This window comes from Microtus oregoni, unplaced genomic scaffold (assembly GCF_018167655.1).
Source record: "Microtus oregoni isolate MIOR12 unplaced genomic scaffold, Mior012 000000F_ref0000247, whole genome shotgun sequence".
Taxonomy (NCBI): Eukaryota; Metazoa; Chordata; class Mammalia; order Rodentia; family Cricetidae; genus Microtus; species Microtus oregoni.
Window position 1 is genome coordinate 16,295,477 of NW_024543059.1, and position 141,796 is coordinate 16,437,272.

The 141,796-nt window shown below is 49.0% G+C and overlaps 3 protein-coding genes across 4 annotated transcripts; 2 read left to right on the forward strand and 1 right to left on the reverse strand.

Annotated features, from left to right (window-relative positions):
- Nucleotides 1-11,794: 11,794 nt before the first annotated feature.
- Mfge8 (milk fat globule EGF and factor V/VIII domain containing) lies at nucleotides 11,795-23,619 on the forward strand. 2 transcript variants are annotated; one of them, XM_041660232.1, is made up of 10 exons: nucleotides 11,795-11,950; nucleotides 14,808-14,930; nucleotides 15,201-15,332; nucleotides 17,316-17,399; nucleotides 17,625-17,806; nucleotides 18,169-18,324; nucleotides 18,946-19,090; nucleotides 22,256-22,440; nucleotides 22,586-22,735; nucleotides 22,838-23,619. In XM_041660232.1, exons 1-10 carry the CDS (start codon nucleotides 11,878-11,880, stop codon nucleotides 22,973-22,975), a joined length of 1,368 nt encoding a protein of 455 aa, XP_041516166.1. In that variant the 5' UTR covers nucleotides 11,795-11,877; the 3' UTR covers nucleotides 22,976-23,619. The 2 variants fall into 2 exon arrangements, with proteins under 2 accessions (XP_041516166.1, XP_041516172.1); XM_041660238.1 differs by lacking the exon at nucleotides 17,316-17,399.
- A 13,152-nt stretch (nucleotides 23,620-36,771) lies between these two features.
- On the forward strand, nucleotides 36,772-41,435 carry Hapln3 (hyaluronan and proteoglycan link protein 3). The gene is made up of 4 exons (XM_041649277.1): nucleotides 36,772-36,895; nucleotides 38,889-39,257; nucleotides 40,130-40,432; nucleotides 41,152-41,435. The coding sequence occupies exons 1-4, from the start codon at nucleotides 36,772-36,774 to the stop codon at nucleotides 41,433-41,435; spliced, it is 1,080 nt and encodes a 359-aa protein (XP_041505211.1).
- A 1,630-nt stretch (nucleotides 41,436-43,065) lies between these two features.
- Acan (aggrecan) lies at nucleotides 43,066-102,403 on the reverse strand. The gene is made up of 21 exons (XM_041653420.1): nucleotides 102,296-102,403; nucleotides 77,309-77,385; nucleotides 74,509-74,892; nucleotides 72,911-73,085; nucleotides 71,028-71,155; nucleotides 69,627-69,920; nucleotides 68,070-68,474; nucleotides 66,934-67,108; nucleotides 66,410-66,537; nucleotides 65,009-65,302; nucleotides 62,756-62,971; nucleotides 59,747-60,577; nucleotides 59,447-59,566; nucleotides 57,174-59,206; nucleotides 56,627-57,113; nucleotides 50,022-50,135; nucleotides 47,014-47,172; nucleotides 46,387-46,469; nucleotides 45,386-45,530; nucleotides 44,362-44,544; nucleotides 43,066-43,936 (listed from the first exon to the last, which is right to left on the reverse strand). Exons 2-21 carry the CDS (start codon nucleotides 77,376-77,378, stop codon nucleotides 43,860-43,862), a joined length of 6,501 nt encoding a protein of 2,166 aa, XP_041509354.1. The 5' UTR covers nucleotides 77,379-77,385; nucleotides 102,296-102,403; the 3' UTR covers nucleotides 43,066-43,859.
- Between the last annotated feature and the right edge of the window lie 39,393 nt (nucleotides 102,404-141,796).

Here is a 141,796-nt window from a genome sequence, read left to right on the forward strand (position 1 = left end):
AAGGAGATCACTGTTGCAGGGAAGACCAACAGGCAGCAGGCGGTTTATTTCAGTACGTTTCATCTGCCTCTCTGCCAAGCAGAAGCTGGGTGGCCACCTCCGTCCCTCTCCTGCCTGACCCCACATATCCCCCTCATCAGCACAGCCCCTGGCTGGTTCTAATTTTGAAACACATGTAGCATTTACTGTCTCGCTCTTTTATTTTTTTTCCACTTTCTTTTTGCCAACCTCACACCTCCCTGTCCTGTACCCAAGTGACCAGCCTGCCTCTCCTGGACCAATGCGCTGACCTCCCTGCTAGGCTCCAGGCTTCTCTCCTGCCTTCCCTGAGTCCCTTTTCCACATTAACCAGAGGTCTCCTTTGAAATTGTCAACATTCTTTTTCTTAAGGCATTTCAGGAGAGTTTTTTTCCAGTTTTTTTAGCTTTTAAATCAGTAAATATTAATTGTGCAAAACAGTTTGCTTAGCACAGTTTCAAGTATGGGTGTATCATCATTTAATCAAATTCACCCCCCTTCCCTTCCCTTCTCCTTCTTGCCCACCCCCTCTTTTTCATTTTCTCCTAAGAGTCTCTCTTTTATTTTAAGACATTGATTTGTCTTTCTGACTTTAACCTGTGCATACACAGAATCAAAGATCGCATACCTTTTGGTACCTGAGACAAGCCCATTGCTGAGGCAGAGCCTCAGAACTAAACCAGGACTCCTTAACAGTGTCAAAATAAGTGAACCTGAGAAAAGGTCACAGGCCAGAGGAGACAGAAGCAAGGGAACTGGGCCCTGGATGGGACCCTGGAGCAGAAGGAGCCTAGTGCAAAAGGCAGGGGCATCCTGCCAGCATGTTGTGACAGGGTCAGGGCCAGCCGGGGCTACACGGAGAGACCCTGTCTCACACAAAGCCAAACAAATGATGTGACAAAAGTAATGGTACCCAAATAAAACACAGAGGATGTCCTCGTTGGCTTTCAGTTGCTGAAATAAAGACCATGACCGAAATGCACCAAGGGGAAGAATGGGTTCCATTCACAGGTTATAGCCCTTTGTGGTGGGAAGATAGAGCAGGAGCCCTCCCATATCAGTCATTAAAAGAAAATGCTTCACACACTGGGTACCACCAGATGACTCTAGCTTGTGTCAAGCTGACGTGATCTAACGAGCATAGACACTATGTTGATACTGGTTTCTGAGCTGTGACAAATGTTGATAGCAATGACACAGGGGCTCTGAGCCACTGGCTTGTTCACCCACTTTTTCTTTGTTTGTTTGGCTTGGTTTATTTGGAGACAGGGTTTCTCTCCGTAGCTGTGGAGTCTGTCCTGGAACTCACAGAGACCCACCTGTCTCTGTCTCCTGATTGCTGGGATTAAAGGCGTGTGCCACCATTCATGGCTGACTTCATGGTCTTTTACAAAGTTATTATTACTTTAGAAATAATATTTTGAGCCGGGCGATGGTGGCGCACGCCTTTAATCCCAGCACTCGGGAGGCAGAGGCAGGCGGATCTCTGTGAGGTCGAGACCAGCCTGGTCTACAAGAGCTAGTTCCAGGACAGGCTCCAAAGCCACAGAGAAACCCTGTCTCGAAAAAGCAAAAAAAAAAAAAAAAAAAAAAAAAAAAATTTTGATTATTTGGGAATTTCACCTCATGCACCCCATCACACTCACTTATCAGTCCTTCCATGTCTGCCCCTCCACGCTTATGGCCTCCTCACGGCGAGATAAAGCAAACAAACACATCAAATTATTATTCTTAAGCCCACTGTGTCTAATTAGTGCTGACCATGTGCAAACGGGAGTGGGGCCATTCACTAAGGTATGGACAGTGTAACAGAAGCTATGTCCTCACAGAAGAGTGGCTTTCCCTCAGTGACCATCAACTGCCACTCACTCCTCCCCCATCCATTCTGGAATTTTGAATGACTGGATCCTGTGCAGGCTGCCACAGGGGCTGTGAGCTGACGTGCGCCTCAGACACGTCTCAGACATGCCTCAGACACACTGCATCCAGGGGACTGTTTCACAGTGCTCTTCGTCTCTGGCTCTTACGTTTTTTGTTTGCTTGTTTTGAGACAGGGTTTCTCCGTAGCTTTTGGTTCCTGTCCTGGAACTAGCTCTTGTAGACCAGGCTGGCCTCGAACTCACAGAGATTCACCTGCCTCTGCCTCCTGAGTGCTGGGATTAAAGGCCTGTGCCATCACCGCCTGGCTCAAGGATGACTTATTTTTATCAGGATAAAAAAGATCCTGATCCTCTTGCCTCTACCTCCCAAATGCTGTGATTATAGATATGCACCAGCAAGCCTATATGACTGCTTTTATGAGATACTGGGGATCAAACCTAGGGCTTCGTGCGTAATGGGAAAAACTCTGTCAACTGAGCTATATCTCCAGTTCCCTCTCCCCCTTTTGGAGACAAGGTCTCACTATATAGGTGATGTGGGAAGTCCTTCTGTATAATGTGTTGCTTTTATTGGTTAATGAATAAAGAAACTGCTTTGGCCTGTGATAGGGCAGCGTAGAGCTAGGCAGGAAAATGAAAATGAATGTTGGGAGAAAGAAGGCAGAATCAAGAGAAGCCATGTAGCCTCTGCCGGGGACAAGCACACCAGAACCTTGCTGGTAAGCCATAGCCATGTGGCGATACACAGATTAATAGAAATAGGTTAACCAAAGATGTAAGAGCTAGCTAGCAATACATTTAAGTGATTGGCCAAGCAGTGATTTAAATAATATAGTTTCTGTGTGATTATTTCAGGAGTCTGGGTGTCCAGGAAATGAACAGAACAAACAGTCTTCTGTCTACATGTAGGTGATTGTATAGACTAGGCTGGCCTTGAACTTGTGACAATCATCCTGCCTCTGCCTCCCAAGAACTGGCATAACAGGTGTGAACAACCATGTTTGGGTAATTGTGTGTGTGTGTGTGTGTGTGTGTGTGTGTGTGTGTGTGTGTGTGCTGGGATTACAGACATCCACCATCCACCACTGCAGCTGGTTTATTTTATTTTATTCCGCCTTGATTTTTGACATAGTAGTGCCTTTTCAATTTTGCTGTGTGTGTGTGGGGGTATGCACATGGGAATGCCCGAGACCAACTTTGTGGAGTCAGGGTTCTCCTGCCACTTTTACCTTGTTCCAGGGAATGAACCTTTTCCTTGCTTTAGCTTGCTGGCCCCACTTAGAGGTATTTTTTCTAAGTGTGCTGTTTGGGAATCTCAGAGCATTTGGAAGGTCATTCCAGATTGCCAGTTCTCAGGTGTAAAATCTATACCCTGTCCCCCCTTTCATAGCTCTGCCATGGTCTCTTGCAACAAGTTTGTTTGGCTGTCTGCCTCTAGGCTTTCGGGACTGTAATCAATTTTTCAAAACCTCAAACAGTGGTATTATGTACCTCTTTTATATTGGGTCAGGTGTGGTGGTGTATGTCTTTGCTTCCAGCACTCAGGGAGCAGAGGCAGGAGGATGTCTGTGAGTTCAAGGTCACCCTGGTCCACAAAATGAATTCCAGGGCAACTAGGTCTACACAGTGAGACTTTGCTTTAAGAAAGAAATTCTGAAGGTTTACAGGCTTCCTGCTTACACCAGCGTGGGAATACCCATGGATAACCTAATCAAATCTTGCAATACTGATGTCCCGATGTTAGAGACAAGAAGTTCTCATGCTGAGGAAATGCCATTCACTGGACTGTCTATACAAGAAACCCCCTTCCTTCTACTGCCCTCCTTTTTCTTGCTATCAGCTCTGGATCCCAAGGCCAAGGTCTGTCCTCTTCCAGTGAGTCTGTCTACTGGTCCTAACATCTGTGGAGTTGCTTTTAGAAAAATGCTTATGCTCGGGCTGTGCCCAGGGATTTTTAATGTAATTGCTCTAGGGGAGGAGCCTGGCAGTGGATGGTTTAAATACAGCTCTTAATGCTCCCGGTTACTGAGCTGACCACGTGCTCAGTGAGTGTTTGCTGAATGACTCAGATGAGTCTGAAGGAGGTAACTGGGCATGACTGTTGCAAGCGGTTGGCAGAAAGCTGGGGAGGGTCGTGAGGAGTCCCTTTCTCTGTAGGAAAAAGGGCATTCACTGGCCAGGGCGCCTGCTACAGCTGAGGATGACCTTGGACTCTCTATTTAGCATGTGAAGTTTTGAAGATTGCTCTCTTTTTTTTTCTTTCTTTTTCAGTCTTGGGGCTTGAACCTTGGGCATCTCCCTAAGTTGCCCAGGCTGACCTTAAACACACTCTGTATCCCAAGCTGGCCCTGAACATGCTGTACTTCCCAAGTAGGTCTTAAACCAACCTTCCTTCCTTCCTTCCTTCCTTCCTTCCTTCCTCTCTTTTCTTTCTTTCTTTCTTTTTCTCTTTCTTTCCTCCCTCCCTCCCTCCCTCCCTCCCTCCCTCCCTCCCTCTCTTTCTTTTTGAGATAGGGTTTCTTTGTATATCCCTGGTTGTCCTAGAACTTGCTCTGTAGACCAATCTGGCCTCCAATTCAGAGACCTGCCTGCCCCTGCCTCCTGAGTGCTGGAATTAAAGGTGTACACTACCATCACCTGACCAGATGTTGAACTTTTAATCCCCTGCCTCAGGCTCTGAAGCTAGTGCTTGTTTTAACTGATCCTGTACCAGCAGGATCCGCTAAGAACTATAGTTATTTTTATTTAATATAATTCATATGATATTTTAGACTTATACAATGTACATTTCAGGGGCTTCTTAATACACTGTTGTGTGACAGAACTTTTCTGGGAGATGCTATACATACACCTACTCACCCCAAACACACCAAAATACAGATATCATCAAAGTACAACTTGGTGAACCAATGAGCTGCATTGAGGTTACATACAGGAGGAGGGATTACTTACAGTAGCAGAAATGACTCAAAGACACCATCAAAACCCATTTATGTCTATTTTTATGTATCTTGATGCTTTGTCTGTCTGCATGTATCATGCCACTTCCATGCCTGTGCCCACAGAGGCCAGAAGAAGGCTTTGGATACCCTGGAATTGGAGTTATAGACTGTTGTGAGTTACCATATGGTTGTGGGAATCAATCCCAAGTCGTCTGGAAGAGCAGCCAGTGCTCTTAACTGCAGAGTCATCATCTCTCCAGCCCAGAAACAACATAGACAGACAGACAGACAGACACACACACACATTTTTCAGTGTTTAAGATTACACCAGAACCCTGTGCATGCTAGGCTAACACCCCACCACTGAGTTATATACCCCACCCCTAAAATATCTCTTCAGCTTAGGGTGGAACTAGATATGTGTATGCATGTATGTGTAGCATGTGTGTACAATGTGTGTGGATTCTTGGTGCTAGAGATTGACCCCAGTGTTTGATGAGCGCTAAGCATAGTGTTAATGGATTTTAGAGAACTCTTATTGTAAAACTTGTCCCTGATGTGTACATAACCATTTTGCTTGCTTCAAAGTTCGACCTATGAACTTAACAGTGACAGGTGGGCTCCTTCACCTGCTTTTTGTCTGACGTACATTGAAATTTGGTAGTTTGTTTTCTTCTAAAGCTTAGGGAATTTGAAGGATTCTTTTTTTTTTCTTCACTGTTGGGGGTTGAACCAGGATCTTTCTAATGCTAGACAGGGGTTCTATACTGAGCACACCCTCAGTTGTGAGCACTGATAAACCTCACTGTGGATTTGCTCAGGTGATTATGCCTTGCTGGTTGGTACCCTGCCCCATCCTTGTCGGGAAGGGTGACCTAAGACCTGCTTGAGATTTGGGTTTACCTAAGGACCAGACTTAGGGTTAGGCTTGGTGCCCCCAGCACTCAGAAGGCAGGCACTTTTAAAACAAGTTCCAGTCTAACCTGGACTACACAGTGATTTGAAGGCCAGCCTGGACTACAGAGAGTTCAACATACAAAACACAACAAAACAAAACAAAGCCAGACTCTGGCAGGAACCTGCTTTCTAGGCTGAAACTGGGACCAGCTTGCTTTTGGGTTGTGCTGATGGACTTCTTCATCCTTAGGCGGTTCTTAACGTGGTCCTTGGATCTCTGCAGTGGAGGGAGGTTTTTTCATGAAGCACAGACTTGGCTACTTCTTCTCTCGCTTAAAGGAGACTGAGCCCAATTCGGTTGAGAGCTCCCGATGGGAGAAAAACATCTAGCCCACTGGTTTGATTTGCAACACATGGATGTTAAGCTGTTAAATTTCTTTTGTGTGTGGTACTAGGAATCGGACCCGGAGCCTTGTGCATGCTAGGACCGCACTCTGCCGCTGCTGCACACTCCCGGCCCGCTATGAAGCGTTTTAAAACGCCTGTGGTAAAAAAACAAAACCAGAACCAAACAAACAAAACCGAAGCTGGGCGGTGCTGGCGTGTGCCTTTAATCCCAGCACTCGGAAGGCAGAAACAGGTGAATCTCTTGAGTTCAAGGCCAGTCTGGTCTTCTGAGCGAGTTCCAGGACAGGTCCCAAAGATACAAAGAAATCATCTCGAAAAACAAAAAACAAAAAACAAACAAACAAAAAAAAGCTTATGGTAATGGCAATTAGATAGATTATATATATTCTTGCGGTTCATGTGAAATCAATGTCGCTTTATTTTGATTTCTTTGTCTGTCTCAGAGCCTGAAGCTATTTTGGAAGGGAAGCAGAAAAATTGAAAACTGTTTGATTATGAAGGCAGTTTCACCCTAACACAGCCCAGATTTTTATCGCGGGAGGAAAGAGCAGATGCACCGTTCCTTCTCAGCGGTAACCATTACGTCCAGCTTGAGCGCTCCCCACATCCAGCTTTGAGCTCCCAGGTGTTTTGTCTGGAGTAGTGTCTTTTTTGCATGAGGAACTGCCTATGGAAAACAAAAGTCATCTGTGATCCCCTTCCTCTCCTTCTCTCTCTACCCACATCCTGGCTTGTCTTGACTGGGCCGACAAAGGAATGAGGAAAGAATGGACACACAGACATACACAGAAAAGCTGGGATTGGGTGGGCGGCGCTCTGTCAGGTGGCGTAGGATGACCACTCGCTAACCTGGAACCTCAGCGTTTTACTACGCGCCAGGCGAGGGGGTTAGGGCCGGCAGGCGAGCAGTCCCAGATCGCGTTTATCTGGAAGGAGGAAGCTGCGGTTGCTGGTTTTTGGCACACACTGTCAACATTTGCACTTGGAGCAGAGAAGGCTTTCCCATCATCCCCTTTCAGCTTCACCCCAGGGGAAAGCGTCCGCACTCTCCTGGGACTGAGGCATAGGGTGGGGGTGGGGATGTGTGGGGGTGTGAGGTGTTGTCTCATGGGTCTGAGTTATGGCTGGACCCTTATTCAAGGCAATATATTCATGACTTTATACTCTCCACTAACTGCTTCTTTCTTCGAGACAAGGTGTCATGTGACCCAGGTTGGCTGTGTACTTGCTACGTACCCAAGGAAGACCTCCTGCCTCTGCTTCTGCCTCTGGAGCAGGATTATAGCTTTGGACACCACGGTCCATTTAGTCAGTGCTGGGAATTGTGCCCTGGGCTTAGGACATGTTAGGCAAGCCCTCAACCAACTGAATACATGCCCAGTACTTTTATAGCCTCTTATTTTTGCAATAAAAATTCTTACTATAATACTTTGCCTCACTCCATCACCAATAAATAAATAAATAAATAAATAATTCCAGCACTAAAAGGGGGCGGGGTGCTAGGGATAAAATTCATATCCTTCATAGGTGTTTGTTTAGCATAGGCAAGGCCCTGGGTTTGATCTTTACCAAAATAATATAAAATAATAAATAATTAAATAGATGAAATACCAGTATTTGGGCTGTTAAGATGGGTAAAGGGGTCTGCCACCAAATTTGATGAGTTGAGTTCAATCCCCAGAACCTTCTTATTGGAAGGAGGGACCCAACTCCTGAAAGTTGTCCTCAGACCTCAGCCAGTGTGCCATGGCATGAGGGTGTCCCTTCTCCCAAATAAATAATACACAAATAAAGCTAGGAGGTATAATTTAAAAAGAGAGATTTGTGTTTAGTAATCTTGTGTCCTGCAGCCTCGGTCACAACATCCGTGAGCTTTCATAGTTACTTTTTGTGTGTGAATTCTCTAGAATTTTCTAGATAGACGATCACATGATCCGTGAATAGCCATAGGGGTAATTTTACTTCCTTCTTCTCTGTCTGGATATATTTTTCTGGTTCTTACCTGATTGTCCAGGTTCCCATCTCTTTTATCACTTTAGAGGAAGTGGCTGAGCAGAAACCCTTATTTTGTTCCTGGCCTTACCCACTTAGTGATGGTATCAGCTGTGTTTGTTTATGGGCACCTAGGACCTTTGAGGAAGTTTCCTTTACTCCCAGGGTGCTGAGGGCTTTGTCATGGAGTGTTGACTATTGCTGGTGCTTTCCCTTTGCCTGGTGAGGTTTTGTCTCTGTGGAGCAGGACCTTGATTTTAAAGATTTATGTTTATTTTATGTGTGCCAGTGCATGCATTTCCCTCAAAGGCCAGTAGATGGTGTTGGATCCCCTGGAACTGGGGTTACAGATGGCTGTGAGCCAACTTGTGGGTGCTGGGAGTTGAACCCTGGTCCTCTGCAAGAGCCACCGATGCTAGTAAGAGCCACCTCTCCAGGCCCCCACCTCTTTCTTGTCTTCCTCCTCCTCCTCCTCTTCTTCATCAATTGAAGAGTCGTTTATTTTTGTGTCCTCAGTACAGTATCTTTTTGGTGGCCTTATGACAGCCACCCTGTAACCTTCTGTGCTCAGTGCTGAACCAGGCTTGGACTTTCAGTCCTAAGCAGCCTTCCTTGATGTTGTGTTCCTGTTCTCTCGCCAGTTTACATTTGCCATCTTATTTTAAAGTTGTTTTACATTTGCATGCAGCCAAATGCACTTTTTGGTGCACAGTTCTAGAAGATTTTCCCCTCTTTGGGAGGAATTATAATCATCACACTTTCTGCATTCCCATTCCTCTCTCCAAACACTTCCATATATTTCTCCTCATTCTTTTTCAAAACCATGGCCTCTTTTCTCATTAGTTGCTGGTGTGTGTGTGTGTGTGTGTGTCCCTAGCTATAACCTGCTCCGTCTGTACAATGCTACTCGTGTGTGTGTTTTCAGGGCTGATCGTTTGGTCCTAGATAACCAATTGCTCTGTTCTTCCCTGGCGATGACTATTTCGAGTGGTCTGTAGTTCTCTGTGTAGGGCTGAAGCGTCCTGGGCTTTCCCCAGTCCACTTTGGCATGTCTCTTGGTGTTGTTCTTGTTCAGCTCATGTTTAGGCATTCACATTGGTGAGATTTTATGCATGTAGCTTCTGACACTACTAGGAGACACAATCTCACAGCCAACTCCCCAGCCCTCTGGCTCTAACCACCTTCTCACACACACACACACACCCCGCTTCTAAAATGTTCCCTGAGCCTTAGGTGTGGGAGTGTATTATAGTTGTATCCATTAGACTCCTCAACTCTGCATTGTAATCGGTTATGGTTTTCTGTAGTGACCTCCATCCGTTGCAAAGAGAAGTGTCATTGATAAGGGGCTACACTAATCTGTGGGTGTAAGGACAAATATTTAGAATGCAATTAGGGATTGTGCTGGTCGAGTAAAGCGGTGGTTGTAAGCCCTCCTCCAAGGTCCACGGCTTGTCTAGCACTGAGTAGTTGGCTGTGTTTTCAGTACCAGGCATGGTTTAACTTCTTGTCGACTGGGCCTTCAGTCCAATTAGAGAACTGCTGGTTCCCAGTAAGGTATGCGTGCCGCTCCTGCACCCGTAGGGTTTTCACATCGTGCTGGTCATCGTTGTGGCTCCTAGGGATCACAGCCGAGTAGGACTGTTGGCTGCTCCCCTTTTTTCAAGCTTGCATGGTGTCTGCTGATAGACCTCGGGGAGGAGGTATTCCCCTCTTCCTGAAGTGCATGGTGTCTTCAGCAATAGAGACTTACTTCACTTCATTCTCTCCCGTTTTTTGACACAGGGTCTCATGTAGCCTAGGCTGACCTCAGACTTGTTATATAGCCAAGGAGGATCTTAAACTCCTGAGCGACCTGCCCCCACCTCCTGGAGTGTTGGGACTACAGATATGCACCTACCTACCGGGCTTCTTTCTGAACAGTTTTAAGAAGGAGCTCCTAGCAGTAACAGGTCCCACCTAGATCTGTCTGCAGCTTGGACGGGAGCTGTGTGGCTGCTCCTCGTTTTCCACTTTACTGCCCTGACTAGAATACCACTACTAAAATACTTGTGTGCAAACAGATTGTGCGTACATGGGATAAAAATACAGCATCCACGGCGGATTTCTTTCCCCTTGTCAGCCCCATTTCCTTGCAATCGTGTGCCTGCTGGGGACAAGGCTGTTCCTTCTACTTGTTACACCCAAGATCCTCGAGCCCACACATCCTAAGATTTTACATAGTCATCATCATTATTTTTTAGTTATTATTATTTTGAGGCAGGGTTTCCCATAGCCCAAGTTGGATTTCTAACTCCTTGTCTAGCTGAGGAGACTTTGAACTCCTGGTCCACTGTTCTCCGCCTCCCAAGTGTAGGGATTACAGGCCAGAAACTTTATTAAACTTTATTATATTATTAGTATCATCATCATCAATGTGTGTAGGAATGTGTACACATATGTGCCACTGTTTGGATGTGACAATCAGAAGACAGCTTTGTGGAGTCTGGCCCTCTGCTTCTGTCTGCTTTCCCAAGGGTCTCTCTGGGGGATTGGACTGAGACTGTTAGGTTTGCTCAGCACATTCTTTATCCCCTGAGCCATGTTCTCAGCCAGATCTCTCTCTCTCTCTCTCTCTCTATTTTATTTTGAGACAGGGTCTCACTCTGTTGCTTCAGGGTAGCTAAGGGCTCACTATATAGTCCAATCCGGCCTTGAGCTTTCTACAGTTCTCCTGTCTCAGCTTCCAGAGTGCTGGTATTATAGGCTTGAACAACCATATCCAGTTGAAATCCTAAAACATTTCCTATTTGGAACTTTAACACAAGTTTGCCAATTCCTTTATTTTCTTCTTGATCTTTGCATGGTTTCTAAAGATGTTATGAAGTTATAGCATAGTCTCATTTTGCACGCATGTGAAAGACTAGCCCAATGCTAGTCTTAAGGTGTTGCTATTTGTCATTTTGAAAGATATTACCAAATAAAGAAGCTCAGCTGGCTTCTGCTCTGTCCAAGGGCACATGCCGCAGCCTGCTGCCCTGCAGCCTCCACTGTTAACAACTTGACACTTGCCGATCTGATAAAGAAAACACAGTACTCAATTGTAGTCTGAATTTGCTGTCCTCTGATTACAAGTAAGCATTAGCATTTTAAGTCTAAACGGCTTTTGTTTTTTAATTAATTGATCAATTAAACAAATAAATTTGGAAACAGGGTCTCATTCTGTAGCTCAGAATAACCTGGAACTCACTATGGAGACCACACTGGCTTCCGCCTGTCTGGTCCTGGTGTCTGATCCTTCTGATCCAGCTTTCCAAATACTGGGACTACAAGCATGAGCTATTACTCCCAGATTATTTTATTAATTTATCTTTCCTGGTCTGGGGATCGAATCCAGGGTCTCCAGGATGCTTAGAGAAGCACTACTCAATCACTGAGCTATCTTTTAAATTCCTCCTGAGCAATTTTCCCCTGACCAGTCCATTCAAGAAGCGGGACTTGGCCTCTGGCTGAGAGCTGGCGGCCGGATGCTGGGCGTGGCTCGGCGGGAGGCTGAGGCACTGGACCCCCACTTCGGCCCCCCCTCTTCCCTCTGTGGTCTCGGAGCTCCTCCCAGTGTCCGCCTGGGGCTGGCCTGGGCGGAGCACGTGGGCCAGTGGGCGGAGCCGAGAGCCCGATTTATTCCAGCGCGAGAGAAGCAGTCGCAGGAGCCCGCGGGTCCCAGCACCAGTGCGCGTCTCTTTTCCCGCGTCCCGCGCAGCATGCAGCTCTCCGGTGCGCTAGCCGCGCTGTGCGGCGTGTTGCTCTGCGCCCCCGGCCTCTTCGCTGCCTCCGGTGAGTCTCCCGCGCCGCCCTTTGGGCCTCGCCCCTCTTCTGCCCGCCGCTCGGAAGTTCTCAGCGGCGCCCTCCCTCCACCCCTACTGTTGACAAACTTGAGCAAAGCCTAGGGGACCCGCGCTGCTCGGTTGCAGAGGCGGACGATCTCAGCCTCTGCGCGCTTTGCGCTGGGACCTGGGAGCAGTGATAGTGGCTTGCTCACTGGGCGGTGACCCTGGACACCCGGTGACAGCCCTGCCTCCCCCAGGGACGTGACTTACACATAACAAAGGAATCCGCTGCGTTGTGCCTCTTTACCGCGTCTTTAGAAGGAGGCTACCGAACTTGTGTTTACTCTCCAGTCCTTCCATTTGGGAGAGTCTAGGACTCTTCGTACGGATTCTTCTCCCACCAACTTTCCCCGCAATTCTCTTCCGAACCCACTTGCCTGGAGAATCCAATGAACGTTTACGCCCCACTTGTTGGTGTTTGATCAGATAAGGGGAGAAAGGACTCCGGAGCCGGTGCGAGCGCCTGGGCTGTAGGTGGGGGCTGATTAGGAATTTAGAAGAGGGCTTCCTCCCACCCGGCTGGCCTTGGTTGTCTGCTTAATCTCCCCTAGCCCTCCTCCCCCGCTCCAAGGTCCCCGGTAGACGTCTGGGCCTCCTGCAGGATGCTGCTGGGGAGTTCGTCTCGAGAAAGCAGTGCCTATGTGAGGCGCGGGTGAGCTCAGGGACTCCGCAAGCAGCCCCTCCATCGTTTTCTCATAGAAACGGGGCTGGCAGAAGCAGGAGAGGCCACAGCTCGGTCCCAGTCCTCTTGTCTAGCACAGGATTTGACCTCTGGGATGGAGCTGAAGGCTTTGAGTGCCTCCAGCTTCCACGAGCTGGAAACTCCTGGAAGATGCTTGGATCTCCTGACCCTTCCCACCCCTCTTTCCCACCGTCCTCACAACCTGCGCCCTGACCAAATGGCCCAGAGGACAGTTCCAAAGCAGTACCCAGATATCCCATAAGATATGTAGAGGGGCAAGCGTCTCCTGGTCTCACATGCAGCTCAGCCTGGACGGTTAAGACCAGACCGGCGTCTGCGGGCCACCTTCCACCTTGTTTTCTTCTCAGAAACCTTGGTTTGATCCCACGTGCAGCTGTAGGGAAGGCTGGAAGAGGGGCCTTTGTTGGGACGGGGTGCTTAGGCCTTGGCCAGACTGGAGCTTCCACGTGAGGCTGTGACGGTGCCCTTCCAGGTCAGAGGGGATTAACCTGCTATTTAAAGCCGGTGACTAATAGTTCTGCCGCAGAGCCTTAGGATCCCCAGGCCCTTGCCGAGGTGGAGCTATGTGGGCTGGTGCTCGTTAATGGTGTTGCCTGCCTCCAGCTGGGGAGCCAAGCTCCCCTGGGCCTTGGGCTTTGGGGAGGGCCCCTTCTGCTTTGGATGGGCTACTGTGGGGAGGAGAAGAGATCTCTTAGGTTTGAGTCTAGTGCCAAATTTGGGGTCCAGTCCAGTCTAAGGTCGTGCAGGGGACCCTCTTCAGTAAGCAGACCTGGGAGCTGTTCAATGGTTAGTGTCAGAGGACCCTGGAAAGATGGGAGGAAGGTGAGCTTCGGAGGCAGGGTACCTTCAAGTCCCTTTCTGGGTGTGGAGATAGGGTGTGGGTTTACCAGCTGCTTGGTTAAGCTACATATAGTCCTTCAGATCACAGGCCAGGTGAGCTCAGCCCCAGCCCACGCCACCTCTCCTGGGTTCTCCATCCTGGCGGACAGTACACATCGGTCACCCAGGGCTCTCCAAATGCCCTGGTGTCCCCTCCAGCCTTCCTTCACGTCCTCAGTCCGTGCTCCCTAGAGTCTCACAAATTCCCCAGCTCCTGTTCCCTCTGCCCAAATGCGCTTCCTCACCGTCCAACCTGGCCACCAGACCTCCTACATTTCAGGGGCCTATTAGCCTTCTTGTGCGGTTTTCTGCCTTCCTCCTTTTCCAGCTTGGCTCTGGCTTCAGAAGGTGTGTGTGGGGTGGCAGAGAGAGACAGTGACAGAGAGACACTTGCTAGCCAATGCTGGGGAGGCTTAAGGAAGTTTTAAAAGCTCTCTATTGATTGCAGCATATGGTCTAAACTTGTCACTCTTCCAGTCCCCACCCCCCAAATCTGGCCTAAGTCCAGTCACATCTGAACCATTCCCCGACATAGCACGTTCTCAGCATATCAGCTTCTCTCCAGAATGTTATTTTCTCATTCACCAGCTTGTCATCCTTCCTAGTCTGTCTTTAAAAAACTTTGCATTATTGTCTGTGAGCCCGAGTATGTTATAGGTGCACTCCTTGCATGTAGGAGCCCTCAGGGGTCGGAAGAGGCCATCAGATCCCCTGAAACAGAAGTTAGAGGTGATTAGAAGCCGTCATGTGGGTATTGGGAGCCAAACCAGGGTTTTCTGCTAGAGCTTAATCCTCCAGCCATCTCTCTAGCCCCCCTTTAGTTAAGATTCATCTTTATATTTTAAAGATTATGTACAGCTGTCCCCGTGTGGGTCTGTGTGTGTGAGTACAGGTAGCTGAAAAGGCCGCAGCTTTTGGATCCCCGGGAGCTGGAGTTCTAGGCAGTTGTGAGCCACCTAATGTGGGTGCTGGGATCCAGACCGCAGTCCCCCAGAAAATCAGCGAGCGCTCTTAACCTGAGCTGTTTCTCTAGTTCATGGTTTCCTTTTTGAGAGGTAGTTCTGGGGATTGAACCCAGGGCCTTGCCTATGCTAAGCAGTTTCCCTAGTTCCTGGCTTGTTGAGGATAACAGCTAACTCCCATTTCAGGAGTCCGGCGTGGGCACATGGTAGCTGGACTCCCAAGTGTTTACCAAATGACCATGTTTGGACTGCCGTTGCAGGTGACTTCTGTGACTCCAGCCAGTGCCTGAATGGTGGGACGTGCTTGTTTGGCCAAGACAATGACATCTACTGCCTCTGCCCCGACGGCTTCACAGGCCTTGTTTGCAATGAGACAGAGAAAGGTACCTGCTTCCACAGCCCGCCTCCCCTGTCACTTCCCAAGCGGGTAGCTGTTGTTCCAGTAGAACCCCCCAGCTGCTTGGGAAAGCCAGTGCTTCCAGTACTGGGGCAAATTCATCTTCTACGTGACTCTCTTGGGTCCAGGGTGACTGGGGTAGGAAAGAAAAGGGACTGGTTTGGATGTATCAGATGAGGCTGGGTCACGTGGTGCTCGTTGGCCAGTTTGGCCTTTTCTGACTACCTGTCCATCTCATCTGTCTCCTTGCTTCCAGGACCGTGCTCCCCAAACCCTTGCCACCATGACGGCAAATGCCAAGTGACTGAGGACACGCACCGAGGAGACATCTTCACTCAGTACATCTGCCAGTGTCCTCTGGGCTACTCGGGCACCCACTGTGAGATCAGTGAGTACCAGGGGTCTGTAGCTGGGCCCAGTCACTTGGGGCGAGATTGAGGAATGGGCCGAACATCAGTGAGGATCCTCTTGTCCCTGCCAGGTTTAAGGTCTAGCTTTCTGTCCTGGGACTTCAGGTCAGGGCCGGTGTCACTGTAGGTGGAATTAAAGTGTGTGGTGTCCCTGAGGTCATGGGAATGCCACTTCCTGAGTCCACGAGTCAGAGACATACAGTGTCAGAGTTAAATCTTGGAACATCCCTACCAGTGTAAGAAGAAACTGGCGTGCTCTTTAACTTGGAGCCCAGTGAATCAGGTTTGGACCCTGTGGTCTTTTTACTGGTCAGGGAGGAGGGGGGCGGTCTGGGCAGGCTGGGTTGTCCTGTGTCATAGGAAGACTAGAGGCCTGGCATAGGGGGAGGAGCTGACCCTGTCTGACCTGTTTGGCTGTCCCCTGGGCCTCAGAATGGCCTGGGTGAGTGCCAGCTAACACTGTTGGCAGTAGTTCTCTGTGCTGCCCCCAACTCTGCCCAAAGCATAGCAGAACTTTCCTTAACCCTCAGTGTCCCATGGGAAGGGCTGTGTTCAGGCAAGGGGAAGGAGGAAGGAGTGGGGTATGTGTGCATGTGTGTGAGTGTGTATGAGTGTGAGTGTGTGTGAGCTTGTGTGTGTGTGTGTGTGTGTGTGAGTGTGTGTGTGTGTTCCAGTTTCTAGCTAGCCAGGTCAGGCAGTGGACATCCTGGGGGTGGGGTGGGGGGACAGGTGGCTTCTTCCCCTCCTTCAGGCAGGTGTATGTTGGTCTCTGAGACTTGCTGACCTATAGAAAGAGGACAGCTGGGTCAGCTATTTGGGGGCTGGTCCCCAGGATCAGGGAATGTGGGTAGAGTGCCTGGCATGCCCCTGACTTAGGAGACAGAGTGACAGGCTGGACTAAAGCCAGATGAGGGGAGGGAGGGGGAGCTCTGGGTTGCTAAGGCAGATGGAGGCTTGGGTGGAGCCAGGTAAACATGCTAATTACCGGGTGGGCGCCGAGCTAACCATGGTGTACCTACGTGGGAATTAGCTACGCAGCCCTCTCTGGGCTGCCAGGTCTAGAGTTGGCTCTAGGCCGGATGGTGGCGACTGGAGCAGAGCAGAGTGTAGGTGGTGCCCACAGAGGCTGCAGGGCTGAGGGGCACAGAACAATGTCACACTCCTGTTTGTTATACTGTCTGTGTGCCAGTGCCAAGGCTGACCCTTTGGGTCCCTTGTGGTGTGGAGATGGCGGGCGTAAGGTCCATCCGCAGGCTGACCTGGCCCAGATCTTGGGTGTCCAACCCCATTTGATATCTTTCTCTGTAAGATTGGTAGTTCTGGCCCAGCATGAGCCTCCGCTGCTGTAACTTGTCCCTGGGTTCCCCTGGCTGCAAAAGCCCAGGTACCCACCCACCGTGGATGTCCAGAGAGATGGAAAGGCCTTCTTGCCTACGGGTGTGATCACTATCCTGAATTTTCGTTGCTAGTGGCGCAGAGGCAATGTGGCTGTGGCTGGGGACATGTTCACAGACGGGTGGGTGGGTGAGGGTTTGGTGGTCGGTTGTGCAAAGGATCTGGAAGAAAACAGAATGGTGTTCATTCTTTTCCCCCAGAAAACTGCTGGTGGGAGTCTAGAAAGTACCATGCAGGGTCAGGGGTGATACCAGAAGCCTATAATTGGAGCTGAGGCAGGAGAAATCACAAGGCCAAGGCCAGCATGGGCAGCCGAGAGAGACCTTGTCTCAAAGCACTAAGGACTGGGGTGTAGCTCAGTGGTAGAGAGCCCTTGCCCCGCATGCTCAGGCTTAATCTCTAGCACCACATACACAAGAAGATGAAGATAAGACATCTTCAAAAGGCGTGGGGTACCTTTGCTGCCCGCTGCTGTCCGAGGCAGCTTCCTTCCCAATGCCACCCGTTGGGCCAGCCAGCATTGGGCATGCTGAGGAAGACGGCGCTTGGGTCTTTTCTCTTGCCAGTGAATGAGACCATCTACTACAACGTGGAAGACTACCTGTCCACCACAGCCATCCCCACCCCGGTCCCCAACCCTGGTTTTTCCCGTGAGTCAACTCTGCTGACCCCTTCTCTCCTGGGCCTCCCATGCCATCTGCTCTTCCACTTGGTGTCGGTGTCCCTCGGTGTTATCTGCTCTGAGTGAGGGGCTGAGGTTCTCTCTGTCTCTAGGTCCTCATCGGAGGCCACGCTTTTCTTTCCTCTTGTTCTGTGGTCCTAGCTGGGCTCTGGAGCTTTGGATGAAGTCCCTGACGGTTGCTCTCTCTCTGCAGGTTGCACCTCGAAGCTGGGCATGGAAGGAGGCGCGATTGCTGACTCGCAGATTTCCGCCTCATCTGTGTATGTGGGTTTCATGGGCTTGCAGCGCTGGGGTCCAGAGCTGGCGCGTCTGTACCGCACAGGGATTGTCAATGCGTGGACAGCCAGCAACTATGACAGCAAGCCCTGGATCCAGGTAGGAAACTGACCCAGAGCAGAGCGATAGGGAAGATGGAGATGAATGTGGCTACATCAGGGGCTTAGACCCTGATCCATACAGGATGATGGGTGACCGACCATGACTGAAGTGTCAGTATATGGAGGGCAATCCTGGGCCTGGAGCAGGTGGGCAGAGTGAGGGGAGTCGGTCTTTGGCGAAGGGGCTTGGGTACCCACATTCCTCTGGGGGTTCTTGACGCTCATGGCCTTTGTAGAGACAAACTTCAGAACCTCAGAGGAGAAAGCTAGCTCGTTGAAGGAGCTAGTGAGCTAGCCGGTTGGGTTTTGGGAGGAAAGAACAGGATGATGAGGGGACCACCTTTCTGACACGGGCTCCAGGTGAACCTTCTGCGGAAGATGCGGGTGTCAGGTGTGATGACGCAGGGTGCCAGCCGCGCAGGGAGGGCAGAATACCTAAAGACCTTCAAGGTGGCCTATAGCCTCGATGGACGCAAGTTCGAGTTTATCCAGGATGCCAGTGGATCTGGAGACAAGGTGGGTCTGAAGAGGAGGCTACCGAAGTCCACACCCCAAGAGTCTGGCGCTGACTGAGAAGCAAGGGCATCCTGAGTGATAGGGTTGAGGCGAATCTTCAAGTGCCCCTTGGTCCCTCGAAACGGGTAGACCCAGATTGTACTCATGTTCCCTGGTTACAGGATGTAACCTCACCCGCTAGATACGAACAGAGACTCAAAGGAGTGAGTGCCATGACTTGGTAAGGGTGGCCGTGGCGCTGAACTGCTCTGAACTTTTCAGGGTTGCAGTATACAGTTGTGAGATACAGTTACTAAGTGGGCACCATTTACAGCACAGATACCATCCAGGTCTGTCTGTCTGTCTGCCAGAAAATTGTTACCATGAAGTCTTTGGAGGATGTACACAGAGGTGCCCTAGATAGCCCCGTGTGAACAGGGGTTTATGCCCGGGCGCAGGGATGACCCTGAGGAGGACAAAGCAAGGGCTGCAGGCTGAGTCTGTGTGGCCTCTGGGGGAGTATGTTCTTCCAGTCCTACGATGGCCTCTGGGCCTCTGGGCCTCTGGGGCCTGAAGAGGAAGAGATCCGGGAGCGGGCTGGCAAACCCACTTCCTCCTCCAGTCCTACCCCTTCCCTTCTAGGAGTTTTTGGGGAACACGGACAACAACGGCCTAAAGGTTAACATGTTCAGTCCTGCTCTGGAGGCGCAGTATATAAGGCTGTACCCTGTTTCGTGCTACCGAGGCTGCACCCTCCGCTTCGAGCTCCTGGGCTGTGAGTTGCACGGTGAGTGCTGAGATGTGGCCCTTTCTGTCCCTACTTTGTGAGCTGCTGCGGGGAGGGGCTACTGTGGAGAGCGCCCACAGAATCCTGGCCAGGTGTCCCTGCTCTGCGTGCGCTGTCTGCCAGTCCATTGCTCAGGGCCTTTTGGATGGCCATTTCCTGTCTCAGTATTTCTGCTTATTTTGGTTCCTGGTGCTTCTAGAACAGGCAGTGAATTGCACGACTGCAGGGAATTGTTCTTTGTTGCTGTGTTTCCAGGGCCTCAGACATGGGGGTGTTTAGTAAATCTTTGATGAGGGATGGGTGCATCAATGAAGGGACACCTAGATAGATGTATTGTGTTCATCCAAGTTACCAGCTGGGAGGTGTGAGCACAGTGCTTTCCCTTCAGGCGTCTGCCACTTGCATTGAGCAGTCATGGCGGTGTTTCTAGGACCCTAGAGCTTGGCGTTTGGTGCAGCTACAGACACGGGGACCACCAAGGGACGGGTTGCTGTTGAGCCAGGGAGATTACCCTCTGGAGAGGTCTAGCTGCCCTTTAGTTCAGGCCCACTGGGTCTCTTTTGAAGCCTGTTTTTCTTTGCAGCCACAGTGCCATCTGCTGGCCACATGGGGTAATTGTCATGACTCGGCTGGGCTGCAGAGCTCATATCTTTATAGACAGGCTGGCATGCCCTGCTGTGCCAGCCCGGCTGTGCCTTCTTTCTCTGGCACTTTTAACTGTTTTGTTTTGTTTTTTGAGACAGGGTCCTTTTGCATAGCGCCTTGCCTGTCCTGGAACTCACTATGTAGAACAGGCTGGCCTCAAATCCACAGAGATCCACCTGCCTCTGCCTCTCAAGTTCTGGGATTAAAGGTGTGTGCCATTAAGTCCAGTCCCCCCTGTTTAAGTATGGGTTTCAGCTAGTATGCTTCTATTACCAAACTTGGGGTCACAGTCTGTACCGCAAGAAGTCAAACTTGGCTACCTGTCCTCAAGAAGCCAATTGAAACAGCCAAATTCATAGTAAAAAGTGGGAAGAGATTTATTCAATGACCGTATGAGGGAAGATGGACAAAGACCCAGTGAGCCCCTCAAGTCCATCTTTGGGGTCCTGAAGTGAGTTTAAAGTTTAAATAGAGGGCTGGGGACTTGCACATCTAAGCAGTCTTGAGTCCTAGACCCGCCCACCGTTGACTCATCGTTGTCTGAACTTCTGTCTCATTCTGGTCTGACAAGCTGTTAGGATGTATAAAATCTTTTTCAGGAAGGCACACTCTGGGCTATCACGCCTTTTTCTTCTCCCAGCATGGGATTCCCGGGGAAGCTTGCTTTCCTTGGTGTCCATTCAGTAGCTGCTAGTCAGACGGTATCCTTTGTGTCAGCAGTCCCATAGTTGGGTGGAGAGAACCGTGTTTCCACAGAATATCATCTCTGCCATGAAGGTTGTTTGTCCAGGGCCATTGCCTTTGTGTCATGTGATTTAGTGTCTGGGCAAAGGATGGAGCCAAGTCTGGTCTGAGCTCTTTGGTTCTCAGAGTTGCCCTGGTAGTGAAGCCATGAGTGGTTTAAGACTTAGACTGGGGCAAGGCAAGCCTCACACCAGTGAGCAGAGCTGCATCATTTGCTTCCCCCCCAAGGCCTGGCCCCCCTTTCTCCATAACCTGACCTGTCAGCTGGAGATTGGGGTGTGTCCATGGGCACTGTCCATGTGGATGGGGTGAGGCCCAGGTGTCCTGGGAACCCACGAGGCTCCCCATACCAGGGCTGTTATTTTTAGCAGACAGTATCTTTGGCAACTTAACTTTTATGTAGACATTTCACAATACAAGTGAGACCATTGCTGGCTGCCTGGCCCCTGCCTCTGTAGGGAATGGCTCGGCACTCCCCTTCAGCATGATTGGCAGGAAAATGGCAGGCAGGCATCTAAGGCAGACAGTGAGGGAGCGGATTTCCCAGGTGGAAGTGTGGCCTTTCAGCACCCCCCCCCCCCCCCACTTAACTCTTGACACAACACACAGTTGTGGGGTGAGGATGCTGCCAGGTCTAGAGACACATCATCCTCCTGGGAATTTTACCTCCGGCTCAGCTCTTACCTGTTGGGCCGTTCCTGAGAGTGACCCTGGGGGCAGAGTGAAGAAACAAAGGCCACTCTCGGGGATACACACCAGCCAGCCAGAAATGTTGGGGTGCACCAAGGCCCTTCAGTGGATCTTATGGGAAGGACGGACACAGAAAGCAGCCCTGAACTCACAGAAATTCCTGGGCCTCACTAGCTGTCGGAGGCTAGGAGTGTTTGCTGTGTGTTGCTGGATGGCCCCATATAGGACTTCACAGGTCGTGGACATGGGGGTTGGTATCACATGTGGTGTGGTGGTCAGGATCACGTGTGGGAGATGCGGGCACAGTGTGCAATACCTCTCTGCTCAAGTCGCTCATGTATAGAGTGAAGTTGTTGGTAGCTACTTGTTCAGTGTGGTGTGTGGTGAAAGGGAGTCCGTGACGGCAGGGAGCACCCAGTCATGGGAGGTGTCTTACTCTCCTGTGTTCAGAGAGCAAAGGAGGGAGTGTTGTCAGTCTGGCCAGGTCAGGAGGTCTCGGGTGATCTTCTAGGTGCAAGTTGGGGTGGGGGTGGGGGTTGGAACTGAGTCACAGTGGGGCGCAAGACTGCGGTTGGCCTTGGAAGGCAGGAAGGACTTCTTTAGTCCACGAAGATGCCCAGTTGGGCATGATGACCTTATCCCAGCTGTTTGGGAAACTGAGGCTAAGAATCTTTTGGGCTTTCCAAATAGGGTTTCCCCGTGTAGCCCCGGCTTGTCCTGGAAACTGGAGGATCTCTTGAACCTAAGAGTTCAAAGGCCATTCTGGGTAACACAGCTAGACCCAGCTCAAAAGACAAAACCAGAAGCTGGGTTGTCACTACTCCATAAGAGTGCTTAGAAGAAGCCTGTGGGTTCTGTCTCCAGCACCGTGTACCCTGGATGTGGTAGTGTGTGTCTGTGATTCCCTCACGCAGGAGGTGTAGGTGAGGGTCAGATGTTTAAGGTCATTCTTGACTGCAGAGTGAGTTTAAGCCAACCAAACCAAACACAAACTAAACCAAAATAAACCCTGCTAAGGAACCACAGCCCTTTGTCCCTTATCGTCTTGTACCTACGTGTACTTGTGACCGTCCCTTTTGCCCACAGGATGTTCTGAGCCCCTGGGCCTGAAGAACAACACGATTCCCGACAGCCAGATAACAGCCTCCAGCAGCTACAAGACTTGGAACCTGCGTGCCTTTGGCTGGTACCCCCACTTGGGGCGGCTGGACATGCAGGGCAAGATCAATGCCTGGACTGCCCAGAGCAACAGCAACAAGGAGTGGCTGCAGGTGGGAGTGGGTGGGGTTGTGGCCTGCCCTGCCCCCTACTCTGCAAGGCATTTCCTGAAGAAATAGGCTAACAGGCCAAGTCCTAGTGTGCCTGCCTTTATACCTTCCTGAAGAGGCTCCAAGCTAGAACAGTGTTTTTCTGTAGGTTGACCTGGGCACTCAGAGGCAAGTGACGGGAATCATCACCCAGGGGGCCCGTGACTTTGGCCACATCCAGTATGTGGCATCCTACAAAGTGGCCCACAGTAATGACGGCGTGCAGTGGACCATATACGAGGAACATGGGACCAGCAAGGTGGGTGTCCTGTCTAGCTGCAATTCCTAGGAGACTGTGGGGTTCTGAGGGGTGGGGAGGGGGCTGACTATGGGGTACTCCTGACACGCTGTTTGTTTTCAGGTCTTCCATGGCAACTCAGACAACAACTCACACAAGAAGAACATTTTTGAGACACCCTTCATGGCCCGCTATGTGCGCGTCCTTCCCGTGTCCTGGCATAACCGTATCACTCTGCGCCTGGAGCTGCTAGGCTGTTAGTGTTCAGTCCTTCCAGCTCAAATGACCAGAAGGACCAGAGGCTGAGTCCTCCCGCCCCTGCATTGCGGGGCCCTGCCTTCTTCCTGATTGTGCTGGAGCTGGAGGCAGCAAGGGAGATGGGGTGCCAGACTTGCCCTTCACCTCCCCCCCCCTCACCCCTGCAGCCCCCACATGCCTCCCGCTAGCCCCTTTCCTCAGGCATTCTCGGGGAGTTAGATGGGTCCGAGATGCACAGGGAAGAAGAGTGAAGTCCAGATATGTGGACTATATCTCTACCGACTGCCCGAAGTCCCAGCCTTCCTGCCAGGGGTTGACTCAAGACTCAAGACTAATGGGATCTCTGGTTCCCCGCCCCTCTCTGCACATGACACATTCCCCCCCCCCCCCCCCATGTTCCATTCCAGGCCTCCAGGCGGAGGAGGCCCATGCCTGCTTGCTGCCCCTTGGGTTACCCGATACTGTTACCTCCTGAGACCCCTGTGGATCCTTACTCTGGAGCCTCAGATGACAAGGGGACTAACTGGTGGCCCTGGAGAGACAGGAGGGTTCTGATGGGTTGGCTAGCTGGCTGTGGGGCCCCCTTGCTGGCTTGCTACTCAACTTAATAGGCTGATTCCAAAATACATTTGTGTTCTCCACTGGAACTTTGTGCTTCCTCATTGCCCTGCCCAAGCCAGACTGCCTGGGGCTGATTTCCATCCCCCCACCCAGTCCTCTGGTGCCCAATACTCCTGCATCGCTTGCCAGACTGGAAATAGCTTAAGAGGACAAGGGGAGACTGGGGTGGAGTTAGGCATAGGCCTCCCTCCCCTCCAAGCCAGACTCATACCTTCCCCTGCTTCTACCTCCACACTCCTCTGGGCCTGGCCTGCAGCTGCCACCCGAAGAAGGGCCAGGGAAAGCCTGGCAGAGAGGTGGCTTCTGTAACTGCCTCTACTCCCTTCCCACACTAAGAAGGTGGGCCAGGCCTGGCTGCTGGTTTCTCTCTCTCTCTCTCTCTCTCTCTCTCTCTCTCTCTCTCTCTCTCTCGGCAGTTTCTGTTTTTTTTTTCTTTGTAATGCCAGTCAGTGCCAGCCTAAAGAAGGTTTTAGAAGCCCAACAGAAAAAGAGGGCCCTGGTGGACTGGGCAGGGAAGGGGTAAGGCGTCGCCAAATAGGGATTGTGGTCAAGAGCATGCCACTTCCCAGAGGCCACTGGTGGGAGGAAGGGAGTTTCAAGGGGGGGCTCTGCTCTGCACAGGGCTATAAGAAGTGGCCAGTAGGAGCTATCATGGCCTGTGCCCTGGTCATCTGGGGAGGGGTGGCTAGCTGGCTGGGAAAAGATGAAATAAAACCACTCTCGTTTTCGAGATCCTCTCAGCCAAGCTTCAGAGCCATTCTGTGGCTCCCCGGGGAGCAGGAGAGCAACTACTAACAAACAGGTGTATCCGGAAGTGCTTCTTCTGGAGAGCTGCCTCCTGTTTCCCCAGGTTACTTGTGGGTGGGACCGAGTAAGAGGCTCAGGGGTATTCTCCCCATGAAGGAGGGATGGGAGGCTGCTCAACTCTGAGGCCTATCAGCCTGTTTCTGTTCCTTGAGCATTTCAGTGTAGTGTGTAATGAATTCAGAATCTAGACTTTCCAGGATTTGTTGGACCCAGTCCTCCCTCAGGGCCCTGCTCTGGCCTTCCCTAGGGACCAGCAGGCGATGGGAGAGCATCCTTTCTGACACATTGCTTGGGATGGCTTTGCCTCCTTGGAACTCGCTTCACAGGAGAGGAAATGGCACCTGACAAAGACCACACGGCCATTTCTGTGGGCCAATCATTCTGGCTGGGCCGCTGGGCAGGTGGGCGGATGGAGCACAAACCCCCCTCCCCCACCTGGCGTGGGAGACTCTTGCTCAAGCTTGTTTCTTGGTCCCTTTTTCTTTCTTTGTAGCCTTTTTTTTTTTTTAATGTGTTGGCTGTAGCCTTGAGAAAGCCTGCTTTCTGGGATCCTAGCCTAGAGTCCTTCACTTTGAGTTTTGATTCCCTTTGCCTTTCCTGTCCACACCAGACAACCAGACTTGATATTCTCTCTGCCTGCTGACCGCCCTATCACACGCTGTGACATTTGACCCTGCTGCCTGATCACCAGCCTGTTTGCTTCAGAGGCTGTCAGCACCATCCTGCTTCTGCCAGGGGTCTAGACTTTTCTTTCCTAGTTTAAATGTGGTAGAGTGGCTAGGAGCTTAAAGCCTCAAGGCAGGCAAACATGTCTCGTATCTTAGCTCCGAGTGACACGGGCCCCTGCTCATCTACAAAGTGCAAATGAGAACGCTGAATCCACGGCATTGCTGGGACTAAAGGAGAGAGGGTGCGGAGGGCTGACGCCAAGTCTGGCCCATCCACAGCTGCAGAGGCTTGTGGGAGTTCCCCATGGGTACTTGTATCCTGTTTTTCTGGGGGTCAGCTCCATCTCTAACCTGCAGGGGAACCTTCATAGCTCCTCTTTGCCCATAGGCCTGGTATTCATTTTAGAGGGAACTTAGTCCAGAGAAGCTATATTTTGTTTTGTTTCTGGCTGGGACACACACACACACACACACACACACACACGGAGGGTCAGGGCTATTTAGAGGTGTGTTTAGGAAAGCCTGGGCTCTTGACCATGTGGCCTTTCTCTTAGTCCTGGTTGAAGGACCTTCTTAGGTTTTTCTATTGAGGAAACAACCAGGCCCTGCAGGCTAGGACTGCTACTTTCAGACAGGAAGGAAAACACTCTGTCCAAACAGAAGCATCCTGAGAAGCGGCTGCCTGTAGGACAGATGTCTGTTGCCCTGCCAGAGGAATACCCCATCCTACCCTGGCTCACCCCCACCCAGGACCTCCTAGGGGCAGGTCTCTGTGTGTGGCTAGCCCTCTTCATGTGCCCAACCTCCAGCAGAAGGTTGTCACCCCTCAGCTCACTACAGGAAACAGGCATGCATTTCTTACTCCTCTTGAGCCACGTGGGGCCGTCATAGCCCACCCGCCGAGTGCTGAAGTTTTTTTTTTTTTTTTTTTTTTTTTTTTTTTTTTTTAAGAAGCCTGGGCATTTTAATGGGACCTCCCACTTCTACAAACACTTCTCTGCCACCCTCTTTTGAATTCTTCCCCCAACGCGTGAGTCTCCATAAGGCAACCAGCCTGCAGCTGATTTGGGGTCTGGACTCCCTGGAGGCCAGGTCTTTGGGAGGGAAAGGGACTGTGTACCTTTAAGGGGTTGGCCCGTCGGGAGCGCAAGGTTTGTTGGAAGTGCTTCCTTTGGGGCCATTCAGGATCCCGGATTTTTCTGCTTCTTCAGACCTGGACAGCCCGTGGCCTCAGCGTATCGCAGTGGCCCCAAGCGTTTGAGTCCTCGAAGAGCCTGTTGGGGACGGTACACGTGGCTGGGGTGGCTGTGTTCCGGGTCTCTGTGCATGCAAGTCTCTCCCTTCTCACCTTAGGGGACCCCGCGGTTGCCGGGAAGGGTGGGGATAGGAGACGGGACAGAGGGAACTGGAGACTGAGGGGCTCATTTGTTATGTGATCAGCCCTACGGGCTGACTTGCACGCGACCTTTTTGGGGAGTTATCAAGAGGTAAAACTTCAGCGATCCCCGGGATACTGAGATGTGTCGTCTGCTTCGCTCCCACTGTCTCAGTAGGTCGCTACTCGGTTCCGTGCTTCTGTGGGATGCAGCGGGTGCCACCAGAGATCCTGACGGGAGGAGGGAGTAGGAACTGGGTATAGCCTGCGTGGGGATGGGCGGAGGATGCCCTTTAGTCCACTCTGAACACAGGTTTGTCCTGGTGAGCACCTGGAGCGCCTGTCCTAAGGGACAGGAGTGCACCGGGGCAAACCCTGGATGCAAGCTCGCTTCTCCCATGGAGGAGGCCAGCAAGGAGAGGCTCTGGCATTTGGACCCAGCCCTACCCCCAACTCGTTGGGTGGTCACCGGCTGCCTGCAGTCCTGTTGGGTAAAGGGCCTCCAGCGCTGACCCAGGGAACACCTCTGCCCTCAGAGAGGGGTGACTGCTCAAGACACCCAGCCTCCCTCAGCGACTTGCACCAGGAGGCCTGGAATGCCGGTGGAAAACGCCCCTCTATTGCCTCCGCCAGAACCTGGTCGGTGATGATGGCAGAATTTCAAAGACTTGAAAAAGCCTGATTATAACCGGGGCATTGATGTTAAATTCCTTCCTGAACTAACTTGGTGTATGGGGCGGGGTGGGGGGGGTGGGGGGGTGTCAATCCTGCCCTCAGCTGGTTTCTAGGGGGGCTAATATTTATCAATGGTTCAGTTGTCGTGACTGTGGTAGAGGTGGCACCTTGTCCCTTCGCCGTCAGGACTCAGTTTAATTTTGGTCTCCTTGAATCCTTCTCTGCCAGCAGTTCCCAGGAAAGGCAGATGACTGGTGATCAAGACGTCTGGGTATTCTCTTAAACCTCAGATTTAGTCAGAGATAAAGTCTGGGGTGGTATACTTTTCCTCAACTGTGAAGAGAAGCCAAGGGTGGCTGTTTTTCTCCTCGTTGTTGAGAAAGGGGGAAGATTGCCCACTGCTAACAGTAGCCCAGGTGCTGACCTTGTTTGAGGGTTTGTGTCCATCAGACAGTGCTCTGCCGTGTGGACCCTTTTATGAACAAAGAAACAGAGGCTTGGGCATTTGTTCAGGGACAGACTGGTTGGAAATGGACGGAACAGAATCAAACAGCCAGTCTCTTTGGGGCTGATGGCTGAGCTAGGATGGTATAGAACCGAGGTGCATTAGTAATAAGGAGTGCTTAGTGAAGGAGGGGCTGAGACTGGCTTTGGACTCCCACCCAGACTTCTGCTCTCTGGTTAAACCTTAGCACGTTGGGGCTACACTTGTCTACAGCCTCTAAGTTTCAGTCTGGCTCAGAAGGTCGAGGGTTTGTGTGCCAAGAGGCGAGATGACTTGCCCAGGGTCACCCATACGGTTTCAGAACCTGGGTTCCAAGCCAGTTAATCTAACTTAAATCTTTTGGTTTAATGAATTCTCCCTTATCGCGTGGTTGGTTATTAGACACCGGACACATCTTCATTTGCTGACTTCTTTCGTTCTTCTTGGCACCTCCCCTGGTGGAAGGCCACAACCCTGCAGGGCACTAGCATAACACCCTCCATTTGCATAGTGCTAATAAAATCAGACATAAGTGGAGTTGGGCGCTCAGGATAGCTGAGGTAAGAAGTGTAGTAATACAAGCGGCGGGGCTGCGTCCCCAGCACCCCGGCTGCCTGGCTAGCTTATGCCCGAAATAACAACACACAAACTGTATTTCATTTAAACACTGCTTGGCCCATTTCTATCTAGCCTCTTCTAGGCTAGCTCTCGCACCTGGACTAGCCCATTTCTAATAATCTATGTAGCCCACGAGCTGGCTTACCAGGAATGATCTTAACCTGCGTCTGTCTGAAGTGTGAGAATCATGGCGACTCCTTGACTCAGCTTCTTTCTCCCTGAATTCTGTTCTGTTTACTCCACCCACCTAAGGGTGGGCCTATCAAATGGGACTAGCAGTTTCTTTATTGCTTAACCAATGAAATCAACAGATTGATATATGACACTCCCCCATCAAAGAAGGGATAGGGAGAGGCTGTTTTTGTGTCTGGTGTGGGAGGGGTTTGATGAAGCACATTTGATTGGAGGTCACAAGTCCCCCAGAGCCACTCTCTTAGGACTATAAATCAGGTTCATGCCCCTTCTGACGATTCTTCATGGCTTCCTTCTTAAAAAGTCCAAAGGAGTGTGTGACAGGGCCTGTGACCACCACATGGGCATTGCCTCCTGATGCCTCTGGGGTTTCAGCCCCTTTGACCTCTGAACTCTTCCTGCTGTTGCTCTCTGCAGCTCATGCTCTTCTCCCAGGATCCTCAAGCCTCCCATCTTCTCAACAGTCTTCCTGACCTAGGGTCAAGGGACACCCAGGGCTCAGAGTATGGCTCAGTTGGTAGAATGCTTGCCCAGCATTCAACAAAGTCCTGGACTTTATCCCAAGCACCCCATAAATTGGCCATGGTGGCACAGACCAGTAATCCCAGCACTTGGGAGGTGGAGGTGGGAGGATCAGGAGTTCAAGGTTACCCTCAGTAATGTGAAGAGTTCAAGGCCAGCCTGGGCTACTTGAGGCCCTAGTCTGAAAGTAAATAAGTAAGCGCGCCTATCCTCTTGTTCCATCTTCCCCCATCATCTGCAGTCACGTCTGTGTCTGCCATCACCGCTGGTAGACTGGGAAGCCCAGGAGCGTTGTGTTTTGAAACCCTACTGCCTAGAACTCTGCCTACCTTGTGGTGGATGCATGGCGAATATTTGTTGAGGAAATGAGGTCAGATCTCAGCTCCTTCATCTTCCAAAGGGTGACCCTAAGCATGCATCTACTTAGCACTACCGAGCCTCAGTCTTCTTGTCTGTACAATAGGGGTGATGATTCTGACGCTAGTGTAAGAGTAGCCTGGAAGGCATGTGGACAGTTGAAGGACAGGCCACAATTCTCATCAGCTAAAAAGAATCCCACCTCTGTCATTTTCTGGCTGTGTGGCCTTTGGGTAGTAGTGTCTCTGTTCACTTGTGGATCAAATGGAGAGAATAAAATTCTCCTTGCCAAGTATGATGTGGGACCTCTTGGGAGAGCTGTAGGAGGTGCTAGATGTAGAAGTTCATTGAAAAACTGGGGCCCAGGCTGGAGATTGTGAGTGTTGCCAAGGTCCCAGCCTTGGGAACTCACATTCTGTAGGGAAAACAAGGTCGGTGTGATTGACTTGGCAGCCCTTTTCACCAGTGTGTGAGTGTCTGGAGATTTCTGACTGTTGAGGAGCAGTTTATTGTGTGAATTCTGATGACGGCTGACAGAAAGAACCTGACTTCATTCAGCAAACCCACAGGTGTGCCTCACTACCCAGGGGCTGTAGAGGTGAACATTTTGCACTGGTATGGCTCTTGGTTTATTGATACGATTTTAAGGCCAATTTTGTTATATGTATATTTCTGCTCTTTGTGCAGCTCATTTAAAAATGTAACGTGTAATTAAAAAATACAGGTTAGAGCCGGGTGGTGGTGGCGGCACACGCCTTTAATCCCAGCACTCGGGAGGCAGAGGCAGGCGAATCTCCGTGAGTTTGAGACCAGCCTGGTCTACAAGAGCTAGTTCCAGGACAGGCTCTAAAACCACAGAGAAACCCTGTCTCGAAAAACCAAAAAAAAAAAAAAGAATACAGGTTAATAAATAGCCATCTATGATAGTCAAGCTTGTAGTCACGTTAGTTAGGTTTTCCAGAGATACAGAGATAGATTTCAGATGGATAGCTATTCTTCAAACCTTGGAAAGACCTACAAAAGATGACTTTTAAAATGTTTTAAGTTAGACTTTTTTTTGACAATGAAACATATGTCTGCTTCTGGCAGCACCAATTACTTCAGAGAGGTTGATGGGCATTGAAGAAATTCATTATGGACTTTGCCTTCAATATGACAAGGCTATTGGGCAAGAAACTGCTCTTACCTGAACTGCTGATGGTATGCTGTATAAACTGTACATGCAGGACCCACAGAAAAATGACTGTTGAACTTGCCTAAAGGTTAGACAGTCCTTCAGGGTTCCTGCTTCATCAAAGAGTCTGCCAGACATTCTGCAGGATACAGAAGAAAGTGACTGACAAACTGCCAATAGCAGCGAAACAGTCTTTCAGATTTCCTGCTTCATGGAAAAGTCTGCCGGATACTATGGGCCTGTAGGCTGAAGATGGATGCCCTAATGTTACAGAAGAACTTTGGGTGACTGTCCAGGCAGTGAGATGTCTCTGTCAATTCTTAGTTTTGGAAGTTGCTTACAATACACTTCCTGTTTACTTAGGTAATATTATATCCTCCTGGGGTCTTTGATGGAGTTGAAGACTAGATAGTTATAGTTTTCTTAATTATGATAAAAAATAAATATAAAACTTTAGACTCACAAAGAAATATCATAACTATAATTCTTGCTTGATAACTGTTTTGTATATATAATTTTATTATGTGAAAGCCTTTCTTTTTAATTAGACAGGAAAGGGGAGATGATGTGGGCTGTCCTTCTGTATATGTGTTACTTTATTGGTTGATGAATAAAGCTATTTTGGCCAATGACTTAGAGTGAAGCCAGGTGGAAAATCTGAACAGTGATAGAGAGAGTAGGCAGAGTCAGGGAGACTGTAGCTGCCAAAGGAGAAAGACACGTTGGAACTTTACACGGTAAGCCACAGCCTTATAGCTATACACATAATGATAGAAATGAGTTAATTTAAGATGTAAAGGTTAGTTAATGAGAATCCTGAGCTAATAGGCCAAGCAGTGTTGTAATTAATATAATTTTCTGTGCGATTATTCGGGTCTGAGCAGTCGGGAAATGAACCGTCTCTGTTTACACCCAGGCTCTTGCTAATCTTGCTAATCCAAATTGCCAAATCAATTTCCACCATCCCAACTCAAGGATACTGACTGAGGGTGAGGGTAGTGGACCCATGTGATTGGCTCAAGGGGATTTAGCACCAGAAGCCTTCTAATAAAACCAGGAATAAGATGAAGATATGCCAAGACAATCCTGAATTAAAAAAAAACAAAATATAGAAGAGGGAAATGTAATCTAGGGCACTGGCATGTCAGGCAAAGTCCATCCTGGAATGACAATCCCAGCCCTGGGTCATACTTCTCATTTTGGCAAGCTCAGTTCCTCCTCCTCTCCTTCTCCCCACCCACTCCCTTCTTAGAGATCTATTTATTTTAGCTGTATGGGTGTTTTGCTTGCACGTATCTACGTGTAAGCCCATGTGCCAGAAGAAGGTGTTGGATTCCCTGGAACTGGAGTTACAGATAGTTGTAAGCCACCCTGTGGGTGCTGGAAACCGAACTGGCTCTTCGCCATGTTAGTGCACTCCGAGGCGTTACATCAACAAAGAGGAAACTCTTGCTCCATGGAAGGAGGACCTGCCCTCTGTCCCTGAGTCGGTAGAGAATGTGTGGTTCTTGCTTTGCTTTATCTCTCAAGACCAGATGCGGTGTCGTTCAGGATTGCCTGAAACTGTGTGCTATGGAGCTGAGGATGAGCTTGAACTCCTGATCCTCCTGGCCTCCACCTCCCATTGTAAGCCTGCATCTCCATTCCTGGCTTTGCTTGTTTGGAAAGACAGGCTTTCTCCGTGTAGCCTGGGGCCGGCCAGGAACTCCCTCTCCTCCCTAGGAGTGGGATTACAGGTGTGTGGTATCAGGCCCTGTTTGTGGGTGGTTTTGACCAGGACTGCCTTTGTTCCTTTTAGCACTGGGGTGCTGAAGTCTCACGCTCTATTTTCCTCTAACCCTGTAATTTTTTAGTGTATAATTTTGCAACAATGCACATTTTTTTTAAGGATACAAAGGACGCTGTGTGGCAGAAGCACCAGCACCTGCAGGCTGACTTCCTACCTGGGAGCACTGGTCTCAGCTCTAAGAGGCCAGGGTGGTCTGCGGGGAGGTGGCTCTGGGCCACCCAGCTTTAATCTATATTCACAAGCCGCTGATGCTTCAGCCTGTTTCCCTCTTGATTTCCAAGTTGAAGTCTAATGGAAGGAAAAGGAAATGAGTTTTAGGGGAGATGTCTACAGCAGGTACTTGTGTGCTCCCCACAATCTTCTCATTGCAATTTGCATGGTGACTCCAGGCTTTGGAGCTGGTTGGGGTTCAAATTCCAACTGACCGTCCAAGCAGGGTGACCTTGGGCGGTCTTTGCATTGACTTTCTTCTTCGTAAAGCAGGAACACTGCACTGGGGACATAGCTCGCTTGGGAGAGCATGCTAGCTTAGCATGCATGAGGCCTTGGATCGAGTCCCCAGCGCTCACGCTCCACAATCGCACTTCCTCCCTCTAAGACCTGCACAGGTGTGTCTAACCCTTTTGACCCTGAGATATTACATGGCCATCTGTACAGTTCATGTTTGAGAACCATGCAATCACATTTAAAAAACAAAAAGGTACAGGGTGAGAGAGAGGGCTCAGCCACCAAGAGCACTTTCTGTTCTTCTAGAGGTCCTGAGTTCAGTTCCTAGCACTCATGTTGGGTGGTTCACCACCGCCTGTAACTCCAACTGTCGGAGATCTCACACTTCCTCTGGTCTCCAAGGAAAACTGCACACGCGTGATACAACAAATCCCCAAGTTTCATAATGCTTCCAGGAAAATTTTACGATTTTGTGTTTGGACTGCATTCTGCAACCTCCTAAAACATCACCACCCGACGGGGACCAAGAATTTATATGCACAGCTTATGAGGTCATGTCGCACTTGAATTGTGACAGTGTGAAGTGAGGGAGGACCTCAACACAGCGAGACTGAGCTATGTTCACAACTACTCAGCGCGTGGGTGGGTTTAAGTGCAAGGGTGCTTGTTCCTGGGCCATAAAGGATGTCCATGCTGGAGGGGGCTGTGGATCCCTGTTCTGTGCATTTGGCTGCTGTGTAACAAGCGGATTGGAGAAAGAACATCACTGTATGACCTCTCTGGTAGATCTCACCACAGGCTTAGACACCACACGGGCTTTTTCTGTTCCTGTGCAGTTTGGCCTGTATCTAGAATCCTGTCACTGTAGGAGCAAACCAGGACCTGCTGGGGAGACATAAACCAGGCGAGAGTCATGATCTCCACATCACAGCTGTGGACAGCTCAGTCTCACACAGTGGCGAGCAGTAGGCTTCCGTGCAGCTGCAGCAAGCAGTACGTTAAAACCAACCACAGATGGTTGTTAGTCGGGCAGACAAAAGATAGATATTCCTTTGTCGTTAGCCCCTGAACAACACACTATAACAGTTACTATACAGAATTAGAAGAGGCCTAGAGATGCGTGGCAGGGTACAGGAGAATATGGAGAGGGGACAAGGCAATGTGGTGCCACTTTATGTCAGAGTGTCTTGGCTAGTGGGACCCATGAGGATCCTGTGGAACGCTGCCCACGAATATTGAGGGATGGCTGCCGTGGAGATGGTTTTGAACAGGGATCTCCTGGTTCCTGACCGGCGTCACCAAGGCTGTCCCGGCTCTGGTACCTAGCACAGTAACTTAGTTTAGACCTCAGAGTTTCTGCAAATACATCTAGGAAGAGAGTGAATTCAAACTTCGGTTCCCTCTGCATCCATTCCCCTTTCCAGCAAGAACTAATTGTTCTGCAAACAAGAATGTTCCCTCCAGAGTCTGGTCACCCTCACAGGCCAGTATCTGTTCTGCATTCTCGCCCTCTTTTCTTTTCCCTTTCTCCCCACTCTCTTCCTTTCTCTCTCTCTCCCTCCCTTCCTTTGCCCTTGCCTCCTCCGGTCTTGTACACAGGCATCCTCATAAGGCCACATGTTTGTAATCATTGTGGCAATTGTGTGCTTTGCTTTGTCACAAATGATACCCTGAGCATCTTCCCACATTCCTCCGCAGTAATCACAGTTCTATTTGCAAAGGCCTGTGGGCACCCTGGTCTTGCTGCACCAAAGCCTGCCTCCCACTTGCCTTCCGCCTGCTTCTAAAAAGTGAGTCTGAGCCAGGAGCTCATCTGGCTTTCAATTATCAGAGAGTGGGTATCCAGGTTCCCCTCCTCCCAAGGCGTTCAGACAGAGTCCTTGCTGACCGCTCACTCCCCTCCTTCTCCCATGTCAGTCAGGGACTGGGCAGGAAGCAGAGTTCAGTCCAGATGGTTGCAGCAAGGAGATTTTAATCAAGGGATCGCTTCTAGAGAGCTACGGGTGATAGAGATAAAACAGAGAAGTAGAAGGCTGCCCCAAGGCTGTGATCGCTGCTGCAGTCACGAGGGAGGGTGGGGACTACTGTCTTCTGCATCTTGTTAGTGCTTCCAGCTGACTAAACCCAGCTGAAAGTCAGAAGGCTGGGTTGTGACGAGTGACCCACAGGGATGGATCTATGGTGACAGTGGACCTGGGGACACATGGAAACAAGTGGAGAGCATCCCTCATGCCTGTCCCTGGCCTCTGCACCTTGTGGTACCGTGCCCTATGAGGACCTGTCTAGGTATTCCCATCTTTAGACAGGGTCTTTTGTAGCCCAGGCTGGCCTCAAATTTCAAGTGTTCTAGGATGGCCTTGAACGCTTGAGCCTCCTGCTTCCACCTCCTCAGTGCTGGGATTATAGGTGTGCACAAATAGCAATTTGGGGGGCCATTCCCATGTTGGGAAGTTGTTGTGGGATGTTTTACTCTTTTGTCCTTTTGGGGGCCCACCACCAAGCTCCCAAATAAATCTCACACAGAGGCTTTTCTTGATTATAAATGCCTGACCTTAGCTTGGGCTGTTTCTTGTCAGCTTTTCTTAACTTATATTATCCTGACTACTTTTCCCTCTGGGCTTTTATCTTTCTTATTTCTCTGTATTTTTCTCTACTTCTTTCCCCGTGACTGGCTGGGTGGTTAGATGACAGACCCCTGATGTCCTCTCCCCGGCTCTCTCGTTGCTCCTCCTTCTCTTGCTGCTGCTCTTCCTCTGCTATTTATCCTCTCTGCCTGCCAGCCCCGCCTCTCCTGGCTCCTACCTCGCTATTGGCCATTCAGCGCTTTATTAGATCATCACGTGTTTTAGACAGGCAAAGAATCACAGCTTCACAGAGTTAAACAAATGCAACATAAACAGAAGTAACACGCCTGAAAATAATATTCCCCAACAGTACGCACTCAGGAGGCAGCTGGCCTGTCGGATACAGTTTGTTCATTTTGTTTTTTAAAATATATTAAAATATCATACTTTGACTGCTGAGAGTTTTTGAGGTAGAAGCAGTTAGATCAAGAGTTCAAGACCATTCTCTGTGGCGAGCTTACTACATGAAACTCTCTTTAAAATAACACCCCACCCCACCCAAAAAAAAAATCACTTTTAGTTTATTTTTTCGTCTTTTTCTCTGTAGCTTTGGAGCCTGTCCTGGAACTAGCTCTGTAGACCAGGCTGGCCTCGAACTCAGAGATCCACCTGCCTCTGCCTCCCAAGTGATAGGATTAAAGGCGTGCACCACCACCGTCCGGCAAAACTCACTTTGTAAAAGGATATTTATAAATGTGTGTGTGTGTACATACACACACCACAGTGCACACATTAAGGCTAGACAACATTATGGAGTTGGTTCTTTTCCAGCGGTTGAACTCAAGTTGTGCAGGCAGCATCTTTACCACTGAGCCATCTTACTCCTCAAACGCTTTTTGACCTTGCTTTCATCTTAAAAATAAATGCCACAGCCGGGCGGTGGTGGCGCACACCTTTAATCCCAGCACTCGGGAGACAGAGGCAGGTGGATCTCTGAGTTCGAGACCAGCCTGGTCTACAGAGCTAGTTCCAGGACAGGCTCCAAAGCCACAGAGAAACCCTGTCTCGAAACACACACACACACAAAAATGCCACATTGTCACTGTCCTCCCCACACAGACACTTGTGTGTTGAAACAAGTTCCATGGTGGTCCAGACTTACTTTTACTAACTACGAAACCCACCCTGGAATGCTCTATTCTGGTCTCCTCTGTTTACAGCCTTTGAAACTCAAACTGCTTGGGAGTTCTCAGTGCCTGTTGCCCGTGGATGCATTTCTCCCCTACGGAGGGGACACCTCCTCTAGCGTGTTCTTGCCGCCTGCCCCTGGCCCAAGGAGCTGTTCTGAGATGCGCTGGTTGAGCGAGTGTGTTAGAGGGTGCCAATGGAGGAGCTCCAGACCCCTGTCGTGGGCTTCTGTAATTGGCTTGTTTTCTTTCTCTCTGCAGTTGCCCGTGGGCTAAACCTCATCCAAGACACCTAGGCGCTGCCACCATCCTGGCCAAGATGGGCCTGCTGTCCCTTGCCTTGCTGCTGTCACTTTCCTGCGTCTCAGGACTGCCATTCTACAATGGCTTCTACTATTCCCATGGCCCGCATGGCAGGACCCTGAGCGATGGCTACGGGGAAGGTCTGTCTCCTTGCTCCTGCTGTCATATACAGGTTTCAGGCTGGGATACAGACAGGAGGATCTTCCCAGTCTGGGCCTCCAAGGGTAGATTGGCCTTGCTTCTAAGATGAGAGGACATGATTTAAACACCCTGAGTTTGCTGATACCATAGACATGGGACCAAGTTCTCTTGGGCTGGCCCTCATTCCTAGAATAGAGCTAGGTCTTTAAGATCCAGCCCAAGTGCCACTACCCCTGGGATCCCTGCAGAAGAGACTTTGGAATCCCAGAGATGTGAGCCTGAATATCAGTTGTACCTCTTTCGTGCTGGGTGACCTCAGGCAGGGGACTTTGAGATTGCAGTCACCGGTTTCCTGCAGTGAGCTCCATCTTGTCAGTCTAGTTCTGTTGATTAGGGAGCTCTGACCGTCTCCTGCCTTGGTTGGGATAGCTGGGTCTTTTGGAGGAGCCCTGGTCGACAGTTGGCCCAGACTGTGAAAAAGAGGGTGTGCTGTGCTCTTTGGAGGCCACAGTGGAATGAAGGGGACGTAGGAACACTTGAGGCAAACTTCTTGTTGGCTATCATAGCAGCTAGTGTTCAAAATCAATTTTTCTTTTTTCTTTTTTTTTTTTTTTTTTGGTGTTTCGAGACAGGGTTTCTCTGTAGCTTTGGAACTAGTTTTTTTTTTTTTTTTGGAACTAGTTCTTGTAGACCAGGCTGGCCTCGAACTCACAGAGATCCGCCTGCCTCTGCCTCCTGAGTGCTAGGATTAAAGGTGTGTGCCACCACAACCCGGCCAAAATCAATTTCTTTAGGGTTGTTTGCATCCTTTTTCTTTTTTTCTTCCTTCCATTTCTTTCTTTTTTTGAGATGGCTTCAAGCAGCCTTTGCTGCCATCAAACTTGATATATAGCTAGGGATGGCCATGAACTTTTGATCCAATTGACCCTGTCCCTGGAGTGCTAGGATTACAGGTACACTTTTACAACTGTTTTGATGCACAGTTGGGGACTAAACCCAGGGCTTGTGCGTGTTAAACAAACACTCTTCTAACTGAGCCACGCCCCAAGCATCCTATGCTGGTCTCCAAGTTTCTGTGTAGCTGAAGAAAGCCTTGAGGTCTTGACTCTCCGGCCTCCCCCTCCCAAGAGCTGTGATCACAGGCAGGAGCCACCATGCTTAGCTTGTTGCAGCCAGCACACACCGCCTGTCTGTGCTCTGCGCACTACCATACAGTTTGCGAGCTTTGAGCGAGGGGCTGGAGGTTGAAACACACAAAGACACACACAGACAGAGTCAGAGAGACAAGAACATGGACCCCTAGTCACTGGTAAGAAGCCCTATATTCAATAACACCACAGAGGCTTATATACCCAACACAGTCAGGTGGGCCAACAGGTGAAAACCTCATCCTCTGATTCTCAAGGCAAGGCAACCCGTGCTCATGAAGCAGAGCTGGTAAACAACTTTGACACAGCTTTCAGTAACTCAAATCAGAAGGAAAGTAAAGATCTCTAGCAGGGAAGAACAGCTGGAGGCCAGGACTCCAAATGGTCCCAACACTCGTCAATTTGCTTTTGGTGCAGAAAAAACTGCCCCAAACATGGCTGCTTAACGATACACCCATTAATTGAGCCCTGTGGCTCGGCGCTTTTGTGTGAGCCTTAGAACGGGCCATATAGTGACACGTAGTGGGACAATCATTTCCACCTCTCACCAAGCAGCACACAGATGGCAAGGCCAGCACAAATTCAAGGAACTGAGGGTACCTCTCTCCTTTTTTTGAGAGAGTTTCACCGCATGTAGCCCATGCTGGTCTCAGGTCACACACAACTCAGTGGAAGTAGGTACAAGATCTGTTTAGTGGGTATGTGGAATAGAAGAGCAGCAGGTACTTGGAGGGGTGGGGCAGAGGGGCTCTTTTTGCAACAGGCAAGTCTGGAGGGTCTTGGGATGAGGGAATGGGTGGTCCTTGCGAGACCATTGTCGCATCTGTGACCCACCTTCCCCCAGGCCTTTTCAATGGAGTAAAGCTGGTGGTGGAGACAACTGAGGAGTCCCTGTTCAGTCACCGGGGAGCCACTGTGACCCTGCCCTGCCACTACCACTATGAGCCGGCCCTGGCGTCCCCGAGACATGTGCGTGTGAAGTGGTGGAGGTCGTCAGAGAACGGGTCCCCGGAGCAGGATGTGCTGGTGGCTATCGGGCCGAGGCACCGCTCCTTCGGGGACTACCAAGGGCGAGTACAGCTGCGGCAGGACACACAGCAGGAAGTCTCGCTGGAGCTCAGGGACCTGCGGTTGGAGGACTCTGGGCGCTACCGCTGCGAGGTCACTGATGGGCTGGAGGACCAGAGTGGCCTGGTAGAGCTGGAGCTTCGGGGTGAGGCCCTGACAGATGCCACTGGGACCCGAGGGAGGGGGAGAGGACCCAGAGAAGGCATAGACCTTTATACTCTACGCAGGTAAGCACGTCTAAGTCTCAAAACAACCCTAAAAGGAAATGATAGTATCATGGCTCTTGTTTTCCAGATGAGGGAACTAAGAGAGATCAATTACCTTATGTAAGGTTAGATCTATCGCTGATAGGTGCAGACACGGTGTTCGAACCCAGGGAGCAACTTCCAGAAGCCACTGACACCTGTTCCTTCCCATTCAGTCCTGTTCGGAAAGAGGGAAATGGGAGCCAGAACCGAGGTTCTTGCAGGGTTAGTCAGCAAGACAGAGGAATAAAGCAGGGCCAGTGGATGACAGTAGGGACTGGTAGAGCCTGGGGCACACTGCTGAACCCCATCCTTTGTAAAGGAGCCATTTAATTCAGACTAGTTAGGATGCCAATTCAGAATGCAGGCTTATTGCTGTTAGGTTTTTATATTTAAGTATGAAATTTGTGTGTGTGTGTGTGTGTTGGGGATAAGAACCCAGGGGATAAGAAATTTCTGCATTAAGAAGTCTGGCTTGGTACTTAGTACTTAGTACTTGGACAGAAGGTGTGCAGCCGCATCCGTGTGTTTTGGATCTCAGTGCTTCAAGTTGAAGCAGGAGGATTGCAAGTTTGTGGCCAGCTTGGGTTACACAACAACACTCTGTCCTTATCTTGGGGTTTCTATTGCTGCAATGGAGCACCTTGACCAAAAAATGAGTTGGGGAGGAAAGGGTTTATTCAGCTGACACTTCCACAGCACTGTTCATCACTGGAGTGGGGAGCTTGGGCCTCCTTCTTCTGACCCCTCTGAGCCCTTCCTTCCTTTCTAGGCGTGGTTTTTCCCTACCAGTCTCCCGAAGGGCACTACCAGCTCAACTTCCACGAGGCCCAACAGGCCTGCCGGGAGCAGGACGCTGTGGTGGCTTCCTCTGAGCAGCTCTTCCGTGCCTGGGAGGAGGGCCTGGACTGGTGCAATGCCGGCTGGCTGCAGGACGCCTCTGTCCAGTACCCTATAGTGCTGCCCCGGCAGCCTTGCGGAGGCCTCGGCTTGGCGCCGGGTGTTCGCAGCTATGGCCAGCGTCACCGCCGCCTGCACCGCTATGATGTGTTCTGCTTCGCTGCTGCCCTCAAGGGTGAGTGGGATGGCCCGGCACAGACCCGCCCATTTGATGCTTCCAGAACCCTCTGCCCTTCTCTGCCTGCCTCTTGGCCCTAGGTCTGAAACATTGGCAGTTCTGGAGGCAATGTCCTTACCAGTTCTTATCACTTTGCTCTTGCTTCATGGCTGCCTCTGGTTATTCATTTATCAGACATCTTCTGAGTGTCTATCATGTACTGCGCCTCGGATCAGCACAGACAAACCATGTCTTTCCCTAAACACCAGGCTTATGATTCATTGACAGATAAATGAAAACAGAAATGTGTTACCATATCAGAAATACTTAGACGTGTCCAGCAGGGCTGGGATGCAGCTCGGTTGTAGAGTTCTTGCCTAGTGGACAAGGCATGGCTTCCATCCCCAGCACCTCTTGAGCTGGGCATTGTAGTGTAATCTCAGCACTTGGGAGGGGGAGGCAGGAGGATCAGAAGTTCAAGTTGAAGGTCATCCTCAGCTACTTAAAAGTGTCTGCTGGCATGTATAGATGCTCATAGGGTAAGCGGCTAGTCCAGTCTAGGTAGGTGCCCACTCAGAATGCAGCTGGGGAGTACAGAAATGACGGGATGAGGACCAGAAAGGTGCCCCTCCCCAAAGTGTCCAATAAAGACCCTCATAGAGCAATTCCTCCCTGCCTGTGGCAGGCACTGCCGCCTCCTCTGCTGAATAGCACTCAAGCGCCTCGCTTTCCCACAGGGTGGGTGTACTACCTGGAGCACCCTGAGAAGTTAACACTGCAGGAGGCCAGGGAGGCCTGCCTGGAAGACGGCACACAGATCGCTACAGTGGGCCAGCTCTTTGCTGCTTGGAAGTTCCGTGGCCTGGATCGCTGTGATGCTGGCTGGCTGGCGGATGGAAGTGCCCGCTACCCCATAGTTCACCCACGCCCCAACTGTGGGCCCCCCGAGCCAGGAGTACGGACATTCGGCTTCCCAGACCCACATGCCCGCTATGGTGTCTACTGTTACCGCCAGCGTTAGCAGAGTGGCCAGCTGTGCGTTCATCCCGCCCCCCCCCCCCCCCCCCGACTTCCTGACACAAGGGTCCACCTTGCCTTTTGGGAGTTGGGGCATTGCTCGTATTATTTTTATATTTTCCAACTTAAACATATTGTTTTGTTTTGCTTCTCGAGACAGGGTTTCTCTGTGTAACAGTCCTAGCTGTCCTGGAACTCACTTTGTAGGCCAGGCTGGCCTCAAACTCACTGAGATCTGCCTGCCTCTGCCTCCCAAGTGCTGGGATTAAAGGTGTGTGCTACCACCACTTGGCAATTTAGACATTTTTTTTTTTAAAGATTTTTTTTTTTCAGATCCAACTCTCAATTTTCTTGGCATCCCTTTCTGGGACATTTGAGGTCCACTGACCTTTAAAAGGCTCTGCCACGTTCTGGTACAGCTGGCATACCTAACCCGAGGAAACTGGTGCCCAGAATGAGCAGTGGCTGCAACTAGCCCCCTTTCCTTGGCTTAGAGAAGGAAGAAGCTAAGTGCTGATTCTTTTAATTTCTGCACAGGCTCCTTAGACTTGTGGGTGAGGGCTTAGGGAAGGGACAACTTCCCTCTTCTCCTGGTTCCAGAGTCAGAGTACCCTTTCCATGCCCCCATTGGGTGTGACTCTCTGGGTGTGTGTACCTTCTTTGGCTAATAAATGGTGCTATGATTCACTTCCTCCTTCCAGCCGACCTCCATGTCTGACCCTTTGTCTCCTTCAGTCTCGGGGGCTAGATCCCAGCCTAGGGTGTGTGTGTGGGGGGGGGGGTCCACTTCTGTCCTCTGTCTTCCCCTGGGCTGCCCCTGTGTGCTGGTTTGGTTTTGATCTCTCTGTATAGTTGAGGATGGCCTTCCTGGTGCTGGGGCCACAGATGTACACCCTCACACCAGACGAGCAGTCTGGGAATTTGTTAGAAATCCAGGTTCCTCAGTCTCACTCCAGCAAGAGGGTCAGAAACTCGGGGTGTGTTAGCACAGCCCTCCAGGGGATATATCATCCCATTTTGGTAATGAAGGTTGAACCCAGGGCCTTGCTTCTGCTAGTCAAGTGCTTTCCCACTGAGCTACATCCTCAGCCCTCTTTTACCCTTTACTGTGAGTCAGGGTCTCACCAACTTACTCAGGCTGTCTCTGCCCCTCAAGTAGCTGCGATTACAGGCTATGCCACCAAGTGTCTCGAATTATTCTTTTGTGTTGTTTGGGGACAGGATCCCAGGCTGGCCTTGGACTTTCAGTACTCCTGTCTCAGCCCCGAGTGTTCCAGCATATACCATCTCTTACGTTCCCAGTGTGCCCCCTTGCAAACCTGCCCTCCAAACCACTGTATGGCACAGGTGGGCAGGTACACTCAGGCATCCATACACAAACAGGTCACATGTGTTCACACAGGCACGCACACACACGGCGCAGAGGGCCCATCCAACATAGTGTCACTCCGGTCAGAATGAGGTGAACAGAAGTGACTGAACACCCAGAACTCATGCCACGGTGGGGCCATTTGGGATCAGAGCACGGACCCCGCGGAGGTTCCAGATCCCGGTCACCTTCTGCTTAACTACGAAATAAAATGAACTCTTAAAAACGGAAAAGAAAGGAAATAGATCTCTTCCAATGTCTTTATTATTATAATTATCATAATCTTTAGTTTTCAAAAAATATAAATAGGTGCACGGAACACTGGTGCCTGCACCGTCCCGGGGTAGGGAGAGGGAAGGGGACGGTGGAGCACCCCTGGGAAGGAAGTGCCCCTACCTAGTCCAGCCGAGGAATGACACCTGCTAGGGTGGTCAGTAGAAGAGGGACTCTAGAGGGAAGGCCACCTCATTTCCCCTTGGCCAGCCTGTCCCCTGCCTAGGCTCCTTTCCTCATCGATGGCACAGACCTCGGTTCCTTTTGTCCAACGCGTTAAGCTGTAGTCTGTCTCTTGTGAGTCCTTTATGCTCTGAGGCCACCATACTCCCCCTGCCCCTGCCCTGTCTCCTTCCAGCTTCTCCTCCTGCCTCCCTAGCTTCTCCTGGAGGTGAAATAACCAACCATTGCACTTCTCTTGGGTAAAGTCAGGAAACAAAAAAATAACCTTCTTTATTTAATTTAACCCCATCCCTTCTCACCCTGTCCCTGCACTGGTCCCTGGAAAGGCACGGTGGGAGATCAAAGAAATGTCTCTAAACTCAGTCCATGGGTTACAGTAAATTTGCTTTGGCATTTTTTTGGGGGGGGGGTGTGAGGAGAGAACAAATTAGATGTAGCTTGGGTGATGTGGGGAGTCGGGGCACACACAATGTGGGGTATTTTTATTTTTCCTTCTTTAATGACAAAAAGCGACAAGAAGAAGACACCATCTGGCTGGGATGCATGGTCAGCCTGGATGGCCGCTGGGCTCAGCATCCTGGGGACACATCCTGGAAGCTCTTCTCAGTGGGCCCTGCTGGGGCGGCTCCTCTGTGTGGGTCTCAAGCTCCGCTTCTGTAGCCTGCGCTTGTAGGTGGTGGCTGCAGTCAAGGGGAGGTGGAGAATTAACAGTGAGCGGGGAAGAAGCAGGGCCGAGCTCAGACTCTCCTAGTCTCCCCCGTCTGCAGGTGCCCGCCCTGTGGATGGTGAGCTTAGAAATGTACCCCAAAGCTGCCCCATCCTGTTCCCCTGGGTTGGATTTTTTATCCACCTTCCTTAGGCTCAGGAAACGGCCACAGGTTTCTTACCTCCTTCCAGGGAACAAGGACCTTCCCTGTGGAAGGGACTGATTTTTTTTTAATGGAGTAGACCCCCAATACCTTCTCTGCCTGGCTTAACCCCACCTAGCATGGCACAGAGTCTCCAGGAGAGTACCAGCTACCACTATGCTCTGGGGAAAGGGAGAAGGCCCTGTTGGTGGAGTCTGACTCTGGGCCAGGTGAGGGACAAGGGGGACAATGCTCACGGTCTGTGCAGGTGATTCGAGGTTCTTCCCAGTGCCCACTGGGCTGGCACCGGATGGTGGGCACATGACGCTGGACAAAGCCCTCTGTACACTGGTACCGCACCAGCGAGCTGATCTCATACCGGTCCTTCTTCTGCCCGAGGGTCCTGGCGTTCTCCACCACTGGGGGGTCTCCACAGGCCACTGAGGGACAAATGCCTTTTAGGAAGGGGTCTCATGAGGTCGTCTGTGACAGCCCATGTAGGTAGAGACAAGGTTAGCCCAGAGCCCAAGGCATGATGAGGAAGGGATCAGACTGTTCTTCCTAGTGCTGAGCATGGACTACTGGGTGTGGTGGGGTAGGGAGCAGGGGGGGTGGCGGGGAGATGCAGGCATTCAGTTCTAACATTCCTGTGTGGCACTGGGAGGCAGAAAGGGAATAGAAAGGTTGCTTTGAACAATGATGAGAGGATAAAAAGGAGGGATTAAGGTGGGGAAAGAGACCTTCAGGTGAGACATCTCTCACTTCTTTATGAAAATGTACAAAGCCAGAAAGTGGGGCCCAAAGGAGTTCTGGGGACACAGGCCATGGGTAGGAGCAGGAAGCTGGGCCCCTTTAAGCATTGTGGTACCCACGCGCCTTAAAGTTGAAGACTCCAGGCCTAGCAACTCTGATTCTGTGACTAGCATATTTTGGAGCCCCAAAGAATGGATAGTCCACCCAGGGGCGGTTATGGATGACTTTCTGTCGCTGACATCGGAGGGACTGTGGTATGCATGGAGTTGAGGATCCTATCCTCTAGCCCCTGTCACCCTCTCTTTGTCTCTGTGAAAGGTTTCCAGGAGTCAACCTGTTCTTGCCATTGGCTCTGTGATGCTGGTGCCGAGAGAGGCCCTCGCATCAGCACCCACAAGCTTCTTGGGGATGCTCTGTTAGCCTCCGGCAGTCAGGAGACAAGAGAACTGCCCCCAGGTCACAAGGCAAGGGGCTCCCTTGCAGCTGAAGGGCTTATTGCCCTCTGGAGACCTCCCAATCCCTTCTTACCGGTGCCCTTTTTACATGTGAAGGGCAGCTGGTAATTGCAGGGGACATCGTTCCATTCGCCCTTCTCATGCCAGATCATCACAACACAGTCCTCTCCAGTGGCAAAGAAGTTGTCAGGCTGGTTGGGACGCCACTTCTCAAATTGCTGTGGGCGGGAGAGGCAAAACAGTAAGGGGCAGACAGAAGCAGTGTGGCTCAGCTTGACCCCCACTTCCTTCCTGATCAGTTCCCTCCCCTATTCCTCTTTTTCTTTCACCCAACATCTTGGTTGTAAGGCAGCAGCAAAGGGTGCTGGGAATCTATCTGATTATCTGATCAGGATCATCTTAGATGCTATGGGTCCCAGGTTAGGGAACTGGTTACATTGCTTGACTCTGATCCTTCTAGGAGCTCATAACCCCCAATGATCCAGGCTTTCCTGGTGGGCAATCCTCAGTCTGTTCATTTCTGACCTGTAAGACCCTTTTCAAGACCCTCTTCACTGACCTGTAGCTGACTGCCCATCTGTCCATTTGATCTCTGTATTTTATGCCTTGAGTAGACACTAGACCTTTGCACATAAGGAAACTTTCTGTTTTTCTTTTTTATTTATTCTTTTATTGATTTTTTAAAAATTGAGATCTACAATTTTCTCTGCTCCTCTCCCTGCCTCTCCCATCCCCTTCAATCCTCTACCAAGGTTCCTAATGCTCCCAATATACCCAGGAAATCTTGTCTTTTTTCTACTAGGAAACTCTTAAATGTCACCTACCCTTCATGGTGGCTTGCTGTTGATTCTTTTTTTTTTTTTCATTTCCTTATGGCTCCTTCTCACATGCATGACTTCCCTCACCGAGTCCACCCAGCCCCAGGCTGCTCTCCAGAGTTAGAGAGAAAAGAGATACAATCCCTTCCTACAGAGTTCCCTACTGCCAGGCCCATACTCAGTGAGTTTGCAGGAGACTTGAATGCAGGCTGTTCTGGGGGGTCTTTATCCCACTTCATATTCTCTGGCAACTCACCAGGGAGTGTCCATCAGACCAGCGGAAGTCCCCTTCGATGGTCCTGTCATTCAGACCTATCCACTGGTAGTCTTGAGCATTTTCTGGAAAAGGGAAGATAGGTTCGCATCTGATGTTGGATGCCCTGGGAGGTCTGGGGACTGGAACTCACAGAAAGGAAAGAGTGTGGCAGAAGGAAGCAAGTGGCTCCTAGGCGCCTGCCACTGGCTTCTGAGGACATTGCCAGGGTCTCAGGACATGCCTGTGTGTGGTATACGTTCGGACACCTCCTCAGGCTGGCAAGGGCAGGTGATAGCTACAGGGTTAGCCTGGGCTATCTTTGTCTGGCAGGATCTGTCCTGGGTCAGCTGGGGCTGCTGTTTCCAGTGATCTGTACCTTCTCCGAGGGAACTGTGGGAGCATTTGACCCTCTTCTTTCAGCTCCCTGCCCTGCAATGCATCCAATCTGCACCCCCTTTCCTATGTCCCTCCCTCCTTTTTCCCCCTCCTTTCCTGCAGCGCTGGACCTTGTACATGCAAGGCAAGCACTGTCCACCGATCTACAACCTCAATCCCCAGTCTGCTCATTTCTGACCCAGAAGGCCCTCTGCTCTTGCCGCTGCTTCCCTTAGCCCCTGCCACACTCACTGTTGACAAACTCCTGTTCCTCCGGCGTGACGATGCTGCTCAGATGGGACTGCTGCTCTCGACACCGTCTCTCGGCATCCACCCAGGTCTCACGGTCAGGGAAGTGGCGGTAACAGTGGCCCTGGAACTTGGTCCATCCCTCCTCGCACTGTTCCTGGTCTGTAACACAGGTCAGGGACGTGAAGAGGGGGCAAGGCCAGAGGGGTATGTGCTCACTGCTGGTCTTGTGGCAGGGACTTCTGTGTTCAGTCCAGCTGAAAGGCTGTGCCCTGGAGGGGGGCAACAGGCCCAGCGAGACAGAGGCTCGGGTAGGACGCCAGTAACATCTGACTCTTGGAAGCCTCCACAGACATGTCACCTGGAAAGAGATCTTGTCTTTCCCTGATGTAGCACCCTGACCCCAGGAATAAGTCTCTTGGGAGTCCAAAGAAGAGTGAGCTTTGGGCCCTAACCTTTGGGTCTGAGCTGGCTACCATTGTTGTTATTATTACTTTAATTCTAATTATCGTATGCATTGCTGGGATGAAGCCAGGGCCTTCTGCATGCTAGACAAGTGTTTCTGCCCCAGGTCCCTGAGCTGGCTCTAGCAGAACACACCATGTCTTCCTCTTAAAGAGCTACATGCCAACTAGAGGTTGTTCTGTGACCCAGGGGCCCTGTCTTATATTTTTGTCTCACATTTTAGTGACAGCCAAGAAAGGAGAAGCAGGTGCTGTGTGCTAGAGGGGGGCCTAGTTTGAAGTTTTGGAATTGTCTTCAGGGATGGGGGAGGGGGGCACAGACATGTTGGAACCAGCTCATCAAGCCTGGGAGGAGGGATTGTGAGCTAACTGCCTTTGGTGGCAGCATGGGGATGAGGGTAGCTTGGCCCTGGTGGAATGGAAGGGTTTGTACCTCAGGGCTGGAAAGAAGCCTCCAGCCAGGACTCCCTCTCCTCTGTGAGAGCCAGTAACTAAACAACCGTCAATGGAGCTCTGGACAGAGGGAAGCTTACATTTTTCCTTTTGCATTTCTCTGCCTAGAGCCTCTGTGTGGACGGGAGGACCCTGGGGTCCAGGGAGTTGCCACAGATATCTCAGGATGTGTGGTGGCTTCCCAACCAGGTGGCGTCAATGGTTTGACTGGTCTAGGAAAGGCAGGGAATTTCCCTGAGGGGACAGAGTCTTCCTTGGGCTAAGGAGTGCTTGGCAAGGCTCAGAAGTAAAGAGAAGGAGAATGGAAGGCCAAGAGAAGAAAGAAGTGGAGTAGAAGCCAGGAGGGAGAGGGCCCTCTGGCTACCGGTGCCCTCCACAAGAGAGGAGATAAAGGTCTGGAAAGAGGTCAAGGAAGCCTCAGGATGCTTGGCACTGAGACAAAGGCACCATCCCTGGGCCTGTGTACCAGGCCCTGGGCCACTTCAGAACCTGAGGACTAAACTGGGCAGGTAGGCTCAGAGAAGGTGGGAGCTGGGCCTGGCTGGGGAGGACCACGCCAGTGGAGGCTGTGAGGATAAGACAGACTTCTAAAGAGGCGGGACAAAGTGATGACATCAGAGACAAGGCATAAGATCCCATGGGACATTGCATTCCAGGCTGCAACCGAGCCTTGCCTTGCTGGGCACTTGGGCCTGAGGCCCAGTTGGGTGGCTCTGGGACCACTTTCCTGGTCTATCAGGATGTCACAACAGTCTCCCTTTCCAAGAGGAGTTCCCGAGCTGTTGTGTGTGGATGTTCCAGACCTTCCTCCTCTGTGGCATCCTGGAGGGAAAATCCTTGTGCTTTCTATTCCTGCCTAGCTGAGACCCCATGCACCTGACTTCTTGGGGGTGTATGAGGGAAGGCAGGAGGCCACAGGGAAGATGAATGTCCCAGGTCCCAGCCTCTTACTACAGAAACCTTCAGTGCCCTCATCAGCATGTACCCTGGTCTATGCTGCCAAGGAATGAACAATTCCTGTTACCTCCCCACACTGTTCAGACTCAAGGGGAGATTTCCCAGGAGTGTCTGCTACTTTCTGGAAGTTTCTCTAACAAGAGTTCACTGAAAAGGGTTCTGAGCCTGTGTTTACACTTCCAGTCCTGCACAAGTCATTGCTACCAGCATCCTGAAGCCTCAAACCTCTTTTTCTGAGTTGGGAAGGCTTGAAACCCGAGGGGCTGGCAGGAACCCATATGCACCATCAGTGAGAATGCTGGGGGTCAGCTGGGTTCTGCCTCGGACCCCTGGCCCATTGGTGCAGAGCAGAGGTGTTGGCAAGACCCATGCGAGGAAACTCAGCTCCTGTGCCTTGCAACGAGACTGCTCTGTGGACTAGCCTTCTGCTGTGTACAAGGGAGCAAGAAAGGGAGTGTGGGCCAGGGTAGCATTCAGAGGGCAGCCGCCACGGTGTGACAGAGAGAGGATGGCATGCACGGTTCCTGTTCATGCATGATTGGAGCATACTGGCGACATGGTCCTCTCAGGTAGACCACCCATGCCAAGAGAAGAGGAGGAAGACAGCTCGGTTAGCACAGCGTTGTGGTTCCCCAGGGACACGGAAAGGACATGAAAGTCCCACAGAGAACACAGCAAGGTAGACAGTGCCCACGAACGTGCTGAGAAGATCCATGGCCACCAGTAGAGCGAGAGCCCACTGCTCCTACTCATCCTTTTTCTTCAACCGATGCACAGAATCAGCTGTGTTGTCCTAGTGGGGACCCATGCACTGAGCTCTGTGGTCACATCAGCAAGACCGCGAGCCCTGGAAAAGGTTAGTGTGTGCCCGGCTCCCTGAGCCCCGGTTTCCAAAGTGTACATCTCTCCTGCGGTCAGATCAGCCAACATTTCAGAGGCGGGTTCCCAAAGGGGAAAGAGCAAGAACAAGCGATGAAAATTGGGGGACAGACTTCTCAGCTGTGTCCCCCAGAATGGCACTCCGGGCAGATCTGGGGGCTCCAGTCCAGACCTGGAACCTGTGGTTAGAGAGGAGGGTGAGGAAGGAGGAGTGAGTGCAGCTGTTAGTAACGTTAGCTGAAGCCGAGAAGGCCCTACCGATCTCACACAGGTCCCCTCCGTAGCTGGGAAGGCATAAGCATGTGAAATTGTCGATGGCATCCACGCAGGTGGCTCCATTCAGACAAGGGCTTGAGAGGCACTCATCAATGTCTGCAAGAAACCAAGGGCCACCATTAGGACCTCTGCTGGCAATTCACAAGCACCAAGGCTTTAGTATGAGTGGCCAGCCCTGCAGCTCTCCAGAGGCTGGGAGGGGCCTGGCTGGATTTCCTGAGAACTGTTGCTGCTGCTGCTGCCTCTGCTGCTGCTGTGGCCGCCATCTTGGACTGCTGAACCAACGATCCCGACAGTTTTCTTTGGATGTTTGGGATTCTTGATGGGCAAACTTAGAGCCTTGGAACTAGTTTTTCAGGTTGGAGAGACCTGGTACTTCTGTGGCCAAATGCCTTTTTTAAGGCCGAGAATGGAGCTCCTCCACGATACCTTCTCCCATGAATATTTTGAGGAGTTGGAGGCCAGAACTGGCTGTGGACACAGTGGTAGGCAAAGAAATTGGAAGTGATGTTCTTAAAGCTTGGTGAGAAGTCTTGCTTCTCCTGGCTTCTTCCTCTATAGTTGTGAGATAAAGAAAGGAGAGCAAACCCGTGTTCTAGAAAGAGTCATCTAGAAGTGGTCTGAAGGGTATACAGCCCTAAGGAAATGGCCATATGGGACTTTTGCAGGAGACTCATTAGATTTCCAGGGTTGTAGATAGTGTCTTTGTTTTCAGTAAGTAAGATTCAAGGGTATTTATGAAAATGAAACCAGAGTCCTTCTTGTGGGCTAGAGAATAAAACCCCACCTAACATTTCCCCTGCGACCTCCTTCCAGCTCAAAGCCTCCAAAGGTGGGCCTCTTTTTTTAGTGAGTCGTAAGTTCTAGATGGGTACCCATCTGGCTAGCAAGGGAAGCTGGCTCAGTGAGTGGCTGGCTAGATGCTCAGTTAGAGGCTAGATGCAGATCCATCACCAGCCCGAACTTTAGTCAGGTGCCCAGACCCTTCTGTCTCAGCTGCTCTTCTTCCCTTCTGCTCTTTCAGCTCCAAAGCATTCTTTGCAAGATTCAAATTTGTAAATCCTTGACCTTTGCCTCAACTTATCAACAGTTAGACAAAGTGAGAACTGAAATTCTCCGGATTGTTGTTTTCATAAGGTAACTTTGGAGCTGGCCTTGAACATGTGTTCCGAAGGGTGACCTTGAACTTCTGAATCTCCAGTCTCCACTTGCTGAGTTCTGAAATTGTAGGAGCATCATCTTGTCAGGTTTATGTGATGCTGGTGATCCAACCCAGGGCTTTGAACATTTTCCAGGCATGTACTCTGTCAGCTGGGCTACATCTCCAACCTGGAAGAGGCTAATTCTTGGTACATGCAATTATGTTTACTTGAGATCCAGGATCCAATGGGCTGCTGATGGATGGTCTCCTTGGGATTAGCAGATCTTTGACTTCAGAGCAGAGCTTAAACTCATCCAAGAACTTAAGTCTTGCTGCCTATAATAGCAATCTAGACCTTTATGTTAATCCTGTGCTGGGATGGTCAATGCACCTGCCTCTGGATCTTCAGGCTCTGAATTGTCTTGGCTAAGTCTATGCCATCTGTGGCCCAAGAATCCATGGTTCTCAGGTACCTTGCTCAACCCATGTTGCTCCTCTTCTCCACATCTTTGGCATCTCTTCTCTTTGTACAAAGTTCTTAGTTTTGTTTCAAGAAGCACACGCCATGGATTAGAAAACTCACAGTTCCCAGCAACCCCAAAATGCATGAGGGACTGACTGAAATCCTGGCATGCACTTGGTTTCCCGGCATGCACCAGGATTCCCAGCAGCAGCAGTAGCAGCAATAGGTCAGGTCAGTGGGCATAGTGGAAGCTGGGGGTAGCTCTCCTGATATAGGAGAGCTAGTGGTGTTCTCTTTTGTCCATTGGCTTCGTTATGGGAGATGAGAAGCACTAGGGCGAGGGGGGTTAAGCAAACGGAGGCGCTAAAGCAGTTGTACAGAGCGGGGATTGGGTGGCCTTAGGGTAAAAGAGCCAGACATCAACTCTTGGGTCCTTGGCTGGACCATGAGATAAATGGCAGGAACGGCCTGGTGGAGGCCAGGCCAGGTAGCTTCCAGCTGTCTCAGAAGCTTAGAGACGGCTCTCATCTGGCCCAGGATACAGGAAGTTGTGTTGTCTTCCTTCTGTGTTTGGTCAGGGTAGGAAGCTAGAGAGCTGTTTCAGGGACCTGGATACCAAGATGAAGAAGAGCCACAGTCCTGAGAATTGTATTGTGCCGGGTACTTCAGAGAGGCCAATGAGCCTCTGCAGCAATAGGAGAGGTGAGCACCTTACTTCCTCTTCCTCTTCTTACAAGAGCCATTCTGGACCTGGCTACACAACTCTTTCTGTGCCAGGTATTTGGACATCTACTGGTTATTGGGACTAAGAGAAGTAGTTGAGACCTTCTAGGGGTTTCTGGACAAGGTAGTAGCAGGTGTCGGGAGGGATGGCTCTGGGTGATGGCAGCCTTAATGGAAGAAAAGAGGAAGTGAGGGGACCAACGTCTGGTAAGACTGGATGTTGTGGATCCCCCTTTTCCACAGGGTTCCCAAAGTGTGGTGGTGTGGACACTATTTGGCCTCTGGTGGCAGGGAGACAAGTGAAATGGGTTGCCCACATTGGAAAGGCTAGGAGACGAATTGAGAGAGATGGAGGGGAGGCAGGAAATAAAACAGGAAGCTGAGTCTCTACCCCAAGTGAAGGGAGCCCTGGTTCCTAGACTGTCACCATCTTGTTACCAGTAAGGCTTCCTTTCCCAGGAACTTGTGTGTGGCCACTGGGCGGGGGCGGGGCACTGTGTGCTTCTTGAGCAAGGCCTCCAAGCAATGTCTCTAACTTGGGAAAGGCAATAACTCCTAGTAACATCTGAAGGAGACAGGCTTGCAAATCCTTTGGTGTCTAACTCAGACATGCCAGGCTTCTGCTGCTTTGAGTTGGTCTCATCTAGGTTTGGCCTAAATCAGAGTTCATGATCCAAATGAACAAGATATATATATATATATATATATATATATATATATATATATATCATGGAAAATGCTGAAGGGAGAGTGACAGCTGGTGGTTTTCCTCAAGTGATAACTGAATGATTTATCACTCAACAAACAAAACCCCTATGATACCCATGGCACTCTTTAAGATACTCAGTGCATAGCCTGTATAGTCGCAGTGGATGGCCCTGGACATAGCTTTTCGGAGACAAGGTAGGAGATTTCTCAAGTACAGACAAAAAAGAATTCTGACCGTAATAAATACTTTTAGACTTTGCTTTTCTGGTTGGGCATCTCACACAGAAGAGAGAAGGATGATAGAAGTCTATCTATCAGTCTCCATTTGCACTATAGAAGAATGGGCTTTACATTTAAAAGTAGGCTATTAGTATCCATACATTTCAAGTCTTCTATAGTTTAAAAGTTGATTTTTTTAAAGTTTTTTTTTAAATTTCTTATGTGTACAGTGCTCTGCCTGCATATATGCCTGCAGGCCAGAAGAGGATGTTAGATCTCATTACAGCACTGACTGCTCTCCTAGAGGACCAGGGTTCAATTCCCAGCACCTACATGACAGCTCACATCTATCTGTAACTCCAATGCCAGGGGATCCATCATCTTTACACAGATGTACATGCAGACAAAACACGAACATAAAATAAAAATAAATAAATTATTATATGAACTTGTTTATAGACAGAATACTGACTAAGCAAGGTGACAGTCATTACAGAATGTTTTCTGTTAGAACTGTACACCACTATGCCCAACTGAGGTTACAAGTCTTGCTTGTGACTTTTGCAGGTTGGAAGGAGTTGCTGAGAATGGGGTGACCAGGTATAGAGGGGTTTGGCCACATAGTCATTAGGGCCTTAAGGAAATATTGTCCTCTGGACAGTAAGAAAAGCCTACACTCTCTGTTCTGTGAGAGGAAGAGTGGGTAGACAGCTGTCTACTGTTTATACACATATATATTTAGCTTGTATGAGCCACGTATGAAGCATGTTCACTATATGTGAGGGTATACTAAACAGCGAGGTGTCAAGCATACAGAATCTTTTGTGTTTGATATAAAGGCTGCTGTGGCTTGAGTCCTGGCCGTCAGGTAAACCTAGGTAGTTAGGTTGCCCTAGGATTCATTTCTCCATTTTGAGTGTGTCTCAGGAATAAAGCCCCTTTATGAGAGCCCCTGCCTTAGTAGGGAGAGGCCAGGGACAAGGACACTGGGGAACAGACTTAAGCCAAGAGTGTGGGTTTGAAGAACTTGCTGTTGAAGAGATAAGATGAGAAGCATCCATATGGTGGCAGGTGGATATGATGGCAGGTGGAATCTGAGAATCTCATTTTGGGGAGCTACCTCCAATCAGGTGATCCCCACTTACTTTCCTCGCCCACTCACCAACTCTTGGCCCATGGCAAAAGGTAGGTAGAGAAGCTAGGACAGTGGTTCTCAACCTGTGGGTTGTGACCCCTTGTGGGGGGTCGAACAATTCTTCACAGGGGTCACCCAAGGATTTACAATTCCTAACAGTAGCAAAATTACAGTTATGAAGTAGCAATGAAATAAGTTTATGTTTGGGGGGGTCGCCAACATGAGACACTGTATTAAAGGGTCGCAGCATTAGGAAGGGTGAGAACCACTGCTCTAAGGTGATGGGAGGCCACTGGTCACAGCTGCAAATTTCTAAGTTGATGGGCATGAAGAGGACCTAGATCCCACCCAAACCCAGAGGGCTACAGGAGTTCTTCTGGTGGGGTTTGCTTTTATGATGGGAGACAGCTCCCATCAGGAATGCTACACCAAGGCAGAGGAGTGTCTGCTCAACTGATACTCACTCCAAGTTCAACATTTCTTTGAAGTCTGTTTGCTAATTTGTTTGATATGTGTGTATGTGTTGTATGTATGTGTTCATGTGGGTATGTGCATACATGTGCATGCATACATGAACTTGAGTGGTAGAAGCCAGAGGCTGATGGTGTCTTCCTCTATGGCTCATCAAATTACTTTTTAAGACAAGGGTCTCTCATTGACCCTGGAACTTACCGATTTGGCTAGACTAGGGACCCTCTTGTGATATCCCCCTTGGCCAGGGCTGGAGGTAAGATGGGTACCACTGTACCCAGGTTTTTACATGGGTGCTAGGGATCTGAACTCAAGTCCTCATGATTGTATGGCAAGTTCTTCACTGACTGAACTATTTCCTCAGTCCTAGAAATCTAATTTTACCTTTAGAATACTTTTGGATTCTACTCACAAGACAACTGATGGCTTCATGGAAGACTACTCACCAAGGGTATTGCTGAACTTGACATTTTCTCTTAATCTCTCAGTTAGATGTTCCAGAAAGATGAGTTGTGTTTAGTGTATGCCTTCTTCTTCTTTTTTAATAATTTATTTAACTTTATTTTATGTGTAAAGGTGTCAGATCCCCTGAAGCTGGGGTTACAGACAGTTGTGAGCTGCCATGTGGGTACTGGGAATTGAACTCAGGTCCTCTGGAAGGGTAGCCAGTGCTCTTGACCACCGAGCCATCTCTCCAGTCCTAACATATGCCTTCTATTCCTGTCTCTGACTACCTCTTCTTCCCAGCTGACCTTGGGCAGCTTCTGCACGAGTCCCCCTCTGGAGACTGCAGGAGTCAGTCTGTCTAGTACCTGTCTGTACCCTCACAGCCAATGAGAGCTTCCCTATGTGTGCCAGTGTGGCCAGTGGTTCGCACGCATGTCTCCAGTCCCTGGGCCATAGGGCTCCTCTATACAGAACCTAGAGGATGAGTGAATATCAAGAACCCAGTTGCCTGGAGACCAGAACAGCCTCTGAGCCCTCACAGCCGGGGGATGTGGTCCTCCAAATCCTTGAGGAGGGCTTTGAGTCAGCTTACTCCTGGCTACTCTGCCTTCCTGTACATTCAGGCCCTAACGTGTGGGGTGCTTTTTATCTGACGGTGAAAACTGTCCCTATGGTGGGAGGAACAAGGTGTCCCCAAGGCTAGGGTTCCTGGAGCTTGGAGCCTGGGAGGGGGAGGAGGTGAAGTACGGTGACAGCACAGGGAGTCCTGGGGGACTGGGGTGCGACAGGGCCACAGTCTAAAGTCAGGACAGAGCCAAAGTGAGACTTCCCAGTCCCTTAGACTGTGACGGCTTTACCCCCATTTAAAACACATATTCGGACATAAATGCCACCAGCAGATCTACTCTGTCATCTCATGCTCACGTGGGGACAGGTATGATGATTTCTATCACTGCCTAAGTAGGTACACTCTCCCTGTGCAGAGCACAGTCGGTGGAGCCCACTGCCCAGGAATGCCAGCTAACCCCAACGGAAATAAGTCCGATCTTCTCCACAAATTCCTGCTGTGAGCGTGGCAGGAATCTTGGTCTTGTATCCTTGTCTCACATCTGTATCTTCTCTGGCACTGTTCTTCCTTCATGGATAAGGCTCAGAGGGGTGCAGAGTATTCTCTGGCACTGCCTGGCTGATCTTTGAACTTTACAGGTACTACCCCTCCTTCCGGATTAAACTTGCTCACACCCCAAACACAGTAAAAGGGAAAGCAACCACAAACATACCTGCAGCAGCTGCCTCTGTTTCCCCTGACCCTTCTGGAGAAGAGGGGTTGGGGGCATCTGTCAGGGAGATGCTTGTTTCTGCTGCTTGGGTCTCCTCTCCTGAGTATGAGGGGATCGGGGATTCGATTTCTTGATGCCTCTCTGCAGGGCTCTGGGTAGGCTGGGCCCCCTCAGACTCTGGGAGGGTGGTGCTGATGATGGCGTTCAGCTCTGAGGTGTGACCAGACCATTCTCCACTGACTTCAGTCCTGTCTCCCGAAGACACGGGAGTGGCAGAAGGCATGCCTGAAGTGTCTGTGTCTACACTGGAGGTAGTGGGAGATTCTCCACTCACTTCCGGAGCAGCAGACCCCTCCCTGGTGCCTTCCTGAAAGGTCCATGAGGTGCTGCTCGCCTCCGCACCTGAGGTTGTGGCCTCCAGATCTGCTGCAGGGAAGGCAGAGGTGATTTCGTGTGGATCTGGGAACCCAGACAGTTCACTGCTGGCCTCAGGGGCAGTGGATACTCCTGCTCCAGCCTCAGGGGCAGCGGATACTCCTGCTCCAGCCTCAGGGGCAGCGGATACTCCTGCTCCAGCCTCAGGGTAAGCTGATGACTCACTGCTTGCTTCTGGGACAGATGCTTCTATCCCAGACCCAGGGGAGTCTGTCACAGCTCCGTCAAGGTCCTCAGATGCTGAGGCTTCCCCACTGGCCTCAAAGAGCTCGGGAGTATGTGTCACAGAAGGCCCCTGGCCAAGTTCCTGGGGAACAGTTGTTTCTGTCACACTCTCCACTAACTCTGACATAATTAGAGTGACTTCCGGAAGTCCTGAGGTTTCCCCACTGCCAGTTGTGCTAGCTATGGATTCTCCACTTACATCAGTGCTGCCAGAAAAGTCCCCACTAAAATATGGAGAGCTTGGGGGCTCCATGCTGGGTTCCAGCCCAGACTGCAGTGTGCTTAGGTCCAAAGACCCAGAAAGGTCCCCTGACATGTCTGGTATTCCAGAATGGGTACCACTGAGTTCCAAAACGCCTGAAGGCCCTTCTCCAGCTTCTTGAGCAGTTGGAGCCTGGGTTATAGATTCCACCAAAGTTCTGTCTACAAGAGACACAGTAGGGAAACCTGAAGCAAGTCCACTGCCCTCATATGCTCCCGAGGGCAAGCTGCTCCCAGTCTCAACTCTGGAGAATTCTCCACTGACCTCAGCTACTCCGCTCGGGAGGCCACTGAATTCTGGAGCTGAGGATGGGAGTCCACTGGAATCGATTGCTCCAGAAGACTGTCCACTGACATCCACTGTCCCAGATGTGCCAGACAGATCCGTCTCCCCTGAAGGGAGGCCGCTGAGTTCCACAGATCCTAAGCCCTCTTCTTCTTTAAGCGTAGTAGGGGTCGTCACTTCAACAAGACTGGCATCCACAAATGTAATGCCAGAAGAGTCCCCACTGCCACTCATGGTGCCAGAAACCAGGTCGGAGGAACTGGGTGTTGTTCCGCTGAACACTGGAGACCCTGAGGGCTGCCCACTGACATCTGGAAGCCCAGAGGTTTCTCCACTCACAAAAGGTATGCCAGAGGGCTGGCCACTGCCAAAGAGCGCTTCAGACCCTTCTCCACTGACATCTGGTTGTCCAGAGGACAGTCCGCTAAGCTCAGTCACTACAGACATTCCACTGGTGTCAGGGATCCCTGACGGCTGCCCACTGACTTCAAGAATCCCAAATGTTCCCTCACTGACGCCATGAGAGCCAAACGGCTGTCCACTAGCATCAAAAAATCCAGATGTTTCTCCACTGACATCAGGAGACCCGGATACTTGGCCACTGAGTTCAGTTCCTGAAGGGTGACCACTAATGTCCCCACTACTGTCCACCTCACCGAAGGGCAGCCCTGATACTTCTCCTGCACCACTGATGCCAATGGTTCCCCTTCCTTCCAGTTCACTGGCGGTGGTGGCTGTGATCACTTCCACTAAGGTACTGTCCACTAGGGAGACAGTTGGGAATCCGGATGGAAGTCCACTGAAGTCAGGCAGGCCAGAGGATGGGCCACTTCCAATTTCCACTCCAGAATATTCACCACTAAATCCAGAGGGAAGGCCACTTGCTTCTGGAGTTTGGCCACTTCCTAGAGTTCCAGAAGGTAGCTTGTCAAGGTCCAGGGCTCCAGAAGCAGAACCTACCAAATCTTTTTCAGAAGGCAACCCACCAAGGTCCTCAATTCCAGACGTTGAGGTCTCTAGGCCTTCTTTTCCAGAAGGAAGCCCACTAAGGTCCTCACCTACCCCAGAAGCAGAGGTATCTAGATTTTCTCTTCCAGAAGGAGGCTCAGTAACACCTACTCCTGAGGCAGAAGTCTCCAGGCCTTCCCTGGTAGAAAGATCAAGATCCTCTACTCCAGATGCAGAAGTTTCTAGACTGTCTCCTCCAGAAGGGAGGCCACTCACACCTTCTACTCCAGAAGCAGAAGTTTCTATAGAATCTCCACCAGAAGGAATCCCACTGATATAGCCTCCAGAGATGGAAGTTTCTAGATCTTCTGCTTCAGTAGGAAGCACACTGATGTCCTCTACTCCAGAGGCAGAAGTCTCTAGACCTTCTGCTTCAGTAGGGAGCACATGAACATCCTCTACTCCAGAGGCAGAAGTTTCTACACCTCCTGTTCCAGAAGGAAGTCCACTAACATCCTCTACTCCAGAGGCAGGAGTTTCTACACCTCCTGTTCCAGAAGGAAGTCCACTAACATCCTCTACTCCAGAGGCAGAAGTCTCTAGACCTCCTGTTCCAGAAGGAAGTCCACTAACATCCTCTACTCCAGAGGCAGAAGTCTCTAGACCTCCTGTTCCAGAAGGAAGTCCACGAACATCCTCTACTCCAGAGGCAGGAGTTTCTAGACCTTCTCTTCCAGTAGGAAGCACACTGATGTCCTCCACTCCAGAGGCAGAAGTCTCTAGACCTCCTGTTCCAGAATGAAGCCCACTGATATCCTCCTCTCCAGAGGCAGAAGTCTCTAGACCTCTTGTTCCAGAAGGAAGTCCACTGATGTCCTCCACTCCAGAGGCAGAAGTCTCTAGACCTCCTGTTCCAGAAAGAAGTCCACTAACATCCTCCACTCCAGAGGCAGAAGTCTCTAGACCCTGTTTTTCAGTAGAAAGCTGGGTGACATCCTCTGTACCGGAAGCAGATGTTTCTAGACTTTCTTCTCCCGAGGGAAGTCCACTCAGATCTCCCACTCCAGAAGCAGAAGTTTCTAGACCTTCTCCTCCAGTAGGAAGTACACTGATGTGCTCTATTCCAGAGGTAGTTGTTTCTGGATGTCCAGAAGGAAATCCACTGAGGTCCTCCACTCCAGAAGCAGATGTTTCTAGACCTTCTCTTCCAGTAGGAATCCCACTGATATCCTCTACACCAGAGGTGGAAGTTTCTAGACCGTCTCCCCTAGAAGGAAGCCCGCTGGTATCTTCTGCTCCAGAAGCAGATGCTTCTATCATTTCCCTTCCGGAAGGCAGCCCACTAAGGTCTCCTGTTCCAGAGGCAGAACCTTCTAGGCCCTCCCCTCGAGAGGGCAGCCTGCCAACTGTAGGAGTCCGGGACCACTCCACTCCTTCTCCATCCCCTGAGGCCAACCCACTTTCTACTGGCAGGCCTGAGCTCACTGTGGGGCTGAGGCCACTGGAGTCAAGGTCACCAGAGGGAAGTCCACTTTCACTGGTCCCTGATGGCTGCCCACTGGAGCCAAGGTGTCCCGAAGCTTCTCCGCTGCCTGTGAAGTCACCGCTGAGGTCAGGTGCCCCTGATGCCTCCCCAGAACCTGGCAGCTCTGTCCCACGTGGCGTTGCAGGTGATGCTGTATATGACTCTTCGGAGGTGGAAGGCACTCCTGGGGCAGAGGGCTCTTCAGTGGCAGAGGGGATTTCAGTGTGGTCCTCTGCAGCTGGGGTGGTGGGAAGCCACGTGGGAGGGATCCCTGTAGGAAAGAAGGCAGCCAAGGTGAAGTGTGAAATGGTGAACTTCTCTCGTTTCAAAGTCACACATGAGTCTGAACGCCTCCCTCCCACAAAACACATCTTCCAAGAGTGCAGGCACAGGCCAGACGACCGTTAAGGGATATGTTTAAGTGTCCTGGCAAAGGAGGTAGAAAGGGGAAGGAGGAATGAAGGAAGAAGAGACAGGAGAAGGAGGGAAAAGGGAAGGAAGGAAAAAGGAATGGTAGGTTGTTGGGGAATGTTATTTTCAGGTGTGTGACTCTTGTTTACACTGCATTTACTTAACTCTGTGGAGCTGTGTTACTGAGCTTGTCTAAAACACGTGATGGTCCTAAGAAAGAGATGAATGGAAATAGCAGGGCAGGAGCAAGGATAGGAGGGACTGGCAGACAGAGAGGAGAACTAGAAGGAGAACTAAGAATAGGGAGCAAGAGAACAAGGACATCAGGGACCAGCTATCCAACTACACACGGCAAGCCGCAGAGAAAGAAGTCAAGAAAGGTATACAAAAACTGAGAAAGGGGGCTGGAGAAATGGCTCAGAGGTTAAGAGCACTGGTTGCTCTTCCAGAGGTCCTGAGTTCAATTCCCAGCAACCGCATGGAGGTTCACAACCATCTATAATGGGATCTGGTGCCCTCTTCTGGCAGAACACTGTATACTTAATAAATAAAATCTTTAAAAAAAAATCTTAAAAAAAAAAAAAACGAGAAAGATAAAAGCCCAGGGGCAAAAGGTAGTCAGGATAATTTAAGTTAAGAAAAGCTGGCAAGAAACAAGCCAAGCTAAGGCCAGGCAGTCATAACTAAGAATAAGTTTCCATGTGATTTATTTTGGAGCTGGGTGGCAGGCCCCTCAAAGAGCCAGAAGAGTAAAGCATCCCACAACAGCAGGTGAATAGCTAAAAGGAGGAGAGTGACATGGGAAGCTCCCTCTACACCCCCAGGGTCACAGGCTATATGAACTGTGCTTTGTGGGACTCTAAGGGCCACCATCTACACTACCCACTGGATGTGGGGGCCACCACTGAAGAAAACCAAGTACCCCCCTCAAATGCTTCCATATTATTCCTTATATCTAACTCATGGTTTTCAGTGTGGTCCCTGGGCTACCATCCTCAGCATCTCCTATCTTGGTCAACAAGCAAATTCCAAGTCCCTAACCCAGCCCTCTGTTGATAGAGAAGCAGGGTGTTTAAGCTTAGAAGGTGTTTTCCCTAGCCCTCCCAGTGAAGATGGTGTTGTTGGAGTGGGGGAACCCATCTCCAGGTCAAGAGGGCTAGGGGGTGCCCTGTATAAAGATGCCTTTATTTCCAAGCTGAGGTGCCTATGAGTACAGAGGTTCTGAGGAGTAGAGAAGATCAAAACAGCCTTGCCCCATGAAAGGAGACAGAGACAGAGACCCACATTGGAGCACCGGACAGAAATCTCAAGGTCCAAATCAGGAGCAGAAGGAGAGGGAGCACTAGCAAGGAACTCAGGACCGCGAGGGGTGCACCCACACACTGAGACAATGGGGATGTTCTATCGGGAATTCACCAAGGCCAGCTGGCCTGGGTCTGAAAAGGCATGGGATAAAACCGGACTTGCTGAACATAGCGGACAATGAGGACTACTGAGAACTCAAGAACAATGGCAATGGGTTTTTGATCCTACTGCACGTACTGGCTTTGGGGGAGCCTAGGCAGTTTGGATGCTACCTTACTAGACCTGGATGGAGGTGGGTGGTCCTTGGACTTCCCACAGGTCAGGGAACCCTGATTGCTCTTCGAGCTGATGAGGGAGAGGGACTTGATCGGGGGAGGGGGAGGGAAATGGGAGGCGGTGGCGGGGAGGAGGCAGAAATCCTTAATAAATAAATAAATTAAAAAAAAACAGCCTTGCCATTTTAAATATGGTTACATCCCCCTCCCGTCTTATTTTTGTGGGTATTTTTCAAAACAGCTTATATCTGGGTTTGGTTGTGCAGACCTGTATGTTATCCAGGCTACTAAGGAGGCTGAGGCAGGAGGATTCCAAGCTGGAGACCTACCTGGGGTGTACAGTGAGTTCAAGGCCGCCCATCAGACTCCCACCCTTGTTCGGGCATTCAATCATAGGTAGGTGTGTGAGTTTAGTGTGCACGGCTTCAGGCCATTCTCCAGAGCCCTGCTATACCCACCTGGCAGCGGGGATGTACCCACTGGGGTGTAGGCTGGTTCCCATTCTGTCTGCTTTTCTGACTCAGTGGTGAAATCTGGCCCTGCTGTCGTCTCCGACCCCAGAGGCACAGCATTCACGGCCGGCCCCACCCGAGTGACGATCCGGTCCTCTACGTCAGAGGGTGATGTGGGCATGCCACCTTCTCCTCTTCCTGGAGAGGGCACCACGGACACACCTGAAGGAGATGTGGGAGGTGAATGCCTGCCTTTGACAGGAGTTCATTCCTACTAGGCCCTTCAGGAACAGAGAAGCAAGGACAGCCCTGAGGTAAACCTGGCCAGTACAAGAGCCTTGCTGACCCACTGCAACCTGGGAATCAGCAAGACAGCAGTTTGTGATTTGTATCTAGTGTCACCGCATATCCTCTGTCCCCAAGAGGTTAGGACAGAGTGGTCTGGGATGTCTCTCTCCAGTCTATTGTATATGCTGGACCTAAATAAAAACCTTTACTTTTAAAACAGATTTTACCTTAATAAAGATGAGATTCAACTAACAGGTGGGGACTTGTCATGTGACTCGCCCAAGGTTAATGGCTTAGAAGTACTAGGGTCAATCTTCCCGTTCAAGATCTAACACGGTACCGCCCACCTCGAAGCTAGCCTCGGAGTGTGCCAGTTCCTGATGAACAGGGGGCTCATCTTTAAATGCCACACAGCTATCATTGCATTTGCGGTGGGCAGGGTGATGGCAGGATTCATCGATAAGGGTTAACTTCTGATTGGGGAGAAGTCTCCAACCTGGAGGGGGCCAGGAAGGAACCAGAACTTCTCTACAGGGTAAAGAGAGGTTTAAAGCCAGACATGGTGGCATGTGCCTTTAATCTCAGCACTTGGGGGGCAGAGGCAGGCAGATCTCCATGAGTTCAAGGCCAGCCTAGTCTACGGAGCAAATTCCAGGCCAGCCAAGGCAGCTTAATGAGACCCTGTCTTAAAATAAACAGACAAATAAACAAACAAAAAAAAACCCTTTGAGTCCCCTGAAGGTTTGGAGTGGGTGGTGGGAGTTACAGTTAGAAACTGACTGGGAGTGGTTGCTGGTTGACCTCTGTGGCCCACTGTAAAGACCTAGTCCAGGACAATGGCAACAGGAAGTTGAGGCAGGCAACAATGAGACCCTTTTTAAAAGTTACAAGGTGTCCCTAGAAGCCTGGGAAAGCTGGAAGCCATCAGTTTTATCCCTTTAGCTACAAACAGTTCTATAAGACTGACGAGATGGCTCAGTGATTACGAATGTGTGTTCCGTTTGCAGAGGACCTGAGTTTGGATCCCAGCAGCCATGGCAGCAGCTCCCAGCTGTCTGAACTCCTCCTCTGTGCATATACCCACTCCCCATACACAATCAAAAATGATAAAAAAATACATCTTCAAATCTAAGATAATTCTGGATTCACAAGAAGTCGCAAGGACACTCAGCTTTGATGGACCATGTCGAAAACGGGTGGTCTGCAATCTCCATTCTGGTGGGTTCATCATTACCCTATATAGATGCTATGAGACTTCAACCAATCAGAGCCCAGCATATCATTCTCAGGCGTCTAACTGGTAATGATGGGTTGTTGGAAGCAGTGAGACCCCAGATCCTGAATTTCTTGTAAACAACTTGTTTTCCCCTGATCTGAGTGCCTACAGCTGCTCTGAGCACGAGACCTTCAGGAGTTCCTGATGGCAGGAGAGTGGTTTCTGGTGGGTTTGGCTGGGACGTGGCTATCTCTATATAATCTGCCCCTGAACACAATAAAGGGGGCATTCTTGGGGAATTCAAGGATGACCCATGTCGCTGTCTCTCTGTCTGTGTGTGTTTGTGTATTTTAACCTCCAGCCCCCTTGCCCGAAGCTCATGAACTGGGTGCTAGCGCACCGAGCGCAGACACGGGGGCGCGGTGCGTGGCAATGGCTGATGCTATACTGGTAGTGCCTACACAGTGTGCGTCAATTAAGTGTATAGGTGGCTGGAGTCTGACAAAGGACACCAGGATTATTTGATTAAACTCATTACAAAAACATTTACGAGAAGAGAATTGGACAAGAATATGCAAATTAAAACAATATGTAACATTATGCATAAACACATTTGGAGTGTTTCACTTATACTACTCCAATTAGCATTTGTATTTGTATGCAACTTCCTTTGAAGTAGAGACCATTTTGTTACTATTTATAGAGGAAGGAGTAAGGAAGCCCCCCTCCCAGGCAGATAGGGGTGACTATGGTACCTCGGAAGCAGAAGGCATGGTGCCTAGACAACGGGTCTGGAAGGCCGGTCTGGTTGGGGTAGAGGTAGACAGTTCTCACGCCTGGTTTGTCCCCACCACAGGCAGGCCGAGGGGTGACTATGGGGTATCGGAGGCTGCCATCTGCCAGCCAGCCAGCATAGCACTTGTCCAGGCCGTGGCTCCAGGCAGCATAGAGCTGGCCGGTGGAGGCCAAGGTGGCATTTTGGGCTTCACAGAAGGCCTGCGCTTCCTGGAAGGTGAACTGCTCAAGGCGTGTGATGAAGAAGACTTCCCCTGGGGACAGAGACAACGGCAGCGTGATGGTTCATGTGTGTCTTCAGAAAAGTTCTGTTCCCACGGCCTTGGAGCAGAACTCCCGGCTCCCTACCCTACTCACTGGGGCAGCTCACCCACCTATGGGACACACACTCCTATAGATCCCCACTCAGGCACACCCCCAAGGCTCTACACCCTTTAGATCCCTTGGAATCCTGGACAATAGAGACCAGGGGCTCCACTTTGTACTGAGTGGGATTTTTCTGGGACTTGGGACATCTCTTGCTAAAACAGTCAGTCAGAGTTGAGCTGAGCTGAGCTGAGCTGAGCTAGCCAGTCTACAGGGAACTGGCTTCTACCCCTTCTTATTTAGGTGCTCTAGTCCTAGGCACCCTTCCCTTGACTGATAGAGAAGACTCAGCTGCCTACCCAAACCCCCAAGCACACTTAGCTCCCTGATCCCTCAATAGCCCAGTGACCACTACAGACCTAACTCGCATTCCTCTGGGGTCTCGGCACCCACACATCAGCCAAGACCCTACCTGGCTCAGGGAGCTCGCATCTACCCAGCCTTTGTTTGTACCAGATTCTGGTTATATGTCTCAGTTCACACTCAGAAAACCCTCAAATGTGGGTCTACAGCGGCCGTGGTATACAGATGGGGGAGCCAAGACTTACAGAGGCTGAGTGGCCATGTTTAAACTTTTCTAGAATGCGGTCAGGTTTCCATTTGGGTTCTGTGTGTTGGTGACATTCATGGAGGTGTGTGGTTGAACAAGCTTGGGCAATGCTGAGTTAGAGTTAAAGGGATCTGGGGTTACAGGGCTTCTCATAGCCTCTGAGTTCATGGGCATTGGGACTCTATAATACAGAGGGTGTGTCTAACATCTGTTTATTAGAAATCAATCAATTTAGTCATGCTACAACATGGCAGGGAGAAGACATGAGCCTTTGGTGGGGAGACAGCACTTGAATTGAGAGAGGAGAGGGCTGGGCCTCTTTTCCACCTGGAAAGCTGTGGGGGGGGGCAGGCCTGGGTGGGTGGTGACAATTCTACCCATCTTTTGTGACTCTTCCCTAGGCCCTGCTTCTCTGCCAATGCAAATGTGGTAATGTGGCCTGTACCCTCAAGCTTGTCCACGTAGCAGTAGACATCATAGGTTTCTGATGACGGCCGTGTGCCGTAGGTCCTGACTCCGGGGCTGCTGTCCTTGTCACCCACACATGGGGTCCGTGGGCTCACAATGGGGTATCTGTGAAAGAGGATGGGAAGGGGGTGAGGGCCCGTCCTGAGGCTAGGAAAGGCACATCTTGGGTCATATTTGTGTGTCGAGTTTCTTTCACATCTGGAGGACTTCGGAAGAGAATCCCTTACAGAAGAGGCACTCTGTCAAGCTGCTGGGTGTGGGGGAGAAGGAAGGGGGTCCCTGGGGGCCTCTTCTGTCTGTCTCTTGAAGAGAAATGACTAAGACGTGGCATAAGCACAGTCTCTGCCACCATCTTCCAGAAAGTGTCTTGGTTTAGGGGCGTGTGCAGAATTTAGGAAACTCTACAGTCCCTAGTGACTTGACGAAGCCACAAAGCACTGGGTGTTATGTCTGGCTGGGGGCCTCTTGGTTGGGGTTGGGAATGGTAGACTTGTCCTTTACCTGACGGTCTGGTCCTGCAGCCAACCGGCATCACACTGCTCATAGCCTGCCTCGTAGGCAGCCTGGAGCTGCTCCGGTGAGGCCATGACGGCCCCAGTGCGCAGGCAAGCCTGCTGTGCCTCCTCGAATGTCAGGGAGTACCTGGTGGAGCCCGGGCGATAGTGGAATACAACCCCTGGGTGGCGAGGAGAGGAGAGAAAGAAACAGAGGTAAGATTGATGCTTGTGGGGTCTGTTCTTGGCTTGGCTTCTCCATTTGGGCAAAATGGATCGATCCGGGCAATTCCACCTGAAGTTCCACTGGGTGGTGTCATGAGTAGATGGCAGTGTCCATCTGTCTGTCTCAGGTAGGGGACACCATCAAGACCCTTTAGGAAGGCTACACCAGAATGCTCTTCCTATTTGTAGGTTTGCATTCAGGGGCTGTGCTGAGGGACATCCCTGTCCCCTAAGATATTTCCTGAGCACAGAGAACACCATCTGCCTAGCCCAAGGGGCATGAGTGCTTCCCAGAAAGAACCAGATAATGACATCAGGCTTTTCTTCTTCTTCTTGAGATAGTCTCGCTATATGAACCAGACTGACCTTGAACTCACAACTCTTCTGGTGCTGAGATTACAGATGTGTACTAGCATCCTTGGTCTCTAGAACAGGCTTTGTGAGCCATGCGATTTCTGCTACAGTTGCTCAACTCAGCCACAATTGTCCTGAATTAGCCATAGACCAAGTCTTAAACACGCGGATATGGCTTTGATCTAACCATCCTTTCTTTGTGAACACTGAAACTGGAAACTTACATAATTTTCATGTATCAAAAACTATCTTTCTCCTTTTGACTCCCCTTCCTCGATTATTTAGGAACGGAGAGGCATTCTTCGTTCATAGGCTACCTAGGAGCAGCAGCCTTCAGCCTGCCCACTAAACTTTTGTTGCTTTTTATCCTGGTGGGAAGACAAGGGCAGGTGAGGTGGGGTCACCCAGAGCAGCATTTTTCACGTGGGTCTGTTTTGTTTTGAACCAGGTGGCGCTGGCATCTGCCTCGATATACACTTTGGTTTCCACAGGTGACTGAGTCAATCATTTGTGGTTCCAAGAGCGGACATAACTGCCTGGCTTGTCCCCCAGAAGCGTACTTACCTCCTGGCAAGCGGGGCTGGCCAGGGACTTCAGCTGCGCCTGGGGCGAGGGTCACTTGCACCACCAGGTCCTCACTGGTGAAGGCCGTGCCAGAGCCCAGCCCAGGCGTGGTTTCCTCAGGAAAGCCCCAGGGCCTGCTGGCTTCCTCAGTTCTCTCCCCAACCCCGGGGAAGGCTGTGGCCCTCACATCAGGGACAAGGGTAAGGGCCTCCTCTGGCTCTGAGATAGTGGGGGGCACGTCGAAGATGGGCTTCACAGTGAGGATCACAGTGCCCCGGGCTTCTCCCTCCGTGATGTTTCTGGGCAGGGGCAGCTCCAGGTCTGGCCAGGTCACCGTCTGGATGGTGATGTCATCTTCACCACCCACCCCGAAGAAGTTTTCTGGGATGTCCACAAAGTCTTCACCTGGGACAGGATGCAAAGACGAGCTTTAGTGATGAGCTTGGGGCTATTTCGAAGAAACGAGAGCTGAACGTACCCGACGTCCCCCTCCTCAGCTGGAGCCGGGCACTTGGTCCTGCCTACCACAAAGACTGAACAAAGGTTCATGGCTCCTTCATATCATCAGGGTGGTTCCAGAACTCCCAAAGATGCCAAACTCTTCGAACGCTAGAGTCCCATATATAACCTATGTACCACTGCTGGAATCTTATGTCCTCTTTTGGTTGCTTCTAAGTCCTCATACAGCATAAGTGATGTTTCAGTAACTGTTATATGTATTGTTTGGGGAGCAATGGCAAGAAAAATTCTGCACATATTCAGTATAGATGCAGTTTAATTATCAATAAAAGCCTGAGGTTGGCTGAATCTGTAGAAGCACTAAGATACTCATGATATATTGATCAACCAGCTCACTGCTGATCAAATAAAACCAATTCCGATTTCTATCTCTCCCCCAGCAGCCACTTTGCCCCCTGGGTGTCCAATGGGATGATAGGAATTGGTGACAAGGGAAATCCTGAATCTTGCAGAGGTGAGTTGCACAATCGAGGCAGGCATTGCAGAAGTGCCTGCCTCAGAGTCCTGGACAAATCAGGGCCTGGCAGACAGAAGGTAGCTATTAATAAAGAGAATGTCCATGAGGGTGATACTTCATTCTTCAGTGGTGAGACAATCAAAAAGTGAAGCGAGGGTGGCCCTCGTCGCGACAGATCAGGCTGTAGAAGCATGGAATGAGCTGTCACTGTATTGTCGCCAAGTGGATAGTAAAATGTATGCAATACATTTACCTAATTTATGCTGTTCATTTTTTTCCTCCAAGAATTAGGAATTAATTGTAACTTAAAGTGTGCTAAATAGGAGATAAAACTTACTTAAAATCTTTGTTCTAATTTTTCCAAATGAAGTTATGGAACTTGCCCCTACCCTTTACAGAAACACTTTTTTTTTTTTTTTTTTAAGGTGCATCCAGATTAAAAAGGAAGGGACCAGCCCAAACGGAAGGAGATGATAAAAATGCGGGGCTCAGAAACTCAGTGGTACCTTCCCCAGATCTTATTGGGACCTGATTTTGATGACACGTCCTCCCCCCCCCCCCACCTTCAGCCCCAGCCCCACCTGTGTAACAGATGGCGTCATAGCGGGATGAGGGATCAGGATAGCCTGTTTGGTTGGCATGCAGATAGACCGTCCTCACACCCAGGAGGTTGCCGCCGCAGTTGGGCCGAGCCTTGGAGATGGGGTAGCGCACGCTGCGGTCGGCCAGCCAGCCGGCGCTGCACATGTCCATCCCGCCCTGCCAGGCCAGGTAGAGTTGGCCCGTGGTGGCCAGTCGTGCCCCTAGTCTCCGGCACTCATTGGCTGCCTCCTGGAAGGTGAACTTCTCCGGAGAGGTGGCATAAAAGACCTCGCCTGTGAAGGACACATCATACCGGGTGAGGCTTTCACTCCCATCCCACCCTGCCTGTGTCCCCAAGAGGTCCACGGTTTCTCGGACGTTTATCCTCCCCCCCCCCCCCCCCCCCCCCCCCCGTGGTCCCACGTTAGTATCTCCCAGCTTGTCTGTCACTCCCCAGTCTCCATTCCTTTCTGGACTTTTTGTGTAGGATGGCATCAATCTCCTAACAAGGACCTCCTCTCCGGAATAGAAAAGCTGCCAAGGGGTGGAGCAACCATGAAATCAGAGCCCCCTGTGGCTGGTAATTGCTGTTCATCTTCCCACCACTAGGGGAGCTTTCCTTTAACACAGGCACTGCCGAATTCAAATTCTGGTTAGAAAATCAGGTCACCTTTGACCCCTTAGAGTATTGACTTCCAAACCAGGGTTTATAGTACCCAAAGAGGCCATTATGGGCTAATTTTAGGTCTGTTAGCTTTTAAACAATATTTTCTAGAACCTGCCAAGGTTGCGATTAAGGATGGGGGTGGGTGGGTAATCTGATCATGCCTTGGTTCCAGATCTCCTTGTTCAGGGGCAGTTCAGACAAGCTCTTGTATTCATCGTGGGTTAGTCAAAACTGGGGGCACAAATGCTAGCTCCTCAAACATCCCATCCAAAGGCCTGACGTGGGATTTCAAGATGGAAGCAGGGAAGTGGAGAGAGAGTGACCGGGGAACACGTTTCCTGGGAAACTGTGTCTGTGGTGTCCACCCTAGAGTGGCTTAGGATGTCCCTCTTGAGTGGGGAATGGAACTCAGAGTCTGGGCTACACGCCAGACGTGATCCTGGCTTGGATGGCACAATGGACGGACCTTAAGACGTGGTGGGTTGGCCAGAGATACCGAGGTTCTGGATAAGAGAGACAGTCCAGGGGGCTTTGGAACTTGGGGTTTGGTGGGAACACCAGATGGTTTGCAGGTGCCTGTGGCCATCAAGACCCCCTCCAAAGTGGAGAGTGAGGATTACATCCAGAGCCCATCCCTCTTTATGGCAGGAGAGGACTGAGCAAGGCATGGTGTAGCTATCCCAAATGTGAGCACGGTGGTGGGGAAGGGAAAGCGTCTTGAAGGGAGCCTCACCCTCCATCTCCTCCGCGAAGCAGTACACATCGTAGGTCTCATTGGTGTCTCGGATTCCGTAGGTTCTCACTCCGGGAAACTCATCCTTGTCTCCATAGCAACCTTCCCGAGGAGTGTGGATGGGGTACCTGTTGGGAAGTCAACACAGGAGTGTGAAGCTGGGAACTAGAGGAAGCCCAGGCTCCCTGTTCTTGTAGCCTTCACCTTCATAGGAGGAAACAAAGGCATAGTAATACCTCTAGAGTCCAAGTCTGCTCTGAGCACCAACTGCCTCTCCAGGTCCCAGTGCTACTCACCAGCTAAGGCAGCCTCTGTTACCGCATATTCTTGGTCCCAAACACACTCTCTCCGGGAGCAGATGCTTTTCATGGAAAAGGCCAGAGTCTTGTGGATTTTGTAAACTAGAAACCTCTGTGGGGACCGCTTTCACTGCCACAGCAAGGAGCAGCCACAGACAGCAGGTAACCAAGGGGGCGTGGCTATATTTCAACACAACTTCATTTACAGAAATGAAGGATGAGTTGGGTTGGGTTTGGCCATGGTGCCTATTTGTACCCAAGGGAGGCAGGGGATGGGCTCTATTTTACACTTAAACTAAGGTCCAGAAATGTTAATTGACTCGTTCAAAGTCACACAACTTCCAAATCCCAGTGTTTGGATTTGAGTCTGGCTCCTTCTGAGGTCAGCATGTGAACTCTTGACATAAGACTGTTGTCTCACTTATTTTTTTTTAATTTATTTACTGATTTTTGTGGTTTGTCCCAGTTAGCTCCAGCCATCCACTTGACACAGTCTAGAGCCATTTGGAGAAGTCTCAGCTGAGGGATTGCCTAGATTAGCCTGTGGTCACGTCTGTGATGGGTTGTCTTGGTTTATGATCAATGTGGGAGGGCCCAGCCTGGACAGGCGAGCCTGTGATGGATAAGAAAACAAACTGAGCCTGCCTGTGGGTGATCCAGACAATGAGCCCATGAGCCTCAAGCAACATCCCTCCATGGCTCCTTCCTCCCAGGCCCAGGGCTCTTGCCCTCATTTACCTCCGTGATGGATTGGGACCTGGAACAAGCTGAAATGGACCTTTCCCTTCCCAAGTTGCTTTGATCAGAGTGTCCCAGCTCAACAACATGATCATGCTGTATGGCCTTGTGACCTATGATCCCTTGGCTTGCCCAAGCTTGCAAAGCTGTCTTCCTGAGGCCTTGTATTCTGGCTTTGGGGCTATCACTGTGATGCACATGGAGTCTGTCTTTGCAGGCTCGGAACACTGCACTGGGATCCTCGAAGCAGGCTTCTATCTACACTGCTTTGCCATCAGGCTCCCAGGACTCACTCAGAAAAAGATACATCTTTATGATTGATTTATGTAGGTCTTGTCTTACAAAAAAAGGATATAAATAAGGTCATATACTAAAATAAACAAAACGCTAAGGTTAAAGACTAACAAACCAGAAGGAAAGAAACATTGACAATAGGGAAAACAGGCTAGAGAGTAGTGAAGTAGTGGCATTATTTGTCCTGGAAGAGAATAAGGGTGACCTGGGATGTTGACAAGGCTGGACCCTGATCCCTAACCTAGACTGGCCACAGGGTCATGTTCACATCAGCTAAGTATCACTCATCGCCTGCCCCATTGGCTAGGCCTCTTTTTTTTTTTTTAAAGATTTATTTATTATGTATACACTATTCTATCTGCTTGGATGCTTACAGTCAGGAAGAGGGCACCAGATCTCATTACAGATGGTTGTGAGCCACCATGTGGTTGCTGGGAATTGAACTCAGGACCTCTGGAAGAGCAGCCAGTGCTCTTAACCTCTGAGCCATCTCCCCAGCTATACTGGGACCTCAGCTCTGATGCATTCTTCTTTAGCGGGTTGGGGTCTCACCTGACGGTCTGGTCAGCCAGCCAGCCTGCATCGCACTGGTGGAAGCCATCTTCGTAGGCGGCCTGCAGTTGCTCAGGGGTGGCGATGATGGCACTGTTCTGCAGGCAAGCCCGCTGAGCTCTGTCAAAGTCCAGCGTATAGCGCGTGGAGATGGCTCTGTAGTGGAATACAATGCCTGTGGGACCCACAGACCGGAGGGGCTGGTTAGGTGTGACTTCTGTTGAAGTTCTGGAGAAATGGTGGCAAGAACCAAGGGACCCTGGACACTCTCTGGTTCAGGCTGACATGGTTTCCTTCTCTGACTTTTTTACTATAATATTTTATTGACTCTTTGAGAATTTCACACGTGCAAATAATGTCTTTTGATTATATTTACCCCCAAATCCTCTTCCTAACTCCTTCCAGCTCCACCCCAATATTCCATCCACCCCACATTGAGTTCAACTTGTGTTGCCTGTATACTCATGGGTGTGGGGCCATCTCCTGGAGTGTGGTCAACCTACCAGGGACTGTACTAAAGAAAACTGGCTCTCCCTTCCACCAAAACCATCATCTGCAAATAGCTCCTCAGCTCCTGAAGTTGTACATGGTTCTTCTGCTCTTGCTGCAACCCTTTCTCCTCTCCACCCTGCCCCACCCCATCCCACCCCACCCCACGGCCTTAACAGGGTGCTCAGCACCTCCTCACAAGGCATTTTTTTTTAGAACACCCATAATAATTCGGACAATATGAAAGTTCTTTGAGCTAAGGCAAAAAACTGTCTCCTTGAGATTTTTTTTTTAATCATTCCAGGACCCTTTATTTTTCCCCTCCTGGGGAAGGAGACACCAAGGGTTCCATGTCTCCAGTAGTCAGGGACATCCTAATGGGTTCTCTTTGAGAGAAGGGTGATCAGGGAGTGAGGGCTCAGCCACTTCTTTGGCCCCTGAAGCTGAGGATAAAGGGATTGTGGAGGAGGAGGAGATGCCTGGATGGTAGGTTAGGAAGCCGCTTTCATTCGTTTCTAGGTTCAGATCAGATACACCGTTTGACTCATTGGCTCAGGTGCAGAGTGTGCACTCTTACAAGGCCCTCTGTGATGTAGGACGCACCCCTCTGTGTATGCCTGTGGGCCTTTAACTGAAGAGGGAAGATGCACCTTGACTGCAGGTCAAGAGGAAACAGAAAACAGAGAAAGGGAGGTTCTGAGCTCAGCTCTGTGGATTCCGCTTTCTGCTTCTTGTGTGTTGATGCAGTATGGTCAGCTGCTTCATAGTCCCACTGCTGTGTTGTCCCCACCGTGGTGGACTGTATCCCCTCAAACCGAGAGCCAAAGCAATTCCTTACTCCCCCAAGTTGATGCCTCTCGGGCATTCGACCACAAGAACAAGAAAAGCACCCAACAAATCAAGGATAGTTGCAAGCACCAGCTGCCTATGCCAGGATGTATTTATGTGCCCTGCCTTCAACATCCTGATCCCACAGAGCATAGCATTGCCAGCTCTACACTAGAGGAAGCCAAGCATAAAATGGGTATGCAGAGGGGCTGAGTGGGAAAGCTAGCCATCCAGGTCCACCCTAATGAGGACATCATGGCATTCCCATGGGAGGCCTTTACCTTTTACTATGACCTCTAGGGTGGCTTCGCTGTCCTCAATGCCATGCATCACTTCGCAGCGATAGATTCCCGAGTCATTGGAGCGAAGGTTCTGGATTTCCAAGGTGGCGTCACTGGGGATGGCTGGATAGTTGGGTAATGACACCTTGTCTTGGTACATGCTGTTGACTCGAACCTGTCCTTCAGTGGCCACTAACAGCACGACTTCTTTCTCCTTGGAAACACGGCTCCACTTGATTCTTGGGGCGAGGGGGGCAGTGGAGGGGGCAGTGGTCACAGGATGCATGGGGTCGATGAAGTAGCAGGGGATGGTGAGGGAAGTCCCGAGGAGGACCTTCAGGGGGGACGGTTGAGGGATGCTCACGCTCAGTGAGTTGTCATGGTCTGTGGGGAAAGGGTGGGGGGAGGACAAATAAAAACATTAGGATAATAGAGACCACAAGCCACCCAGACAGTCCTGGAGACACAGCCACGTGAGAAGTCCAAATCCCGCCCACCGTGAAGTTCCCTGGGAATCCCCTTCAGGTCAGCATCCCTCAAGTCTCTGTGCCTAAGACAAACCTTAGAGCCGGAAAAGGGTTCCAGAGGAACATGGGAGAGACAGCACAGCCAAGACCTCAAACTATGGACACCTAGGGGTTGCCAAACCATAGATAAACAGGACTCCTATTCTTAGGGTAGTTTCATGTTTGATTCAGAGATTTGAGAAAAAATATATTGGGGTATTTATTTTGGATATGATGAGCTCCCCACAAAAGGTTCATGTGTGGGAAAATTGGCAGTGTTATTGAGAGGTGATTGGATCATGAGGATGCTAGCCTCATCAATGGATTCATCCATTGTTCAGTTCAGAGCTGAACTGGTATGTGGGACCTCACTGAAGGGAAATAGATCACTGTCCACCCCCTGTCTCTCCGTATGTCTCTTTGTCTCTGTGTCTCTGTCTGCCTGTCCATCTGCCTTCCCTGTCTGTCTGTCTCTCTGCTTCCAGGCTGCCAGGAGGGGAACTGCTCTCCTCCACTGTGCCTTCAGGTGTGATGTTTCTGCCTTGCCACAAGCAAGCTATTTCCCTGAGACATTTTCTCATAGAGGCAGGGACCATCCAACACACCAGGTGCAATGATTATCAGGGGGTATAGAAAATTCTACACAACCTTTGAAGTTGAGACACTGAACTTCAAAGGCATATTCATCCCATCCTGGGAGGTCTGCCTTGGATGTTAGCTGGACCTTGTGGGACGACAAGGCTTTTGAGGTAAAGGGCGAGGAGATGGGGGAAGAACAGGAGGTCAGACATTTTTTTTATCTGTAGAGTCAGATCTGGAGACATGACTGGGTAGGAGTGGACAACATAAAAATTATGGAGTGTGTCAGTAGAGAAGACGTGTTTCCGGAATCCTTGTTGGGATGGGAGAGAAACAGCCTTCCACACAGCACCTTTCATGGGAGGTCTTAAATTTACAGAACCTTTCTTTCAGGAGACACTATGGGTCAAAAGAAAAATGTTTCAGATGGATGTGGCTGGTGGATACATAGCAGGGTAAGGATGGGCAGAGGGCAGGAATGTCTGGAGTCCAGCCTGGATCTTTTGATGTCTGGACAGACTCCACCATCCTTCCACAAACACCTCCATCTGCTGCCCAGTCCTGATGCCGCTGGCCACAGCTTGGTTCTGCAGTGGTGGTCTCGGAATAGCTAGAGGCCACTGTTGAGGCCAACTCACTGGTTATTAAGTGTGGACAGAAGTTTCTCTTCTGCCCGATCTCACAGCCATTCAGTCCCAAAGAAGTACACAGAGACTTACATTAATTATAAACTATTTGGCCTATTGCTCAGGCTTATTACTAACTAGCTCTTACAAATTAAATTAACCCATAATTCTTATCTATGTTTAGCCATTTAGGCAGTCTCATCTTGCTTGCTCTGCATCTGGCTGGTGACTGCATCTTTGCCTTTCCTCTTCCCAGAATTCTTAGTCTGGTCATCCCGCCTATACTTCCTGCCTGGCTACTAGCATCAGTGTTTTATTAAACTAATACAAGTGACATTATCCCCCAGCAATCAAGCTCTCAGGGGGCTGTTTTGACTGATGTGAACACATCTCTCTCCCCAGGTGATGGCCAGAACCTGGATATTCAAAGGTCCCTGAGCACCAGTGGAGGTCTAACTACTACTACTACATCTACACATTCAAAAGCTGTGAATCAGGCCAATAAGAGAGGGCACCTGGTGTGGAGATCTGGGATTCCAGGGCTAAACATGGTTGTGAGACCTCCCTCACAGAGGCGGGGGTGGGGGACAAGAGGAGACTTGGACCCTCTTTCTCCCACCAACACATTGTATCCCAATGCAAAACTCTAAAACTTTGGGGATAACACAAGGGCTGTGACCTCTCTTCTGGAGGGAAGACCAGTCCTTTCACCTCTGTTCCTCAGGCTCTTTCCTCCTCTTTCACGCTCCAACCCATGCTCCCTGGCAGCCTTTACTGTTGACTTTCCATGTCTTCTCTGCCCCGTTCTCACTGAATGAGATCCCCAAGGAGAGGGTGCTATGAAGGAGGCCCAGAAAGTGGATGCCCTTGCTAGAGGGCATCCAGGAGTAGATGCTTGTGCACCAGGCTCTGGGGTTATGGGCACATGTGTGAGTGCCTTCCTACTGCAGCTAGAAAGGGGCAGGGCCAGGAAAAGGCCAAAAGAATGGGGAGAGGGGGCTGTGTCCCAGAACAAAGTTGTGTCCTGAACTCAGAACCCAGCACTTGCCCACTACTGTATAAAGCAGCCATGTGTGGAATTGTTCTCACCTGGAACTTCTTCTGAGCTCACTGCAGTGATGACCCTCAGAGTCACAAAGACCAGTAGTAAAGTGGTCATAGTTCACCTGGAAGAGGTAGCAGAGGTGTTATTTGGACAGTTACGGCACAGCGAGGTGGAAGAGATAACGTGATAGAATTCACACCCAAGGCTTTGAAATACCACACAACAGGAGGTTGCAATGTTTACGTGGTGCTTCCTCTGAGAATCCTTTCCTCAGAGACCGTCAAGCCTTTCTTAGCCTAATTCCAAGGTGGCTGGTCCATTGATCTCCCCATCTTCTATCTAGTGGAGACTCATCCTAAGGAATTCCTGTGATAGCTATTGATAGGGGCCCGGTCATCCATAGATGCTCAGGTTTACACACCGTTCTCAAGTGTCTGCTAGGGGTTTTGCATCAGACAAAAACTGGAATTTGTAACCCTCCCCTCTGCAGTGTGGATGGGTCACAGCCAACCACCTGAAGACCCGAACAAAAAAGGACCCTTTCCTGAGGGAGAGAGACCTCATCCCTGATGGCCTTCCAGCTGTTTTTTCCTCCCTTTGGACTTGACCTGAAGAACGAGCCTTTTCTGGGGCTTAGAACATGTGGCACCTCAAACTGAAGAGGAGCAGATAGCTTCCCTCTGGCCTCCTTGCTAGTCAGTCTCTCTGCAGCTCTGCGGATGCAACCTCCACTTACATAATCCTTATTCTCTCTCTCTCTCTCTCTCTTCTCTCTCTCTCTCTCTCTCTCTCTCTCTCTCTCTCTCTCTCTCTCCCTGCACCCCGACACACAGTCATGCAAGGGAATGTCTTCTGCTGAAAATGAAATGGCATATAAAAACAATTTGGTCAATGGTGGAACACATATATAACAATAAGTTTATCAAGGAGGTGAAAGCTCCCTCTTGCCTAGTGACATGGCACAGTCCCATGCAGCACAGTTCTCAACTGTTTGTAATGATGCTGGTGCAAGCAAATTTATCACATGCCAATCATACGAAAGTATGGGAAAATAATTATGTATATGGCATGCAATACTTGGCAACGGCAATAAATGACGGTTACAATGTCTTTCCTATGTTATACATGTGTTATTACTTTGTAAGTATTACTACCTACAAAAACATATAATTAAAGCAGTCCACCATGGACTCACTAAGCAGCCTTGGACACTTGGCATTTACTGTGTATCTTAATTGCATCAAGAGGCCATGTAAATGGCTAGGATTGGTTCAGTGCTCAAGTGGTTTTTTTTTTTTTTAGTATGCTCGAGACCTAGTGACTCACACATACACACATGCACACACAACCACAGCCATGATGAATGAGTGAACTCTATCGCCCAGATATGCTCAAGCACACTAAGGACACCTGAAAGGGAGGAGAAAGAAGGGAGGGAGGAGGGAGGAACGAAGATGGGTGGAGGAAGAGATAGGGAGAGAAGGAGAGGAGGGAGGGGAAGTGAAGGGGAGGGAGAGAAAGAAAGGAAGGGAACCCTAATACAACCCTTCAGATGCAGAGCAAGGACAAACCATGCAGCTTCCCTGATGCAATCTGGTTGTGCCACCCACTTCAAATTCAGGAACTTTGTGTATTTTAGCAAGGATCGTGTGATTTCAGGCCCTAATCGCAAGATTCAAGGCCCCGGCTAGAATGAGGATGGCACCCCTTAACAGGCTGCGACATGAGTAACTCACACCAGGAAGGCCCTCTTCTGGATCAAACGCAGCGTCTGCCATACGCATCGGAAAGTGGAGCTTTCCTGACTGTCATTTATGGACACAGATTGGCTGCAACCACCACTTGAGGGTTTCCGCTGCACCGCAGGGACCCCCAACTCCAGCCAGCAAGCATAAGCGACTTTATCAAGCCACCAGCTGGAGCACTGGTCTTCAGCCAGCTGCATGTAGAAACAGTCTGGGTCTCACGGTACCGCTGCCCTGGAGGGTGCACAGCCATGTCACACACACCTGAGACTTGCACTGTGTGGCTCCATGCCCCATGATCAGGGGCATCAGCATTTACTTGTGGTCTAAGAAGAAGAAAGGAAGACTTGGGGATGGGGCGGTGCACACAGAGCTTCCTCAGTGGAAGCAGGACCCCTGGCCTCCACACCTCAGTCTCAGTTCTCTCAGAGTCTGATGGTCCAGCAGGTGTCACCCTCTGCTTAGTTACCGCAGGCTGGGCTAGGCAAGCGCAGGGATCTGGGGAGCTCAGAGGATGCTGGCAGGGGAGACACTGGCATTCCCATTAAGAACTGCCCGGGGAGGGACAGTCTGGGCCCAGGACAAGGTAATCCTTTCTTGTTGTAGAGTTTGGCATTTTTTTTTTCGACCATTCATCATCTACCCATGCCCTACGTATCTATCACCTGAGAAGTGAAAGGCCCTCCTGTGTGGCTGAGGGCTTAGAGGCAACCCCGTTCTGTAGAAAGCCTGGAAAGTTCCATCGTTCTGAGAAATGGTCGCTTGCTTCTCCTTAGGGATTTTCTGACTTAGATGCTAACTTTAAAAGAACCTCTCATACCATGTGTCGGGTACTTGGAGGGGACACTGAGGTGGAGAGGGGGCTCTTGTTCAAGGTCAGTCGACCAGTCAGGGCTGAGAAATGGTTTCCTGGGGGGTCAAGGAAGATCGGCCTGAGGTGTGTTTGTAGACCCAGACACAAAGCTAGCCTGTTCCTCCCTCACAGCGCCCTTCACTTAGAAGTTTTGTGTATGTTTCGGAGTTGTGTTTCTTCGTTTGCTCCCTGAACAAGCCGGACATTGTCTGGTATGCAGTGGTCTGTGGGACTTGGGCTTGCTCTGTTTTTCTCCCTGGCTTAGACCAGGAAATGTGAAGGAATGAAGAGGGGAGGGGGAGGGAGGGAGGGAGTCGGTGCAGAGTGGGCAGCAAAACTAATTTTATTTCTTCTTAAAAACTTTGGGATAGAAATATCGCAATAAATATGCTCTTGTGTTTGTGTGTGTTTTCTCAGTTGTAAAGAAAATAGGGAGAAATTCCATTCTGTCTGGGCTCCAAGCCTCTCTGGGACTCACTGGGTCTTTTATGTGAGGAGGGCTGACTTTGCCAGCCCAAGCTCGCTCGTGGACAGAGAGACCTTTCTCAACGGGAAGAGAAGTGAAGCAGTGGAAAGGGATGGTAGGGCCTTGAGGCTGGGGAGGTGGAGAAGAAGACCTGAGATGGACAGCGGCTGGGACTCAGAGGCACTGGGGATGGCCCAGTGGAAAGCCCTGGGATCCCAGTGTTCCAGGGATTGGCCTTCTCGGGAGAAAATTGTTCGGAGTCTTAACCAGGAGAAGCAGCAGGCCCCTTGCTGTGGGACAATCGTCTTTCATCCTGTCATTGTATCATTTTTAATAAAACGCTGATTGGCCAGTAGCCAGGCAGGAAGTATAGGCAGGGCGACCAGGGAGGAAGTAGGGGCGGGGCAACGAGAATTCTGGGAAGAGGGAAGTTTCAACCCAGATACAGAGGACACAAGATGTGACTGCCTTGCCAAAAAAGGTACCAAGCCACGTGGCTAATACAGTTAAGAATTATGGGCTAATACAAGTTATAAGAGTTAATAAGAAGCCTGAGCTAATAGGCCAGTCAGTTTATAATTAATGTAGATCTCTGTGTGATTTATTTGGGACTTAATGACTGTGGAAATTGGGTAGGACAGAAACCTCAGTCAACAGCCCCTGCTTTTCAGCTGTGTGTGTGTGTGTGTCTGTCTGTCTATCTCTGTCTCTCTCTGTGTATCTGTCTGTCTGTACCTCTTGTGTATGTATCTATATGTCTTTGTGTCTCTGTCTCATTCTTTTTCTCTCTCTGTGTGTGTGTGTGTCTGTCTGTATCTTTCTTGTGTGACTGTCACTCTGTGTGTCTGTCTCTCTGTCTCTGTCTTTCTTGTGTGTGTGTATGTCTGTCTCTGTGTGTGTGTCTGTATCTTGCGTATTTGTATGTCCCCCCCCCCCCCGTGTGTGTGTACATACATGTGCCTGTGCTCCACAGCTGGAGGCAGGGCCTCCATCAGATCATGGACTTGAAAGAGAAGCTCATTCTCTTATTCTGAATTCCTTTTTCAAGTCAAGACTCAGACTCTGGCCCTGTGGGGCTGCTTACTGCCTATTAACACAGGACATGTCCATGCTGTTTCGCAGATGGAGTAAGATGTCTTGCCAGCCAGTTCTTCTCATCTGGGCTGGGCACTGTGCCTTTGGTGCTGCACACAGCACATGCAGGCTTTAGCACTAATAGGCACCCTCCAATGCCACTTTCTTCCATCACCCACTTGTTAGTCTGTGTGAACCACTTAGAACCTGTGGATTGGAAGTGATGGAATGTTTGTGGGAGGGGAGGCTTCCTACCAGAGGTGAGGACTGGACTAGGCGACTTTCCATAAAGAACAAAACTGTTTTCATTTTAATAGTAACATCCCCAACTTCCAAATGCCAGGGAAACAGGAAACAGGGTGGCTGGGGGATCACTGTCCTCCTGCATCCCAATGCCACCAATGTTTAATTTTTGTAATTGCCATCTTTTTCCAACCTATTTTTTGTTTCCACAGAACTCAATTGATCAAGTTGACAGTTTTGTTCCTTCAGAAAAGTTAATGATGGGGTTTACAGTGTGACTTTCTTCCCAAGAGGTCTGTACAGGTAGGTAGCTCAGGTAGGAGGACTTTCATCTCTTCCTGAATAGAGAATCAATGGGAGATTCCAGTTCCTCCTCTGATCCCAGTTTAACCAGTGGTCCATTCCAATGCCAATGGCTCCCACCATGCACTCCACATAAGACCCAGGACACAACCTCAGAGATCTGGTGTGCTCCCTCTGGGATCTGGTGTGCTCTCTCAGAGATCTGGGGTGCTCCCTCCAGGATCTGGTGTGGCCCCTCAGAGATCTGGTTGCTCCTTCAGGGATCTTTGGTGCTCCCTCAGAGATCTTGTATACTTCCTTAGAGATCAAGTGTACTCCCTCAGAGATCAGGTGTGCTCCCTCAGGGATCAGGTGTGCTCCCTACCTGCACACAGGTCTCTTGTGCACACAGTCTCAGTCCTTCCTCCCAGACCGCTTTCCTCCTCAGAGCCACAGAAGGCCAGAGCTGGGATTGGCCGCTGTGAACTTCAAACCCAAGGCATTAATTTTACAGTTGACAAAGCCAAGGCTCAAAGAGGTTCCGTATTTTACTGAGGCCCACACAGCATCGTTTTCTCACTCCCACCTCCAGTGACAGTCACACGCTCACCTTGCACTTGGGTGTCATGGGATTGTTTACACTATGGTATTCAGCAAGCACCCATGAGGTGAAAGCTCTCGTTTTTCCTGAGAGTAGATTTGCTGGCATGCTGGAAATAGCTTATGCTAAACAGAAAAGGAATATGGGAGAAAGAAAACAGGTGCTCCTCTTTGTCCATTCACTGAAACCTTACTCTCTATCTATTCCTTTGCCCTGTGTATTTTCTAGCCTATAGAAAATAGGTCTGGGCTACTTTCATCTCCATGTCCACTGGAGTCTACTTTCTGGTAGACTGATTATGGGATGCATGTCCCTCCCCTTCTCTGGCCCTAGAAGCTCCCTCTTCCTGCATAGAGCCTTTTCTGTTGTAGAACCTGCCCCGTGAGTTGGCCTCTCAGCTACACCTGCATCCACAGTGTCCTTGGCACTTCGTTTTCTCCCCTGATTTCACACTTGACAGCTTTGCCTCACCATGCAGAACACGACCTTCTTAAGGCTCAAAATCAACACTACTGGGAAGTGTTAACTTGCACGGGACCCGGCACCACACAGAACAGTATGTGACATCTCACTGAATGGAAGAGTGGACAGTGGATTTGGCAGTTGTCACCCGCCCATGGATGAGACCTACCCTGAGGTCTGAGCATGACAGTAGTGGCATGTACTGTAGACACTGGAATTTCTAATCTTGCATGGGGAAGGGCCATCTGGCAGAGGGGTCCCAACCATAGCAGTTCATTTCTTGTATATCTCAAACAGACATGGTGGGAAGCTCTCACCCAGTGTGCAGTAGCTCAAGTGGGATGCATGCCTAGTTTTAATTTAAAGGATGCCCCAAGTGCATGGCCATGACCATCAGTAACAGCAGGTAATGAGAACACCCCTCCTACTTAGTTTACTGAAGGCTCTGACATTCGCTCAGACTGAGTAAAGGATGCAGCTTCAGGCAAAACTGCAGACTGTAAATTAGGAACCAGAAGCTGCCACCTCTGTCTCCAGTTATGTAGGGAACTCAGTAGCTCTCAGGACTTCCCCGGTCACTGAGGGTAGCCATCTGTTTTCCATCCTTAGGGAATAGGGAACATTTTCCAGCAAGAATCGACCTACATGATGGCTTCACGAACTGTCTAAGGAGCTATAAAGGGCCTGCTGGCTGCAGGAATTGTGTTCTTAGCTGTACGAAGACTGTCTCAGCCTTAAGGCCACTTCTCAAGCCAGGCACGGTGGTGCATGCTTGGAACCCCAGCATTTGGTAGACAGGTAAGATCATGAGTTCAAGGTTATCCTTGGCTACACAGTGAGATGTAGGACAGACTGGGCTCCATGAGACTCTCACAAGACAAACAAAACCCAAACAGACAAAGCACCTTGCAAAAGATAAATATTGCTATCCTCTATAAAATGTCGTGGAATTCAAGGGCTGTTTAGTTATGCTAAGCAGTGTTGCATTTGTTTGTGTTGGCACAATAATTGTTTCACTACGTAAAGATGTGCTGCTTTTGTTTATGCTACATTTGTCTAGCTTGTAAAGATGTGTTGCTGTTTCACGTTGCCTGCCTAAGGCACCTGATTGGCCAAATAGAAAGACGAATGGCCAATAGCTAGGCAAAATCTGCTGTAAGACCATATCTACCATCCATCCCAATATGGTGACTTTTGCCAGCCTTCACCAGGCAGATTGTATAAGAGTTATAATGTAGATGGGCGGCATCCAAAGCAACAGCTCCCTAGCTGGGCCACAGGCAGGCCTTGCTACCTTCCTTCTAGGGGCTGTCAGCATGGTTGCAGATGCTTTACGGAGGTGAGAGGAAGCATAATGAAACACTGGCAGGGGCAGACCATAAATACTTTAGAAGACGACAGTGACTTCTCTCGATTCCCTCTACCCCACAGATTCATGTGACAATGGTGATATTGCTCGATTTGGCTACATTGTGATCACTATTATGATTACGTGTGGGGTACCCCTAGTCTATAGCATCACATGTAGGGTACCTCTAATCTATAACATCACGTGTGGGGTACCCCTAATCTATAGCATCACATGTGGGGTACCCCTAACCTATAACATCACATGTGGGGTACCTCTAATCTATAGCATCACATGTGGGGTACCCCTAATCTATAGCATCACATGTGGGGTACCCCTAATCTATAGCATCACATGTGGGGTACCCCAATCTATAGCATCACGTGTGGGGTACCCCAGTCTATAGCATCACATATGGGGTACCTCTAATCTATAACATCACTTGTGGGGTACCTCTAATCTATAGCATCACATGTGGGGTACCCCAATCTATAGCATCACGTGTGGGGTACCCCAGTCTATAGCATCACATATGGGGTACCTCTAATCTAGAACATCACGTGTGGGGTACCTCTAATCTGAAAAATCTAGAAAGCCGAATCCAAAACAGCATCAGCACAAACTCCCCCCCCCCCCCCAGCGTCAAATTTCTCACCATGGAACTTTGTCCATGCCCCAAATCACCTTCAGACTATGAATGGGGTGGAAATGAAACAAATGAATTTATTGTTTAGATTTAAGACCCATTTCCTGGATACCTCATTATGCATATGCAACTATTCCAAACAACAAAAACAACAACACAACCAAAAAAAACCCCTCTGAGATCAGATCTCAAGGGATAGTCCATGTGTATCATCATTCCAAATTGTCTTTTCTCTGTTTTTTTTAATTGTCTATTTCTCTTACTGGAATTAAGTTCTATGAAGGAGGAAGCTGCTTTATTCCATGTGTCTAGAACAGTGTTTGGCAGACTGGGGGAACTCGGTATTTGTTGACTGACTGAATGAATGACTCTTCTGAACTTATCCTGGGAATGCAAGCAGTGCCAATCTTAAGGACGGTGGTTACATCAGTGTTACCCACATCCCCTGCCCTGGGGAGTTCCCGAAGCCTCAAGGAGCAGATGCGGCATAGGAAGCCTCCAGGGACAAAGCAGCATTGAGAACTGGGTTCTGTCCTGACTAAGGCTGCCTTTCTGAGGAGCGGGAGGCCACATCCAGGCACTGGGTAGGAGGACTTCACAAGGACTGGGTGCTAGAGCCATGGTTATCGTCATTATGACCCCCCAAGTGAACGCCTGGAGAAAAGGGGGCACTGACTCGATCAGTTAGCCTCCCCGCACTGTTCCCACCTGCCCTGTGCTCACTTTCGGAGTCCTTGGAATTTCCTGCTGAACTGGAGGAGCTCTGGGCTTGGGTTCTGCCTCCTGGCTCACACACCCAGGGCCTCAGCTCTGCCCTGCTCTTCTGTGGAAAGGACCCCAGTTCTTGTGATCAACTTCTTTCTGTCTCAGCCTTCCATACCAGCCTGGGGGACTCGGGCATTTCTTCTGCATTAATTTCAGACGCTGTGTAAATATCAGACTTGGGTCTTTGGAAAAGAGCGCCCTTCATCTCAACTTTCCAGCAGAAACAAGCACCTTTCCTGGGGCAGGGAGGAATCTTGGGCCAAGAGCTGAGTTCCTGCTACTCAGCGCTCACTCCCAATGGCAAGACTAGGAGATGTTGGGGGCAGGGGCTGGGACCCAGAGTGATGAACCCTCGATGATGGCCTTTCTGGGTGGCAGTTGCATCCACACTTCCAAAACGATCTTTAATAAAGACGAATGAAAGCGGAGAAGCCTGGTGGAAATGCCTGCCTGGAAGAAGCTGCCATCAGATGTGTGGGGTGACAGCCAAGCTCCTAGAAAAGCAGAGGCCATGTGCTTGGGATGCAGCTAAAAGAAAATGAGGACCAATCAGCCCAGTTCCTTAAGCCTTTGGGACAGATGTGTAGAATCGCGTTTGGTTTAAGAATCCATATGGGGGTAGGAGGCAGGGGTTATGTGGAATCAAATTGCATTCCTTAGACCCCAATGCACCTCTGAGTTTGGATGCTGGGAAGGAATTCACAGAAAACATACATTGAGCTCCTTTTGGGTTCTATTTTCCTTTGAGAGCTGATGGGGGTCATGGGCAAACTTCTTAGGATATAGTGCCCATGCAGTTTGTGGAGCTGATCAGGGTATCACAGAGTGACCCCTCTGAGCAGTAGGGAACTGACTCTATCTAAGACAAAGTTTAACTCTTGCTCCCAGCTCCCAGGAGGTGAGCTCTGAGCTCTTAGAATGAGCCCAGTGTGGTGGTACGTGTCTTTAATCCCAGCACTTGGGAGAAAGAGGCGGGATGATGAAGTAATAAGAGCGGCGGGGCTGCGTTCCCAGCACCCCGGCCGCCTGCTCGGCTAGCTTATGCCCCAAAATAATTGCACAGACACTGTATTCTTTTAAGCACTGCTTGGCCCTTTAGCTCTAGCACTTACAGGCTAATTCTCACATCCCGATCAACCCATCTCTAATAATCTGTGAGAACCGGTCTTACCAGGAAGATTCTAGCCTAGTCCATCCTGGGTCGGAGCTTCATTCCGGGAGCGGGGCATGGCGTCTCTCTCAGGTGTCTGCTCCCTAGAGGAGAGCTGTGGAGTCTCTGACCTCACTTCCTCTTCCTCCCAGCATTCTGTTCTGTTTACTCCTCCCACCTATCCTCTAACCAATAAAATGGGCCAGGGCAGTGCCTTTATTAGCCAATGACCTTCCTCCATCAGGATGATCTCCATGAATTTGAGGCCAGCCTGGTCTACAGAGCGAGTTTTAGGACAGCCAGAGCTACACAGAGAAACCCTGACTCATGAAACAAAACAAACAAACAAACCAACAAAAAACAGAAACCTGAAACAACAACAAAAGATTACCCTGCCTCATAAGAGAGACTGTTTCCCTGGAGGTCTTGGACCAGGGTGGGCAGTCTACATTAATGGTGGGATTTGTGTTGGAGCTCTTGTGCCATGAGCTATCAGCTTGACTTCCGGCGGGACTGGAGGCTGAGGTCAGCCACTTCTACGTGACCAATCCCACAAAAGTCCTGGATTCTTCCCTATCCACCCATCATGTCCCATCTAGGACGCATCAACAGTGACAATGGGCAGGACCTCTGTACCCTGTGCTGGCCCTGCAGTAGCGCTGCTGTCTGTCCTCAGAAGAGCTTGCTTTCTGGCCCTCCTGCGTCAGGGATAGCTGCCTTTTGTTCAGAAAGTGCCAAGCCCCTCTTGGTTTTCTTTGCTCCCTCCCTTTCTCTTCGAATTATCAGACATCCATCATCCGCAAGCTTCAGGTACAGGGGCCCAAACTCCACAGATGGATCATTCTGTAGCGTAAGGTTAGAAACCACACTGGGCTGGGTCTTAAAGAGCCTCCCTTAAAGGACTTGATGGCATTGGTGGTGGGAAGGCTCAGAGTTTTGGGGAGGACACAGTGCCAGGTGTGGGCAGAGAGGCTAATGCAGCCAGGTAGGATACTGTTTTTGCCAGGTAGCCTCTCCTAGGTGAAGTCTCCAAAGAACTGTTGTCATGATCAAGTTCACCATTGGTCTTAATCACAGAAGGAGCATAAGCTGCCCAGAGCGCTTGTTTGGCTCTGCAAGGAGACTGTACTGGGTTGGGGGGGGGGGGCAATGGCTCTCACTCATCCTTGGCCATTCCTCCTCCATGGGCACAACCCCAACTCTGCCCTCAGGGTGTCCGTAGATGGTGATTGGGTCCCATGTTGGGGTGGTAACCAAGGGAGCTTGAATAGAAAGTCATCTTGGGAGAGGCTCACCGTGGTCAGTTCTACGTGAGAATCTATTGAGGTTTCCGAGGGGCTGACTGACCTGACCTCCCATAGCCGAGGAGCAGCAGAACCAGAATATAAATCAGACGGTTCTGATGCCATAGAGGGATTCAACGTGTGAACCAGTTCCCTGCTTTGGAACACATGCACTGCTGAAGATCCTGATGAACAGGGTAATTAGAGAGCCTTTGACAAGGTGGCATCCTGAGTGTGTGTGTGTGTGTGTGTGTGTGTGTGTGTGTGTGGAGTTGCCACAGCATGAATGTGGAGGTCAGAGGACAACTTGCCAGAGCCAATTCTCTCCTTTCACCCTGTGAGTCCCAGAGGGACTAAACTCAGATTGTCAGGTTTGGTGGCAAGCGATTTTGCCACTGAGCTGTCTCAGAGATCCACCCCCCACATTTGTTTAAATCATGGACAGAGGGTGAGGGGTTGGAGAGGTGGCTTAGCACACAAGAGCACTGGCTGTTCTTCCGGAGGACCTGGGTTTGTTTCTAGCAACAACCCTATGACTCACAACCATCTATAATGTCAGTTTTGGGGGATCTGATGCCCTCTTCTGGCCTCCACCAGCACAAAGCACAATGTGGTACACAGACATACATGCATGCAAATTACCCATACACATAGAACAAAATAAAAATTAAAAACAAAACAATGAATTATGTTGGGGCAGAATGTTCTCACAGCCTGTGTTTCATCCCTAACACCACCAAAGGCGGTGGGACCACAAATTAAGAGACACACACATAGAGGTTCTCAGATCGGTTCTGTTTCAAAGTTGGAGGACCAGCTGCAGAGTAGGGAAGGCTTGTGCTCTGAAAAGGGGTGGAGCGTATCTCTGCGTCTCTCACTGAACACCTTGAAATCAGGGCTTCAAGCAGAACAGTCAGCCAAGAGCCCCAAGTGCTCACAAGCTGTCTCCTCCTTTCTTTCCTGCTTTCCAGCTGTCCCCCGTAAGTCCCCATCCTCTGGGTGGTCTGTCCTGACCGTGTGACTGCCCTCAGTGAGGCTGTCAGGATTACAACGGCCAAGAACCTCTCAGCAGGACATCAGATTTGCTGCTTGCTCCTTACTGCTGCCTCTGCCTCTGTCTCTTAAACAGGGCTTCATTCCTGAGACTGGGCTCACAGGCAGATAGATCTAACTTTTCTTTCCCTTTATCTTATTTTGAGAGAGAGGTTCAGGCGACTCAGGCTGGTCTAGGTCTCAAAATGTAGCTGAGAATGACCTTGAACTTCGGATTCCCTGTCTTGACCTCCCAGGTAGTGGGGCCACAGGTGTGAACCTCCACACCTTACCTGTGTGGTAATGGGGATTAAACCCAGTGCTTTTTTGCATGGTAGACAAAAACTTTGCCAATTGAACTGTATCCCTAGCCCTGCTTTTTTTTTTTTTAAGAAAAAGGACCCCCCCCAAATTGTGTTAAAATATACATATTATAAAATGTATCATTTCAAGCACTTTAAGGATACAAGTTAATAGCCTCAAGTAGCCTTCCTGTTGAGTTCCCACTAGCTCCATCCAACTCCTGGACCATTTTCTTCTTACAGAACTGGAGGTTTGTATTGATTAAACAGCCACCCATATTTTTCCCTCCTCCCAGCTCCTGGCAAGCATCCTTTACTTTCTGTCTCTGTGAATTTGACTCCTGCCTCTCTTCCTACAGAGGGAAACTGATAGCTCCCCGCCCCCCCCCCCCACACAGTTTCTAGATCTCTTCCCATCCTATCTGAGTCGGACAGCTTCCTTGTCTTTTGGAGTCTCTTATATATCCAAGGAAGACACCCTGTTCCCCGTGATCAGGGTCTTCTCAGATGCCACACCGCCAGCAGCATCCACAAACGGGGAAATCTCACATGTTCCACAGAGGGCTGTTTCTTTGTGGATGTCAGCTCCAAAGCATCATAGAAGGCAGAAGAGAGGTTGATCAAAACTTTCCCTCAGAAATACCCGAGGCCATGTGCCATATTGGGAACCCCCATGCTGTCTGCTAGGGAGTCCAGCATAACCCATCTTTCTTCCATTGTGATGTCAGGCTATTGATTCTCTATCTGAGCAGCATATGAATTAGTTTCATTTAAGGGTCACGTGGTATGAGAGATACTTAGCATTCAGCACCAGATGCTCACACACAGGACATGGGAACTAGGATCAATTGAGAGCAGTAAGTTCAGGTCTCTGGCTTATGGGGACACATACGACATGTATCTCTTAATTTGTGGTCCCAGCCCCTTTGGTGGTGTTAGGGATGGAACACGGGCTGGGAGAGCATTCTGCCCCAACATAACTCATCGTTATTATTTTTTTTAATTTTTATTTTATTCTATGTGTATGGGGTATTTGGCCCACATGCCCACTGAGAGGAGCCCCTGCAGACTTCAATGATACAAGACTGTACTTCCCTTGAGACTCGGATCAATTTGGAATGGATGGGGGCCGCTGTGATTTTTTTTTCTTGGCGGAAAAAAATCACTGGCGGTTGCATTATCAGCAGCAGGACTTGGGCAAAGAGCTAGGACTCCCTTCACCACGCTGCCGAGGAGAATTCCCAACAGATGGTCCCTCACCCACACCGCCGGCTCCTGAGGACAAGGAAAACTTCCTATTCCTCTCATCGTGTCCCCTACTGTGACCAGAAAGGAGTTTGGTGTAAAAAATACTCAAGTATAGAAACAGCATGCAAACATGTTCACCCCAAGAAGCAAGCCACACAATAATGTGTAGGACATAGCCCCATTTTTAATGCATATTCATGGGAAAGAAAAAATAGTCAGAAATGTGACATTGGTTATCTCTGAGGTGGAAAGTTTGGAGTATATTTCATGTTTTCACTTCGGTGTTCATCTTCTCAAACTTTCTGCACTGTCTTTTACTAGTTTTGACTGGGAAAAGAGTTTCTATAAATAACATAAAAAATTTAAAACCTTTGAAAATCTGCCTTTAATTCACTATAATCACAGGAGGAAATCAATTCTGGACCCGGAAGGCAATTAGGAGGATAGGAGTTTGTGTCAAAAACCAATGGACTCCTCAGTGACCAAGTTGGCAGCCAACTGGGGACTGTGGGGAAGGAGTGTGTTGATGGGTGAGAAAATACGTGCTCTCTGTGTTAAAACTCTTGGGTCTCTGGACTGGGAGAGAGCGCAGCTGGTAAAGCACTTGTTGGCAAAAGTATGGTAACTTAAGTTCAAGCCCCAGAACCCACTTTAAATAAACCAGCTATGGTGGTACAAGCAATCCCAGTGCTGGGGAGGAGGAGCCAGGTACATCCCTGGGGCTAAGTGTAGCTGAACCTGTGAGCTCCAGGCCAATGAGAGACTCTCTCTCTCTCTCTCTCTCTCTCTCTCCCTCCCTCCCTCCCTCCCTCCCCACGAGGGTAGCAATATGCACATGGGGATATCAGTAACACCATAGGGAGGAATTTCTGTCCTTGCTCAGTCTTCAATGAACATTAAAGTGTGGGACTTGTCTCCCTAGATAGAGCTTCCTCTAGCTGTCTGGATGTAAAGGTCTAAATCACAGTAGTATGTCAATCAAGAGTTATTACATGTCAACTGGTGTATCCCAACAGGCATATTGAAATTCTCTTCTTTATATGAATGTGAGTTAATTAAGAAACAGGACCTTTGCAGGTGTGATTAAGTTCAGATGAGGTCATAAGGATGGGGCAATATGAATGATGTCCTTAGAAGGGGGGGGGGGAGCATCCAGACACTGGGGTGACACCAGGGGGGACAATGGAGCTGGAGCCAAGAGCAGTGATGCAGCCGACATACAAGGGATGCCGTGGGCCCCTGAGCTCGGAAGGGCACTGGAGGGCTTTCCCTCCAGGTTCTGGAAGGAGCATGTCCATTCTCGACACTTTGATTTAGGGCATCTGGCTCTCAGAACTATGAGATGATAAATTTCTGTTTAAACGGCCCAACTTTGTGGCACACTGTTACGCAACCCTAGAGAATGAACGGGAGGAACCACTTTTGATCACATTGCTGTGACCGATTTTGATTTAAACCTTTTTTTTTTCTTGTAGAGGGGCTACCTACTCCCTTCTCACTTGGCAGTTGACCTCTGGATCACTTAGGTTGCAGGAGGACATGTGTTATTTCTTATATTTTACCTACTCTCTCTACTATCTTCCTTTTCTTAATAGAGACAAAACTTTCTGGTCTTGGGCTTGCTCTTGATGCTGTTTCTGGAACTTTATATCAGCCCTTCTGCTAGGATCCAATCTCTGGAACTTTCTTAGACTGGCCCCAGAGCTCTTAGGCTTTTATGGGACCTCCACATTTCCTTGAGGTTCTCTGATAAACCACATGGGCTCCTTGTAGTAGCAGAGAAAGACACACACTAGATCCTAATCTGGATTCTGCTTTTTATTAAGGAAAACCCTAGAAGTGAAGCACTGGTTTCCTTACATTTTCTGTCTTACCTGGGTTCAGAGCCTTCCACTCCCTGGGGCTCACACAGGGCATGGTTTTGGTCAGAGGCAGAGCTATGCTCAGCTGCCTTAACTTAATGCAAGTCATTAACTGTTCTCTCAGGATGTTTAGAATCCTCTAATATCCAGTTCCCAAGGAAGAGGTTAGAGGGGAAAAGGGGGTGAACTGGGGGCCAGAGGCAACTCCTAGAACAACACCAACCCTTTGCTCCTGCCTGACTTCCCCATGGCACAGTCGTGGCGATTTCGGTGACAGCACCTGCACCCGAATTCTCGCTAGCCCATCTTTGCAGGGTGGCATTCTCTGCACATTCCTAAGAGAAAGGCTGCAGGAGCGAATGATGCGGAAGCTTGTGAGCTTTCACGGGACTCTCCCAGGTGCTACTCTTTTTATGAACTGCAGTGGAACCTGCTCGAGTTATACAGTGTAGGGATCCTGGATAAAAGGCCTGCTGCAGTTACTGGCCTATCAGGAGGCAGACCATGCTTTTCCATCTACCTTGTTCCCGGCCAGCTTTGGGCTGGTGGAATACATACCACACTTCTGTTCCTATTCTAAGACGGGTAAGCTGTTTTAAGAGCCCACGTGGGCAAGAAAGCAGTTCAGCTTGGAACATTGGAGACAGCTGTGATACCAAAAGCAGCAGCTGGAGCTTGGAGAACACCTGCTCTGTGGAGTGCAGGGTACCATGGCTTAGTTGTATCACCTCATTTCACCCTAATGCTCAACCTTGGGGATGAGTGATTATACACACTACAAAGATAAGGATCTGGGGGTACAGAATGATGAACCAACACTACCGGTGGAGGCCATGCTAGGATTGAAACCCCTTTGCTCCATCCATGTTTGGATGGCAGTGGCTTCAAGGATTCTTTCGTGAGCTCATCAGGAAAGGAGCTATCAACAAACTAGATTCTCTATCTCAGCTGAAAGATGACAAGATGGTGCCATGGTTCCAGAAGGACCCCCAGGGATGGATCCTGGAAACAGGTACAGAGGAAGCTGGAGGGGGGGGGGGACCATGAGCATCTCTTAATAAAGACAATGAGACACGAGAACTTTGCTGTCTATGGAATCATCCATGCTGAGCTCGGAGGGGCTGGAGAATCATGCCCTGTCTCCTTCTTGGTCTTATAGTACCTGGCTTGCTTCCTAGGGACCCTGGGCTCACAAGATGGAAAATCTATCAGAGGAAAGATGATCCACAGCACATGTGAAGTTGTCAGGGGATAGAACCTGAGCACCAGAGGGGGTGACAGTGTAAAGGTCTGAATGACCCCTTAGAACAGCTGCTCCCCATGTTGCTTAGGAGCTGCTGAGGGGATCCGGGAAGAAGACTGCTGGGGTATGGATGTGGCCACCTTTCTTTTCTTTGAGTCATTGGTGACCCCCACTGATGGCAGAACATGGCCCAGGTGGCTACATGAAGCCCCCTGAGCTCTGGCTAGGCTGGAGAAACATTCTTTTCTGGTCCTAGTTTTCTTAACTATTGCAAGGATAGAATACACTTTAGTAGTGTTTTTCAAAAGACAGAAAATTGGGGTGGTCCTGATAGAGAGTGACAAAAGGATTCCCCAAATTATTGACTCCACCCCTCTTCATGCACCTCTGTGACTCATCCTTACCCCAGCCAGAGTCAACAAGGTCCCTCAGGAATGGAGGTGAAGGCCACAATAAGCAACCAGATCTTAGAGGTATGGAGAACTCTACTAAAATATCCAAAGAAGCTAGAGAAGCCAGTGTGGGTTGGTTTGGGGAACCGAGTGGGTATCCTGGAGTGAAGCTATTGTGGAGGAGGCAGATGCATTGAGATGTGATGAAGAAGCTCCTGGCTGGACCCTCTGGGCCTGGATGATGCTGATGCTATGGATAGAGTGATAAAGGCAAGTGCTAACCAGGACACCTCCTTACTGGGCTGCAGAGGACTGCTCACCTCCTAGGGATGCTGTCCACAGACATGCAGCCTCTGCTGTCACCCAAGCGGGAATTGGAGCATATGGGGTACAGTAGCCTCAGTTATGAGGCTTAGAGGGAGCTCAGTCCTGCAGCAGAGACTGTCCTGAGGATCCCTCATCCCACCCCACCCCCACCCCAAACACATAGAGTACTCCCCCTCCCTTTAGATCCAGAAAGCAGCAGCAGCAAAGGGAGCCCCAAGGAGTGGTGTAGCCCCACAGGCCTTTACATAGAAGGTAACTGGTGTGAAAAAGAGGCTGAACCCAGCGCACAGGAGGGTGGAGAGAGATTCTGCTCAGGGATGGTAGGAGACTGAGGGGTTTTATTTGTTTTTTGCTTTTGAGAAGGGGTCTTGTAGCCCAGGCTGACCTCACTATGTGATCAAGGATGACCTTGAGGTTCTGGGCCCCTGACTCTGATGGACTGGGATTACAGGCTTGCACAAATGCACACCCAGGGCTTCATGCAAGCTAAGCAAGCACTCTGCCAACTGAGCTTCTGTATCAGCCGCTGGAGACTGAGGATTCTTAGGCAATCTTCTGGGCCTGCCTCTCCCCTGGCCTGCCCTCTGGGTTCCATGCAGCAGCCTTTCTCGCCACAGAGATGCCAGATCAGCATCTCTCTAGACTGAGTCCCTCAATCTGCTGGAAGAAGAAAGAGCTTCCAGTTGGTCACACTCTGCCTGAGAGACTTGAAGGAGAGTCCAGCCCACTGGTACCAAGAGAAGTCTGGTGGGAAAGCGACCTGCTTAATTTCCGAATTTCCCTAAGAGATGACACACTTTTTTTTTTTTTAAGCACTTTGCCTATTGTCTGTGAGGCATATTTTGTAGAAGCCATTTTGGGGAAACCTCTGTCTCACCCCTGGGGACAAGAGGATTTATTTAAACCAAAGGCAAGACCAGCTGTGTTCTGGAAGCAAGGCTCCGTCTTGGGCATCGGGGAGGGAGCAGAGGAAGCATCTGCCCTTCCCCTGCAGAGCAGAACTGCAGCATCAGCCACTCTCTCAATGAGCAGCTCAGGCTAGGAGAGTCACCAGAAAGGACATTGAAAATCAGATCTCTGTCACCACGGCTCCTCCCACAGAGGAGGCTGACTCCATCTACGGTGTGCAGCGGCTCCTTAGACGGTTCTAATTCCCACACGGAAAGCTGTTTTTCTCCCTACCACAGTTCCCTTCAGTCAAGTTGGACAGCATCCCCCAGCCCGTAGAGACACCCTGAGGTCTAGCTGTTCCCCTCAGCCATCCACACATAGAGGGAGAGGCTGCAAGGCTGGGAAGTGAGGTAGCCCTGGCTTGGAAGATGAAGGGTGGGGTGGGGTGACAGATGAAGAGTACAGGCTCTGCCAGGAAGCCCTCTTCCATAGGACCGGGGTGGAGGCTGGGCCAGGAAGAGAGGCTCTCTAAGGTAGGGAAGAGCCTGGGATGCCCCGTTGGACCGTTCTCTTATACATGACTTTATTCCTTAGTGTATCCCTGAAGGCAACCAGTTAGGATGTAGAGGGTAGAGCCAGGAAGTGAGTCAAGATGGATGATGCTGGTGGTCCCTGGACTGTCTGTGGTTAGGCTCTTCTCCACATCTCTTGTTTTTTTGAGACAGGGGCTCACACAACCCAAGCTGTTCTCAGATTTATGTAGCTGAGGAAGATCTATAACTTCTGGCCCTCTTGCTTCTCCCTCTTGAGTGCTTGGATTACAGGAATGCACTGCCATACTCAATGGAACCCAGGGCATTGACCATGCCAGGCAAGCCCTAGGGTAATCCAGCTACGTCTTTTTTTTTTTTTTTTTTTTGACAAGGTCTTGCTACCTAGACGAGGCTGACTTCAAACTCGAGATCCTCTTGGGCTTAGAGTCTTGGGAGCTGGGACTGTAGGCCTGTGTCGCCACATCCAGTTATGACCGAGCTCTGATTGGATGACACAGTGCTTCTAGGATGTCCCCCACCCCCACTGCTTTTCAAGTGGCTTGGGGAATGAACAGAGAGGATTCAGATGTCTGCTTGAAGCTGAGACAGTGCCAAGAGCAGCTCCCTTCATTCAAGTTCCCCCTTCCACCTCCCTGCCAGCTTAATTAAGAAGGAGATGTGGTGAGAACTGAAACCCTCTCTGTTTAATTGTCTTATGTCCCCTTCCCCCCATAAAATGCAGTTCAGGGACACTTGGGTGAACTACCAAAATTCATTCCTTTGGCTGGTAGATTTCAATTGGGCCTTAATTTATTGCAACTCCATTTTTCAACGTAGAGGCTTGCCTAGACCCGCAAGGAGTTCCTGGTCCCCATTCAATTTTCTTCTCTGGAACTGGGCTGGTCTCAGTTCTGGCGCTTCCCTGACCCATTCAATTCCCACTAGGATCCACTAGGTGAGCTCTAGGGGGCGCTGCCTCCCAGAGAAGAAGAGCGACAGAATTTACTGGATACCAGAGGCTGCCATTTTTTTTTGAGGGGTGGGGGATGGCTCATGTGGGTGTTCTAGGTCTCCTCCTTGTCAAGAAAGAAATGTGAAGTGTGGTAGTCTGTTTGCTCATGTGCTCATTCATTCATTGGCTCACCCCATTTATCCACCAGTCTATCATGTGTGCCCGCCACTGAATTAGATAAAAGACATATAAAATCCCTGCCTTGGTTTCCAGACAACCCTATAAGGGGTTTCATAGACGGCGGATTCTTTCAGGGTTTTGGTATAGCTCCATTTTCCAGATAAATAACACAGAGCTGGCGTCTTGTGACCCCCAAGTCTGGGACCGCTTCCACTACCCAGCCTGGACACCTCTGGCTTCTCACTCTCTGCTGAGAGCTGTGTGTGAGGGGGGTGTGCTGATATCACCCCCCCCCGAACATCGCTATGGCAACCGGCCCCAAACAGAAACCTTACTTGGCTTGGAGGTCACATGTCCTCACCTGCTGATGCTGTAACTTTCCATGGCAGGACCTTGAAAGGCCTCAAAGATAATAACGCCCGAGATTTTATTGTGGGTCTACTTTGTACCAGCGTCTTTATTCGCTTTATCTTGGATGTCCATTTCATAGGCGCAGAAACAGGTTCAGAGGGGTAAGCGCATTGCCATAGGCATACAGCTAAGATTTCAACTTTCATATGGGCCGTGTTCTTTCTGTTAGCCACTGAGGGCTACTTTCTCCCCACTTCCCGTTTGTTGCCTGCGATTGGTTGTTACCCAGACCCTTCCTCTAGCCTCTTGGTTGTCTGGCTCACTCGGTAGGGTGTGGCTTGACTCAGGGACTGAATGAAGGTCCTGAGCTATTTTTTTTTCCTTCTCAGCTTTAGCCCTAGTGACATTTTGGATCTTGTGCCGTATGAGTGTGTAGGTGTGTGGAGAGGAGGGGTGTCATCCTGTGTATTAAAAAGTGTTTGGCAATTTCGTTGGCCTTTCTCTACAGCATGTGGGTAGCACCCCCCCTTTCAAACAGTGACAACAGAAACGGCTTTAGGCATGTTCAGGGAGCTCCCAGTTGAGATCACTCTTTTATAGAAATGAGGGGTCAGGGTCAAGTTGATAACAGTTCCTGCTCCAATTAGACCACAAAGAAGACAGAGCAGGATCAGCTACGTACAGAATCTGGTATGGAGCAGGTACTGGTAATAAACGAATGGTATCTGTGAAGGGGGAATGTTCTAGATGAAATCCTGATGTTTTGGGTTCCTATACAGATCCTCACGAGTCTGTTCTGGGGTGACCCAGTCCTTCCCCTCCCTAAATCCCCTTGACAATCTCTTAAATGAGGATTGTTACAGGTCTTGAAGACCCTGAGCATCCATGGTCGGGAGATAGACAGAGACCAGAAAACTGAAGGTAGGTTCCCCACAGACGAGGTACTGCAGCCCTGCCTGGCTCTGTCTCTTTCCTCTTCTTGCTCCTCAAGTCAAATCAATTATGAAGACAGACAGCCTTGTTCCCCTGTAGTTCCCCCTCCCCCAGGAGACATAGCTCCTATCCTGGATGGATGTCTTAAAAGGAAGAACAGGGAGCCTCAAAGGTAAGTAAATATCCAATTCCTGATGTCCAGCCTCACACCCCCCCAATCCACCTACTTAGGAGTTTAACAAAAAGCTTCTTTAGGATACACTGTAAGGCCATTGAGGGAGCAATGCTGCCTCTCACACATCCCAGCCAGCCCACAGAGCCCGCCCTCTAACACACACACACACACACACACACACACACACACACACACACAGCTGCATACAAGGAGGCTCTGAGTTTTTCAAAGTAAACTCAACCATTTCCGTTCTTGCCCTGGATTCAACTTTTGAAAAAAGGAACCGTTTTACTGGTTTCCCAACAAATTTCTCCTCTGATCCTGTCCTCTTCTTGCCTGCATTCTCTCTCCAGTTTGCTCTCACCAGATCCTTTTAACAGACATCCAGTTGGTTAGTGTCCAGGAAGGGAGGGATGCCATCCTCAAAGGAAATTTTACATTGACTGACCTCCTATATTCCCGGGACACAGGAGCCCAGAATGTGACTCCCCGACAGCAGGAGAAAAACACTCCTATCTCTAAGCCATGCGTCTATACCATACCCCACTTCTCAAGACAGCATTTACCTATATACCCGTACCCAGGGCTGTCTTCCAATATCTCAGTTCCTCTCTGACACCGAGAGCTCTCATTTATTGAACTTGTCTTTCTTCCCTATCCCCAGTTCTGGTTCTAGCTGCGTCTGGTCTGGGTAGGTGTTGGTACAGTTGCAGCAAGGACACTCCAATGCCTGCCACCTGGAGTCACAAGGCTGGAATTTCTCAGACAGAAGCACCGTTGCTATTGGTGCCTTGTCCTCCCCCTTTCTTTCTGTTTTTGAGTTATATTTGAAGCCTGTGGTTTTTGAAAAAGGATCTCACAATGTAGTTCAGGCTTGACTCCAACACATTATGTAGCCCACGCTGGCTTTAAACTTTCAAATGCTGAGATTATAGACTATCATCACACTGGGCTGTAGTTGATATCTTCCAAATTTTTATGGACTATAACTTGCAATAAAAACACATTATGCAAATATAAAATATATGTCTATTTGCATATATTTTATGAACACACATACCCTCATGGAGAACTGCAAAACACATATAGAAATGAAAATTTCCAGAAGCAATACTTGCCCTTATCATATGGGAGGCATAATATTATCTACTATTTCATCAAAGCCCCGCTGACTTGATGTTACAGCTTGAGGTTGGCTAAATCTTGTCGGCAGCCATAGACCCACAATGACACTCCAAGCCAAAGTCTATGGGCTTCCCCAGACTTAGCCAAGGCGCCCCAAATGTCTGGGTCTGGGAAGGATCCAGTTCTAAAAGGTATCATTAAAAAATCCACCAAAACTTGAGACATACAGTCTCTAAGAATGCCCCAAACGGGCACTACCCGGAGCATATGATTTGTGACCCAGTAAAGGAGAACTGAGGTTTGTAATGTCTGTAGAGGGCTTGGAAAAGCACACACATTATGCCCTTAAATCTTTGAAGAAATCCACTTCTGCAGTCCCTCCTTCTTGCCTTTTTTTAGAGATAGGAAACTGAGCCTCGAGGAGGCTCTAGACCGTAACAAACTCATGTCACATGATTGGCAGGGTTTGAACCCTAATCTGCTTTCCTTCTCAGGAAGTGAGTTCTCTCGTGGAGCCCCCTTGTTGTTAGGGGCATGGGTCACCTTTGTATGCCAGGGTAGAATAATGCCAGGGGATGGGGGGAGGTATTCAGAGTATCCTGAGTGCTTAGGGGTCATGATGGCTTTCAAACTTAACAAAGTCCCGGTATGAAGATTACTAAGTATGGTCTTCACGGAAACATTTTAGGAAAAGCAAAATTACTTAATATTAAAATGAACAATAACAGTAAACACTCTCCGAGTATTTGCTGGGTGCTGGGTGTGTACTGGCCCTTTGCTTGGGTCACCTCAGCTGTTTAGTGGGTGCCTGCTGAGCCACCACAGCCCAGAGCCTGGCTTCTGAGTGGTACTCTGGAGAAAGGTACAATGAATGAACAAACCGGGTCTGCCATTAGAAACGCCACATAATGACATTTAAATTATATTTAAATGCAACACAACTTCAGGGATTCCAGTATATCTAAGAGAGATCCCCCCCCCCCTTTGATAATCCCTTCATCCAAAATGTTTGAAATGGGGATGAAGGTTCTGTAACATTTTCTTTAGGTGAGTAGAATCTCCTTTAGGGTGGTGGATGGCTGGCTAACATTCTTATCTTTCGAGCCCCCTACCTAGCCTTGCCCAGCCGATATAAGCAACTTGTTAATCCTCATCATAGTAACCCAGAAGTAAGAAAGAGTTGAGATTTCTGGTTCCTTAAATCAGGCTGAGAAACTGATTTCAGCCTCAAAAAATCTAGACCTAGGGGCTGGAGAGATGGCTCAGTGGTTAAGAGCATTGCCTGCTCTTCCAAAGGTCCTGAGTTCAATTCCCAGCAACCACATGGTGGCTCACAACCATCTGTAAAGACGTCTGGTGCCCTCAACTGGCCTTCAGGCATACAGACAGAATATTGAATACATAATAAATAATTAAATATTTTTAAAAAAATCTAGACCTAATCCTGCCTTTGTCCCCAAACAAATGTCTGGTAGAAAGTCACCTCACTGTTCTAGGTGCCCAGAGGAGATGAGATGGGTGTTTTTCAGGGTTTAGTGCTGCCGACGACAACCTACTGCAACATCCAGAGGCAAAGGCATCATGCTAAGACATCGCACATAGGTTCTTTCTCCCGTTGCTTCTCCCTGGCACCCCACAGAACGGGAATCCACACACCCGCCAGGCCACCCGGAACCTGAAAAGCTTGCTAGTGAAACTCGAGTGGATACCTCCTTCAGGGTCCAGCTCCCAACTGCGGGGAGCGGCATATCCGAAAAGTTTAAGCTGGATACTTCCTTCTAAAGGAGACAAGCCTACACGCCCACAGCTAACTGACACGCTGCCACCCTCCCACCCAGCCCTGGAGTTGGAAGGGTTGCAGAATATCCCAGAAATGAAAAAGCTGCCCTGGGCCAGTCGTGAGTCCCGTCTCCTCTCCTCTTTCCAGCTTGACAAATGCCATCTTGGTAGACGACGGTCATCTCTGAGCTTGGCTCTGGTCTGCCCTGGAGCAGCTCAGTAGCCCTGTCCCATGTTCTGTCAAGCTCTTTCCAGATCTTTCCCCACGGCTTTGGGTGCCCCGAGACTCCTGGAGCAAATCTGCAGCAAATCAAGAGGACCCGCTAGTTCTCTGAACTCTGCTGCCTGTCTGACCTGCTATTCACATAATTTTGTCGATTCTCTGGTCACTTGGCTTTCCCAATGGAAGCCAAAACCTCATGGAGCGCCAAGAGGAACGGGGAAGGGGGGGTGGATTTGAACCCACATTTCCTTGGCTTTAAAATTGCCTCTCCGTTTGTACTTCAGTTTAGCGCCCCCAACCCTTAAACTTGTAAAAGCTCTTTCTTAATCCCGTGTACTAGGAGCGAGAACCCCTCCACGTGTTCCCTTTCACTCTGAGTCAGGGCAGCAGTTGAGTTTGCTCAACTTCGGTGCCCTTGCAGCTGAGGTCCTGAGCCCCAATACACATGCCCAATGGGGATACGGAGACACACCACCCCCAGCACACAGTCGCGTGGCCTTAGCAGCATTCCCAGATGCCCCGAGACAGAGCTCCTGTCTCGGTAAAGAAGAAGACCTTTCTTTACCTTGAAGAGTTGAACTTGTTCCTCCAAGAACTTCAGTCCCGTAACGCTGGCGAGGCAGCTAGGGATTCCTGGGGGCTGTGAGCCCCGGGTCTTGCTGCGTTGCAGCGGGGATGCTCTGCGTGGAGGGTGCCTTGCGCACCCCTCCTCCCGCCGGCGTCTTGTCCGCAGGTCCCCTCGGGCGGTGGCCGCAGTGGCAGCTAGCTGGCTGGGTTGCGGAGCAGGGTCGATAGAGGGAAGGGACACAGAAAGGTGCACGGAGCCCCCTTGGCACCTGCGTCAGATGTCAGCCGGTAAGGGTGCGGAGAGAGAGTGAGGGACCTTGAGCGGTGCTACGCGCGCGTCCTCAGCTCAGAGAGCCCCCTCTGGCACCGCGGGGAGGTAGGTGGGCGGGAAAGGCGAGCCGTGACACATACATAAGGGCCGGGCGGGGGAGGGGTGGGCACACATGAGGGGTGGAGGTGGGAGGGGGCGAGCTCACAGGGAAACCCCACCCCCGGGGCCGGTCTGCAGGGGGAGGGGAAGGCAGAGGCGTCCTGAGCTTGCAGGACCCGAGCTGGAGACCGCGCTCAGCTGCGGAAGCCGCCCGGAGCTCAGGGCACGAGAGGAGCACGAACCCCGCAGCTCCGGGGCCAGCGGAGGAAAGCCGCGCGGGCAGCGCTGGAGGGCCCCGCGTCTGCATTGCGGTCGGCAGCTCCGCAGTCCAGGCGGCCCCGGAGGGCTGCGCCCACAGAGTGCCGGGAGCACCCGGTTCGCGTAACCAGGTGGCGGGCCGAGGGTTCCCTGGGCATCTAGTGGAGATTTGCTGTTGAGACTCAGAGGGACCGGGTCACGCAGGAGGACCCCCTACTCTGGGGCTGAGATTTTGGAAGAACCTTCAGGGAGCATTGCTGGAAAGTTTTGGGGGTGGGAGACCCCGAAACTACAGGGGAGAGTGGAGAGAGGAGATGAGGCAGCCACAGAGGCACAAGGTTAGGGGTCTTCAAAACTCAGGATAGGCCAAGGACATCTCAAACAGGAATTTGCTACCGCCTCTACGGCACTCTTTAATAAATTTGTTTCCTGGGAAAAAATTTAAAAACTAAGTTTTTGGTTACCCATATGAGCTAGCTGTAGTTGCAACATACAGCAATATTAATTTTTCCAAACCGTCCAATAAGTTAAACACTACAACACCTTCCCTTACCTCCCAGTGGCGCACATCCCTTGGAGCTCAGAAAGTGGTGGAGTTGCCCATCAAGCTGGGGGCTAATTTCAAACCAAGGTCACTCCTCTGTGCCACAGGAGCAGCTGGTCAGGCTGCAGCACGTTTGGGGGTTGGGGATTCGGACTGCTGATGGCCTTGAGAGGAAGCTAGTGTCCTTCTCAGGAAACAGCGGCCTCTGGCAGTGTGGTGGGCAGCTCCCACTTCTCTCCCTAGACAAGAAGTGGGCCCTATGCAGATGACACAGTGGAAGAGATCTACCCGAGTGTTCCCTTGATGGAAGGGTCAGAAGCGATGTGCCTCAGTTTCCTCAGACTGACTATGCAGGAATTGTGTGGGCATCTCATGGGCTAACTGTATCCGGTTCTGGCCCTGGCCCTGGCCCTGGCCCAGGACGTTTTCTCAATATTTCTTCCCTGTGTAGAGGGGGGAAGCTCAGGCTCGGCTGGGCTGCTCAACCCACCTGCAGGGTCTGAGAGCTGAGCATGTCTCAGGTGTTGCCTGGCCATCCTTGTCCTGTCTTCTTCCTGTGCATTGCCCGCTCTGGGTCACAGTCAGCAAGTTTCAGAGAACCAAAGGGACAGTCACATAGTAGTCATCAAAACTGCTCAGAGGCCAGTGTCTTCCTTTGTTAGAGGAATGGAAAACCTTATAAGTTGCTGGGCCAGGAGCAAAGCGCTTTCTAGAAGCATCAGTCTCTCTTTTTTTTTTTTAAAAAAAAAAAATTAAACTAGTTCCTTTAAAGCCAGGGGTGGTGGTTTATATCGTTGATTTCCAGGACTTGGGAGGCAGAGGCAGGAGGATCTCTGTGAGATCAGACAGCCAGTACTGCTACACAGAGAAACCCTGTCCTGAAAAACAAAAACAATCAGAAAATAAATAAACTAATTAACTAAAAATTTTCTTTATGAGGAAATACCAGCCTCTTAAGTTCCAATGCATTTCTCACATCACATTCTGGTTGACAACAGACTGGCCTTGTCTGCAAAGTGGGATCATATTTGATATACATTGTGGGGTGTCCTGATGAAGAGCAACTCCAACCATGGGTAAATATTCACTAGATAATTCATCTCTGTAATGACGGAAGCACGTGTTTACCGATCATCTATTAGTTTTAATGAGAAGACAGCAGCCATTTTTTTTTATATGTCTGATGCTTTATGGTAGCATGGGCTCCCGGGTGCACACTAAGATACTGAGACTCTAACGACCACCCAGGCAGTGAATGGGCCATGGAGGCAGTTTGATATAACAGCACCCTGCCTTCCAGAGGATGCAGACAGCTCACAATGATGTTCAGTTGGATACTTTGAAGACTGGATTCTGAGAATCAAAGGTTACAACTTCAGACAGCCCTGAGTGGCTCATAGACACTTGTCCCACCTAACACAGGAATCCCATTCTGATTCTGTTCACCTGTTCTCGGCTAGAATACTTTGTAACTTTCTAAACTACTTTGCAGTCACTCAGTGTCTCTGAGAAGCCACCTGATGCCAGCAATGGCCACTGGTTAAGTTCTGACTTCTGTCCACCGTGTGTGGTCCACAGACTCTCATGGCAGCTGGAGCTTGTGAGAGACACAGACTCTCAGGCCCCAAGAGTCCCCAGGTATTTCACACACTACCTCAAGCAGGGGTGTCACATGACATCACTCATGGAACCATCGACGGAGCTGCTCAGAGCAGCAAAGGGCTCTGACTGAACTCAGGAGACACTCCTTTGGACAGATAGCATGCGAGCTGTTTCCATGACACCCCTGCAGGCTGGGCAGCACACTTTGCTCAGATTTGCCAGTGGTCTGATGTTCAGAGGCCATGCCCCATTTTGTCATGGCTTCTGGCTCTTAGGAAGTTCTCGGCTTAGGTAGCAGCCTGTGCTCTTGTCTCAGTGTGGAATCTGCAGTGACTCAAGTGGGTCCGTTTCCACCCTCTGCCTGTGCCCCTTGAACCTCTTGTACATGGCAGGCCTCTCCCTCGTTAAACCAGTGTGTTGCTTTCTCCATCAGCATCTCCTTCTTTTGGTCTGGGCATCCTTGCTTCTTTCTACCCTTTCTCATTTGTCTCAACCAAGAGATCTCGAGCGGTTTATAGAAATCATTATGAAGGTAGACTACTTCCATTGCCTGTGAAAGAGCGATTTAAAATGGAATTCAGCCCTGTTGATATGTCCAACGTGGGAGTGTGTGTGCACCACCTTTGTCTGAGTCCTGTGCATTTAGTTATGCAACTTACAGTTTTGCATCTTTCTGATAGTTATCAAGGCTGAGCCTGTGACTTTTTCACCTGGACCACTGTGATCCTGTCTCTCCTGTGTCTTGTTCTGGTCTGATGAATGGGTGGGACTTCATCTTTGCTGTGGCTTATGATTACCCTCTCATACATTCAGCTCACCTCTCCACGGAATCTTGGTGCTCTGGGATTGCTACTGTTCTCAGTAGCAGACCATCTATGAAGCTCGCCAACATGCTACACCCAGTGTTCAGCTCTAACGAGGATAGATCCTAGGGCCAAAGCCTAGAGCAGGACCCTCGAGGCAGTCCAGGATGTCCCAGGATGGCACAGCTCCATATTCTAGTTGTCATGGTGGTGTAACAAACCTCCCCCGTATTTAGTGGCTTTAAAACAGCAGTGATCATTTACCATTGCCTGCGGTTTCTACAGTCAGGGATTTGGGAGCCACTCAGCTGGGCATCTCTGGCTTGGGACGTCTCATGAGGTTACACTTGGATGTCAGTGCAGCTGCAGTGAGTGGATAGCTTTCCAGAGGCTTGAGGACCCACAGCTAAGGTGGCTGGCTCGCATGATTGTCAGCTTGGTTCTTCTCCATAGGGGGGCTCCTATTACAGCTACTGAGTATGCCCAGGACATGGTGGCTGACATGCACCGTGGGTGATGTAGAGGATAGATGGGACCTGCACACACACCACACACACACACACACACACACACACACACCCCTACCTCCATGCACAACCACCCAAACATACCATGCCCATATACAAATAAAATAAAACAAAACCAAATGAAATGAAACTTTTCACATAGGCCACAAGAAACAGGTATCCTGTTTCTCTTCAGCTAGAAAACAGTTAAGGACCAGGGCAATTCCTTTCATGTCTGACAGCCTGGGATACAAATTTCAGTTTTGTTTAGAAACTTTGGGTAAGTTTCTCACCCCCCCCCCGGGCCTTTGTTTTCAACCTGTAAATGAAGGCACCCCAGAGATTTTTGAGAATTAAAGTAAGATGTGGACTCTTGACAGCTGGACCTGGAGAAGGGACTGGTGTTGGGTGCAGCGTGACCAATCTTCTCCTTTTCCCAGACCCTTATACACTGCTTTCAGTAAGTGCTTTGCCTTTGGTGTGTGTGTGTGTGTGTTTTCTGTATTTGTAAAAGAAGCTAACAATAAGAGCACAGTAATGACAACATCGGTTGTAATCAGCGGTGGGGGTTGCCATCTTTTCCAGAGGCAAAGGGCCATAGAAGAATACAGAAAACCCTCCTCAGGCCAGAATTGGGTCAGGAAGTGGAGCCTCCTGGTCCCCATCAGCATGTTTGGAAAGTGTCATTTTATTACTTTAACACTGTGCAAGTGACAGCTGAAGAGGAAAATGTTCTAAGAATAAGGAACACGGGGTAACTTAATGAAACACTTCCAAGTCCCCACATGTCTGGGTGCAATGAGGACCCACGGGAACAGGAAAACTCGGTGTCACTTAAGACACAGACCTAGAAGAGTATGTTTAGGGAAATGGGTTTTTGGAAGCTCTAGTTTGCAGTTTCTCCCTGAATTCAGAGTAGGTTGGTATTTCAGCAAAACCCTGCTGTTTATAAATGGAAATCATGGCAAGTGTTTTACTCATGCCTCCCCCATGTCTTTGCTACTGAGCATCCACGTGCAGAGAGGGGCGGGTGGGGAGAGGCTGTCTTGGTTTATGTAGCATCGCCATCACCACTCCCAGCATCATCATCAACATTTCCCAGGTAGGTCCAGGGGAGGAGGATTGAGGCTCTGTAGTCCTCAGTTTTCCATTGAGATTCCACGTGCAGGGAGGGGCAAGTGGAGCGAGGCTGTCTTGGTTTATGTAGGTAGCATCGCCATCACCACCACCCTGTCATCTTCGTCATCTTCATCATCACCTTCGTCATCATCATCGTTATTATCACCATCCTCTAAGCGGATCTGGGGCAGGACGACTGAGGTTCTGAAGTCCCGAGTTGCCCACTTCATAGGCAGCCCCTGTGGCTCTTGGGAGCCTGATCCCTTCTGTCCTCTGCCCTGCAACCTAGGGGACTGCCTACTACACTCTAGACCTGAGCTGGTTCTGCGCTATGGTTTCCTGTATCCCAGTTGTCAGATTCTCTTAAGCCTGTAATCTCAGCACTTGAGAGGCCGCAGCGGGGGGATCAGGCATGTAAGCTGCCTGAGAGCCTGTCTAACAACAGCAATAGCAGTAACAAACAGCCCAGGTAAAAGTGAATAACAAATAAGACAACCCACTAACTGCAGATCCGCGAAGCTCCCTTGTCCTTACGAAACCTGGCACTTATTTCATCTTACGGTTTCTCGACATTTCAGCTGTTGCTACTGCTGCATTTGGATTATTCCTTTCAGAGGAGAAAATGTGCAAAGGAAAACGGCAGAGTTAGATGGGATTATCTTTTATCCTTAGTTTATTGACTTGTTAGCATTAGCCTGCCTGCCTGCCTCTCCACCTCTCTCTTTTGAACAGGGTCTCACTATGTAGCCCAGGCTAGCTTTGAACTCAGAATCCTCCCGATTGAGCTTCCTGATTGCTGAGGTGACAGGGATTTGCCACCAAACCCAGCTGAGGCTAGTAGGAGCTACCCACTGAGTACATACTATACACCCAGGAGCAAGTTAGGCACTGTGCCCCCTCCTTTCCTTTCTCACTACCGTGGTAGATGCTATGTGCCCTGTGTGTGGAGATCTCCATGGTCCTCTCACTAAGACTGGGAACAAACAGAAGAGTGAGGTCTCCCACACAAATGCCCCCTCCCCCCCACTAAAAGCCACCGTTCAGGACCTTAGGATCACTATGATCACATCACATGGTTTCTGTAGAACTAGAAGCTACCTGGGCTCTCTTTCTCTAAGAAGCCAAAGACTGGGACTTTAGATAAGATCGGATGATGGCTAATCAAAAAATTTAAATATGTCGTCATCCCACTGAAGGATGAGCAGGCTGCATCCATGTTCCATTGTGGAGATGGTGTGGAAGATGGACAGGAAGAGATAGGAGTGGAAGTAGCTTTGAGTTTCTGAACCCCAGTTTCTGATCAAACACAATAATAGAGAACATGGAAGAGGCAGAAATACAGAGAAAAGAGAAATGGTTGAACAGAATGTAAGGATGGAGAGAGGGAGAGAGGGAAAGAAGGCAGGGGAGAATATGAATCTTAAAAAGAACGAATCTCGCAGACCCTCCCCTACTCAAGGAAAGTGATACTGGTGTGTCTTAGAGTTACTATTGCTGACCAAGAGCAACTTGGGGAGGAAAGGGTTTATTTGGCTCATACTTCCACATCACTGTTCATCACCGAAGGACGTCAGGACAGGAGGAATTCAAACAGACAGGAACCTGGAAGCAGGAGCCGATGCAGAGGACATGGAGGGGTGCTGCTTACTGGCTTGCTCACTTTCTATGGAACCCAGGACCACCAGTACATGGATGGCTCCACCCACAATGGGCTGGGTCCTCCCCCACCAATTGCTAATTAAGAAAATGCCCTACAGGCGTGTCTATTTTCTCAACTGAGGCTACCTCCTCTCTGAAGACTTTAGCTTGCTTCAACTCAACATAAAACCAACCAGCACAGTGCCCATCAATGAAGAGGTTGTAGGGGCAAAGGAAGTACAGATGCTGTCAAGGACCAAACCTGTGCTAGAATTGGGGTCCTGTCCTATCACATGACAACCTTCTTCTGTTGCTGAGGTATTTTCTGAGCCACTGAGGTTTGCAACCGTAGGCGCTGATAGAACAAAAGATTTCTGACATCTTCCCCTCCCCCGACTCAAGGAGCCGAGCTAGAACTGTGATCCTAGGGATGTGATACACTTTAAATGTCACACCAAGGTAAAAGTCCCTCTTGGCACTCATCCCAACCCTTCTGAGAACCTCTCTTCCTAGGAAGAGCCACGTGCAGGCCGACCTAGGACCTCCAGGGCCACACCACGGCCAGTCTAACCTCAGGATGAAGACGAAAGAAGAAAGCAAATGCGCTATCCATTCAGCCGGGCTGTGTTTGACATCACTGACAACACTTCCCACTGACAACTGATTCCCATGATTGAACAAAGAACACCAACCGGGGCTGGTGGCACACGCCTGTTATCCCAGTATTGGAATTATAAAGGCAGCGATCAAGAGTTCAAGGCCAGCATTGACTACGTGGTGAGTTTGAAGCCAGCCCAAGCGACAGACAGCCGTGCCGTAGCACTTGTGGAATAAAGTCCCCAGGCAGAACCAAAGTTTTGTGCCTGTTACTAAGATTATAGGACTATGAAAAGGACCCTTACACATGCAATTAAGAAGCAGAGACTTGATAGAGTGACTGAGAGAACCACCAACAAAAGGTGTGTACCTGAGGGAATCGGTACTTAATAGCTCGCTGATTGGAAGGAGCCAAAGTGGAGTCTGTTAAGAACTGTATGGGGCCCTGTGAGGTAAGAAATGAAAAGAATACTCCAATGTAAAGTGGGCGACATAAAGAGAAATGTCCATGGCGTGGCGCAAGGACTTCCTCCCAAAGCACCCCGGGTCTGACATCAGTTGATCCTCTCAACCCAGTGAGTTGAGTCTGCATCCACCCAAATCTCACTCATAGACATTTGCACCCGTCCGCGGCCCCTCTTCACGCCATGGCTCGAGTAGCCTTTCGGAGTCATAAACCTGAACACAAGGCACCTATTCACCCCGCCAGGTTTGAAATGCCTCTCTGAAATTCCTCTCCCAGCAACGCCTCCTCCCAAGTACACTGTGCATCTTTTCAAATTTCAGACATAAACAGCGGCGTGGCCCTGCCTGGCAACCCCCTTCTCGCTTCCCGGATAAAAATAGCAAGGGCCGAGGAGGGAAGCCTGGGGACAGTGGGATTCTGTGGGTGCACTGTTTAGATGGGTGTTTGGCCTATTCTAGGGAAGGGTGTCTCCAGGGAGGAGCATCCAGGGGGGGATTCTTGGAGGATTGGTCATCCTTGGCAACTAGGTCCCTTCCATTCTGGACCCAGGTCACACCTCTGAGATTGTGTATTTAATTCTGCATCCCAGGGAGAGACACGTTTACCTGTGGCTGCTGGTTTGGGTGTCACCCCAGGGGTTGTGGGGGGATGGAATGGCTTGGGGGGGGGAGGGCAGGGCCTCCTTTGCACAGAGAGTGAAAAGAAACTTTTGATGAGCAAAAGGTTGCACGTGGTGACACCTTGGGGTTGGGGTGATGCCGAGTCAAGATAAGTCCTGTGTCCCGTGTTCAGGTTAAGGGCTTCAAGGCGTTTGCCGGGTACAGCTCAGGTTGTTCCGTTTTCCTGTTCAGGACAGGGGGCAGCGAGAAGCAGTGAGCTGTGTTTGAGTGAGGGCTGACGGGAGCTGTTAAGGAGCAAGCAGGATCCTTTATCGGTGACTGGCCCTCCAGCCCCACTTTCTTTCTCACTGAAAGGGAACTGCCGTATCCCTTACTGGAAATTATACTATGAGGCTGTGTGGCTTTTCAGTGTATCAGTACCCAAACTCTCCTTCTCCTCAGCTTTCCCGTCTTCACCCATCCCCTCAGGAATCTCCCACGACGCTTGCTTTAATGTGGCCGTGTGCAGCCACCACTTCATCCAACTGTCAATAACAGCAGCCGCCTATGACCTCCCCTTGTCTACTTTTACCCTGCTCTGTCCCAGCATCCTCTTTCTTTCCCTAGACCACAGTTTGCCACTGGTATCTACAGCGTCCGCCTCCCATCTTCCTTGACAGTGAGCTTCAGGGCAGCAGGCACGCATAGCCTGGATCCCATTCAAATGCGACCTCCGTGTAATACAAATGTGGCCTCCCAATAAATTAGCAAGTGAACAGATTTGTCCGTTTTGTGTCCCCCGTGTCTGGCACAGGGCAATGCTCGCGGTGAATCATGATTACTCATGTGTATTGAGCACTGTGTGCTAGGGGTCGTGCTGAACACTTTATGTTTAGAGACTCATTCAGTAGCCATAGCAACTTCATGATTGGTAAATATCACATTTTATTCCCGTTTTTCATTTTAAAGGAAATAGAGCAGTCAAATACTTTGCCCAAGATCACACAGTTCATAAGTGGCAGAGCTGAGATTTGGTACCCGACAATATGGTTCCATGTGTGTATCACGCCTCCCCAATGCGCGGAGCGAGGAGAGCAATGACTTTCTCACAGGTGTGTACACATGTGCACGTGTTCCTTTCTCCTCTCCTGCCCACTTGACGGAAACGAGTGAGTTTGGGCTTTGTAGAAATGCTGTAAAGTGTGTGGTGATCAGGAGTAGCGACTTGTCGGGATTCCCAGGGCAGATGGGGGAACCTAGGTGCCATCAGCCAGCCACTGTCACCATGTGGGGATGGCAGACAGAGATGTTGCTTGAATGATGGGCAGGAAGATGGCTGCAACCTGAGGCTGGAACTGGGTGGGCTTGGGGTTAGGCACGGACAAAACCATGAAGCTGTGTGTTCCTCACAAGAGCAAAGCTGAGGGTCAATGGGAAACGGATTCACTGCAGAACTCACTGGGATGTGCGACGGTGTGTCTTGTCAGTTTGACGGGATCTGGACTCACCTAGAGTTTAAGTGAAAAGAGAAGACCCTCCCTGAGTGAGGAGGACACCATTCTGTGAGCTGGAGCCCTAGACTAGATCAAAAGAAGAAAGTGAGTGGCACGTTAACACTCTCCTCCCTCTGCTTCAGATTGCAGACACAATGTGACCAGCCACCTCATGTTCCTACTGCCATGCCTCCCCACCATCTGGTCAAAGACCATGAGATATTCATTCTCTCTCTCTCTCTCTCTCTCTCTCTCTCTCTCTCTCTCTCTCTCTCCTTTCTCACATGCTAGGGATTGACCCAAGGGCATTGACCATGCCAGCCACACAGGTGCACTCCACCACTCTGCTAACTTTTCAACTCCAAGCACCTCCATTTAAAAAGTGTTTGGGTTACTTAAGGTCAATTGTCTATATAAATTTGAAAATCATTAACAGTTTCAAAAAATGTCTTTGGTTTTATGGTGATTGAGCGGAAAACATTTGGTAAATTGGCATTTTAGCAAAGCCAAGTATCCCCGTCCATGAATATGGTGCATCTCCCCATTTTAGCAAAGCCAAGTATCCCTGTCCATGAATATGGTGCATCTCCCCATTTTAGCAAAGCCAAGTATCCCTGTCCATGAATATGGTGCATCTCCCCATTTTAGCAAAGCCAAGCATCCTTGTCCATGAATACGGTGCATCTCCCCATTTTAGCAAAGCCAAGTATCCCCGTCCATGAATACGGTGCATCTCTCCATTTTAGCAAAGCCAAGTATCCCCGTCCATGAATATGGTGCATCTCCCCATTTTAGCAAAGCCAAGTATCCCCGTCCATGAATATGGTGCATCTCCCCATTTTAGCAAAGCCAAGCATCCCTGTCCATGAATACGGTGCATCTCCCCATTTTTTAGGGTTTCTTTCATTTGTCTTAGCAGTGTTTTATAGTTTACAGAGTTTCAGTTGTACTGTGGAGCCTTAAATTTCAACCTCTGATTTTACCTTGACATCTTTGAGCTTCACGAGGCCCCCAAAGCCCTAACCATTAACTCCTTTACTCTTGCCAAGTAGATGCTCCAAAATTAAAAAAAAAAAAGCCTCCCCATGGCCAGCTTCCTGTTGGCTACAATCTACTAGATCCTCAACCTATCAGGCATCAGTTTTTGGCCAGACTACAGCACTATTCAAGCAAACTGATGACATCTACTCAATAGGGCCACGTCACCCTCATGTTACTACAAAGTAGTAGCTGTTGCCCATAACTTGGCTGTTTTTCTTTGCTCTCAGGCTTGACACCTGGATGCCTGAGTGAGGTTTAGTGTTATTCCTCCCCGACTGAGCTGTGGGACCATGCAGCCACAAAAGTTTTGTCATCACGGTCTCTCCAGTGTTGGGTGTTAGGTGGGACTGTCTCGTGTTCTTCGGGGGGAACATGAAGGTGGTTCCTTCACCCACAGAGTAAACAGGAAGTGGGCAGCACACAGGCCTTATTCATCTTCATCAAGTATATTTCTTAAAAAAATGTATTTTTAAAGTCCTGGTAAGATAAACATATCATATAACATGACATTTCAACCCTTTCATATTTACACCTTAGTGCAATAAGCACATGAACATTACTGTGCAAACAACCCTTTCATCCATCTCTAGCGATTTTTTTTAACTTCTAAAATTGAAACTTTGTATTAATTAAGGAGCAACTCTCCATTCCTATAGGCCCTAGTCATCTTCGGTCTACTTTCTGTCTATGAATTTGACAGATCTACATGGCTTGTGTTGTGAAACTGTGTACTATTTTGTGTGTGTGTGTGTGTGTGTGTGTGTGTGTGTGTGTGTGAGAGAGAGAGAGAGAGAGAGAGAGAGAGAGAGAGAGAGAGCGCATCTCTAAGATCCACCCATATTGCAGCACGTGGCACTCTCCTTCATCCTTAAGATGGGTTACTATTTCATTAAATATGTTACCACAGTTTTTTTATTGACTCATTTGCTAATGGATCATCATTTAGATCCTTTTGGAGTGTGTGTGTGTGTGTGTGTGTGTGTGTGTGTGTGTGTGTGTTTTACTGGGAATTGAACTCAGAGACTTGGTTATACCAGGCAAATGCACACTACATTCTCAACCTGTATTTCTTTTCCTAAATATTTTATTTCCTCAGATCTTCAACCACCTCTGTTGACCCTTACTGTACTACATGAGAACCTTTGATTGACAAGGCAGTGATTTTTTTTTAAAAACTTCTTTCCATAAAGATACTTTTATTTTATGTGTGTGTGTGTGTTCTGCCTGCATGTGTACCACGTGCACGCTTGAGAGATCAGAAGAAGACATGAGATCCTCTGAGACTGTTACAGTGGGTGGGGCAAGAGCTGCAATGAGGATGCTGGGAATCAAATCTGGATCCTTTGCAAGAGCAGCAACTGCTCTTAACTTGTTGAGCCATCTCTCCAGCCCCAGGGGCCACAATTCTTGGTGAGAAATGTCAGTGTTTCTAGTGCCCAGGCCCCACTTTTGGGTTTGCATGCTTGGAGGGGAAGACTTCCCTGGATTAAAATCAATGGAGTGCTTGCTTGCTTGCTTACAAACAGTGGATGCGCCCCTTCCCCGTCCATTCATGCATTTGCTACACTCAGCATGGAGGTGCCACCGTGAGCAAAGACTGGAAATGGCAGCGTAGAGAGTCAAGGAGACTCTATGTGGGGTACACATGGGGTTGACAGCCTTGTGGACCGAGTTGGTAGATTTTGTGGTCCTGGGTGCCTCTGCTGTTGCTGTAGTTTGGGGACCTGGAGTGACCTCCCCTTAAGGCCTGGTTATAACCTTCCAAGAAAGAGGCTCCTTCTTGAGGTTACGCCAGTGTGTGGGTCATGTCTATAGTCTTGGCCTTATGACTTTGTCTTGGGAGGGCTATGTCCTTAGTGGAAAGTTTTGGTCTCTGGACCTAAAGAGAGAAGAACCTGTCAGCTCTAGAGTGTTCCATGACCGCTGAGCCATCCACATTATTTGGTCTCGGTCCACCCTGCTTTGTTTGTTTACCGTCTGGGTTTCTTCTTCTAGCGGGATTGCCTGTCTCTCTTCCTGTCACAGCACACTGGAGCCATCTGGTCCTTCTTTTCTGCGCTCCTTCACCTGACCAGTGCTTCTGGAAACATTGTTCTCCTGATTGCCCGGAATCTGTAAGCCCAGCTTACAAGCCAGGGCCTGGGACTTAGGGCGGTATGAAGGAGTCTCGAGTTATAGCTTTACTTCCTTGCAGTTCTGTAAGGAGGAGAGACTCTGCCAATCGGTCACCAGCATAGTCCCAGAGGCCTCCAGAGAGCAAGTAGGGGGTTCAAGCAGGAGGATCAGAAGTTCAAAGTCATCCTCCACTACATAGCAAGGCTAAGCCTGGGCTATGTGAGATCTGTCTTCAAAACAAACAAACTCAAATACCAGCTTTTTACTCTTTTCTCCAGCCCCTAGAAATTATCAATATAAATTTGACTCCTCTAGGCACCCATCACAGTAGAATTCCCAGAATTTTGTGACCTTTTTCCCTCTGAGAATGTGTTCAGATGTCATGGTAGCGTGTGTCAGAATGTCTTTCTTCTCTGCAGCTAAATTATACTCTACTGTACGCTACAGCATGCTTCAGTTCCCCGTCTATCCACCGACAGACACTTGCGTGGCTTCTGCTCTTGGGCTGTTCTGGAGAGTGTTGCGATGGGCACGGGTGCGCACGCATTTCTCCAAGGTTGTGCTCTCAGTTCTTTCACAAGTATGTCCAGAAGCAGAATTGATGAACTGTATGGTAATTTCTGCTTTTAATTTTTTACTTTGAGATGCCATCATTCCATCTATAATCACAGCTACAGCATTCTGCAGTCACACCAACAATGCCCAAAGGTTTCTTCGCAGCCTACCACCACTTGCTATTTTCTAAATTTTTTGGTAGTAACTGTCCTAATTGGGTACAGGAAATAATTTCATTGTAGTTTCAAGGTATATTTCCCTAGTTATTAGAGACAGTAGTCTTTTTTCTTTCTTTTTTTAAAGGGATGCCTGTTCAAATCTTCTGCCTGCTTTAAAATTCAGGTCGTCATTTTTCGCTGCTACGCTTACGTTGTAGAAACTCTTTATATATCTTGAATGTTAATCGCTCATCAGATATGTGGCTCGCAAATGTTTTCTCCCATTCTGGAAGTTGCATCTTCACTCCCTCGGTTGTGCGCTTTGGTGCACAGATGTGTTAAATGTTGTAGGCTAATGTGTTTTCATTTTTGGTGTTGCCGTGTGGTTGTTCCTCTGGGTTGGACATGACCATTGCCATCTTTGGTCGGGGAAGCTGTGAAACTCTCAGAAGATCCTGCCTGTTAGCATACCCTAGTCGGAGAGGGACAGAGGCATGCAAGGCTCACAAGGGCCCCTCTTTCCCCTGAGACCACACTAGGAGCAAACCATTGCTGGGAAGAGACTCTTTGGAGTAGAGCTGTCTATAAGTTGTGCAGGGGACTTCCCAGTGGTGTGACTGCCCTTGAGTTGCCTGTGTTTTCGCAAACAGCCGCCATGAAGTCATTGGTTCACCTAGACAGACTTGGAAAGAATCATTCTGCTCTGGGGGAAGTCATGCAGCAAGTGTTAGGACTTTGGTGTCACAGCTAGGAAATCCTTGCCAATTCAGTACCCTGAAGACTTCTCTGTACGAGTTTTACAGTTTCAGGTCTTAGATCTATTTTGAGCTAATTTTGTACACGGTATCAGGACTAATTCCATCCTTTTGAGTGTAGATTTTAAATTAAAAAAATATGATCATGTTTGAAGGTTCATTTCTGGGGTCTTTATGTCTATGATCCACCTATGAAAAAAGTGTGGTATCTGTCTGGACAAAGCCTATTTCACCTAACAAGGATCAACAGTTTCATCTAGTTCATCTTTTCCCCTGCCAATGTCGTGATTTCATTTTTCCTTACAGCTGAATGAAATTCTAGCGTATGTGTGTGGCACCTTCTCTTTAGCGATTTCTCTGGAGACGGACATCTAGGATTGCTCCACGCCTTGATGTTTGTGAATGTTGTAACAGAACGCGTATTGCTGTTGATTCTGAGTCCTTTGGGTACAGACACAGAAGTGGAACAGCTGGATCATATGGCAGTTCTAATTTTAGGTTTTCTAGAAACCTCCATGCTGGCTTCCACAGTGACTAGACCAGGTTATACTCCCACTAATAGCAAATAAGGGTTCCTTCTCCTTCACATCCTCACCAGCACGTTTTGCTTCTTTGTTTACCTTTCTGATTGAGATTGAGATAAAATCTTAAAGTAGTTTTAATTAGTATTATCCTGATCTCTAATAGTAAATATCCTGATATTTTCTTTAAAATATTTATGACTACATGTTTCTTCTTTTAAGCACTGTCTACATCAGGAACTTTGCAGGTGTTCTTTGCTTGCAGACAGCTGCAGACGTCAGGGGAGGCCGGACCCATCTTTCATCCCAGATGAATTATGGTTGGATTTAAGTAAGTAACACTCAGAGCTTTTGGTCTTCTGACACTCTTAAAACGTGTTATCTTAGCCGGGTGGTGGTGGCACGTGCTTTTAATCTCAGCACTCGAGAGGCAGAAACAGGTGAATCTCCATGAGTTTGAGGCCTGGTCTACAGAGAGAGAGAGAGAGAGAGAGAGAGAGTTCCAGGACAGCCAGGGCTAAACAGGGAAACCCTGTCGCGAAAAGTAAAAGGCAAAACAAAACAGAAACAGATGACAAACACTTGTTATCCTAGGCTGAGGATGCAGCTCAGTGGTCCAGAATGTGCTTAGCACAAACAAGACCTTTGTTTCCTTCTCCATCATTGAAAAATAAATGAGAACAATTAAAGGTCCTAATCCTATTTGTGCTGTGTAAGCGTGATAATTGGGTTTCATGTCACTGTGTGAGATGTATCCTTGACCTATCGTTTTACAAAACATCAGAAAAATCATCTTTGTTAAAGTAACCACTAAAAATCTTCATTGGGACGCAACCAGGATAGCTCATGATGCCAGACACAAGTTTTAAAATTCAAGTTAGTTTTTTTTTTAATTTAATGTTATAATTAGCCACAAACTCTACCAGTTGTTTCCCATGAGATGACAGGTTATTTTATTTTCAAGAAAATTTCTGCTAAATTCCTAGGTTTGAATAACAGTTTTTGGTTCATTGTTCTTTCACATAAAAATGATGTTCTCTGAAAAGATAGTTTAGCTGGCAATTCAGACAGAAATACAGGTGTGTTTTCTTTGGTTAATCATTGACTGTGCGTGTTACTATGGATGGAACCCAGAAACTTCATGTTGACTAAAGGTTCTACCACTGAGCTATGTGTCACTTAGGGTCATTATTGCTGTGACTAATCATTATGACCAAAAGCAAGTTGGTGAGGAAAGGGTTAATTTTGCTTATACTTCCATATCGCTATTCATCATCAAAGGCAGTCAGGGTAGGAACTCAAGCAGGGCAGGAGCCTAGAGACAGGAGCTGATGCAGAGGCCATGGAGGGGTGTTGCCTAATGACTTGCTGCTCCCCATGACTTGCTCAGCCTGCTGTCTTATTCAACCCAGGACCACCAGCCCACGGGAGGCACCACCCACAGTGGGCGGAGCCTTCCCCCACCCATCACTAACTAAGAAAGTGCCCAACAGGTTTTCCTATTTTCTCAGTTGAGCACAGTCTGCCACTGTCTGGATGCCGAGGCCTCGGCAGCTTTATCTTATGGGTACACATGTCAACCCCACTGATCTACGATGAATTGTAAGGTTACAAGAATCCCTAATGCTGCAAACTTCAGCATACTTTTGCATATTACCAAATTCACAACTTAAGAGTGTGTTTAATGTTTGGTTGGTGCAGGACTGCTAGCATTTGGATCTAACTGCTTCCAAAGACTCATGTACCCAAGGCTTAGTCCCCATCTGGTGGCACTCTGAGAGACAGTGGAACCTTTAAGAGGTGGGGCTTAGTGGGAGGTCTTCAGGTCATTGGTGGTGTGACTTTGAAGAGGATATTGAGATCCCAGCTCTTTGCCTTTCCTTTCTCATCCAGACTAGGGTGAGCAGCTTCGTTCCCCAACCTACTCCTCCCATGAGCACTGTCCCACCACCCCAGTGTTCTAAAGACCCAAAAGCAGTGGGACTGTCCGATATTGGATTGGACACTCTAAAGCGCTGAACCCAAATAAGGGTTTTCTTTATGAGTTGGTTTTATAGGGCATTTTGTTACAGCCGTGGAAAGCTGGCTAACTCAGGAACAAAGCAAAGCCAAACAGGGAAGGTCGCTTCATCTGCACCTCTGCCAGTTACTGAGGTAAGAACGCCATTCTGCCTGGGAGAGATTAGCTCAGTCTTCTTCCTTACAGCACAGTCTGTAGCAGGATGAGTTGCGTTCAAACATGGAGGTGACGGGGATAGTGTGTCTCTTTTATTGAGTTTCGTTTCAACAGTGTCAACAGCGTGAGACTTTATTGCTCTCTCAGCTAAGGCGGTTTGATTACGCACTCTGTAAAATGCTTCTATGACTTTTTATTACTAGCGTTAAAAAAAAAACTGTAAGAAAAACCTTTCCCTTTTTTATTTTAAGAACTTATAGCATCTACGCTTAAGTATTTAATTCCCTTTTCAACTCTTTAAAATGGTACCTCGACTTAAATGACCTCATTAGGACTCAGGTAAGACTAGGATGCAGCAAGGGAGGCACCAGGGAGCCAGATGTATGGAAAGATGGTGACGACCAAGTCAGCAGAGACTGACGCTGTCTGCAATGTCACAGTCTATGAGCCTTGTTCTGTGTCTTAGCTTCTTCTCCTGTGGCTGGGATGAGATATCCTGACAAAAGCAACTTGTGGGAGGAAGGGTTGATTTTGTCTCTCAGCTGAAGGAAGTCCTTGAGACACATTGCATCCACAGCCAGAAGGCAGAGGATGATGGTGTTCCTGTTGTTCGTGTTCTCCTTTGTGTGCCAGCCCAGACCCAAGCCCAGGGAATGGTGCTGCCCACACTTAGGGTGGGTCTCGCTACGTCAATTACTCTAATCCAGATAAACCCTTCCAAGCACTGGCAGAGGCATGTTTCCTAGGCGATTCTAGATTCTGTCGTGTTGGCAACCGAGAATAACCATCCCACTTAGCATTCAGTAGGACTGCTCCTGACCACTGGAGAGCTCCTTGAGAGGTCCTGGGAATGCAACTCAGTGGCAGAGTGTTTGTCAAACACACACAAAGCCTGCATTTCATCCCCAATACCATGAACAAAACACATTAAACCAAAATGCAAATGCAAGATGTTCTGTTGCACGGGGCTCACTTACTTTGCAAGTAGACAGGGAGCTTGCTTCATCTGTACTTTTGCTTTCTCTATGCAGTTTCTCCCAGGTTCATTAGGGTGGATCCTGTCTAGCCACATAAGTCAGCAAATTGATGTATCATCACCATTTCTTCCGCAGCTTTAAATTTAGATGGTGAGGTGGTGGTTTGAATAGGTATGGCACCCCAATAGACTCATGTGTTTGAATGCTTGGCCCATAGGGAGTGACACTATTAGGAGGTGTGACCTTGATAGAGTAGGTGTGGCCTTGTTGGAGGAAGTATGTCACTGTGGGGGGGATGAGCTTTGAGGTATCATATGCTCAAGCTATGCCCAGTGTGGTACTCAGTTCATTTCCTATTACCTGTGGGATGAGATATAGAACTCTCAGCTACTTTTCTACCACCATGTCTGCCTGCACACTGCCATGCTTCTCACCATTATGATAATGGACAAAACCTCTGAACTGTAAGCTAGCCCCAATTAAATGTTTTCCTTTATAAGAGTTGCCATGGTCATGGTATCTCTTCCCAGCATTAGAAACCATAAAACAGTAGTTGACAGCAAATAATCAATCTCTGAAAAGGTTTATGTTCATTTCCTCTGTAACAAACAGGCCTGGTAGCACAGGCCTTTAGTCCCAGCTACTGGAGACTGTGTAGGAGGATTAGAAATTTAAGGCCAGCCTGAGTCACAGAGTGAGTTCAAGGTCAGTCTGTGAACTTAGTAAGAGTGTGTCTCAAAAATGAAAAGTAGAAAAGAGGGATTGAGTCTATGAAGTCCTGCATCCCATCCCAACCACTACCATACTACCATACACACACGCGCACATGCACATCCATGCACGCACACACATACACATACTATAGTAATGCGCATGTATTCATTACACATCATGTATTGCACAGTCTTTGGAGTGATCATAAGAGAATGAGTGAAAAAGATGTCTCAATATTATTATAAAAGTGAAGTTGATCGGACACACTTGAGGATGATAGTCTAAGGTCCTGTTGGTATCCTTGCTGCTGATTGGTGAAGGCACATCATGTGACTCAGTTCTGACTAATGAGACCGGAGGATAGCTTTGCAGGTGGTTTCTGGGACAGTGTCTTAGCTAACAGGAGAGAAACACTAGAGATAATCTCTTCTTCCGCTGGGCTTTGCTGACTCTGGGTAGAGATGCCTTCAGCTGTTATAGCCACCTTGATTGATGATAGCATTTGATTGCTCACATTCAATGCCTAGCAGCTCTCATGAGTTCCACCGACACCCAGTACCCGGAGGTCACCTTCCAGACCTCTACACCCCCACCCAGTCCTAGCCACTTCCCACCAGGCCCGCACCCCAACCCAGTTCAAGCTGTTATCACTTCTTGCGTGTTACTGAAATGTTTTCTTAATCTTGCTGTTACCCTTGATCCCTGCAGGACCCACAGGGTAGCCAGGCGAGTCTTTCCAGATGAGAGAGAAATCCAGGGCTGGTGAGATGATTCAGAAGGTAAAGGTGCTTGCTGCCCAGCCCCGTGGCTGGAATTCAATCCCTGGAACTCACTTGGTACGAGGAGGGAACCTGTTCTGGGAAAAGTGTTTTCTGATCTCCACGTCCTCCACCTTCCTCCACAGCATAGACAAACAAACAAATAAATAAACGTAAAATTAATTAATTAGTTTCTTAAAATGAAAAGAAAGTTTTATTGTGTCACTCTTTTATTTGGAACCTCAAAAATATTATTTATTTAGTCGTGTGTGAGTACCCGTGCTAGGGGGCGTGGCCGTGGAGGTCAGAGGACAACTTTTGAGAGTCTCCTTCGATCATATGGAAGCTGGGGCTCAAACCCAGGTCTTCAGGCTTGGAGGCTGGTGACTTTGCCCACTGAGCCATCTGCCAGGTCCCCTGTTCACAACCTTTTTCTGGCATTTCCCTTCCCCGCATCTTTTATAGGGACTCCGAGGCTTGAAGCTATGTCTGTGCTGCTCTTCCGTCCCGTGCCCACACTCTGCTCCCACATCGCTGTCTCTCACACAGGCCAGGCCTGCTCTGGTGCCTCCGTCTTTGGCCTGGCGTCTCTCTCCCTCCACAGTTGGGAGGCTGCATGGCTCCCTTCTGGAGTCTTTGGCACCATTGCTCAGAACTGTCTTCTCTTCAGCCTCACCTGGGACCCCGTGCCCCCTTCACCTGCTCTGCTTTTCCTCCGCACCACTTCTCTCTTTGACATATAATTACCAGCCTATTGCCGATCCTCTCACACCACGTTCAGGCTCCGTGGTGGTTTTGCCTGGCGGGGCAATCCAGTCACTAGGCAATGCGCTTGGCTTTTCGGAGAGCTCATTAAATAAGAACCCAGATTCCAGATAGAGAAACGCATACGGGAAAGGGGAACTCAATACTGAGAGTTTCACACTTAGCACTGAAGAAAGGGGGAACAAGGTGGATTTTAAAAGTTCGTGGGGCGCAAGTTCAGGGACAGAATGATTCAAAACAAACACGCTCAAGTCAGACATGGCAGAAGTCTCAGAACACTAAACACTGTAGTAAATTCTGAACATTTACAAAAAGAAAGAGTGGGTTATACACACACACAAAGGCTGCATTAACATGGGATTGTAGTAGCAGGAAGCAATGAGGCATAGGAAGTAAAGACTCGCAAATAACTTCGTAAGATTTGCTAGTCTTTAAAAAGTTCTGAATAAATTAAAAAAAATGGTTTCTATGTAACCACCCTGAGTCAATTTTAAAAGGTACCCCTGAAGCAAAGAGGGTATGATGCGGGGGAGGGGGGGCACAAGGTGGAAGGGGTAGAGAGCCCAGCAGGAAGTGAGCAAGTGCCAAGGGAAACAGATTAGCAATGAAATAAGTAAGTATGGTTCATGAAAAGTTGGGAGAAACAACTAGAACCACAAAAACAGGACACGTGACAGAAAAATAAGGTATCAGAGGAAAAAAAAATCGGACCCAGAAAATGAAAAATAGAAAAGAGGGGAATGTCTCTGACAAATATGGTAAATTTGATTTTTAAGCAGTCTTGGGTCTTGCCAGTGGGCAGGGGACAGCCTTTAACCTGGGCTGAGACTCCGTGTCTCAGCACACTTACCATTTCTTAGCTGTGTCCAGGGACAGGGATTGCAGGAGGGTGTGGCCCGATTTCTGGGAGAGAGAGGCAGCTGGAAGCGCTGTAGGAGAACAACCATGAGGTGGCTGAAATGCAGCCTAGTATTAGCAATTAAAGTCAATGTAAGCGAGCCAAACTTATCGGTTTGATTAGAAACAAACTGAAATGAAAACAAGAACAAGCAATGGGTTGTGGTCTAGACGATAGTAGGTGCCAGGGCTACCCCAGACCTTCTATTCTTTCTTCTCTCTATAGGCTGAAACATTGCGTCGTTAGTCTCTTAATCTCCATTATTTATAAGTGGAATATGGCGGATGTCTGCTGGAGCACATAGGTGCAAAAAGAAATAGAAAACATAGAGTTAAAATAGTAATCAAATACTTTAATTCATCATAAAGCCTTTGACTTAGATGTTTATATCACATATTTTTGGTTTGTTTGCTTTTTGAGACAGTCTCACACTATAGCCCTGGTGGGCCTTAAAATTCATTATCCCCCTGCCTCCACCTCCTAAGTGCTAAGATTATAGGCATGTGCTACTTTGACAAGGTAACCTAACCTTGAATCCAAAACTATTAAAGAGCACCACAAGAAAAAATTCTGTAGACCCTTTTTATTTATGGTCCTAAGTGCAAAAAAATTCCTAAATAAGATACCAATTGAACTAATCTAGATGGGTAATTCTTTTTCAAGAAAAACAATAAGTATAATTCATTCTGGTAATAGACAAAAGGAAGAAAGAACACAGAGACAATTTTATTATCCTACTCAATAGCTCTAGTGTGGCTTTAATAAAGTACACAGCTGTTTGTGTTCTTTTTAATTCCTGCAACATTAAGAATAGATGGGAGCTGTCTTGGTGAAAATCATCTACCCCAAACGTCATAGTTAAAGACACAGTTTAGAGGCATTCCGTTTAAAGTTAACACAGCAGGGATGGGGAAGATTGTTGCGTAGATGAAGTTCTTGCTGCCCGTTTGTGAGAACCTGAGATTGGATCTCCAGCACCCATGTAGAAATGATGACTGTGGAACATGTTCATGACCCATTACTGGGAGGCGGAGATGGGAGGGTCATCTGAGCTAGTTAACCAGTCTGTCTGCCCAGTCAATGAGAGTCCCTGTCTCAGAAAAGAAGGAGGAGAGGCGATAGAAGAAAACACGCAAGGTTGACCTTTTTTGACCTTCACATACATGCTCACCTATGAACATGTTGTACATACACAGCCCATACGCACACATACAGTATTAGAAGTAAGAAAATGTTTATTTGTTATGGCATTTGGGGTGTGGGCAACTTAATAAGAAAAGAAAAATAGACAATGGCAAAATAATAAGAAAAGGAAGAGAAAAATCGTTATTGTCCTAGCCCTTGTTGAGATTACAGGCATACTCCCTCGTGTCTAGTAGGCTGAGAATTATTTCTTTTGCCATGCTGCTAAGAAATAAATCTAGGCCCTTTGTATGGTGTGATTTCAGGCAAGTGATTTACCACTGAGCTATTTTTGCAGGCTTCAGTTCCTTGAAACAGGGTCTTGCTATATAGCCCAGGTTGGCTGTGAACTCAGGATCTTCCTACCTCAGCCTCCCAAGTGCTGGGATTACAAACACACACCACCATGCTCAGTAATTTGATTTTCTGAGACAGGGTTTCTCTCTGTAGCCCTGGATGTCCTGGAACTCTCCCTGTAGACCAGGCTGGCCTCAAACTCACAGAGATACACCCGCCTCTGCCTTCTGAGTGCTGGGATTAAAGGCATGTGTTCTTGGCCATATACCTCCTGGCCAAGAACATATTGAAGAGATCTTATATCTTAGTTCTTATGAGAAACAAACCAACATGATTAATCAAACCAACAAAGTGAAAAGAAGATCATAAAGTTGGAGAATACCAAGTGTGAGGAACAGACTTTATATAATATTGACGGAAGCTACAGGAACCAATCCATCAGCAAGACCACGTGAGCGTGAGCCTGTATCTCACAAGTCAGTGACCCGAGCCTTGCGCAAATAAACCCAAGACACAGATGCTTGTTATTATATTATTTGTGATATACAGGAGTTGGGGACAACTGGGTCCCTATCACCAGGCAAATGGATTGACATATTGGCAGCATATGCTGCCTCCAGGCACTGAAGAGAGCCTATGACAATATAGATGCATCTTTTAAACGCAATATGCCTGGGTTAAAGAGCTAGAAACAGAGAGACTGCCTGACAATACCGCTTATTTCATAGGCTAAAAGTCCACATGCTCACCAGAACATTACCTTATCAAAGACGTATAGATGTAAAGAATGCCCAAGAAATATTTGAAGGCCATTGCCACTGGCTAAAGCATTAGGATGAGGGAATTGGAAGAAATGAAAATAGAGAGTATAGTCGTACATGAACTGTAATGCGGACGGTTACACAAGCCCTCCAAATTAAATAATAAGTAATAGGATATCAGGAGCCAGCCAGATGGCTTGGTGGTGGAAGGAGCTTGCTGCCAAACTTAATGACCTGAGTTTGGGCACACGTGGAAGGAGAGGACCTACTCCTACAGGTTGTGTTCTGACTTCACACAAGTACCACTGTGACATTTAAGACGATGGTAGAATTTTGTTTTCTCATTTTGTGTTTTAAAGACATGAAGAAAAAAAAACCCTGCACAGATGTAAAAGGGTCTGCCTTGTTCAAGAAGGTTCTTTATCTCCTGAGGAAAGTTCTTAGTCTCAATTGCTCCTGAATACCCCCCTGCCCACCGTTTCTGAGATGGCCTTTTCCTGTGGCCTTATAACATGCAGGGCATGTCAGAGGCTCAGGTAAGCTTGTATGGAAGACACAGGACAAACTGAGCCCACCTCTTTCCTCTGAGGGGTGGGCGGTTTCACCGGCCAGGCATGGGAGGCACCTCCGCGGGCAGGCAGGCAGCCTGTGAAACAGCTGAGCCTCTGTGTAGCCTGAGGTAACCCGGCAGCAGCCAGGCCCCGCTGCTCCTAGGCTCAGAGAATGGGCTTCTCTGTCTCTGCTTGTTTGCTTTGGTTTAAAGCTAAAAAAAAAATGATTTCACACATAATTAGGGCTGTGGCAGCAAGATTGTGTTCAAGGTACTTTTACTGGAAATATCAAGAGGGGGACAAGGGAGGGTTGTGTTCCTTCTCCAGCTAGGTTGTGAAGAGGAGGAGGAGGAAGGATGCTGGAAGGATGGGACAACGGGCAGTGTTTAAGGTGGGAAGCAGCAGCTTTCCCGGAGACAGACCCAGTGTGGATTGTGGAGGTGGGTGGTTTGCGTGTGGTACGTGTATGCACATATGTGTGTGTGAGTGTGATGTATGTGGTGTGTGTGTGTGTGTGTGCACATGTGCTTTGTGGAGAGGAGAGTTGCTACTGTTACTTACTCCTGCCTTTCCTCCCTGCGGTCACCTTGTCTGTAGAGAAGGATACCCCACAGGGACAAGAGGCAAGGGTGTAGGTGAATGGGATGAAGGATGCAGGCTGAGGCCCTGGCCACAGGAGAAGCTGAGAGATGGGGAAGAGAAACAGGAGAGCCGCTGGACACTTCTGCTGGAATCTGCACCACCCGTATGAGGTGGCTGGTGGAACAGCCACCAGCTGGACCCATGCTACCTGAGTTCTGGTTCTGAATCAGGACAGATCCAAAGGTCTCTGCCTCTTCCTGGACTTCAGACGACTAGGCAGCCTTCTGTAGAATGCTAGCTCATGAAAAGAACATGTTCAGGGAACACCTGCTGCTCCTCATCTGGCTCCTCCCCTGCCACATGGCACCTGGACGGCCTTTAGCGCATCATGGGCCACAGCAAGCCAACGAGAACATGGAATCCGCCCAGACCAGTGGGGACCCAGTTTGCTTGTTGCCTTGGTTCTAAAGTCCTCTGGTATTGGTTCTTCTTTCATCCTTTGAGGAGAAATTTCATTGGGAAACTTTGGGAAGGATGGGACCGACCACTTCCTACTTAAAGGGTCATCTCATCCTTGGTTTGAGGAGGCCATTTCTATGATAAGAAATATTTTTTTGTTCATTGTGGCAACCTGAATGAGAATATCCCCTATCGGCTCATGTATTTGAACACTTGGCTCTCAGTCCGTGGCACTGTCTGGGGAGGTCTAAGATGTGGCCTTGCTGAAAGAAGCATGTCACTGGGAGTGAGCGTTGAGGTTAAGAAGCCTTGTGCTTGCTCTCTGCTTCCTGTGGTTCAAGGTGCGAGCTCTCAGCTTGCGGCCCCAGTTGCCGTACCGGCTGTGTTTTGCCATGCTTCTCTGCCACAATGGTGATGGACTCTTGTCCCACCAGAACTACAAATTCAAATAAACTCTTCTTTCTATATGTTGTTTCGGTCATGGTGTTTTCTCGCAGAAACACAGAAGTGACCGGTAGAGTCACGGTCTGGCACAGAGCTACACCCTGGTAGTTCTCCATATAATGAGAGCCTCTGGTATGCGAAGGAGATCCCTCACTAAGGAGATCCCAAAGGGTTTCAGAATTGGGACTGGTTGCTGTTAAATCTGGGACTTGATTAGCTGGTGAGAACTCTTAGTTCTGTCTACCTCCTCTCTGGGAATGGAAGACAGCCTAAAGGTTTTGTTCATAGAATTGCCTATATTGGATCAATTATGTTTGTAATGAGACCTCCGTAGAAATCTTCAGACCACGGTGGGAGGCCAGTAGCAGCTTGCATGCTTGGTATCCTCAGGATACCTCAAGAGCAAACCCCAAACATACCACCCCTCACTGAACCTCAGAAGAGACCCAGGTCCGTGCAGTGAGGTTGGAGAACTTCTAGATTGAATGCAGCTGTGTCTAGAGAAAGAAGAGCTCCTCAAATCCATGGCCAGAAGCTTCTGTGATCAGGAGCTTTCTGGACTTTTCTTACATGCCTCTTCATCTGGCTAGCAATTTGGAGCCACTAAGAGAGGACCTGCTTGTTTGTTTATCGTGCAAATGCACACCCATATCTCAGTGCGTGCCATGGCGTGCTGTGGGGATGCAAAGACAACTTGTTGGCATCTGTTCCCTCCTATCCTATGGCTTCCCAGTCACTGACCTCAGGCTGGGTGGTGATCATTTTTAATCATCAAGCCACTCTGCCAACAACAACTGGTATATTAAAGGATTGTGTTTTCCCAAATTACGAACCATTCTAGCCATGGTTAAGCACTATTGGGCTGAAGGAGATCATGGGAACCCTGATTTCTAGCCGGTCAGCAGAACTACAGCAGACACTTGTAATTGGTGTGTGGAGTGGGGTTAAGACTCGGGGGACTGAGCCCTCTGCCTGTGGGAATATGGGAAATTTGTGACTTAGTTCACGGAGTGGCAGGAGAGAGTCTGAGACGTGATTGGGCTAAGGAAAGATGAGTCGGTGTCCCAAGTACTGTGGGTAAAAGTGGTTCCTCCTAATCCATTTTCCTTGTGTCATTTTCCCCACTTCTGGGTCCACACCCCTTCCCACAAAACTTCTTTCCTTTTTTCAATCACCAACCTAGACCCGCTCCAGCGACTGGCAGAATTTATGCCAGTTCACTGGCAAGGAGACACAAGCAAGCAGATGGGAAGACAAGTCAGCCTGGAGTTCAAGGGTGAGTGCAGTTTAGCTAAGTGGACAGGTTGGGTGAAGAGAACATTTCAAACTGGGAAAGATGCTGAGGCAGCAAGGAGCGAGGCCGGCTCAAGGAAGTAAGGCATCGCCCACGGTAAGAGAGGAGTGGAGCTCGGAGAGTAGCCACCAGCTGAGGTTTTTAGAGATGGATGGGACACGATGACAAGTTCACCTTGGAAAGAACGGATGCCAGGGTGAGCGGGGACATCCAGCAGGGTGCTTGAGCGGTGACACAAGCGGGAGGAAGTGATGGCTAATTCAGCTGTGTAGGAAGGAGGCAGGGCCTGGTGACCACATAACCAGGAGGTAGGCAGAGGTGAAGGTAAGAGTTCACACCGGAACCTTGGGCTGGGGACATACGGTGGCAATGGAAGCTTGCAAGTGGGGGAGGCCTTGCAAGGAGAAGGGCAGAGGGAAGGGGGCAGCATAGTAAGGAGGTGACTTTCTAAGTTAACTGTCCCTGTTTGATGGCCTTAATTGTGGGTGAATGCTTACAATCCTGGATAGAGCAGGAGATTCTCTGCTCATTTGTCTTTTGCCCGAGAGAGGACTGGGCTCCCTCGAAGGGTCTTCACCCTTGCTCTTCTGTGAAGAGAAGGTGAAGCAGGAAGGTTCGAAGTGGAAGGAACAGCAGATATCTGGGCCACATCCACGTTTGGAGTATTCTGCCGTGGTGAAAATAAATAACTTTCAAAGTGGAAAATCTGTAAAGTTACAGATACACCTGCAACCCTCTAGTAAGGTTTACCTACTGTTAATGTGTTCTCACTTGTTTTATCATTTTATCCATCCCTTTATCCTTCCCTCCCTTTCTTCCTTTCCTCCAGTTATCTATCTATCTATCTATCTATCTATCTATCTATCATCTATCTATCTACTATCTATGTATCTAGATATCTATCAGTCTATCTATCATCTATCTATCTATCATCTATCTACTTACTTGTCTGCCTGTCTATCTATCTACCTATCTATCATCTATCCCCCCCTCTCTCTTTCTCTCTCTCTCTTTCTCTCTCTGTCTCTCTCTCTCTCTCTCTCTCTCTCTCTTTTTGAGACAGGGTTTCTCTGTAGCTTTGGAGCCTGTCCTGGAACTGACTCTTGTAGACCAGGCTGGCCTCTAACTCACAAAGATCTGCCTGCCTCTGCCTCCTGAATGCTGGGATTAAAGACATGCGTCACCACCACCCAGCTAACTCTTCTATCTTTTGTCTGTTTACTCTCTGTTATCAAAATAACTGTTCCAGTTTGCAGTGGCTGTGGTAAATGTCATAGTCAAAAGCACCTTGGAGACAAAAAGAGTTTATTTTAGCTCACAGGTTATAGCCCACCATTGATGAAGCCAAGGCAGGAACTCAAGGCAGGAGCATGAAGCGGAAACCACACAGTATCCTACTAGGTATCTTGCTTGGCCTGGAGTCTAGGTATAGGTCTAGAGAAAATGACGGGTGGTCCCTGAGGGTCATCGGCATTGTCTTGTCTGACTCCTTTAGGGAAATTCGTTGTCTACTCTTTCAAAGAGGCAGGATTAATTCCCTCAGGCAGTGCAGAGAGCAGTACTGCAGGGGGTCAGGTGAGGATACATCTTCTGTTAAGGTTGGGGATACTATGTCCGTAGGTGAGTGAGCCCATCATTATCTGATAACACTCTAACTTCCTCGCAGTCCTCCCACATGGTCCTCCCCCACGCTCTTCTCACACGGTCCTTCCACTGTCTTTATCCCAAGCCACAGATTACATTCTTTTCTAATCAGTGCCCTCATTTAAACTGCTGCTGCCATTCAAGGTTGGGAACTAACTTTGTGTTGTTAAGTTGGCTTATCACATAATGAGGGCTTTGGCTTGGTTTTCCGCAACTTGGACTCCATGGCTGCTGGAGAGGAGATTCTCTTCCAGGGCTCACTTAGAAACATTCATATTGTTTATGGGCTTCCGGAGTCGGCTAGTTTTATCACTCAGCACATTTCTTTGTCTTTTGTAGCCTTGGCCAAAGATGTGGAAAGAAGCCAGCGGGCATCATTATTTTCCTTGTTTCTTTCCCTACAGTATTTTAAAGGTTTATATACAGAGCCAGTAAGTTCCATACACCTCACAAGAGGTGGCTTGGGAGTCTCAAGTATGTTTATCTTGATAAGTTCTATGATACCATGGACTTTCAGGGTTCTCAATGCTTCCAGAAGAATCTTTAGTAACTGTAGGTTTCATCCAGTTGGGAAACCACCTTCTGGTACCACTAAGCCCACTCAAGAGATTTATCTTTATAAGCACAACTTGTCAGAGCTTTCTAGGGAAATAGACTGAGAGAATATTCAAATATTTATATTATAAAGTTCATAGTAGTGTATTAATATATAACTATGATATAATATATATAATACTAGTATGTAATCTATTTTGCATACATTAAAAAGCACTTATTAAATCATTACATTAAAAGAGTAACAACAGTTATCCTGCCCATGATAGGCTGAGAGCCTGGTAGTTGCAGGCTGAGCAGCTGGGTACCTCACCAATCCCAACCTGGAACTGAAAACCTGGAGGCTTCCTGGAGAGTTGCTGCCCTTCAGACACTGGTGGAAAATGGGAATGCTGGCTCTGGTATCAGGAAGGAAGCAGCAGCAATGGGATAAATCAACTCAGTGGCAAGAAGGAAGGCCAGTCAAGTAATAGGTAACTATCCTTCCTTTGGCCATGGCATTTTATATCAGAGCTTTTACCAGAAGGTCTCTCAAACATTAGGGGTGGATCTTCCCACATCATTTAAGGTAATCAGGACAGTTCCTTAGGTAATTCTAACTGGTGGCAAGCTGACATTAAAATCAACCCTCACAGTATCTTCCATCTTTCCTCTATCTTCTCCTTCTAATTATCCTGGGTCCTGGGAATCTGAACTTATGTCCTTATGTTGTGCTACAGGTATTTACCCACTTAGCCATATCCCTAACATCCAGGCACATACTTTATGACAATGCAAATATCTTGGTTGTCATTAATATTTACCCTGTGTCAGGAAGCCATGTATGAGTCTTGTATGATAAGGTTTTTGCTGTGGTTGAGAGATGACATCCCAAAGCCTTCAGCATTGGTCCTCAGTACACCACTGAAATTCTAAACCTAAACCTAATCCCTAACCATAACCCCTAATCCCTAACCCCTAACCCTAAGGGTCTTTCCTGTCTCCTCTCTATTTATCATCACCACAACCCATTGGCATCTATGTTTCTTTGGTGCTTTGCTACTCATTGTAATGTTGATGCTTGAATTCTCCTACCCACTTGGTGTATCTTTCTCTGAGTATCTTAGGCCTGTTTTAGTGGGAAAAAAAAATGAGATGAATGGTCAGGATCTAGGCCCCAGGTTGGCTCACCATTACCCAGATGCTTTTGCTGTGTGTGGAAGTGTAGACTGTTGAAAATGTCAGCCTGAAGGTGCAGAGAAAAAGAGACTTGAGAACACTGAGCCATCAATGGGACATATATCTCACGAGCCCTTCTCCTAAGGCTCAGTGATCATTATGGAAGATGAAACAGAGAGAGTATGAGAGCCAGAGACAGTAGATTACCACAAGGAAACAGTGTCCTCTGGACATAGCAGGACAGCTGCATGCATGAACTCATGGGGGTCGGGAGAGCATGCACAAGAAAGACCCAGGCCAGACCAAATCCCAGCTAAGAAAAGGAGTTAGAGCCAGGTAGCGGAGACAGAGGAGGTAGTGGAGCACTTGGGAGGCAGAGGAAGGTGGATCTCTGTGAGTTCAAGGCCAGCCTGGTCTACAAGAGCTAGTTCCAGGACAGGCACCAAAGCTACAAAGAAACCCTGTCTCGAATAAATAAATAAATAAATAAATGGAAAAGAAAAAAAGCAAAGGAGTTAGGCATGAACCCCCACCCTTAGATGTGGAGCTGTTGGCAATTGTCAGCTTCTGGAAGCAATAAGAGTTTTCTCTTAAGAGTGAACCCTGTTGTAAGTTGACCATGCTCCAGTGGAAGACCACATATCTAAAAATATTTGGGCAACACAAATTAGTCTTGATAGTTTGAAATAATAGGGCATAAAGTTGAATGGGCAGGGAAGGAGGGTGGATCTAGGGAGAACTGGGGGGAATGAATATGAATCAAAACATGTGGTACAAAACTCTCAAGGAACTATTAAAGCATGTTATAAAGAGAAAACGCTGACCCATTTTAGTGTTTTCATAAAACAGCATTGGAGGACTGTGCTATTTCCAAGGAAATAATGGGCTTTTTACAACCATGTTAGCTCATGTACTGTGGTTGTATCCTGAGATATTGAAGCTGAATGACAGGCATGTCCTGCTATGGGATAATGTTCTTGTATACTGTAAAGATTTATCACTTGTATTGGTTTAATAAAATACTGATTGGCCAGTAGCCAGGCAGGAAGCATAGGTGGGCAATGAGAATAGGAGAATTCTGGGAAGAGGAAAAGTAGAGACACAGTGGTCAGCCAGATGCAGAGGAAGCAAGATGAGAATGCCTTACTGAGAAAAGGTACCAAACCACATGACTAAACAGACAAAATTATGGGTTAATTTAAGTTGTAAGAGCTAGCTAGTAGTAAGCCTGAGCAATAGGCCAAACAGTTTATAACTAATATAAGCCTCTGTGTGTTTATTTGGGACTGAATGACCACAGGACTGGGTGGGACAGAAACTTCCATCTACAGTGTTCTTTGTTTTGTGACACCAAGTGCCTCACTGCAGAGAATTTCAAGAGTTTGGTTTGTAGGAGTAGGATCAATGTGTAAAATGCTTTCTACACAACTATGAGGTTCTGGGTTCGGATCCCCAGCACCCACAAATGAGCTGGTTGTGCATTATGTATGTGTAAGCCCAGCATGGGATTGGGGCAGGAAGCAGGAGAACTCCAGCAGCTCACTGCCTAGGAACTCCAAGTTCAAGGAGGGGTCCTGTTTCAGACGATAAAATGACAGCAATAGAAGAAGATGCTAGACTTCATCCTGTGCTTACCACGTGCACACACATGGGCAAGTGCACTCGCGTGTGCACACACACACACACAGAGTCTCATGTGAGGCGATTGATGCATGTGAGGTCAGAGCCAACTGGTCCTTCTGTGCTCTGTCCCCTATTCCTTCCGCCTCCTGTTTATAGCATCTGAATTGTGTTCATTGCAAAAGAGCCTCTCACCTGCCACACGTCTAGTATTGTTTTCCTCAAGAACAAGCTGCCTTCTGTGACCTTGTTGATCTTTAGTGACATGAGATGCTGACCTGTTCCCGGCTGAGCACCTCAGTCCACTGAGTCCCAACAGTAGATCTTTCTTTGGCTCTTCTTGCTTTTCCCTCTCTCAACAAACAGTTGTAAAACATGCTGTCCTTCCCGAGCTGTGCCTGTCCCATGCTGGAGGACAGCTCGGATTGGTCTCAGTATAGGAGATGGCCAACTTCTCATGTTTTGAGAAAAAACACAAATGTTTAATCTTCTTCTTCTTCCAGCCTCTTCCATGTTTGAAACAGATGTCTTGCTTTCTCACCCACGGTGCTCTGGACTTGCTGGCTGCGAGGCTTCAGTAGGTTGCCAAAGGAAAAGTGGGGCCACTGCTCCCTAGTCATCCTACGGGCCTTAATCTGTGAGAGGAGATTAGATACCAAGGCCGCTTCTCTTCAGAAACATCTTCAGCACAATACACAAGCCTTTGTGGAGAGGCATTGCCACGTGGGAGCCCGTACAGTGGGGAGGCAGGGTAAGTCTATTTCCTGCCTCAAGAAGCCTCCTGCTTAGTGGAGAATCAGACTCAGGGTGTGATGGGAGTCTGATAGGCAGAATTTCTACTTTAAGGAGTGAGAGGAACTGTGATATCAATTCAAACAAGCCAGCCAGTGATTGCTGTGATTAGGAGAGGCTGTGTGGAGGAGGGGTGAGAGGCAAGCTCTGCAAGGAAGGAAGAACAGGGGAGTCTAAGAGCGTATTAGTGCATCAGCTGCTTTTCTTGTCGCTGTGACAAAATACCTAGAAAAATGATTTGAAGAAGGAAGGGATTATTCTGGCTTGCTTTCTCTTTTCTGCTTAGTCCAGGACCTCAGGCCATGAGCTGGTACCACCCACAGGTTTAGATCTTCTCATCTCAATTTACTTGCTCTAGAAGTTCCTTCACAGGCACATTCCAAGGTGTGTTTCCTAGGTGATCGCAGAGCCTGGAAATTTGGCAGTCAACATGAACCTTGACAGCACGCAAGCCCTATATTCATAGGTTAGATCCCTTCCCAAAGTCGCCCTAACTGGTTTGGGCTATGGCTTCAAAGGCTGGTGATAAATAGAGGGTATATGGTATCGGGTGGCCAGATGGTTATTGGAACTGGAACCCTATCTTTTGTGGTGCTTACTGGCATCTGGGTTGAGGCCTGGGCTCTTGTGTGAGCATTGCCCAAAACAATGTCATTGGGGTGAACTCAGGCCAAGATGAAGAACCTCCCAGATCAATGGCTTAGGGCTAATCGTTAGCGGATTAGGGAAAGCACTGGGAGGGGACTCTGGCCAACCTGGATGAAGTGGTCTTGGGATAGGAAGGAGGCTTCTCCACAATACACATAGTTAGCCAATCAGCTATGGAGAAACCATTGCGGCCACCAGTGACATTAGACTAGCTACGAAGAAACCATTATGGTCACCAGTGACATTGCAGTGCAGTAATCCTTCTAAAAATTACACTAAGGCCCCAACCATGTGAAATTCTCAGTGTTACTTGTTAATATGTGTATTCACTTCAGCTTTCTATCTCTGCGAGTGTTTCTCCTCTCTCTCTCCTTCCCTCCCTCTTTCCTTCTAGATCTCCCCTTTCTGTCTCTTCTCTCTCCCCACCCCACTGTAGCTCTAACTAGGGGCTTTATACATACTAGACAAGCATTTTGCCACCAAGATAGCTTTTGAGGACAGGGGCATGTAACCTAGACTGGCCTTGAACCTCCAATTCTCCTGCCTCAGCCTCCTGAGTGCGGGGATTATAGGGGTGCATCACTACCCAGCTCTCACTGGATTTATTTATTTATTTACTTACTTACTTACTTACTTACTTACTTTTGGCAGTGAACAAGAACCAACTGTATTCATTCCCCAAATTTATGTATGTCAGTCATACTTATTTTTTTGTAATTAAGTAGTTGAAACAAATACAGATAAGAAAATAATAGAGTTGTTGCTTAAAAATAAATGGATTGTTTTGGAAAGGCATAAGAAGAGTAAGTCACTAGAGAAGAATGCCAAGAAATAAAGCAAAATCACTCCGTGTGTTCAATCTGGTTTAAAAGCAGGTCTGGCTGGGACTAGATTCTAGGGAAACGAATCTGTTTCTTCTTTACTCTGCTTTGGAACCTGTGCCTGCTGGTTCTTCTTCCTGGACCACTTTCCCACAGAGCACATTCAGGGCTTGCTCCTTCACCCTACGCATCCCAGCTCTTCTGACACTTCCTCTACACACTCTTTGTGCACTGAGCCTGTATACACCACTCAGGTATCCCCTCCCTCTTCCCATGTTGAAGATAATCACACCTGACCCAGTCCCTCTTCCTTGTTGGTTTCCCCTGGGTTCTAGAGACACCACAAGGACAGATGTTTGCAAATTTTGTCCACTGCTTTGTGACTAGTGCCTGGGTTAGAATTTGGCCCACAGTAGGTCCTCAATAAATATATTCCCATAGGTGCAAAACCTCTTTCCACAACAGGGCCAGGCTGGCTTGCTCGGCCTTACATTCAGCAGCAGCTCGTGGAAACAGTGAGATCTGCCGAATGCCTGGCCTCAGTAACCTCAGAGCCAGGCCCTAGGAGAAAAGACAGTGGAAGGCCTCTTTCCTGGAGCTGGATGCTCAATACTCGGGGTAAATTTCCACCTTGAACTCGTGACCACTTTTGAAGAACTGTTTGCTCCCTGACTGGCATTGGGTTAGAGGAGCTTTGGGCTTATCTAGTACTCTTTGTCACAGCACATTCTCCCAAGGACTCTCTGTCTTCTGCAGAATATGTCTTTGCATCTTCAATTCTGGTGGGAAGAATTCAATAATGGTGGGAAGACACAGCTGTATAGCTGGGGAATACTCAAGGCTGTTGATCCCTGAGCAGAGCTGGATGGTGTTGATAAGCAATGCACCTTTGGGTGCAGCTCAGTTGGAGTGCTTGCCTCGCCCCAGGTTCAGTGCCCTCTTGGGTGCCCCACCTGGTCTAGCCTTGGGTGAAATAAGGCTACCTGTGAAACAAAGGCAGGCTCTTCAGGCCATCTTAATGCAGGGTACCTTTTCTTCCTGTTCAGACCCCACTGCGATCTTCACCAAGACTCCAGAAAAGTCTCAGAAGAGGAAATGAAGGCAATGTCACCAAACGCTTTCAGAGGCCCTGATGAGGTGACTCTTGTGTGTGGTACATCAGAACTAGGGGCCAGGGAGCCTTTTCAGTGAAGGGTCAGGCTGGAAGTATTTTCATCTTCAGAAGTCCTGAAGGCTATCCCAATTATTTAATTCTGCTCTTTCAACAGGGAAGCAGCCATAGGCAGCATAAACAAAGGCCATGCCTGTATTCCCGTGAAACTTCATTTAAAATAGAGTTAACATCCTGGATTTGCTTGAGAGAGTACATGGTTTACTGACCCCTGGGCTTGATTATTGTTTGACAGTTACATACCCTTTCTCCCTTCCTGTCCACACTCTTTTGTATGACTTTGGTTTCCTCCTCCTGCCTGTCCCCATTGGCCTCACCTGTGTGACTTTCTTTGGACCCAAGGCTTGATGTGTGCTTGTGGGGTTGGACCTGCTCCTTTAGGCTCTCATCTCCACAGGAAGGACATGCCCTCAAGAGCCCATTCATCTGGAGATGCTACTAAAATTCATGGAAGAAGTAGCCTGGATCAGCCGGTCTCCAGACAATCTACAAGCGTGTTAATGGAGGCAAAGAATTAATGATGAAAGTGATTGGGTTCAGGGGTTGTTTGTTATCCAGCGTAGCATGGCAATAGGTGATGGATGATGTTGACCACCTCTAGATGGGAGAATTGGGCCCCTGCCTTGCAAGAGATTAGGTGGCTCAACTCAGGGGCTTCCTGGTAGCGCAAAGGCTCTAAGAGACAAAGAATCAAAGAAGACAGCTGAGGAAGGTCTGGTGGAGGGAACGGATTGGAGTGGGTGTGGAAGCACCAACTCCAGAAATAGCCTGAGCCTTGAGTCCTCAGAAATTCATGATGGATGTGGGCATCTGGGCCTGGCTGTGCTGGCTAGTGTTATGTCAACTTGACCCAAGCTAGAGTCATTGGAGTGGAGGGAACCTCAACTGAGAAGATATCTCTGTAACACCCAGCTGTTGGCAAACCTGTAGGGCATGTTCTCAGTGATTGATAGGTAGTACCACCCTGGTCTGGAAGTCCTGGGTTCTATAAGAGACCAGACTGAGAAAGCCACGGGGAGCAAGCCAGTAAGCAGCACCCCTCCATGGCCTCTGCATTAGTTCCTGCCTCCAGGTTCCTTCCCTGCTTGAGTTCCTGCCCTGGCTTCCTTTGATGACGAATGATGATGTGTAAGAGTATGCCAAGTAAACCCTTTCCTCACCAAGTTGGTTTGGTCATGGAATTCCATCACAGCCACAGAAGCCATAACGAAGTCACCCAGGGAATGGTGGGATTGGCAGAGAAGCCTCCCCAAGGTGAGACCCTGCAAGGAGATGGCTCGGGAGAGGAACCAAACAGAAACACGGAGCACTCTGAGGCCAGGCTTGGAAGGGAACTAGTCTTAGCCAAGTTGCTGAGACTCTTACAGACCTCAGTTAGCAATCTTGTTTTTTAAGGCAGGATCTCATATAGCCCAGGCTAGCCTCGAACTTGGCAGATGACTGAAGATGATCTTGAATTCCTGATTCTTCTGCCTCCATCTCCAAAGCGTTGGGATCACAGGCTCTGCCTACGATGGCATAGTTACTTCTTCTCTGGCCTGAGAGCAAGATATTCCATATTCTCAAAATCGCATTCCTCCAAGAGAGTACAGGATACAAATCTCAAGGTGTAAAAAGAGAAGAGAGTGGCTTTTTTTTCTGTGACTTTTCACTGTCCCGTGTCCTCGGCTGATGTTCGGTGGCATCTCTCCCAGTCAACTCTGTGCTCCTTCAGCTTCTTCTGTGGTTCTGCCACAGGGATGGGGTGGGGAGACGTGTCCCTTCAGTGTGGTCCTTGTATAAAGTGGCCTTTATTGGTCTGTGTTCATATCCCTGACCTTAGGGCCACCTCTGCCCACCCAGGTTCTTTCCTGCCCTACAGGTCCTTTTGGCTCCTGAAGGTGACACATGCTTGAATACTTCAGTCAGTTGTCCCTGTTGGGAGTCATTGCCACCTCCTCAATATATTTATTTATATCTATCTATTTTGTTCGCTGTGGTATAGACACACAGAGCACCCTTGCCACAGTGTATATGCAGAGGTGAGGGGAGAGCTTGTGGGAGTTGATTCTTTCCTTCTATTACGTGGGTCCTGGAAATTGACCTCAGAGGATCAGGCTTGGCGGCAAGCACTCTGACCTGCTGAGCCACCTCGCCGGCCTACTCCTTACAGATTTAGTAAACCTAGCGTGGTTTATGTCACCTCCATCCTGACCAGGCGTGGGGACAAAAGCAAGCTCCACCTCTCAAGTCTTCACATCTCTTACCTGGAACCGTTGTTCTTTAGTCCAAGCCATCATCCACATTCTGCAGACCTCCACACCTGTTTGCCCCCAACCTTCCCTCTCGGCTCTCCTCAGAAGCAAAACCAACATTCTTTGTTCTGAGTCATTCTGCTTCATTATCCTTCCTCTGGGGCAAAAATGACACCCAGGCAATGAACAGGAAGGTTTTAAAAAAGATTCAAAGAACAGAAATCCCTACAGTTGACAATTAAAATTACTACCTTGACCCATCAGCAATACTGCTATTTTCTAATAAATGTCCCAAAGTGTTTTAATTTTATTAACTAGAAACTGTGTCATTGTGTATCAGAGTAAACCAGCTGGGAGAGAGAACGCTTGGGTTTGAACGTCATTTCTACTTACAGCTGCTGTGTAGGTTACCAGCCCTCTTTCTTCTTGTGAAATGGGAATATTAACAACTTTGTGGAGTTATAATAAAGATGGAGTCATAAATGCAAAGAAAGTATAAGGGACAGCAACCAGCACACAACAAACATCCAGAGAGCTTGAACTGTTCTTACTAGGGTTAGTGATGTCCCAGGGAGCAGCAAGAGCCTTGGAAACTCACTGCAGGGAGATACATCCCAACTGACTGAAGCTTGATGATGTTCCTGGGACTGTGGGGTTTAATGTGCACTTGACCGCATGCCTCTCTGATGACTGTCACCGGGAGATTAAAGCTGCCACTTACATCTAGTCCTATAACAGCCTTTGTGGTTTGGCAGGCGAAACAAGAGCTCTCCGGGGACCCATCACTTCATATTCTCCAGCGTTTAGATGAAAGATGAAGTAGTTAGAATACAGAGTCAAATTGATTGGTGTCCCCAAAGCAGAAACCTTAGAAGAGCAAGCAGAGAGGAAATGCGCTGAAGACTCCATAGTGCGGCCACCCCGTGCCTGGCTTCTTCATAGGCTGGAGGATCAGAGATGCCCAGGGAGGAAGGGAGGAGTTTGTTCAGCATCGCCTGGCAGGTGGTCTCTACCTCCCTTCTCCAGGGGCCCTGCAAAGGCTCTCTAAGGGGCTGGGCGGGCCACCACATGGGGCAAACTTAGTGATAGTGGGCCCTGGCAGCTTACCTCGCTCCTCTGGGCTCTTAATCATTTTCTTCTTGAAAATGCCAGCCACAAGATGGGCAGAGTGCTTCTGTAGCACGCATGAGGTCCTAGGCTCCACTCTTAGCACCTAGAATAAGCAACCCTTCCATTAATTTCCAAGGGTCCATATGCCAAAGGTTAATATTTAAACAGACGTTGAGTAAGAAGTAAGACAGACCATTCGGCTCCTTTCTCAGATGCACTTGAGACCTTGGCCATCATTCTTCATTAGGACACCATTGAGTTCATTTTGTGCTATGTTGCTACTCCTGGAAACTGGCCCTGACCCTTGTTTGGTTTTGTCTTCATTTGAAGGGGAGAAGGTAAGAGAACATGAAGTTGGATAGGCAGAGAGGTGGGGAGAATCTGGAAGGGAAGGGAAAATTATGGGCAGTATGCACTCTATGAAAAGTTTTTCAATAAAGAAGAGTTGCCTATGGAAAGGAGCTAACATCTTACCGCTAACAATGGGACAACTTGACACGATGTACCTGCTGATGGGACAAAGGGCACAGCACTGTCTAGTGCTTGCCAAAATGTTTACCCTAAACCTAATTATGAAGAAGCAACCACACACCCAGATTGTGGAGATTTGGGCAAAATAAGCCCAAACTCTAGAGTAACAAGGAACATGTGGGGTCTGCTCTAGATGAGAGAGAGAGAGAGAGAGAGAGAGAGAGAGAGAGAGAGAGGAGAGAGGACCACCTCCCCCGAGAGAGAATCCCATCCCTGA

Coding starts and splice junctions, on each gene's coding strand:
- Mfge8 (XM_041660232.1), top strand. CDS start 11,878: ATGCAGCTCTCCGGTGCGCTAGCCGCGCTGTGCGGCGTGTTGCTCTGC. Junction 14,931..15,200: donor TTGCAATGAGACAGAGAAAG/GTACCTGCTTCC, acceptor CCTTGCTTCCAG/GACCGTGCTCCCCAAACCCT. Junction 17,807..18,168: donor ACAGCAAGCCCTGGATCCAG/GTAGGAAACTGA, acceptor CACGGGCTCCAG/GTGAACCTTCTGCGGAAGAT.
- Hapln3 (XM_041649277.1), top strand. CDS start 36,772: ATGGGCCTGCTGTCCCTTGCCTTGCTGCTGTCACTTTCCTGCGTCTCA. Junction 39,258..40,129: donor GGTAGAGCTGGAGCTTCGGG/GTGAGGCCCTGA, acceptor CTTCCTTTCTAG/GCGTGGTTTTTCCCTACCAG. Junction 40,433..41,151: donor CTTCGCTGCTGCCCTCAAGG/GTGAGTGGGATG, acceptor GCTTTCCCACAG/GGTGGGTGTACTACCTGGAG.
- Acan (XM_041653420.1), bottom strand. CDS start 77,378: ATGACCACTTTACTACTGGTCTTTGTGACTCTGAGGGTCATCACTGCA. Junction 71,156..72,910: donor CTGGCTGACCAGACCGTCAG/GTGAGACCCCAA, acceptor ACTTCCCAACAG/GTACCCCATCCACACTCCTC. Junction 47,173..50,021: donor AGGGGACCTGTGTGAGATCG/GTAGGGCCTTCT, acceptor CCTGTGTTACAG/ACCAGGAACAGTGCGAGGAG.